The following is a 144,179-nucleotide window of genomic DNA, read 5'->3' on the forward strand; positions in this document are numbered from 1 at the left end:
TGATTCAGCCGGCATCCCTTCTCTGTACCTTCTCCGGATCGGTTCCACCTATGTGGAATGATCTGCCCGCTGCTACAAGATCTGCAGATTCTGTAGCCATCTTTAAGAATTGTCTGCAAAAAAATCTCTTCTGTCAACACCAGAATGATCAATTCTGACTTCTATTTCTTCTCTACTCTTTATATAAAAAAACCTTCTAACTTAGCTCTGTATACTGTGTTAGGTTATATGAGACCAGCCTTTTTTTTTGATTGCACTTATACTTTTGTTGTCCTTATGCTGTCCCAATTGCTTCCATTGCTTACCCCACCTGTAAGTTGCTTTGGATAAAAGCGTCTGCTAAATGACTAAATGTAAATGTAAATCCCAGACTGTGATCCAGCCGGCAATCCAGCAGCCGGAGTCTGGTCCAGTGTGCGATCAAGCTGGCAATCCGTTCCGGTGGTCCAGCCGGCACCATGTCCAGTCCAGCCAACATTCCAGCCAGAGTCCAGTCCAGCCGGCATTCCAGCTGGTACCCTGTCCAGCACAGCCGCTATTCCAGCCGGTATACAGTCAAGTCCGGCCTGCATTCCTGGTGTACACTCAAGTCCAGCCGGCAGTCCAGCCAGCTTCCAGCCGGGTCCTGCAGCCCTGTTTGTTGTGATATTGCTCCACGTGTCTTCTTGTCTCGTGCTTTGGCCCCGCCCCCTTGTTTCCCTGTTATTTTCCCATTAGTGTTTCATAACCCTCACCTACCCAATGTAATCATCCCATTAGTGTTTGATTCTCCTCACCTGCCCCTTGTCTATTTCCCTCGTTAGTGTTCCCTATATCTAGCCCGAGATTGTTTTGATCTCGTTTTGTTAGAATCTCTCCCAATCGAGGGTTTTTTGTTTCTGTTTTATAATAGTCTTTTGTGTTCTTTGACTCTGTCTGCGCTTGGGTTCTGTCTCCTCGAATCCTGACAGTGGGTGCCCTACATGTTGATTCTTACAGTAGACCTAAATAGACAAACTGCTCTGCAGAGCGTATTTTGAAAATATGTTAAAAAAGCAAAAACGTGAAGACATCCTAGTTCTGTGTCAGCCGCCGTAGTGCTTCTAAAGTGAGGACACCACTAAATTTCGTGCAACGGACCTTTAAGTCAACATAAACTTGTTCAGAATTTTCAAGTTGGCCCCATTTTGATTTTGAAAGAATTTATAATGATTAAAAAAGATCAGTGGTTAACGCAGTAGATTAGCAAAAATGAACAAGATTTAAGATCTAGAGCAATCTTTTATGTCTTCATAGGGGGCACACTTCACATTTTAAGAATCAGGTTAAAAGGCCATTCTCTCATTTGAATGAGAGGAGTGCCTTTTCATCTGTCCCACTCTCTTCCTGGTATTGATCATCAAACAGTGTTAACATCCTTTGGCCACCTGGGGAATGAGAGGAAAAGGCAAAGCTCAAAATTTAAGAATCAGTGATGTATGAATACGAGACGATGCCTTGAGACAGTTATTCAGCATGATAATCATACAAGATGTTCTGTGGTGTCAAGTTTTTGACTCTGTGAACCGTTAACTGTAGGCATCTCATGACAGGGTCCTAGTGAAGATGATTAAGTTGTTAAAATTTATAAAAATGGCAGATGCTTCTATCCAACACAACCTGCAGTGTATTCAAGCTTTGCATTTTTTTAACAGACTCTGCGCTCCAAGGGAATCAAACCCATAGCATTTGTTTATAACAAATGCAATGCATTTTGTTAAAATGTTTGTCTAAAAACATTTTGCAACTGTGCTTGATTTTATGCATTCTACTTTTTGTGAGTGAACTTGCCAAACTCATTTTTTGCAAATACAATTTGAAGGCAGTGTTTGCAGACATCTGGCTACAGGCTATGCAAACAGTGCAGCGTTTTAATAATGTCACAGTGTTTACACTTCAGAAAAATCAGCTTAGGAATGACTTAACCAAAGCTGACTTTGCATATCAATCTGAAATGGAAAAAAGTGTTCAAGCATCAGAAAAATTACATCTCCAGGAAATTCATTCACAAAACAATTTCATTTCTGCATACATCACACGTTGAACAAGTAAGCAAATTGACGCATTTGATCTAATGAACAGTTTACGTTAGAAAGGATTTGTGCAAATTTCTGTCGTATGTCACGAATAAGTCCCAAGGCGTAGATTTTCACACAGATTAGAGTTAAACAACATAACATTTGTTGCCACAGATTGATCCTGAATCATTGCGACATCAATAACGACTCCACCGCCACCTCGCCCCGGCATCATGCTATAAATTTGCACTCTCCTTCCTTCGATGTACCGTAACAAACGCCTTCTAAAACCAGCCGCACCACACAGATAGATAAAATCCCTCCTCAATCATCCGCAAGCTTTCAGGGGCTAAAATGGCTCATTAATAGCTAAATGAATCACATAATAATGCTCTTGGCGTACGCCCTCGTGCATCGCTATACGTCCACGTCAACTTTATTGATCCGGTTCCAGAGGGTTGATATACAGCACAAATCTAATTGTGTTCAGTGAAGAGTTTATGGCGTTTGCAAGGAGAGGCATCTATTAAAGGCTGCTTGGCTAGTAAACCACGTGACGCCCGTCAACAAAGCCCTGAGATGAAATGGTGTTCCTGTCATTAAAAATAATAGCGACAGCAGAGCGGAACGACGAAAACAGCCTCCGTGTTGTATGGAAATGTAGTGAAAAGACAGGCGGGGACAGAAACGACAAAAAGGAGAGAAAAAATATGACATTACAAAACACACCCACAACGTGCTAATTAGAGAGAGCTCTACATTTTCTGATGTGTGTTGTACCATTTTAGCACGGGATCTTTCATTCTCACTTTGTCCTTCCCAGAATGCATTGCAACTGGTAATGCATGAAAGCACAATTCTGACACAAGGTGTATGATAACTGAACAGTGTTAACTGTGTTAGGAAGTAACCACACCTGTTCATCATGTATTTAGATCTGATCCACGTTACCTTTTAAGTAATATTGCTGTTTTAATAATAGAATAAATCTTCAGGGGGTGCTCTTTCATAGAGATTTGATGCAGTCCTCAGATGTGTCGGTATCAGATTCTTCTACTAAAATTGCTTTGGAGAAATGAAAATTATAATCAAATTAACTGTCAGAACAGTAGGTGTCAAGGTCTGAGCTCACTCAGTTCATAACATTGTTGAGATCTCTTCAAAACTTAAAGGAGACGAATATGATAAATACAGAGAAAGATTTTGAAGAATGCTTGTAACCATTGACTACCATAGAAGGAAAATTACAATGGTAGTGACATTCTTCAAAATATGTTCTTTTGTGTTCAACAGGACAAAAACATTTTAAAAAAATCAAATTTTCTTACTATGGTAGTCAACAGTGGCCAAGAACTGTTTGATTTCTGACATTCTTCCAAATATCTTCTTCCGTGTTCATCAAAACAAAGAAATGTACAAAGATTTGGAACAACTTGAGTATGAGCAAAATGATGACAGACACTGATGAGAAATATCTGAGATGCTAGAGACTTCCGCAAAATTTAATTCGCTTCCCTTTTATTTATATTATTGCCTAGGAGAAACAACAGAGACAATAAAAAGAGATGCCGTCTGTAAACTTCAGAATCATAAAATATCCCTGTTGTTGTACATAATAAAGCGGTAAAATATTTATTTTGGATTTGAAAAGCATGTTTTTAGCATGCATTAACCAAACTTTAAGCTTTGACACCTATGGCTACAACGTTTCAGAGCATTTAAAACAAAACATATTGAAAGTGTAATAATTCACAAAACAAATTAACAATGGTAGGAGAGCAACCTGATCTGACCAATCTGAACTTTGTAAATAAGTTTATTTATAAAGTACATTTAAATTTCAAATTGCTGAACAAAACGTCCAGTGAAATAACATTCTGCAAAAATAGCCATGGAAAAAAATGAATGGACCATTCTGATTTGAACCCATGTGTGACAGCCTATGCATTGTATGCATCCTCCTTGTGTTGAGTTGTGTCATTGCTGTGTTTCCCAACTGATTGTTCTCAAAGGGGATCATTGAGGACACCTGGTGTTTGTTTCCTGTTTCATCGTTTAATAAGCAGTATGGCAACTGGCCAGAGCGGGCTGCACTTTGGATTTGGCATTGTTTGGGTTTTGTTTAATTTTGTTTGGTTATATACAACATTAATATGGTTGTTTGTGAATGATTCTATTCTGTTAATAAATTGTACCTTCTAGTGTGTCCCCATGTTTATTACGTCCTTTTCTCAAGGCAATTCGTAACATAGTCACGAAATTGAATCTATTGATTTGTGGTCATGGACACAAATTTTCCTTTTTTATGTTTGTTTCCTTCCACTTGGGAGCGCAGACGCTTTGTTTTGTGTTGATTTTTCTCATTTTATGTTTATTTTATAACTTTAGAATTTCATTTCTTATCATTTATTCCCCCAGCATGTTTCAATGTACAGTGGCCTTTCCAGTTTCTGTTGAATTTCAACAAAATCAAACCTCAGGAGTCATCCAACAGCATTGTGAAAGAATGACAGCCTGCAAGACACGTGAAAACTGTGAAGAAAAAACTATTTTCTCACATAAAAATACATTTTGAACTTTTCCTAACTACATGTAGAAATATTAAAGAGCTTTGTGTTTCCCTGCAGGGAGTCAGAAGAAGAGACAAACACACCGAGAGATTTAAAAATAATCCAGTCCATTTGTGTTTTTTCCCCATGGTAACCTGGAGGACTTGTTTACTTAAAGTTGTTCAAATGTTCCCATGTCACAATGTCTGCTTTGATAATGTCAAGCACAAAGGAGGTTCAGGTGACCTTGTACTTTCTCAGACACGCACAGAATTAAACGGCAACAACACGTCTTATTAAATTGGAGCGTCATCAAAACTGACATTGCTTTTTATTTTATTTGAAACGAAAGTAGCGCTCCAGCAAAATTTCCCCCGCAGCACATCCATGAAGACATTAACCATGAAATTCAAGTCAATTTGGTCAATGGCCAGCAGATGGGAGGCTGAAGGTGGTAATTATCTTTCATGACAAGTTTGCATATTCTCTCAGTGATCACTAACAAGATACTAAAGCTCTTTTGTTTGTAACTCGCTGAGACGAGTTCAAACTTACGTCAGAATAATTGGATGTTACATTGGCTCATCATCACTGACAACTTTATTTTAAAAATCCATTGCCGAGGATGTAACCACATTTTTAGAATAAGAAGAGATCATATTTTGCTAAATAACCATTTGGGTTATGTTGGGTGACTGGAAAAAGGAAATTGAAATAATGCACAAAATGAGATTCAGGCTGCGAGAAACATTCTTGGTATAAGAAAGTCATACAGGTATGGCATGAGATGAGAGTAAGAGGTAGCCTAAATAATAAAAGATTTTAATAAATGTTATTCATATATGACAAGATAAATTGTTTCAATTGTTTATCTGGCTGAACTGTATAGCAGTCAGATGGTTAAGGTCACTGTGTGCCGTCTCTAAATCCATATCCCAAATGTGCGGAGTTCGTTACGTAACAGAAACGTTGAGAAATCTCGCATTAATTCTCTGTTGGCATTTTTATGGCAAAGCATGGCAGAATTCCAGGTCAACTCATCATATTCTGCATTTATGGGGTATGAATGGATGTAATTTGCTGTGATACGAGTGGTCTTTAGCTGATTCAGCTTAAAACATCATAAGAATAAACTTAATGAACTAGATAATGCCACCAAATGCACATTGAAAAGGAGAAATGGAAAAAAAGGAGTTCACACATGCAATGGATCATGCACGGATTTCTTGGTAAGCCCTGTTTCCAGATCAGCGTGATCCCCAGCACGCGCTACACAATTATAGCACTAATTAATCTTAAGACTCAGCTGTTATTGACATGAAGCCCATCCAGTGACGCTCCCAACATCCACTGAAATTCAGTGCAATAATAAATCCACTTAACCTTTTGAGGGCTGATCAGTAAATAAAGTGGTATGCAAAACATTTCCAGTATTAAACATTTCACAGGAGAACATCAACTAATTTTCCAAAGCCCAACATTTTGTTTCAGCACATTAAAGCTAATACATGGACACCTATTGAATGTTTTATCGGATGTGCATGTCGGGAAACTTCTGGTCTGTGTTTGGCTAGTGTCTAATATTATACCCTAACTATTTATATTTCATTTATGTTAATATGAACTATTATACTATTATTTTATTGTATATTAAAAAAATGAATTTTGTTGTATGTTGATTTTTTTAAACAAACTATTTGTTGAATGGGTCCTGTAGTTTGGTCACATTTAAAGAAACTGTATGGCACATTGATCTAGAGGTTGAGCTTGGTATCACAGTCTAAATTCAAAATATTTGAGAAGCAAGTTTAGCCAAGTACCTGTTCTTATCGTGTTTTAAAGTGATATTTTATCTGTGAGTTGCATAAAGCAGTAGTTGAATTAGTTTCCTATATTATTCTCTTTAAAGCTTTCTTTTATTTTTAATTCACAACTCTTCTTTAATGTCTGAAATCAAATTTGACAGTATAGAGAAGTTGGGGCAACTTAGAAAAAGATGTCAGCCCAACATGGCCATCTTACCAAAAATGAATTATCCATTTCAAATGAGTTTGTCACATATTATGTGTCGGAACAGCATTGTGTCGGAGAGCACAGCTGTCAGAATGTGGCTCTTTTGGGAAGAAAGCAAAAATTGAATTATTTTTCTTTCTGAAGGCTGGCTGAGAGCATATCAACCAAAAAAAGAATTTTTGACATGAAGGTTGGAGATAACCGAGAAGCAGCGTTTCTGACACACACATCCCATTAATTTGTGATTTACAAAATGAATTGATAAACACAGCGATTCCTTCATACAGAATTGAAGATGAGCATGATAGAAATGAAATACCGCCACTGCATCTAATATTTAATAAAATGACAAAAATAATCTTCTGTGATTAAATCTTCCATTATTGTTCTTCCACTACAACACAACTCAGCCAATCAGGTCGCACTACCTTGCTTTCAAGCTAATGAATATTAATAAAGTAAATTAAATTAACAACCTGTCACATCATATAAACACATGCAGAACAATGTAACACAGATTAGGCAGCCAATTACCTGTGGAGTTCTTCAGGACCTCTCGTCTCCGAGGGCTTATTATTGCTATTCGCCTCCATGAGGCCACACCGCAGTTAACACACACAATAAACATCTGGGTTATTTCTTGTCAGCTCAACGCACTATAGAGAAATGCGCATCCCATAATGGATTGTAGGTTTTAGTCTTCTATTTTAAAATAAATTGGTTTAGATATGAGTGATGCGTCTGCTATCTTAACGTGATCTCTGTGGAGTTCCTCTCTGTCAACTTGCATAGGTCGTCTTGTTTAATCAAGCTGGAGAATGAGACGTTGAGGGTCAATTGCGAAAATAATTGATCGGGAGATAAGCGAATGCATCTTGAGCTTGCGTCTGTTTACTGGATGAATCTCGAATAGATGTTAACATCTCTGTGCCGCGGTTTAAATGTTAGCCACAACTGCAATTAACTTAAAGTGATGGAGTGCTGTTTAAACACATAATTGACATAAACCCTGTAAACCCTATAAACCCTGTAAACATTTTGGAAGCTCAACCAGATGCAAAATTCTTTTTTGTTCAAAGCCCCCAAAACATTTAAAAGGATAGCCATTTTTTAAGACATAAATCTCAAAATATGAATTTTGTGAGAGATGACTCGAAGATTTTGATAAAATTTAAAATGAATATGGGATTACACCACTTCTGTCCAGCATCAACAAATCTTAAATTTGGCATACTTGTCCTTGACAGCTACTGGATTTAACAGTTTTGATTGTGCAAAATTTAGCATTTTCTACAAACGTATACATATATATATACTTTGCAAAAGACGTACTGTAGTTCTGTCAGAAGTTAAGGCAACTCGTTGATTTAGTAGTTGATTTGAAGTAGTTTCTGTCTCAATGCATTTACCTTCCGTTTGATCTATTTTCCTGGTGTTTAATACTTTGTCATCTTTTCATAGTCTACTTTATTATAAGGAGAAAAAAATTATCCTTATCAACGTTAATTGACATTGCAAAAAAAAATGTTTATATTAAACACATTATTTTCGCAATTAAAATTTTGGTTTGATTCTGTTAGATTGGGTCGATTTTAGTCAACTTTTTGGGAATCGTCCACCCCATCTGGCAACACTGTCAGCAAGATGTTTTAGTTTTAATCTTGAAGAGTGCCACCTATGTAAGAGGCTAAATATTAAATATTTTAAAACTGATTTACATTTACATTCCATTTAGTCACTTAGCAGACACTTTTACTCAAAGCGACTTACATAGAGTTCAGGGAGCAATAAGCAATATGTCATTTTTGTTTGTTTGTCTGTCAAGTATTCACAGAAGAGATGGGTTTTAAGTAGTTTTTTGAATGTTGTGAGAGATGTGGTTGACCGGACCGAGTAAGGAAGAATATTCCAACATGAAGGAGTTGTGAAGGAGAATGAGCAGGAAAGCGATGTACTGCCCTTATGAGAGGGCAATACAACACGCCGCTGGTTTGCTGAATGCAGGGTTCTTGATGTGATGTAGAAGGGTGAGAAAGTATGCCGATCCAGTGATAGTCCTGTAGGCAAGCATTAGTGACCTGAATCTGATACAGGCTTCAATGGTAGCCAGTGGAGGGTGATGAAAAGGTGTGTCACATGAGCCCCTTTGGGCTGTTGGAAGACGAGGCGTGCTTCTGCGTTCTGAACCAGCTAGAGTGGTTTGATAGCCTTTGAAGAAAGACCAGCCAGGAGAGCATTGCAGTAATCCAACTTTGGGATTACCAAGGTCTGGACAAGGAGTTGAGCAGCATGCTCCATGAGATATAGTCAAACCTTACTAATGTTGAATTAGGCATATGGACATGACCACTTTGTCGTTGCAATGTGATTTATGTTAGAAATTATAATACGACTGACAGTATGATCCAATGAAGCAAACTACAAAAAGCTATATTGAATGGAAAAAATACCATAAACGTAATTCATGTCATTCAAACATCAGTGTGACTGAACAAGATATATTAACAGAGTCATTTTCAGTGTTTTATTTGGGATATGGTTAGGAATAAATTAATTTAATGGTAACCAAGTAAATTCACTTGCCCAATTAATTTCTCTTTATTTGGTTCCTTTTTTATGCTTGTGTTCTTCATAATGGTAGTTCAGTTGTTAGGTCCAGTTATGAGCATGACTCTTAAACAGGTAGTAGTATCGTCTACTTTTTACTTGAGTACTTCTTAGAGTCTATACTTCTTTACTTTAACTTGAGTAAACAAGTTTTCGTCACCACTTCAATTTGCTAGAGTAGGGCCTAATTTGTTCACGCGTATCTGTACTTCTATTTAAGTAAAGGATGTGTGTACTTTCGCCATCTCTGCTATTCACCCTCATTTTTGAGCAAACTATGCCTTAAACCTAAACAAAATGTTTATCCCTGCAGCCTAACATTAGGAATAGTCAACATAATCTCTTGTAATTTGCAAACATTTTACGTTTTATAATCTCTTGTAATTTGCAAACACTTTACGTGTCAGTAAAATGGTGGCTATTTCGAATGAATTTATAAGATCCCATTTGTATGTTTTACGTAAAATGTTGTAGATGCTGTAGGCCAACAAAAATGCTAATATATGCTAATGGCGAGCTGTAAAACTATTGGTATTCCATACGTCATTGCTTAACAACCGAATAACATAAAATGACGACCCCAAAGCTACTATATTACAACCTTACCACCTAAACTAATCTTTAACTTTATTGTACTGTCTTGCAAGCACCAGATTTTCATTTCTCGAAAATACAAAAAACAAGTTGTTATATTGCTCTGCCACAAACCAGAAAGTAGGGCCCATATTACTTTCAGATTCAATCTCTAATTAGGCTAATGTCAGTAACATTATATCTTAATAGCTACTTATGGCTATTTTCATGCAAGTTTTTTTTCCTCTCATTTAAATGCAAGAACCCGCTGGTTTAGTCTGCCGTTCTGTAGAAATATAACTTTGTAATATGACTAACAGCTGGAGGCAAGAGTAAAGAAGGTTGTGGCCTCTATATAATCTGACATCTACAACCATTTACAGAGAATTGCTGAAAGCCTTGGAGGATTTATAAATTGACCTGACTAGCTTTAGTGAAAAGTGTAATACATATATAAATAATTTTATTCTAAATGAATTTCCTCAGGTAATAGAAATCTCTTATATGCTGTATTTTGTGCATTCTGAGAGATCACTTTAAATCTAATAGCCAGTTTCATGTATATCTTATAGACTTTTCTCTGTTCTTGTTGATGCTAGCAAATGGCTATTTCTTTGATTACTCAGAAAACAAACATTATTATAGACATCTAATGAAAGGTTATAGAATCTTACCATCTGAAGCAGTGTTTTCCAAACTGTTTACAATAATGCACCTCTCCAAACACTTCAAAGCCTGCTTCTGTGTAAACCTTTTTCTCAATAGAAAATTACAGACATACAATCATACATTAAATAGGCTATAGACCGTTTCATTGGACGTGCGCATAAGGACTGCAGTTAACTTCCGGTCTGTGTTTGGCTAGTGTTTATCAGATAACTATTTAAATTTAATTTAATTGCTGTTAATATTAATGTGTTTTATAATTTTATTATATAATAATTGTATTTAATACAAAATTTTCTGAATGGGTCCTGTAGTTTGATCGCATTTAGAGAAACCGAGTGGGGCATTTGACATCTAGCAGTTAAGCTTAGTATCGAAGTCTAAATTCATCTAAATTCAAATATTGGTGAGACAGGTTAAGCCAAGTAATGGTTCCGGTCGGTTTCTTTTGCTTGTTATCAGAAATAATCTACAGGCCCTCTATTGTTTGTGAATGTTTACCGGAAGTAAAGGGCATGTGCAGTGACGTTGGTTTATGAAACCATGTCACTTTGAAACAATCTATTTCCCTTTCTGTCGGTCTCTCGACGTTGTGTCGAGAACGACAGATGGGGTTCGCCCTTGAGAACCAATCAACTCTGACTACTATAGAAAAGGCCAATGAAATTTGGCGAATGCAATTTGCATGCCGGGCTCCGCCCCGGAAATCCGGTATAAAAGGAGGCCGGCGTGCAGCATTCACTTACCTTTTGTTCTTCAGAGCCATCGCTCATGAGTACAACTCAGGATTCAATCCTCTACAACTACACGCTGGTGCTACGACGTGTTACAGCGGATCGTCCCTTCCTGCAGCGACCTTCCCCTGGGCGTCTCGGCGGTTCCGGAGGTGTTAGAGATTTTTTCTAAAAGTCCTTTTCAGGACTGACTGAGCATTCTCCAGCGCGGCATGTCCCGCTGTTCTCTTGGGTGCGGCACCCTCATCGAGGAGGGGGATGGACACGATCGCTGCATTAGGTGTCTGGGCGTCCAGCACACTGAAGCAGCGTTCGTTGACACATCTGCCTGCACTGCGGGCAGATTGTCATTCAGAAGTTGCGGTCACGGGTGGCTGTCTTCCTACGGGAACCAGCCACCATTTCGTCTGCTACCCGGGCTGTGACATCTGTGGCTACGGCCCCGATGACCACCCACGTTAGCAGCGTTAGTGATATGGGGAACTCTGCGAACGTAAACCCGCCAGCCAAGTGCTCACGGGCCGATCGCACCCCGATTCGCTCTTCTGAACGTTCCCCAACCGGCGGTGGCATACCGTCCGGATCCTCACGCACACACTCGGAAACGATGTGTGACGTAGATGAGATGTCGCTCGCAGCATCGGAGGGAGACTGGCATCCGACTCTGCCGAATCCAAACTCCACCCCCAGCGGTCGAGTTCAGGAGGAAGCAGAAGTGATGTCATCCGTGCTAACCCGGGGATACGTGGTTCCCGAGGTCGGTGCGCGGTGCAAACCGCGCCCACCCCGGGTGCCATGTTTTTCCCGGAGGTGCATGAGGAGCTGTGTAAAACTTGGAACGCTCCACTCACGGACCGTTCCAGTGAAACCAGCTCCGGCTCCCTTACTTCCCTCGATGGTGAGGCAGCCAAGGACTGCGTCGAGATCCCCCGGGTGGAACGTCCGCCTGCGGTGCACCTGTGCCGCGGACGGCTACCACCTGGGGGGGGATCGACCACTCCTACCGTCCAAAGCACGTAAGACTTCGGCATCACTGGTGTCGAAAGCTTGCGATGTTGCGGGCCAGGCTGCCTCCTCTCTCTATGCCTTGGCCATCCTGCAGGTCCGCCAGGCCAGGGCGTTGAGAGGGCTCCACGAGGGTAAGGCCGACCCGGGTATAATGCAGGATCTCCGTGCCACCGCTGACAGCGCTCTACGGGCGACTAAGGCGGCGGCACGGGCCCTGGGTCGGACGATGTCCACGGTAGTGGTCCAGGAGAGACACCCCCGGCTATACCTTGTGCAGAAGAGTGACAGCAAGGAAGTCCGCTTTCTTGATGCACTCATCTCGCAGGGTGGGTTGTTGGTAACACCGTCGAGGACTGCGCTCAGCAGTTTTTTGACGGCGAAGCAGACAATGGCAATTAACCACATTTTTTTCACGCCGCGACTCGGCCGCCTACAGGCCTCCGAGATCTCACGTGACGTCTGCTTCCCTGCAACCCAGGACCCTTTCGACATCGGCTCCGGTTCCTGTGCCCCCACAGGCGGCACCCCGGAAGCAGAGGTCGAGGGGGAAACCTCCACCCCGTCAGCAACCTCCTCGCGAGAAGGGACACTGACGGGAAGACCCCAGGGAGAACAACATCGGGCCCGAACCTTCACAGCCACGGCTCTGATCGGTCGGTACGGGACGACTCCTGCCTCGTCACCAAAGCCGGGCCCTTGTTAGGGCTTGGCGCCCACTTACTCACTGAGTTTTCTGTTCTCCCCGGGTTTACTTGCAGCCGATCGCACACTCCACTGGACTGTGCTCGGCGAACCGACCTCACACCCTGGCGAGGCGTGAGGTCGTACACATATGACAGCCGTCACCACTCTCAAACCGACAGTGCGTGCCGTTGTCCCGCCAGGCAGGTAAGCAGGCGGAGCAAAAACCTTCCCTCCGGGGACTCCCCGCGACATGGTTAGCTCCGCCAGCCGACGAACCACCCCCCGTGGGAATGATGAAGCAGACCGTCCCCTTGGTCACCCTGTCACAGTCCCTGGGAGCTCGAGAGCTGCCCACACTGTCTCGCTGGCTAATGAGGGCGGTCCGTCTTGGTTACTCGATCCAGTTCGCCAGAGACTCACCCAAGTTTCGGGGCATCATCTCTCCCTCTGTCAGAGGCAGGGACGCCTCCGTACTTCGGGTAGAGGTCACCACCCTTCTGGCAAAACAGGCATCGAGTTCGTCCCTCAAAACCAAGATGTTCAGTGGGTCACCACCCGCACTTCATCGTTCCCAAGAAAGACGGCGGGTTGCCCCCAAAGGCTGCGTACCCTGAACAGAGCACCTTCACAAGCTGCCATTCAGTGTGCTCACACAGAGGCGCGTCCTGACATCTATGAGGTGTCAGGATTGGTTCGTGGCAATCGACCTGAAGGACGCTTACTTTCATGTCTCGATCCTCCTCGACACCGGCCGTTCCCACGGTTCGCGTGCGAGAGGCGGGCATATCAGTACAGAGTCCTCCCTTTCGGTCTGTCCCTGACCGCCCTTTCTCCCTGAGAGGAGGAAGGCGAGCGGGTACTAAACTATCTCAGCGACTGGCCTATCTTGGCACACTCGCGAGATCTGTTATGTACACAAAGGGACCTGGTGCTCCGGCACCTAGGTCGATTGGGACTCCAGGTCAACCAAGAGAGGGGCAAGCTCTCCCCAGTGCAGAGCATCCTCTTTCTCGGTATGGAACTCAGCTCTGTCACCATGTTGGCACACCTGTCCGCAGTTGTGCACAACCAGTGTTGAACTGTCTGAAATGAACATTTTAGGCAGACAGCGGTCCCCCTGAAACAATTCAGAGGCTCCTGGGACACATGGCGTCCTCGCGGGTTAATACCCCTCGAGTTGATGCACATGACACCGCTCCAACACTGGTTTCAGAGTCGAGTTCCGAGGAGAGCGTGGCACACCGGCAGCAGGCGCATGGTGATGCTGCCCTGCTGCCGACGCACCATAACCCCTAGTCTTTATGACTTTTCGACGGACTCAGGTCCCTTTGAGCAGGTTATGAGGCAGGTCGTGGTGACGACTGAAGTCTCCCTGCAGGGGTGCGGTGTAGTGTGCAACGGGCACGCAGGTGGGGTGTTGGACGAACCCCCGCCTGCGCTGGCATATCAATTGCCAAGAGTTGTGGGCTATGCTACTTGCACTGAGCAGGCTACGGCCTCTTGTGCGAGACATGCACGTGCTGTTCCGAGGACAGCACTATAGCTGTAGCGAATGCAGATCGTCAGGGTGGCGTTCGCACACAGCAGCTAAACACAACTTGCTCGACGCCTCCTCCGGTGGAGTCAACAGGTGACTCGTTCCCTGCAGGCCACACACCCCGGGCAAACTGAACTAGACAGCCGACGTGCTTTCTCGCCAGTTTATGCCTCGTGGAGAGTGGCGAATCCACCCCCGTGCAGTCCAGCTCATTTGGAGGCTGTTCGGGTAGGCCCAGGTAAAACCTGTTCACCTCCCGTAACACCACCATTTGCCCGCTTGATAGTCCCTGCCCTCGGCACGGATATCCTTGCGCACAGCTGGCCGCGGGATGGGCGGAAGCACACCTTCCCCCCCCCAGGAGCCTTCTTGTACAGACTCTGTGCAAGGTCAGGGAGCAGGAGCACCAAGTGTTATTGGTTACACCACACCGGTCTAACCGCACTTGGCCTCAGAGCCGATGCTCTGGACAGCGACTCCCCCTGAACCATTCCCCTGACAGAGGACCTGCTCTCTCAGGGGAAGGACACGTTCTGGCATCCCAGATCAGACCTCTGGAACACCCATGTCTGGTCTCTAGACGGGACGAGAAGATCCTAAGATGGCTACTCCCCCTATACGGCTGAGACCATCACCCAGGCTAGGGCCCCATCTACTAGGCGGTTACACGCCTCTAGACGGTGCCTCTTCTCGTCCTGGTGTCTTTCTCAACGAGAAAGACCCACTGAGGTGCTTGATCAGGATTGTGTTCCCCTCCTCACGAGACTGGAGACTAACATCTCCCTTCCACACTGAAAGTGTATGTAGTCGCTATTGCCACTCATCACGACTCAGTCGGTGGAAAGTTTCTAGGCCAGCACGACCTGGTCACCAGGTTCCTAAGCAGCGAGAGGGCGGAATCCGCCTCATCTCCGCTCCATACCCTCTTGGGACCCTAAGTGGTCCTGGGGAGCCTCAGGGCCCCCCAAAGAGCCCCTCGGAGGTTCCGATCTTCCTCATAGAGTAAGACGGCCCTCCTGACGGCGCTCACTTCCTTCAAGAGGGTAGGGGACCACCGAGCATCCTCCGTGTCCCTGGATTGCCTTAAACTCGGCCCTGGAAACTCTCACGTTATCTTGAGACCCAGGCCCGGATGCGTGCCCAAGAAGTTCCCATTACTCCCTCCGGGGCCAAGTGGTGAACTTGCAGGCGCTCCCCATAGGGGAGGAAGACCCAACCCGATTAGTGTTGTGTCCAGTACGTACTGGACCGCACGCAGAGCTCTGAAGCTCTGACCAGCTCCGTGTCTGTTGGAGGACAGCAGAAGGGGGAGGCTGTCTCCAAACAGAGGCTGGCGCACTGGGTCGTGGACGCCGTTACGACGGCATCCCGATCTCAGAATCTCCCATGCCCATTGGCAGTGAGAGCTCACTCCACACGGAGTTTAGCCACCTCCTGGACACTGGCAGAAGCGCCTCTCTAGCAGACATCTGTAGAGCTGCGGGTTGGGCTATGCCCAAACACCTTCGCAAGGGTTAACAACCTTCGCGTAAACCCGGTGTCAGCCCACGTCCTGCGTGGCGACATGTAGGACTGGCATCCGGGGGGGCGTATGCCTGCGAAAGCACCTTTCCACCCTCTAACAGGTTGGGTCAGTGTGCTATTTACCTTTTCTTCTTACCCGAACACATCGCTAAGAAACTGGTACCTCACCAGCCTCCCTTCTTACCCAGACACTGGTTAAGAATAGGCATTCCATCCATCACCAAACAAGCACCCCCTGGGGGCTGGCTGGGCAGAGCAGCCTTCCCCCTTAGGCCGGGATACCATGTGAGCTATCACAGATAGCTCTAACCGGACCTAGTGCTACCGGACGTCTGTAACACCCCCTCCGTGGGCTGTTCCGTCTGATGTATCCTCATGAGAATGGTTCCCACTCCTGGTAACCCATGAGCTTCCCCAGGTGGGCCTCCACCTCGCGGTTAACTACTCAGTCCGCACGTTCCATGCGTTCTCCTCCAAGGACGAGACCATACCTATATCCACCATATTCCTCCCCACGGGTAGGAGGTGGCCTCTGTAGCGCTTCTCTGATTAAGAGTCGCGCTTACCCGGTGTAAACTGATCTGGACGGCCTCTCGCCTATAGAGAGCTAAGGCCCCGTCCGTGAAAGTTACCGGTCAGGGCTGTACCCATCTTTCTCCAAGAAAGCTCTGGAACCCCCCGACACTGGAAGGTTACAGTCTCACGAAAGCTTCGAGATGACACGTCCAGGCTTGTTACCGTCGCTTCGCTAGAGATTGTGACGCGATACAGCGTTGTGGCGTTTTCCATAGGCAACCCCATCTGTCGTTCTCGACACAACGTCGAGAGACCGACAGAAAGGGAACGTCTTGGTTACGTATGTAACCTCAGTTCCCTGATGGAGGGAACGAGACGTTGTGTCCCTTATGCCACGAACACGTATCGTATTCTGCTGCAGTTTGAGAGGTCTCAGGCTCCTCAGAACAAAGGTAAGTGAATGCTGCACGCCGGCCTCCTTTTATACCGGATTTCCGGGGGCGGAGCCCGGCATGCAAATTGCATTCGCCAAATTTCATTGGCCTTTTCTATAGTAGTCAGAGTTGATCGGTTCTCAAGGGCGAACCCCATCTGTCGTTCTCGACACAACGTCTCGTTCCCTCCATCAGGGAACTGAGGTTACATACGTAACCAAGACGATTTACCATATCTCTACCCAGTTAGATATAAAATGAACTCGGGTTAAAAGTTGCTTTCGTGTTTCATTTAAAAGAGGCTTTTTGAATTTCAGAAAAAAGTTTGGTTTACATTGTAGTGAGTGACAATATGATCATACTTTAAACAAGGGTTTCCCAAACTCCCCTAGTGGTTCACGAGGGAATTGCAGGGGGTTTGTGAGGTACACTGTCTGCAAGTGCACATACAAGTTGTTTCCATTTCTTATAGCAATTATTTTTTTAAATAAAAAAAATAAACTCAAAACAGATATTTTTCTAGTTAAACATACAAATGTGCGATTCAAATATTGAAATATTTATTTCCTCAGGAAATAAATACCCCCTCCTTAACTCTAGTTGTCGAAACTATTTTAATATGTTTGTATGAGTACACAAAAACACACTGTACTGTATGCGTGTGAGTTACTGTGTACATACTTTGTTTTTAGTATACACAGCATCGGCTCGCAGAAAGAGCCCTGCAGGTTTTTCAGGGAACATGATTGATATCTGCAACTGTTTAGACACATTTACGAGCTTGGGGGCTCCCAAATAAGAAGCAATGCCCTATTGGTGATTCATCTTGCCACATTGATCATTTCCTAATCACAAAGGCGCCTACTGAGTGCTCTACCCATGCGCCCCCCCCCCCCAACGAGACTCAAACACTTTTTATGAGGACAAAAAAGAATAATGTTGAATTAAAGACTTGTACAGAACACAATGGTTTGTGTGCATACATTGCCAGTGGGGTCTCTTTGATCTGCGATTTGTCATTACGCTAATTTTTCATAAATGTAATTTCTATTTTTAGCACTGATCATGCCTATCCGACCTTACGAAACTGTGTTGGCTAGATGTTTTGAAGGGCTAAATTGTTTACTTTTCACTGGAACCTTCGAATGCCTTACTTAAAGTCTTTTAACACCAGATGTACACATATCACCTTTAAATAAAGTGACACACATTAAAACTATGAACTGTGGGTTCAATCTCACAAATTTAAAATGTTTTTTATTGTTTATAATTATATCACGAACCGTCTATGTGTGTGCAAAGGGCAATAATTTCATAACATCTGTGTCCTTAGGCCTAACACTATAATTTTGTTGTGCAAGGGAAGAACAACTTCATCATTTACTTCAATTATTGCAGAAAAAGTCTCAGTGTGCTACGAAATGAGACAACGCACGCTCATAAATCAAAGAAGCATAAAATATTCCCCTACGAGACTCTTACTGTACACACTAAAAACACAGAGCACAAGCACACACATTTTTTTGCATTTTGTCTGTCAAATATTTATATAGACATAGCACTGAAGGCACCGACAACCATTTTTGGTGCAACAAATGCATTATAGCTATTGCTGTGGCCCTTGGTTCCTCCATGGAATGCTTTAATAACAATGAATACATTATAAATGCATTATAAACTAAATTTAGGGATGTAACGATTCACGGTACTGATCTCACGATACGATTCATTAAAGATTTAATTTTTACAAAATGAGTCGAGTCAAATTAGAAATTATCAACTGTCCTTGAATAATTTCTTAAATGCTGAACGTTTCTTTATGAAAGAAAGAAATAATATATTATATGTAACAAAACTAATTCCTAATCGAATTCTTAATCAAATAAAAAAGTTATAATACATACATTTCTTCAAATAAACAAACTAAGACTTTGTCTGTGCTTTTATTGGATTTTTTTTACATTTAAGAAATATCAGCATATCCACGTTTTCCAAGTTTGCACTAAACACAGCTGCCCCAGCTGTTCAAAACGTGTATTATGATTTAAATAATATCTCAAGCGATCAAATTATGTCATCAATTTTTAACCGGCTGACGGTGAATCGTTGCAACCCTATAAACTATGAATGCATGATGTTGTTTAGAAGTTAGTTGGTTTGTCCTGTGGAGTGTGAAAGTGTGGTAGAGGTGACCGCCTGCCGGTCTGAAAGACCTTGAATCCAGGTGGAGGGGTTCCAATGTTATGCCTTCGAGCAAACACTTCAACAGTTTTCTCAAATAAAAAAACCCAATAGGTGTTCCCGAACACTGTCGCTTCAATCTCACTCGACTTCCTCAGACCCTCTGGCTCAACCTTGGAAATCAGAAGAAGTTTTCAATCAGGCTGCCAAAAGTTAGATGAAAAGATGGAAACTGTCAAGGTTAACCTATCACGATGGTAAAACTGTCTTTTGTTAAGAAAGCTAAATTCTGGTCCCCTCATCTATGTCAGAGATATTAGAAAAAGCACTGGAATAAAGTGCTAAAATAAAAATGAAGTAAGTTTTAAGAAAGTGAGGACCTGCGAGGTTGTATAGAAAGTGGAAGAAACTAAATCAACAGCAAACTGTAAGCGAAACAATGAATTAAAATACATTTTGTTGATCAGTGATCACATTCATATTTGTATAGGAATTTATACTTTGTATGCTTAAAGACTGTTGTATGTTCGAAAAGACATTATCAAATAATATCAAGCTGATGATAGTACAGAGATGTTAAAAACATCAGAATATAAATTATTAATAGATTGGTAGATATTTCTAAGTGCTTTGTGATTATAATATGTTGACTTTGTACTGTAAATCCAAATGTGCCAGAATTAATGTGTACTTTGCATGCAAATTCTAATGAGCATGAGTGTTTTAACACACACAGCCTATGTAGATATTTGGCATTTGCGAGTCGTGCATGTGAATAATTGCATGTGATTTAATCGTACATGTGTCAGTTAGCCTCACGCTCGATGTCATATGGGTCTAATCCAGAATGCGACAAGTGTCGCTATGTTGCTTTATGCCTATAATGAAAAACAGCTAAGCACACAGCTGGAAATGAGGCTTCCGAAGGAACTTTCACAAGGGTTTATAATATACGGTGAAGCATCTAGGAGTCTGACAAATAGCAATAATAAGAGCATATAGCTTGGGGGTTGGAAAGCATGAGTAAAAAACACACACGCTCACAATTTCTGCAAGGGTTTGGCATCAGTAAATAGATAAAATCCATTGGATGTTCTTGAGGACTTTACAGACTATTACAGTTTTTCTCAGTCGCTTTGGTGCATTTCTCACATCACTATTAACATTTGCACAACATTTAGTTCAACCTCCACAACATTTAGTCATTTGTGCACATCATAGTAGCAGTTTCTCATTCCTTCCAACAAATTGCAAATGCTTTTGGACATGCATAAATTGCTCTCATACAACTCTCTGCTGTTTTATAACATTATCATTTGCTTATGTCATGTCAGTCAAAATTAACTAAACTTGTGAATTGTCATTCCATATAAAACGAATAGTCCTCATTTTATTGCTTGAGTCATTACATACAAAAATGTTGAACTAGTTGTCAAAATCTACATAATCCCTGAGAATGAGAGGGGTCTAACTGGAGACCATCTGAATAAGCATGTTGTCGTTTGTGATAATGTGCGTTTTCACCACTCAGATGTTGTCAGACAGTGGTTTGCAGCACATGATAGGATGCTGGTGAACTATATCCCTCCATACTCACCAATCCTAAATCCAATAGAGGAATTTTTCTCTTCCTGGAGGTGGAAGGTATATGACCGGCATCCACATACCCAAATGGCCCTGCTAGTGGCCATGGATGCAGCATGTGATGACATCACAGCAGAATCCTGCAGAGGGTGGATTTGCCACTCGAGGAGATACTTTCCTCGCTGCATTGGAAGAGATGATATTCGCTGTGATAAAGATGAAACTATGTGGCCAGACAGAGACGAACGTATGGATGTGCATGAATGATTTACAGTACTATGTATGTTCTATGTTCATTTCCAATATGTACTGCAATATTGTTTACAGTTGTGCACAGCTCTACCCAAAGGGAGTTTGTTGTAAATAAGGGTGTATTTATTATTTTGCACAATGCTGTGAACAAATTAGAATTGCAAAGAGCATATGCAGTAAAAATGTGAAACAAACATATTCAGTGTCTTGTACTCAGATATCTCACTAAATACATGTCTAACTTTACTGTAGTTTTCAAATGGCTGTGCAAATAGTATATAGTGCTGTCTTGAGCATTTTCAGGAAGTGTCACAAAAATCTGACTTTCTTGCATTGGAAAACCTTTACAGAGTCAACTGTCATAATGAAAACATGACAAAGCCATTTGACTATCTTGTTCATAAACAGTGGTATCAGGACTTTTCATCTTGATGACACTGACACTTTCATTGACATGAATACTTGCTTTTGAGGAATGAGCTATCCATTTTGAGCAAGTGACAGGCTTTTGGAGGTTATCAACTAGGTTTTGCAGTTTGTACTAATTGTTTTGAGAAATGCATTTACTGTTGTGTAAATTTAAATAGTGATGTGAGAAATGCACCAAATCGACTGAGAAAAACTGTAAAACAAGTTACATCAGGGAAGAAATGCATTGTTTCTTTGTGAGCCACTGCTGATTTTGTGATTATGCAAAGCTGAACCATAAAACTATGCTGAAGTGTACATACACAACAGGCAAGTTTGTGAGTCTATACATTGTTAAGTGATGAAAAATCTTTACATTCTTTATATACATATATAGAGAAAAATGACTAGGAAACAAATATTAAGTAGGTAGGTAGGTGGGTGGGTGGATGGATGGATAGATGATAGGTAGATAGATAGATAGATAGATAGATAGATAGATAGATAGATAGATAGATAGATAGATAGATAGATAGATAGATAGATAGATAGATAGATAGATAGATAGATAGATAGATAGATAGAGATGGTTAGATAGATAGATAGATAGATAGATAGATAGATAGATAGATAGATAGATAGATAGATAGATAGATAGATGTTATCCCCTATTTACTGTATGATGTTTGTTGCTTTGAATTGCTGTGATCTTTTCTAGCATTTGTCTGTTCACCTAACATCCTCTCATTCTTCATTACAGCCGCTCCTTGCCGACTGGATTTCCCATTTCAAACATGTTCCCCCTATCTTGTAAACCCCTGCTTTCCCAAATCAGATCGGACCTTATTTAACACGTTAAAGTCCTGTTAGAGGTTTTAGCCGTGTAATGGCAATGGTTACTCTTTGACAGCCCGGGTCTTGTTTTGCAGTTCTGTAATGAATTGTGGGAAACCAGCAGAAGGGCAGCCTATTTACTTTTGCCTGGAGATAACAGGAACCGTCCATCTAGTGGGCAGCTCCACTTCCTATAGGATCGCTAATGAGATGACAGGTGCAATGTTTAGACTTCGATTGCTGTTCTGCTTTGAGGGTCAAACATGTTTACAGCTCAGATCGACGACCTTAATGACTAAAGCTATAGCATCGACCCTTCATTTTACACTGCACGTACTAAAAAGGTCAGTGGAATGAAAGAAACTATAAGACTATAATCTTATTGCTAATAACTGTAGCCTATCCTGCTAGTCAAAAGTTGAAAACCGAATACAGTTATGATCAAAACCTTTTTTTATTAAAGGGTTATTCTTAAATACATGAATATACAATATTTATACTTGAATGAATGTTGAATGAATGTAATGCAAACTATACTGCTTGTACAAATCATGCTTATGATAAAAAATGGAAACCATTTTGAAGCCTTTCATGTTTAGCAATGAAAAAATGATCTACTGACAAAAAGTATACCTTAAATACGTTGGATTAAAGCATCTGCCAAATGCACAAATGTAAATGACGATATGTTCTGATTCATTCTGGTCTCTCGGTCATTTCATAATTCTGAACTTTGTCTTGATATGACATGATGTGTATCTACAACATTTCACATAACAAGCGATTTAAGATCGAGCTCTCTGAACGAAAGAAACCTTTTTCAATTTCATCTTCTTTTGCTTAGCTAACAGTACTTCATCCAGATTGGCCATAAAATAGCTCCTCACCTTCTTGCCTGTGGTCATGGTGTAGGCTCAACTCCACGATAAGGTTCTGACCTTTTAGGAAATTATCCCCGTGTTCATCCAACACCCCTGATTACCTCAGTTCTTGTTCCGAGTCTGTTTTGACCTCGAGGTTTTCAGAGCTGGAGGGGGTTTAAGGATTGTGTCTGGATCGAGCAGATCAGAGAACAATGGGGCTTTCCTTACTGCCTCTTTACTTTCATTATGACCAGGTTTCACAGACAACGCTTAGCTTAAGCCAGATTTAGATATTTATGTTGCTTTTATAAAGTGCCTAAGAAGAATACATTACGGGTGTGCATCTCGAGACAAATCAATGTCACTTATATATTTTATAAGTTATATTCAGGTAGTACAGGGCAAAAATTCATTTTAGTCTGGCACTAGCCTTAACCCTTGTCTGTTAAAGTGGGCTATAGGTCTTATCTTTTTTTTTTAAGTTTCAAACTTGTTTTCTCAAAGTATAATTGCTGGCTAAATGATATTTTTTTTATAAAAGGATGACCTTTTTATATTGAGATGTAATGCACATAGAGGCACGAACCGTAAAAGGCTAAATATAAGACAAAATATAGTGTCAAATTGATTTTACAGCGGAATTTGTCTCCTCTAATCTATTTGTGAAAAGACATCAGCTCAAAACTGTTTGAAATTTTAGATTTATGACCTATATAATACTTTTTAAAGCAGTGTGCATTCACATTTATTATGTCACACATCCCAAATCTACTTGATGTCACAATGCTTCAATATCATTGAGAACACTGATATGTTACCATTGAGAAGAAAATGTAAAAAAAAGAAATTGGTATAAAAAGTAAGATAACCAAATAATTTAATAAAAAGAATGCCACTAGGTTAGTGACACTGATTTGAAGGCACATTGGTATTTTAAGGATAAGGCATTTAAAATTGCCTAATTGTGTAATTTAGTTGCTTTATTTAAGCCATTTTTGTATTTTACACATTATGGATGCATTTTTGTTTGCACCATTGATTGTGCATTAAATATTAAATGATTGCTTATATTTTTGCCCATTTTAGACAAATCTGATGTTGAATAGGAATAAAGAAAGGATAAAAAAATCTTAAATTGGCTTTATTTGTTTTTTATTCACAAGTATAAAACGCAGCCTTTAATAGTATTACAATTAAATTAAGTTCTGACTAGTATGTAAATTAACAGCTACATGCTGCTATGTAACATTAGTATGCTGTACTTAAAACAGTATCAGGCTGCTAAATTACAGTTAAAACAGTATTATGCTGTTATTTCAAATAACAGTAACCCGCTGTTATTTAAAAGTACAAAGGTGGCAACCACAGCTGCCAGTAGATTACTATTTTTTACAGGATATTTTTTACAGTGTACCACACTGTTATACAGTAATGTCAATATTTTCTTATCAAATATTATTTTTTAACATTTTATATATTGTTTTAAGATAAAAAGTGAGTAAAATAAAGTCTCTAGATAAAACACACATCAAAAATACAATACAAGTATCAAAAATACATCATAATATGCAGGACAGTTTTACAGTCATTTTTGTTATACAGAGTAATGTTAGGTTTATCCTCTGGGGCACAAAAGTGCCAATAAGAGACATTTGTACTAAGTATGGATTTAAATAATCTTCATCATATCTGATCGTATGACATATGGTCTGATCTATGATAACTCTACGTGACATCAAATAAGAGAGGCTTGTGAAAATGGACTGTTTGTCATTCAGAGAATTATGAATCTGGTTGGACCATACGTAGAGGATCAACCATATTAGTTGAAGATAAGCCACAGCTTTAAAGCTGCCTTTGATTCTTTCCACCAAGCTCAAAAGACGAGCCATATGGTTTAAATGATTTGATATCATTTATGGGTACTGAAAAACATGTATTCATGCTATCACCAAAATGCAAAAGATCACAAATATTAAATACAGGAGTTGTGTTTATTTTAATTTATTTAATATTTTAATGCATACATTATGCATACATTATTACATAGTTTAATTTAAAAAAGAGAATTGGCATTGATCTTTTAATGCAGAACATTTTTCTATCCCTGCATTCCTGTAGGACAATGGTGCATTTATTAATGCGTTTATGTTATCCATGTTATTTTGTTTTTAGTGGAGGTTGCAAAGAAAACTTCAATATTGCTCATATTTAGGGTTAGTGCTTTGTTAGTTTTTGCAAAACAAACCCTAGCAACCACAAAGCAACACTCCTTGGAGCAATTTATAAATTATTACATTTAACAAATTACAAATGATTCATGTTTCATAAAAAGATTTTTTTCTGTGAGATCGGTCTGTAGGAATCACATAGATAAAATTTGCATGTGCTAATTTGATAACGTGTAAAAGTGACAGATGTTCCTAAGAAAATGATTTGTTCTTCTGTTGATCGTAAAGCAAACTTTTTAACAATGACTTCTCTTTTCCATCCTAATGCTGCCTTGGAGCATGTCATCCGTTTTTAATATTCGCGGGATTTTGCTTGATCTGATAGGACAATCAATATTATAAATGGCATGTGCGAATTCTATGTATCATGAATCAATATTTGTAACATTAACTGATGTCATGTGTGGGCAACAGGCTGTCCTGGGATTTATTTAATTTCATACGTAGGCCTACAGGAGCTTTGAAAATAAAAAAGGTAATTTCTGTGATCAATCTTAAATAATTAACATCATGTGGTTGTGTTTAATTGTGATTGTATGGAAAAGCTAAACCTATCTTAGGTGGGATTTACTAGTTAACTGTGTATTTCAAGACAAATAATTCATGCCTTATAGACAGAAATGTGCTTTCAACAGATCATTCAGAAAGCCATTTGACTATTTGAAGGAGTCTTACAATGCACTCAGCTCATGGACAGCATTTGAGTGCCACCAGTCTGCATTATAAAGAGACTTTCTTGGCTATAATGCAGATGTAACTGAGGATCCAGAGACAAACCAAGCCTGCTGTCCCTTCTGTGAACCCTCACATGAATGTTGCTTTGCTTTAGCGCAAAACATCAAAACCCAACGTTATTTCTCCGGGGAAAAGAATTACAATTACTAAAGATTGCGGGTCAGAAACTGCACAACAGGGTTTGAACATTTACTCTTTACGATTTTATAAAAGGCTTGTCAGCTCATGTGCTTTTTGAAGTGGTCCATAGAAATGCTTTCAATCACTGAGAAAGTCAAGCTTATTGTGTAATATAAAAGAGATAATAAAGGGACACTGCTCCAAAAAATGTAATATCCGTCAGCATTTACTAACCCTTGAGTTGTTCCAAATCTGTGTAAATTACTTTGTTCTGATGAACACAGAGATTTTTTTTTGAAAGAATGGTTGTAACCAAACAGTTCTTGGCCACCCCTGACTAACATAGAAGGGAAACATTATGGCTGTCACAATAATTAAATAATTGTTTCATCGCAATTATTTTAGATAACCGCATTATTGTAGCTAATTAGAAAACAAGGGTGATCTGCAGCATTTTACTATCTGCACTCACTGTTATGTTCGAATGACATTTCTTCATCATTTGAGTTGTATTAGACTTTTATTTTTTATGTTTATGAGTTTTAGTAAAGTGATTCCAGATTTCTGCATCTTTACAGATGACATTATCATTATATCTTATTTTTTTCTGTCAAGACAGTCTTTTCTGTTAAATGAGCCCTTATTTTGCTGTTTTTGAGGCTTTGATTATGTTAGTGGGTATTTAACAGAGGATGTTCATGTTTCAAATTAAAAAAAATGCTATATATTTCACATATTTCAAGTCTATTGTCCACCGCTGTCCCTCTTCTAACAAAACGATTGGATTTCTTCCGGTTTCTGTAAAGTCCCTCCTTCCGAAACGTTGTGATTAGTGAAGCTGACCCAGTCTGTCGTGATTAGTTCCCCGCTTAGAGCGTGTGTGAAGATGTCCCACCCATACCATATCAGCGAGCTTCGGCTTCTCAGGCTGTTGTGATTGGTCCATGCCCCTATCATGATTCCACCTCACCTTGTCAGGTATTTCTTGGTCTAGAGGTGGAATCATACAGGAACCATACTCTCCCCGAGTCTCGTCTGTGTCCCTGCCCTTTCAGTCTCGTTAGCATTCCTCTAGTGTTTGAATCATACAGGATCCTCTGTTTCATGTGGGGAGAGACGTTGAGACGTTTTGACCTTGTGGCTTTCCATACTCTCCCCGAGTCTCGTCTGTGTCCCCGCCCTTTCAGTCTCGTTAGCATTTCTCTAGTGTTTGAATCATACAGGATCCTCTGTTTCATGTGGGGAGAGACGTTTTGACCTTGTGGCTTTCCGTACTTTTCCCGAGTCTCGTCTGTGTCCCCGCCCTTTCAGTCTCGTTAGCATTCCTCTAGTGTTTGAAATGTGTCACCTGGTCCCTATTAATTATCCTGTGTTTGTTCCCCATAAAGAGTCCTCATGTTTCATTGTCCTGTGCGCGTTCATTGCAAGTTGTATACAATACCTTGTACCTGTTTGAAGTCTCTTGTCTTGCTGTAGCTGTTGTGCTTCATCTTGTACCTCCTGTTCCTGTTCCTGTTCCTGTTCCTGTTCCTGTTCCTGTTCCTGTTGCTGTGTTATCTTGTTCCTGTTATCCCGAGTTCTAGTTCTAGTGTTAGTTTAGTTTTGTATCAAGTGTTTGTGTTCTTAGTTTAGTAAGTATGTGTCCTTGTCTTTATTTATATATATTACCGTGTCTTGTTTTCCCCCTCGTGGGTTTTCTTTTGCCTCTTTGTCTTGTTTTGTAATAAAAAATTATCTGTTAACCCCGTCATCCCTGAGTCCTGCCTGCAATTGGGTTCTCCCTCCCTTGTCTTGCAGTTTCTGACAGCCCCTCTCAGTGCACATGTAACAGTAAACAGTAACAATGGCGTCCACTTCACTTTATCAGTTAAAAACATGCTGATTGATCGAAGTGTAACGGAAATCTTCTTGTGCATGTGCAGACGTCAATCTTTGTTAGAGATCGCACATTTTTTTCTTACTATGGTGAGGGAAATGACAGACACCGGACCAAATGGCGTCAGACCGGTTATATTAATTAACACTAAGAACAAAAGCGTTCGTTCTGCCTTTTTATATTGGACCCATGTTGGATAATTAAACAAGCAGATTGACCAGGAGACATTTGAAAGCAGGACTTCAAAGGATGTATCATAGAAGTGTTTTGAGATATGCGCACACACAAACACACACAGTAAACCAGTTAAAAAGACTGAACAGTGTTATTTATTCATGTGCATGCTGGGAACATAAGTGCCGCCATAGTACTGTGGACATCACACTGTTATAGTGAATCTGTACACATTCAATGAATTACTGAAATGCCGACATGGCTAACTAAACTTTGTGATTCTGCAACATAATACTACTAGTCGATCACAGTCGTCTCCTGCTGTGTCACAGTATACAATTGACATTTATCTTTCTTGTTGTTAGGCCCCCTTTTTGTAAAGACTTATGGTGGTTCCACATAAGCACTTTTATTGCGCACAGCGATCTGTACCAGAGTCGCTTAAAAGGGAGGTCTGTGGTGCGGTTCATGTGAACTCCAGTACGGTTCGCTGCTGATATGAACACTAATGATGTATTATTCTGTAAAAATGTGTGCTTCTGTGTGTATTACACTCACTTTTCTGACTAGCGTGACTGATGCGCTCAAAGCGGAGAGCTGTATCGGCCCATCTCATTTCTGTTCACCTTCAGCGAGCATTTGCAGTACATTCGCAGGACAGACAATATTCAATTCAGTCTTATTCATATAGCGCTTTTCACAATATTTCAATGTTGCAAGGCAGCTTTACAAGAAGACAAAGAATAAACAAAAGTTTGGACTAGAATAACAAGGTTCCATCTTTGCTCACGGAGATTACCTGGGGTGGAGCTGGGATGATCAGTTCAATTTACAGGATCTCTCAGGAGGATGGCACACATGAAGTCCACTAGCTCTCACATGAGGAAGGCACATGAACCCCACAGGTTCTCGCAATGAGGATGGCACGTGACGATCAGCTGATGCTGGTGAAAGTTAGCGTCGCTGCTGTTCATTTACTTATAATCAAAAGAAAATACTGGTACAGCATGCATAATATGTATGTTTTGCTGAAAAGATGTGTTTTTATTCTAGATTTAAATTGGGCATGTGAGTCTGACCCTCGAATAGTATCAGGAAGGCTATTCCAGAGTTTAGGTGGTGTGGGAAAATCTTTACACCCTTTGGTGGATTTAGTTATTCTAGGTACTATCAGAAGGCCGGAGTTTTGTGATCTTAGAGAGCGTGATGGGTTGAAGTGTGATAGAATCTTTGTAAGATAAGCGGGAGCTTAACTCTTTTATGCTTTATAAGTGATTAGAAGTAATTTATAGTCTATACGCTACTTGCTGGGTAGCAAGTGTAGGGATGATAAAATTGGAGTTATGTGTATTTCTAAACCTTGTAACTTGTAAGAACTCAAGCAGCTTCATTTGAACTTACTGTTGTTTGTTTACTGATGATTCAATCAAGTCTTGAAGTCATCACTCAATGAACCAGTTTTTTTACATCAGAAATACACAGAATATTCCTCAATTTGGCAATTTTTCTAAATTGAAAGAAGACTATTTTTCTGACGCTTGAGATGTGGTATTCAAAAGACGAAAGTGCCGTTATGTATTGAGGTTTTGGAAACAAAACTAAAAGTTCAAAAACATAAATGTATGAAAGTGAAGCGAGCAATGTTATTCATTTTACCGTCTTCTGCATCTTCATTACAGGCGACAGGGCTTGATGACGCAAACGAACAGCAGTTCGGAGACAAATTAAATAACGTGAACGGAGTCCAGCGGGGAAGCAATCAAATTAAGTTTCGGACCAAGCAATCAAACTAAATGTGAAACCACCCAAATAATCTTAAACTAACATTTTTTTATTAAATCAAGTAAATATGTAGTTGTACATTGCTGGAACATCAATTCTTTTGGTTGGTGGTCTTATTTGTTGGTCTGATGTTTAGTTGCATAAAATGTATACTAAATTTCTATATTTTATAAAATAGCACAAAATCTGTGTCCCCCAGGGGGCCACGACCCCCAGTTTAAACCCAGTTACTGGTCTATGTCATTGAGCGCCCCAACGCCCCCACCCCCCCCCATTTACTTACATACAGCAGAATGCCTTCATAAAATCATTATTATATTATTGCATGTGTAAAAAGTGTAAAAAAATGTGTTTTATGATCTGGTTGCTTTTGGGCTATATTAAAGGAAGGACAAATCCGTAAGAAAAACGTGTGATATTCTCATTATGGCTGATAAATCAGGTAAAACTGTAGTGCTGGCTTGTCTTCCTCTCTTACCAATTCAATAAATATTTTTTCGGGTTGTCATTTTGAATTTAAATTGGAAATGCCAAATGTTCTTCAGTTTTATAAACCATGAAAGAGTGATATTTTTATTTAAAGCTTTGATTTATTTTAAAATTGTGTTAAAAATATCTATTAGTGAATAAAGACAAGAGCAAACATAATATCTACATGGACCAGTATATTCTAGACCTTTGGGGTGGATGTTTTCATACGGACCATCAACTATCCACAAACACCACAACAAACACATTAGCGTCCCTATGTAATCTCACTACCGGTATGATCTTGTAATTGACAAGGACAAGCTTTCATATACAATTATAATAAAATTCAAAATAATGGCCAAAACACATTCAATATATGTCTTTCCAGCTTAAAAAATGAAATAGTAAAGGTTTATAGTGATAAATGCCCTTGTTATCTGGATAATAGAAGCATTTAACTACGCACTAAAGATTCGAGTCACACAAAAGCCACAGACACATCGGCAACAAAAAAGAGACACCACTGCATTGAATCTGATCACTTCAATCTTGGCACATGTTTTATTCATGACCGGTATCGTACCTGCTGCTGTTTGAAACAAAATTGACGTGATTTGGAGACCCGCACATCAGTAATACAGAGCGTCCACATAACGCATGTTTTTCGGCCAGGTCATTACAAATGATGTAGATCAAATCCATCTCTCCGTCCGGGTAAAATGGAATGACTTGCTCTCTTCTGAACTGGCTTTTAACTATGGAATGCCTATATTTCCTCTTAAAATTATTTAGAGATGCCATTCCATTACAATGTAAGTTTTGTATTTTAAATTTTCTTTTTTTCATTCATGTGCCAACATAGTTCAACCTTCAAATTAAAATTGCGGTCCAAACTTGCGGTGTTTTCTACATGTATTTCCAGACTGGCAAACATAATGCAAGATGGGTGAGTGCAGCTGTTTGTTGTTTCAAATATTTAAGCCATTAGCATAAATGTTTCATGATAGTTACCAAAATATCTGCTGCCGCACTAGACAAACATCAATCCACTCAGCGGTGGTCTGAGCTGGGGAATCAAGTACATATGCTTTTGTCTCCCACTAAACAGAAATACTATAGCTCCCTCTTTGTATATCCTCCTTTCACAATGAATATTGTATTTGACATCATTATGGAATTCCCTCTGCATGCTTTGCTATCTCTGTCACATCTTCATTTCACAACCAGCATTAACCAGAACAGACAAGGTGTGGCACTAATATAGGTCTGAAGATCAAAAAAACACTTGCAGCTTTGCTCCTACATACCGTATATAGATCAAGTAGCCAAGTAAGTTAAGAAAATAATTCATTTTGGTTTTAACTCATTTTGAATAAAATGTTTGTATTATTTTTGATGGTGATGCACAAACAAACAATTACATTCATTTGGAAATGTAATGTAATGGCTTTGAATGTATATGATTAAATGATATGCTACTGATTTAAACACAACCAGACGTTTAGACAAAACAACTGAATATTGACAGGAATAATAATAGACACTTGCTCCAGATCGACATCGTTTTTTACACATTATGCACAGTATGCAAAAGCAATAACAAGAGGCTGTGTTAAAGTCATTAAAATGTTCTTAAGATTCTTGAGTAGACAGAGACCAATGTTCAAAAAATTATTGAAATAAAAATCACAATAAACAACTGCTCTGACAATGAAACGTCTGGTAGGTTGTTACATATTTACAGAAACCTGCTAATGTCAGCATATATCAGCTTTTTTAAAATATGCATCAACCTTCCAAAGATCGAGATTTAGATCAGGAACTGTAAATTTTATGAATGCATATTAACAACAGAGACAAACAACTTTCTTTGGGCAACTTATCGATTGCATGAATGAGACGCTTTAAAGGCATTCCAACTGGCATTTCAGGAGTTTTGTACGCTTATAAATAATTTATGCTGAGCCACATTCATTGGCATAAACTCAGATTTTGTTAACAGACAAAATGTTCCTGTAGTCTGCCAGCTAACCTTCTGCTTTTAACAACATCCTCTTACATAAACAAAGTATGAAAAGTGTTTTGTTGAATATGAACCAAAATATTGCATAAAACAGTTTTTAGATTAGTATTTTAATGGAATTTTCACTCTGTGTGTGTGATACATTGAGGCAGTATTTTATCGGTGGAATCAATCGCACCATAAACATTATTATGTGGTGACAGGACTTTAAAACAGTTAAAATAATTGGGCATCATTAATTCATAGCATTTTCATATTTTGTGAATCTACTTGTTATTCCTCATCTTAAACTCTGGATTCAGCGGCAATAAGTGCATACAGTAAATCAAAAGAAAAAATGACATTAACAGAAATATATGTGAGAAAAACATATACTCTATTCAAACTTTGTGTGAAATCTAGTTTCTTTTTACTGTAGCCTAAGTAAATTCGTAACCTAAGTATGATAGACCTACTTTACTAACACTGTATCTAATTATTTTATTATTGTATTATTTTACCATTTACCACAGCCCATTCTACAGGTGATTATAAACTATATACTGATATAAACTGTTAAACAGTTCAAATAGTTTATCTAGGAAAAGTTAATTGGGAGGACCTTTATTTTGGTATCCCCAGGCGTGATCACCTTGGTAATCTGGTATGCGCCACTCTGATTTTAGGACTACATGCTACCTAATAAATTAAAACATACCTCGTGGACGACAAAAAAAACCAATACGGATTATAAGAATTATCCACTATTTTCTCCAAAAAACGGCATCGTGCGACATTCTAGATAAAGTCCCTCGGTTTTGTTTTACACAAAGTTATGAATTACTTGAGAATATTGGGAATATATCGCACGACTCTTGTTTATGTAATAGCGTGATGCATTCCTACCTTTACGGTGCGTGGCATAGGAATCGTCTTTCTCCGATTCCTAAACCGGATGTCCTAACTGATTAAACAAAAGTCACGCAACATGTACAAGGTGAATTCATAAAGGCAACACAGAAATATTCGAAAATATGTATAAAAATAGTAGTAAAAAAGTTAACATTTTAATGTATTTATTAAGTTATTTTATGGGTAGACAATGGAATCAGGTTTTGATCCCCTTATGTATTGTACACGTGCATGTCTATTTGGGATCCTAATGGAAAGTGTGGATACTAGTATTTTGACCTCACTCAAGGTTTTTATGAAATGTTTGAATTATTTTACCAATAACAACCTTTTCTTGGAAACTTGTTGGTGTGAGTTATATTATGTTCATTGGCTTATGCCTGTTAACTTGTTTTTGTTGGTTGTCATTAGCTTGTTTTTGTGCCTTTGGTTAATGGAGACAATCACTTTAAATGTACTGGCCATTGTTTTAGTAAAAGGTCATGGTTTTGACTGTTGCATTTTCCTAGGTCTCTATATGATTTTCTTCCAGTATTTTTTTCTTAATTTCTCTGCACCTGTTTTTCCTGTAGGCGTTTTTTTATTTTGAGTTGAGACTTATGTAGCCCTTGGATGTTATGGTGCCCTGCGGTAACACTGTATTGTATCAGAGCCAATGTTATTTTGAGGGCAGTGTATTCTCTTTGATTTTGTTGTCTTGTTGTGGTCAGATGGTGGCTCATAATAACACTTCAGTTAGTGTCATAATAATAACACATCAGTAGCCACATGGCAACCTTTTTTGTTGGTACCCATTTCTATTTGTAATTGAGGTTGTTTTTGTGCCATCCCTTTTGTGTTTTATTGTGTAAAAATGTGAGTGTGTACAATTTTTGTAAAGGCACTGTAACGTCATGTCCCCACAGCCCTTGTCCTAAAACCAGAGCTTTATCTTATTTAATCATGCTAAGCCAGCCTGTTACTTGTAACCTTTCAAAAAGCACAATCTAGTTAAGTGAAATCCCTCAATCCATATGGGATACCAGCCTGCGCCCTGCGCTAACCTACAAACCCCAAATCCTGACAACCTTAATTTTTAATCCGTAGAACAGATATGATTTATATAAAATCCCAACCTGCCCTTTTTAACTGGTCATGTTGGAAAGTTATTAAACACATATTGAGGTTTTAATTGAACTCTGTGTTATGAAAGTCATGTTTATTCATTTTGAACAAAAGTATGTAATCTGAGTCAGTCTCCACAGTAAAATGCATCAAGATGTACTGTAGGTTTGTTTAGGTCATGTAGAAATTAACCACATTGCATCTAAATTAAAAATAGTCTTTACAATGTCTGCCACCAATAAAATAACAGCCAATTAAAGTGCATTACATTACAGATATTGCTCTTGTATATATTGCATGTATACAGTCAACTCCATGTAAGTCATTGGCCATTTGCAGCTGTAGCTAAGGAACAAAACTAAGATAAACAAATCATTTGTCTGCCATGACACAATAGCACAAATTTGGAATAATAGAAATATTTGACACTGCTTGCAGAGCCAGGTGATCAATTCAACTACATTTTCAGACCTGGCACACACTCCTCACCTTTGTGACTGGTGAAAAAACCGTGTTTTCTTGGTGTAGCTTTGTTTCAGCTGACCTAAATATGATTTTTAACATATGATGGAAACTTGATCAATAAATAATTTCATCGTTTACTAACCGACATGTCACACTCCAAACCTGCATGACTCTTCCTTCTGCAGAACACAATAGATATTTTGAATAATGTCCCCATTGATTTCTATTGTATGGACACAAAACCACTAGAGACACTTCTCAAAATATCTTATTTTGTGTTTCACAGAAGAGTCATGTATGAGGATAAATAAAATGAAGACAATATTTGTTTTTTGGTTAAACTATTATTATAACTCATCTCTTGTACAAAACGTAGCTTAGATTTTATACATAAAAATGTCTGTACAGTGTGAACTTTTTCAGTTCTTAGTTTAAATTGTGATATATGATTAGAAAAGTGTTTTGAATGCACGTGTTTTGCATGTATACAATGTTTATATCTCAGGCCCAATGTGTAAAGTTTAATATTTAAGTGGGCAATAGAGTTACCTTCAAATGTCAGAAATGTCACATTGAAATATTTAAAAACACTTGAATCTGATTTGTACTCGTTTCAGACTTTAGGAAAGTTAGAGTGATTATTAGACCTAGAACACTAAAGAAATCACATCCCTACCAGCAACACCCTAGCAACAGCTAAAAGACATTTAGGGCACCATAGCATCTGACGTACATTAGCATCCATGCAGTAGCAAAATGGTAATAATAATTCTACTAGCAGTTAAATCTACTTTGGAGTCGTGTTATTAGACTATTCCGATGGACAAACACTGCCTGTTCTTTGAGTTACTGACAAATGATAGCTCTTTAAAAAAAAAACAAGGAAATAAATCCTGTTTATTCAGATGACAGATGGATTGCCCAGTTTTTTTGTACACTCAGTGAAGGTTAATGGCATTCGTGCAATCATGATCCCCGGGCATATATTCCCACACACACCATGAGAAGATCTCTCGGTGCTCTCTGCTGCCTCTCGCTTAGTTCCAGAGTTATGAGGTGACATTGATGAACCATCTGTTCGGTGCATGTCACCCCCGGCAGTGCCCGTGATGGGCGTCAGGGCGAGAAGCTTTCTGACACTACAGAGCTCCCGTCCTGCCTGCTCAGCTACTTTAAGCCCCAAAATAATCACCCGGCAGCAAGTCATCAGTCCTGCTGCTGTGACTCACAGGAGGGTGAGAGTCAAAGCATGAGAGGGGATGTGAATGAGAAAAGCACAGGATTGAATCTGACCGTCCAAAAAACGTGCCCAGGTCATATTTTAACCTTAAATCAATAAAAAATGTTGTTTAACTTGGAGAATATTATTTTGACATTTAATAATCTTATTTATCACAATGTATCATTTATATTAACATTATGTTTGTTATATATTATTAATAAACGACAATTAAGTTCAACTGGTTTATAACACAAACTTGAGAATTTGAGGGGACTGTGTGCTTAAGTGCCGTGAAAATGATGTCCTGTTGCTAAAGATTCTAGTTCACCAAAATGATTACAATTTCTGCGAGCGGGGCATGTTTTTGAGTCACCTGCAGGGGTCTGTGCTTTCAGTTATAATGTCTGTTAAAATGGTTATTATTTAAGTACCTGGCGAGGGATAACAGTAGCGTTTGGATGTACATTTAACATTATTCACAATATAAAAAAATCGTTTCAGTTTGAGAGTGGGCGTGCTGTCTTTTTTCGCCGCTGAAGTTCAAACGCACAGCTCTCTCTGCTAGCCTACACGAACTCATGTTTGATGTGTGACTGTAGGAACCATTTGGCTTGTATGTAGTTCTGTACGAGTCATGCTGGTTTTGGATTTATTTGTGGATCAAAGCGAAGAGAGGAGGAACCGCTTCAACCTCCACACACAAGCCTACAGAATCCATCCCAGGGTTGTGAACCTTAAGCATTGAGTCATTCTTGCTTTGTAGAGCATTTCTTTAACATCATCTGTTTGCACCTTAACGCAGAAAAGGTTGTAGAAGATCAAATAGGATTCTTTTAATAGCTTTCTGTTTCACAAAAGGATCTTTGTGGCGAAAAAAGATTCTTTAGATTATAAAAAGTAGGAAAGAGATGGTTCTTCAAAGAACCTTTTACAGAAAGGTTCTTTGTGCATTCAAAAATGGTTCTTCTATTTCATCGCTGTGCATAAGGACCTGTATTTTTGTTGTTTCAAAGCGACAACTTAAACACGTGCATGCTTTTGTGGCCCAAGTTTAAAGTGATAGGTCACCCAAAAATAAAAACTGTCAGCATGTACTCATCCTCTTGTCATTTCAAACCTGCATGACTTTCTTTCTTCCGCAGAACACAAAAGAAGATTTTTAGAAAATTGTTGTTATCTGGACCCCATTCACTTGCATTGGTTTTGTGTCCACACAATAGAAGTAATTGGGGTCCCGTACTGTTCGATTAACAACTTTCTTGGTGCTTCAGTGGTTCTTCAGAGGGTCTTTGGGTTTACCAATGTCCTAGCGCCGAAGAACCTGTTAAGCCCCTGTATGGTTCTTCAGCAGTTCTACATTGCACCTCAGTCATCCCAAAGAACCGCTGAAGAACCACTGTAGCACCAAGATATGGTTCTATAAAGCACTAAAAGTGGTTACCCTATGGATGCGAGCCAAGAACCACTTTTAGTGCTATATAGAAGTTTTTTTTTTAGACTGAACTACACAGCCCAGAAGTTAACTTGGGCCAAGCATGTGCATCTGATGAAACTGTCTATATACTCTAAACTATACTGGGTTATTTCCACCCCAATGGTGGGGTTTGTCATTTGAATCACCTCCTATTTTACTGTATGTTTAAAACAGAGATCACGATATTGAGGCATTATAGACTGCCAAAGAACATTAAGGATTACAGCTTTAAGGCTTTCTTCATTGAAAAACACACTTTAAACTTATTGGCTTAGCTCTGGTAATGCTGTGGCTTTTGGCACAATCATAGTTAATAAAATTCAGTTCAGTTGACCCTCAATTTTCATGTGCCCTCTTGACCACAGGCTAGCTTTAGCCAGATGGCCACATGCCTCCCATGCTTAATGAATTCAGCACTAATCTGCAGTCTAACATAAACATGCAAAAATACCATCTTGGTACACATTTCATAGCCCTGCTGCAACATTCAGACCTTCTTCTTGATAGATTTCTTGTTTACTTCTCCATATGTTTATTGGGTGTTATTAGGATTTGCTTCTTGCTCTCTTGATAAATCGGTTCAATTAATGAAGACCCTGATGAACAGTGAAATATCTTAAATTTTATATCCAGCTCCAAGGTTTGACTTCATTTCAGCTGACTCGTATTTTGTACTGTATGACTTTGATAGATGATGAGGGTGTATATATACACTGTATATATATATTAGTAACTGTATATATTAGCCCTGCCTAAAAAAACAATTTAAACTTTCCCAAAAACACAATAGAAAATATAACACGTTCCAAAAACACAATAGAAAATATAACACGTTCCAAAAACACAATAGAAAATTTAAATGGAATTAATGGTTATAATGGGAATTGTATTTCTTGGAAACTATAATGGTATCTAGGTGTATGTGATGGATTTCTAAGTGGGATGTTTTCTGGCAGATTAATCTATTGCTATAATACTCAAAGCAAACTACAAAATACATTTTGCAATGGTTTTAATGGAAAAAGTTATTGGTTCGTATAATGATATTTCATTTGACGACATGTGATGGTTTCTATTTCAGCAGGGTGTATTGATCAACACACCAAGAAAGGAAGGAGCATTTGTCAAACCATCCAGAAGGAAGAAAGACCTTTAAGAGCTCAACCAGCTAGTTTATGTAATTGATGTTTAAGCAAATGTATTTTCAGTCACATTCATTGCTTACATTAAGATGTTTCGCATCTGTGCCAAATTGCCAGTTTGTGGTGGGATAAGTGTTGAAGGGGTGGCTGATGTAATTAAGGGTAATTTTCTGTTTTCTGTTCTTGTGATAGCCGGGTAATCCTACGATTCTCACGACTCAAATCCCAGTATAACAAAATGTCTTCTGAATGCTAGAAACGCCCACAAATTACTAGACGAAAACAGAAATCAGATTGTTGCTGTCTCAGGCTGAATGGCACCTTCAGCTGGTGCATAGCTAAAGCCTTTTTTGTGTCTTTGTGTAAAAGAATAAAATATATTTCTGAAATGGTTAGAGAGATGTTATTGTAAAGTCACACCAAGCTTTGAAATAGTGTAATCAATTTAAGGCTTTTATAGTTATTCTGGGCTAATTTAAAATGTGAAAGTTTTGTCCATGGCTGTTCTTGCTTGATTATTTAGGTTCAAATACTTTAAACATTTTAAAGTTCAGGCAATATGACAAATTTTGTCATCATTTGTTCGCTTGTCTCTCTCTTTTGTGGAACACACAGAAAGGTCTCAGTGGTTTTGTGTCAACAAAAGTCAATGTTTGGTTGCCAACGTTCTTCAAAATACACAATTTAACCAAAACAATGGTCATGACCTTGGCATTACTAGCACCATGCTCTAACCACTGACCCACAGGAGCCACAGAAGCCACATAACAAGTGCGACGTCGGGAGGACGCAGCCTTTGAATTGAATCCTTTCACCTCCACCAAAAATTTTGTCCTAAGACTTATCATAATTTGCTTTCTAAATGTTTGGATTTTAGAGACATCGCTGTTATGATAATAGCACAAAAATAGTGTGAGATTGTTGAAATGGAATCTGAATCAACTTTCATTTTTATTGTTTCTATATGAAGTTTAACATGCTGAATGCGAAAATCCCATTAATTATTTTTACCATCAACGATACTCACAAAAATTCTGAAATTTATTTTTACACATTTATACATTTTGGTATAATAACTCGTATGCAGAAATTTCAAGGAAATGGCGTAACACTGAGCTCAAAACAACATTTGAAACAACAGTTACTAAAAATGACTCGTCCAAACTTCAGAACCACATTTGATCGTTTTTGTCTTTTATGACTATAAGTGTCCTCACAAACCAAGTTCCAGACGTAGTCACCCATCATCGCTTCATCCCACCTCCCCTGTGCTACAGACATTTCTAGAATTTTCTGACAGTGACATTTGGAAAACAAATTTTAAAATGTGTATAAATTAATTCAGATTTGTTTATTTGCAATATACTGATATATCATAATTAATGATATACAATCACAATGTACACCAAACATTGATGCTATATGAAAATACATATAACCATAATAATTAGCACCGTATATCGTACAAGAACTATAAAAATGTCAGGCGAAACTACAATTTGTTATATCTGTCTATGTTTTCTGCAGAAATGTATACAGGTTTGAGGGTGAATACATTTATGAAGAAAATAAATAAATAAAACATTTTGGGTGAACTATTCTTTTACAGCCTAAAATAAATTGTTTTTGTAACCAACAATTTTTGTGTGGCACTTCAAACATCACGGCTATTCCCATGTGCCACTTCTGTCTCAGTTTCTCTCAATAGGTGGAGAGATGTTCTCTGTGTTCAGTCTCACTTATTTCCTTTTTCTTCCTGACCTCAGCGACTGATCATTGTCTCTCAAGTGTTCCTCCAAGCAACTCCCTTTCTGAAGGTTAATTGAAAACAATTGCTAGCTGCTGAGATTTACAGCGCTGCTAAATTTAATCCCCTCTTTCACAGCGAGATCAGCTCAGGATTTTCCAAAGATTTTCCCTTAATTTGTTCAGATTATCTACAGCGGATGCCAAATTTGAAGGCACATCTTGTCATCCGTGTTGGAAATAGTGCCGTATTTACATTTAGACGTGCGTTTCCAACAGCCTTAAATACTTAAATAATTAAAAACAATTATTATTTGAACGTGGAATTATTAATTTAATGTAAAGTGCATATCCTGCCTACTCGTAAATCCGCTATTTTAACTGCATTTTTTTTATCTGTAATGTTTCCGTCTCTATTGCCATCCCTGTTTGAAACATTTAATTTAAGATTACTTTACGTACTTATTTTAACGTTTACCTTATTTGAGTGCACTGTAGCCTTCACTAATATGGCGGCACCATTGACATATCGCAGCAGCGGAGCAAAGTGGCCAATGTGGCATCTAGGTATTTATTATGTCTATGTGCGCAGACACCAAAGTCAGGAGGGTCTGCGCAAACTGCGCGTCCCCTTTATACAGCTCGATCTCCTCAGTTACTTAGTCAGGCCAGTATGATCACTACAGTGCATGAAAGCTTTAATTCCCCTCTAGCCTTGTAGCAGCATGAGTCATGTGACAAAAGTGAAACATTTGCTGTAATCACGATGCCAGCTCAACATCTTCATGCCTTCGGTGGTGAATGATGGCATCGTCTATCGTCCCAACCCTATTTGGATGAACAGTTCCTTTAGAGATATATATTTTTTGTAGTAATTGACATTACGCCACAGATGAGTTTGATAATGCTAATGATAATGAGTCATGGGATGAAAAGCCAAATCTGTTTATGTGTGCTATAATCAGGTCCCCGGTTCATCTAGCTACCCAAAAAATGTGAAAAAACAAGATCCCAGTAACATTGTTTTGATGAGCCTTTCCCTGCAAGCATGTTCAGAGCCGTTCAGATTTCGCTCCTGTTGTGATGTAAAAGCAGGATCTTATTAAAATATTACCGCCCACTTAATCAACACAATTCCACCCACAGCGCTACCGCCATTGTTGTTAACACAAGCAACAGCGGTGTACGTGACACCATGGCTAAAGTTCGTGGACAACATGCAATGTAGTCGCTGCACAGAGTCCTAACCTCAGAAGAGACAGGAGTGGATTATTTTATTTTTAGTAAATTCAAGCCGGTGTGCTTTATCAACCTGGGGCAGTACAAGCAGGATTAACTTTAAAGTTGTTCCTCAAGAGGGATTTGTCACAGCATACTAGTTATGCCCTCACGTTATGTGTTATGTTATATTTTGTCAACGACAAGCACTAAAATCCACGTAATTCCGCTGAGATCTGCAGGTGCGCATTCTGTGGATTTTAGGCAAGCATACACACACAACGTGAGCACATTAGGATGCGCTGTTTGCCTTGAAGGATTTTTTAGTCTCCGGACGAATGATTTGAGACGTATAAAAAGAGTCCAGGAAACATCATTTAGCTAAACCATTGCCATGGCAGTACGGGTGGTGGAGTGCCCTGTAACTCATTGTCATTTAAAGAGATACACACCAAAAGGGGTTGCTATGAGCATAGGTGTTTTTGACGAGACAAAAAGTGTTTTTAAGCTTAATATGCTTCAGACATTTCATGAAGACCCTAATATATCATACCAACTTGTTGAAAGTGCACATCTGATGAGTCCTTTAATTGGAAAACATGAACCTTCCTTCAATTTAGAAAAGTGTAGCATATTTTCAGTAGTGGTCTCAGGCTGTTGGGTCCCATTGTATTCCCTTGAACATTGAGAGATGATTGATTTCAAATACTGTATGTCAAATGACCATCATTTACATTACAATCAAATTTAAATGCATCTGATGAGTGATGGCTGAGTGTAGCAGTCCGCTGCATGTTGTTCTTTCCCCACAAAGAACCGTGATGGGTGATATTGTTCAGTATGAAGAGTGGGTGGTGTAAATAAACTCAATTTCATCCTCGTGTAGGGCTGCGGCAGATGCCTGGGGCAGATGATGTAAATACGGTAGCTGCTCAGCATGTCGAGGAGTTCAGCTCAGTGCCTGGAGAGCAAAAGACTGATAATTACCACCGCACGTTATGACACCAGCACCTCCCCCCTCACCACATCATCATTTAACGCGTTCCTTCTCATCACTGTTGTGTAAACAGCATTCATTAACCTAGTGTACGATTTTCTGCCTGGTTATTTTTCCTGCGGCTATAAAGGTTAAATGTGAGCTTTCCTGGAGCCTGGGAAAGCTGATAGTAGGATGTGCGCCGCACAACAGCGCTGCGGAAGGTTTTTATAAGGGAGCGACGGATTTTACTCCGAGATTTCATTTAAAGCCACAAGCTATGAAAAACTTTGAATGTCAGATGACACCAAAACCAGTGACCTTTACTCTTAAAAAGAATAGAAGAAAAACATCAAAAGAGTCCTTAGATGGTTCCCCAGACAGCTCTTTCTGTCTTTCGCCCTTGCTCGCTTTTAAAGTACTTCGATACGTTTTTAAAACATCCCACACTGTATTTTCTGCTTTAGATAAAGGAGTTCGTCTCATAGGGGTTCTTTTATTGTATAAGTAGAGAGAAAATGCTATTGTATCTTTGGAATATCAATATTTTATGATCGAATTGCACATGATATTGTCTGAAAGGATTCACTCTGTATGTTATGTGGCTTATGGACGGCTGCAGGCTGTATTTAGATTGTATTATATTTGTTAACATTGCTAAATGTTAACATTAACTAACAATGAGAAGTATAGTTTTCAGTAGGTATAAATTATTTATTTTACTATTAATTTTAGTTATTGTCAATACAATTGTTCATGTTAGTTCATGCTACAATGTTAGAAATGTAAAATTACTAAATGCTAAAATTAACGTACAATGAATAGTTCTTCTAGCAGTTATTAATCTTAGTTTATGTTAATTTCAGCATTACTAATTATTTTTTTTTTTAAATCAAATGAACTGAAATTTATAAATGCTATAGAAGCATTGTTCCTTGTTAAGTTAGCTAATGCATTAAATGTTAACAAATACAACTTGTGCTACCAATTTAATAACTGGGATTTAACATTGAACTATTATGAGCCGTTTAGCCTTCATTGGAATAATGCTGATCTAATGAAGATAATGACAATAAATGTGTCTGAATTCGAAGGCTGCATCCTCCGGAGGTCATCAAGGTTTATTATTCAGATAATATTATTGTATTATATATTATTTCAGGTTTTATTTCAGAAAAGCAACCATTACATTTAAAGGTAAGAATTATACTATAATGAATGTGCCTTAAGTGAAGTTAAATTATTTTTTTTACGTCCTTGATGACATTTACATTTGGCAGACACTTTTGGCCAAATTAACTTACATTGCATTGTACTATACATTTTGTTCCTGACTATGTACAATCCCCTGGGATCAAACCCGTGACCTTGGCATTACTAGCACCATACTCTAACCACTGACCCACAAGAGCCACAGAAAAGCCACATAACAAGTGCGACGTCGGGAGGAATTGAATTGAGAATTGAGAAACAGCTTACAAGTCATTGTCCTTTCACTTATCATAATTTGCTTTCTAAATGTTTGGATTTTAGAGACATTCCTGTTATGATAATAGCACAAAAATAGTGTGAGATTGTTGAAATGGAATCAGAATCAACCTTGTTTAGTTATTTGTACTTTGCATGATGCATCACCAAATGTTTTTTTTACAAGTCCATGCACACTCAAAAAAATGCTGGTCTATAATCCTCAACCTAGTATTTGTTTAAAATGAATGAATGTATTTAAAATTGGGATGAACCCAACCCATTGGGTTGTAAATTATCCTTTGCTGGGTTGTATTAATACAATGATAGGCAATTTTCTGGGTTAATTTAGCCTAGCGGTTTGGTTCATCCTTTTTGACCCAATGTGTCATGGTTCCACTATCATGTCATGTTTTATTCCTGTCTCGAGTGGAGCCATGGCATTGCCTGATGTTTTTTTGTGGGAAAGACATAGTTCTTTCTCGTGTCTTGTCATTGTTCCCTACATCTCGTTCCTCGTCAGCCTCTCCTTAGTCCTAATCCCCAGCACCTGTTCCTCGTTATGATCCTGTGTTTGTTCCCTTTAAAACACCCTCGTGTTCATTGTCCTGTGCTCGTTCATTGTACCTTCATGTAGCTGTTTGCTGTAAGCTTACGCTGTCGTATAACGTTTGTATGAAGTTCTTGTTACCTTGTTCCTGTTCCTGTTCCCTCGTCTTAGTAAGTGTTCATATCAAGTGTTTGTTTTTCCATAGTCTAGTCAGTCCGTGTTCTTGTTGTCTATTTAAGTTATCCTGTATTGTTTTCCCCCTCGTGGGTTTTGTTTTAACTTTTGTATAGTCTTGTTCTGTTTATTAAATATCATTGTTACCCCTACCATGTCGTCCTGCCTCTCTCTGCCTGCAATTGGGTTCCCATACCATGTCTCCTCCGGAGCTCCATGAGAGGAAATGAACGAGCCAAACAGAGTCCAGCAGGCAGCCAAGGTGAACTGCCTGCGGTCCCGCCAGGCACGCCACCTCTGCGGTATCCGTCAAGGAAACGATGACCTGGGGACATACGTTGATAGGTTCCCTCGATGCTGCAGAGAATGTGTTCTTTGGGGAGGCGGAGTTGGCAGTGGGCACCTCTGTCGCCAGCGGAGATGAGGATGCTGAGACCGCTGGACTTCGATGTCGTGTGGCGGTATGCCACGAACAGGTCGGAGTCCAGGATCCCAGTACAATCCTTCTATCCATCGTGCTATCCATCTCCACTGGTCGCTATCCCGTAGGGTCATACCCTGCAGGTCGGGTTCTGGGCATCACCGCTCCCTCCGCCTCATCCGCAGCAGCTTCACCACCACCAACTGGCCTCCGTGGCAAGCGGGGGAGGAGAACGTCTTCAGGGGTCCTCCTCGGAGGCTTCCAACCCTGAGCCAGCTGTGCCCTTCACCTCCTTTCTGGTGGTCGGCTGAAGAAAGGAGGTGAAGGGCACAGCTGGCTCAGGGTTGGAAGCCTCCGAGGAGGACCCTGAAGACGTTCTCCTCCCCCGCTTGCCACGGAGGCCAGTTGGTGGTGAAGAGGCAACGGAGGGCAGCCAGGGTTCCAGTGGTCCCGAGTCCGGAGGTCCCGAGCTGCAGACTCTCCCCAGAAACCAGCTCCAAGCCCGGTCCAGCAACCGGCACCAACCCCGGTCCAGCAACCGGCACCAACCCCGGTCCAGCAACCGGCACGAAGCCCGGTCCAGCAACCGGCACCAAACCCGGTCCAGCAACCGGCACCAAGCCCGGTCCAGCAACCGGCACCAAGCTTGGTCCAGCAACCGGCACAGAGCGCTGCCCAGCCGATGTTCCAGCCGATGTCCAGCCTGGCATTCCAGCCGATGTCCAGCCCGGCATTCCAGCCGATGTCCAGCCCGGCATTCCAGCCGGCCGTCCGGCTCGGAATTCCAGCCGCCCGTCTGGCCCTTGTCCTGCCCGGCATTCCAGCCGGCCGTCCGGCACTTGTCCTGCCCGGCACTCCAGCCGGGGTGCAGCCCTGCAGTCCTGCCGGGGACAAGAACAGTTTTCCCCAGGACTTCCCCTGTTAAGCCCCCTGGGGCTCCGCGCTCTGGCGCGTCCCCAAGGGCTGGAACTTTCCCACCAAGCCCTACCCCTTCTGGACTTCCGCCCATGTTTCCTTGTTTGTACCCACCCCCCCTCCCTTGTTTGTTATTTTTATTATCCCACCCCAACCCTTGGATTATCTTGTCGTGTTTAGCCCTTGTCTTGTTTGCCTTGTCTGTCTGGTTTTTGTCCTTGTCCAAGTTAGTCTTGTCTTGTTAGTTACCCCTTGATGAACACCTGGAGGTGTTCATTTAAGTGGGGGCTTATGTCATGGTTCCACTATCATGTCATGTTTTATTCCTGTCTCGAGTGGAGCCATGGCATTGCCTGATGGTTTTTTGTGGGAAAGACATAGTTCTTTCTCGTGTCTTGTCATTGTTCCCTGCATCTCGTTCCTCGTCAGCCTCTCCTTAGTGCTAATACCCAGCACCTGTTCCTCGTTATGATCCTGTGTTTCCTTTAAAACACCCTTGTGTTCCTTGTCCTGTGCTCGTTCATTGTACCTTCATGTAGCTGTTTGCTGTAAGCTTACGCTGTCGTATACCGTTTGTATGAAGTTCTTGTTACCTTGTTCCTGTTCCCTCGTCTTAGTAAGTGTTCATATCAAGTGTTTGTTTTTCCATAGTCTAGTCAGTCCCTGTTCTTGTTGTCTATTTAAGTTATCCTGTATTATTTTCCCCCTCGTGGGTTTTGTTTTACATTTTGTATAGTCTTGTTCTGTTTATTAAATATCATTGTTACCCCTACTATCTCGTCCTGCCTGCAATTGGGTTCCCATACCATGTCTCCCCCGGAGCTCCATGACACAATGACCCATTTTGTAGAGTGTAATCTTTCATCAAAATGGTCACTTGCTCTGCTTGTGTAACAGCTTTTCTTTTTTAGTGACATCACCGAGGCCACTGAAGTGACATATCCACAAAGGATATCCAACAACACACTCACGCATATCGCACAGAGGCACTTCATTTATTATAATAATAGCATTTTAATTTTGTAACGACACCAGCAGTGTACACGGGGTGTTAGTAAGCTGACATGAGCATGTTTTGTATAACATACGACTGCTGGTTAAACCTCTCTCTACTGAAGTGGGCACCTCGCTCGTGCCAGGCTCCCGCCGTGCTGAAGTAGTTGAAAGCATTAGACGATAACTTGAAAGCCTGCCAGGTTGACAAAGCAATGGGTCGTCATCCACAAACAATCCCAGCACGGTCTGCCATCTGTTTATGGGAGAGGACAGAGCATGTTTCCTAGAGGGTTATGGTCTTCGACCCTTACTTGTGCATTTGGCAGGAGGTGTAGCTGATTAGAGGTTGTTCGGTCTGAATGTGACATTTTGGTTTACAGTAGCTCATGAAAGAAATATACGGGTTTACTTTGTGTTTTGGATATGGGATTTGTGGATTTGTTGAATTGGTTACATTTGGCTCACTGCTTTACATTTTTAAGGTTGTATACAAGTAACTAGCTGATCTGTTCATCAATTTACCAAATTAGAAAAATAGAAATGAGATTTTAATAAAATGTGAATAAGTAAGGTCTAATAAATATAAGGTATTTGTTAAGAAACATCAAGCTTGGAAAATGTTTGACTTTTGTCTAAAAATGTATATTGTTGTTGAGGTTCCTTCAAATCTTTCTTTGTTTTTTGATTCAGCCCTTGAACTTGCAAAACTCTTTATTGATCACTAATGCCTACGTTTTCTTTATTCTCTTTCATTTTATGCTTTGTTATATTCACTGACAGCCCATCAGAAGCCATTTGTACAAAAGAGATATTTTATTTGTCATATATTTATGCTTGTACACCAGCAAAATAAAATGCATATCTATGATGCAATTGCAATTTCAGTGAACAACTAGACAGCATTCCTTCCAAAGATGCCACCTTGCATTTGTGTCAGGACGCAAACAGAAAAGAGCACATATCCGGGGAGAGTTGAACATTTGTCTTTACCGAAATACTTAGAAACATAAAAAACAGCATCAAACAAATATATCACTTTCAAAAAAAAAATATAGGGAAAAAATCATGTCACTCCCCTCGGCTTCATATCTGGAACATTCCTGGTTGCATTCTGTTTTAGTAACGGTCTAAGGATTTTTTTGTGGTTCATCTAAAGGTGGTCACATTCTGTGGAGTTGAAGCATTTTTGAAGTGATGGGAATAGGGAACTCTCCGCAGTGTTGCTTAAACACAGCACATTAAAAGTACATAGAACACACATTTGGGCACCAAGTTGTATATACATCAGATCTCATGTTGTATTCAGTAAAGGCATTCGTTCCTGGTAACACGTTTTTAGCTTTTGTAACTTTTTTCTCAACCATGCGGGCTGACTCCTAACCCCCTTTTCAGTGTCTTAGCCTGTCCACGTAGGCTACTGCAGGTATTTTGTGTCATTGTCAAGAGCAAACAGGTGAACGTGTTTATGAACTATGAGAAGTCCATGGAAAACCAGATCACGGCGATCAAAAGTAGGCCCAATACTTCAATGGTGGATCCGTGACCCTTTAAACACGACTGGTCCGATTTGGGCTTCTTGGAGCACTTCTTTTTCTTTCTAGACGGTGCTGTTGAAGGTTCCAGATTGTCTAGCAGCTCTGGGTTTATTTTGTCCAAGGACTGGTCAAGGTTGTTGGAAAGGGTTCCCAAAGGACCATCGTTGAGACTTTGCTTATTGCGAGTGTCATTTTTTGTTTGCTCGCCCTCCCGAAACTTGGTCTTGGAAATGTTCTCCTTCTCTTTCAGGGGATTGTTGGTGATCTGGCGGCTGTTGTAGGATGAAGGATCAGGGAGCGATTTGCTGGAGATGATGGAGGATTTGTCATTAGCCGAAAGACAACATCTGGGAATGCTTTCTACAAGCGGGTCATCCAGTGAGAGGAACTTTCCAGACCGTGCCTTTGTGTTAAAGATGCTGGTTTGGACCTGGGACGGAGCGTCCACGCAACCCTCCAGGTCATCACTTTTAAGTCGCTTTAGATCTTTCCCATTAAGAGTGCTCGGGAGGTGGCATTCCAATTCGGAGCTGGAACCTTTGAAGCGTTTGAACCAGTCCCACAACGGCCTGGCTCTACAGTCACAAATCCACTGGTTTCCATTCAGCCTTAGATACTGGAGGGACACAAGAGGATTCATGGCCTCCCCCGTCAACATGGTGAGGTTGTTGTAGAAGAGAAACAAGGTTGTCAGCTTGCCAAGGTCATTGAAAGCCCGCTGTTGCACGTGTATGATGCGGTTCTGATGCAAGAGCAGACGGTCAAGGTTGATCAACCCTCGCAACATGTGGTCGGTCACAACCTTGATCTTGTTGTTGTGTAAGAACAGGTAGGTGAGGTTTGCCAGGTCCATGAAAGTGTCGTCTTGCAAGGCTAAAAGGTTGTTATCCTGCAGATACAGATACTGAAGAGAGAACAGTCCTCTGAAAACTCCAATCGAGAGCTCGGACAGTCCGCACCTGTGTAGGTGAAGGGTATGCAGCTTTGTCAAGCCCCGAAACGCAGTGGGACTTATGATCCGAAGGTTGCTGTTGTCGCCGATGTCTAACTCTTCCAGTCTCTCCAACCCGTAAAATGCCCCCGCCTCGATATGGCTGATGTTGTTTGAGTACATCCACAGGACCGTGAGATTATGCACGGAACTAAAGCTAGTCGATCGGACCACTGTCAGTTTGTTGCTCTGCAGGAATATTCGCTGGCTGTGGACGGGGATCTCTGTGGGGATGGAGAACAGACCCTGCTGTTGACAGGCCACGGTTGGCCTCGGCTCGCTGTAGCAAACACATTTTGCCGGGCAACCATTCATCACTGGAACCAGATTAAACCATAACACTAGGCAGAGGAGACGACCACCTGTTGAGAAAAGACAAAGAGTCAATGGGGTCACTTTGAGGAGTTTAATTTAGCATGATTCAATATTTTTTACAACAAACAAATAACATCAATAAGACTGTTAGGTTGTGACTTTGTACACAGACCTCAAAGAAATAATAAAGCATCGTTCATAACAAAAAAGCGTTCTCGTGTTTAACCATATTTTGTTTATTTCAGCATTTAGCAGATGTCTTTTGGGGGGGTGTGCCTCATGAAGTAATTTCCCCTTAGGTTCACACGGGTGTCCTAGCCAAGAAACTACAGCTTTTGTTCATCCTATTAACTGTGGACACGTTCTATTTTAAACCCTAACAAACTTGATTTTGTCGATTTTTCTGTCTGTGCTTTCTTAAAATAAATAACACTTGCTCTGGTATTCTGATATATAATGCATGATACATTTTAGGTGTGTTTTAAAGGGATTTGCTAAAAATGAAAATTTTGTCATTATTAACTCATCGTCTTGCCACTTCAAAGCTGTATGACTTTTATTCTGTTAAAAAATATTTTTGTTACAAAACAATGGCTGTACCAATAAATCTGCATTGGTTTTGTTAAGAGATGCATCTATACTATGTTTCTCCACCGGTACTGATAGGCGATTATTCTGAGTGATATCTGCCGATGCAGATACCAGCTCTGAAGATATAATATAATATTTCTTAATATTTTTGCGTCTATACCGTAGAAGTCCATGGGCATTGTTCGGTCTTCAACATACTTTAAAATATCTTCATTTGTTTTCTTCAGAAGAACGAAAGTCATACAGATTTGAAATGATACGAGGTTGAGTAAATGATGACAAAATTTTCATTTTTGAGTGACCTTTTCTTTAAAGTGTCCACTTTTTAATTTGAGGGAAGCAAAGTATAAATCTCTTTGACATTTAGCTCGTGGCAGATTCATTAAGCCAAATAAACTATTTATCCATTAAATAAAAACAAGACATTTCAAAACAACCCAAGGCTATAAAATGTGTTCTTCTGTACTTCAAACTCCAAAATGGCTGCTTGTCTGCGCTTATGCTAGATTGTGTGAATGCTGCTGGCAGAAACATGTGCCGCGGGACCCGTTCCCGCCCAAAAGCCAGCCAATTGAGGGATCTGATAAATGAAACATAGGAGGGGAGCCTTGCGCAACATTAGCAAGTGCTAATAGGGCTTATGGAGATAATCACGTTCCAGCGCAGCGTAAGGTCTGATATTTAGTTTGTCCAGGGGCAGATATGTGCGGCGTGGGTGTTTGATGCATGGATGGGTGGGATGGCGCCAGGGAAAGGGCTTAGGATGTTACATTTGAGTCTCCTGGGAGCGCACAGAGCGCGAAAATGCTTGAAGTGCTTGTGGAGTGTTTCAGAAAGATAAGATGCTCTCCTCTCATCCCTGATCTGAAGGCCAGCGGTCTATGTGTGTGTGGAGGTGCCCGGTTGGGAGTTTATCTACGGGAGGCGTGAAGATAAAAAATTGTGTTTTTATTCAGTGCTTGATCAGACATTATTTAGGAAACCAACTGATGAAATGCATCCATCAACGATGTCTCCATCGTACATCACTTTGAGGCCAACTGAGACAAACATTTATCTTTTCTAGCAGTTTTCTTAGTTTAACAAGTTTCTGAGCATCTATCGGTTTCTTTTTCTGGAAGCAAATCCAATGTTGTTAAACATTTTTGATTGCTCCATTGTTAATGGGATTGTTCATCCAAAAAAAAATCCATTTATTCGTCATCAAAATCTTACTCTTTCTTCTGTGTAACACAAAAGAAGATATTTTGAGAAATGTCCCAGTGGTTTTGTGTCCATACATGAAAGTCAGTAGGTGCCTGTGTTTGGTTACCAACATTCTTTTTTTCCGTTTTTGTGTTTTGCAGAAGTCAGACAGGTTAGGAATGACATGAGGATGAGTAAATAATAATCCTAAATAATAATTAATCACCATCCTTCTGGAAATGCAGGCTATATGTTTAAGTATCAAAATATCTCAAATCTCCTGATGCCTTTCTATTCAGCGCTTATATTTACATAATCCAACCCACGTGAGTTATTTTCACATGCGCCGCGTGCCAGGCAGAGGAGTCACACTTCAAACATGCAATAATATCTTGTAGATCCTCCACCGGGTTTCCTAAAATCTCCTCCATCCCTCAATCTAGCAGCTTGTTAAATGGAGCTTGCTTGAGGCCTGACAGCATCCCTCTGTTACACTTTCCCTCAAATATCCTCTCTCCTTCTCTCTCCCTCCTGTCATCTTCCACCAGTGAGCTGTCAGGCCTCTTCTCTTTCTTCGTCTTTCTGCATCACGGCGCTTCTCCCTCACCCTCTCTGCCGATAAAAATGTTCTATTGCCAAGCTTTGAACCGTTAGGCTTCGTGAATCCACCAGACCCCCTTTTTTATCTTCTAGTCATTAGCAGACCATCCCCACCCACACAATGCACGTCGGAGATCCGTTTTCAAAGAGTGCTTTTTTCATCCGTAGCCAACCTCGCTAACCTTGCGGTTCCTCTGCATCTCTCATCTATTTAGTGCTGAGTAAAGCTGCTCAAAATGTCATACGCTGTTCTCCAATTATTTCCGTGCACCGTCTCGTCCCCTGGACAGCCACATACCCGTGTCCTTTATTGCCCGTCGCCCTTCACTGTAAAGGCCATTTGGTAGTGACATCGAATACATGCGGGCACACTGTTCTTTTGCCTTTTCTATATTTTCAGAATACCGGTCGGATGTTAGAAGCCCTCCTTTGTCTTTTTGTTCTTTCTGTCAAGGGGACGCTCATATCATCCATATCATACCAAGGTCATTCATATTAAAGCTTATTTGTATTGCTGCCTTCCTACTGCAGCCCGCTATCTTTGCATTGCAAACTGTTTTTCAGCCTTTCATTTTGCATTACCTCTGGTACTTTTCGAAACTCGAGAAAATCCCGCATAATATCGGTGTTGTCGAAGCAATCGGCTTACTTGTGTCACACAGAAACCCGACCGGCGTCTCAATTGACGTGATTATTAGGAGAGAGTGTTTTTTAGCATGCTGAGGTCCTCCCTCTTTCATAACTGACAAGCCAAACGATGCATTCAGCCTTGCATGAAATGCACTGATTTCCGCTCACTCGCCACTTCTGTGAAAAGCTCTCATCCCACGGGAGAGCAAATAAACCATTGATAAACATAGGCGAAATCAAGGATATTTCTCTGCTGTCTAATTTAATGTTTTGTGTGGGAAAACAAAAGGAAACAGAATACAGAGCAAAGACTCAAGATAATGGCGCGTAAAGAGAGTGAGATGGAGAGAGAGAGAGCTCATTTGCATAGGACTCTGGCATATGGGGTTTATGTAACAATATTTTCAACGTTTTTTTATTCTCGCCCTCACAAGCCGCTATGAGAGCTACCATTTTCGTGAGACCACCTGGGGTGCGTTGGGGGTGAAGTGTATGCTTATTATTGTGTTTGCTTTGTTAAATGTCACTTTATTATTTGTAAACTTTGGATTAGAGTTTTGCTGTAAACTTTGACACAACAATAGAAGATATGATTCCCATTTTGGTTAAATAAAGTAAGGTCCATTTGTAAGAGAAAGAGAGTGATGCCCAGAACTGTAACTTTTCCCCAAATGTTGTGTTGGATGTAGATATTATCAAAGTTCAGGAACTTCAGAAGTATATAGATGTTTTGTTGCATGTAGTTACTTTCAAAATTCAGGAACTTGAGCATTATCTAAATGTTGTGTTAATGCATCCGTTTTAACTCCAGTTGTATGTTGAGGCAAGAGTTACGGATTGCAGGTTTAAGACAGAGCAAAAGCATTAGTCAAGAAACTTTTCAATATTTTGTGTTTCACGTTCACTATAGGAGCAAAACACTCAAAGCTGGTGACAGTCCGTAAATATTGTAGTTTAATAATTGAAAATACAACAGGAAATAGAGATAACAAGAACAGCATAAATAAAGTCAGCAAACACTGACAAACATTTTCTACAGAATTGAACATCCTGCAATGCATGCTGGGAACTTTTAAACTGTTGTTTAATTTAAAATTGTTTGTTCAGATTGCACAGTTTTTTTGCAAGTTAAAGAACAAGTTTTTTTACGAAAATTTTTGTTCAGGCAACAAAATAATTTGTAATCAACATGTTTGTTTAAGTTCAAGTTACTTTATAGTTTCATCATACTTTAACAATTTTAAATTTAATAATTTATTTTAGATTTAATTTTCATTTATTTATATGAATCCTTTATTGTATATTATTTGTATTAAATTAAATAACATTTGTTTTTTTGCCACTGAAACCGTCTATTATCTTTGTTGGGAGAACATTTTAAAGATTGATTTTATGTTGATTAATGTTGAATGCAATGTTGTGTGTTTTGGCAAGATGTAATAGAGTTAGCATTATGATTTTTGAGTTTCCCTTCTAAATTTGTAGTGTAATTGACAAAAAGTTAATGAGTTCATACTTAAGTCCTTTCAGGGCATCTAAGTGGCCCGCATTTCATCATCCAATAATGTCATTTTTGCATTACATGAGTTTACAGGATTACTAATTTCCTCATCGTTGACATAATAAGACTCATTACTGCGAAAACAAATGAGTGACTGTGCCAACATCTTAATCATGAAACAAAATATAAGAATAAACTCACAAACTTCAATCCTCTTAGCACCCACTGTTTCCACTCGGTTGTGGCGTCTGAAGGCCTATTAACCGCAGAATTAAAATGCCAATTATTATGAAGTGCCAAGTTTTGAGAGAAGGTGTAGAGAAAATAAAAATAGGGATCACTTCGCTAACGAATTCATGTATTTTTCTTTATATTTACACACAGTGTGCGTGTGTTTTATAATGTATATATTATACATTTTTGCCCCATAAGTTGTCTGTACTGTGTGTCTACACATACTATAGACATCAAGAGAAGCCTGAAGACACCAGACAATGATTCCGAGGCAGAAAGGCTAAAGAAAAGAGTCGCTGGGCGAGAGGAAGGGGAGCAGGAGAGGTGAAGGAGATGAAGGAAACATAAAGACCTGGGTGTTTGATGGATGCTCAAGGACAACAGATGTCTGAGTTTTTTGCAGGTATAGTGTGTGGAATGCAGATGATATCATTGACAGTAGAGCGAAGTAAAGTAGATCAGGAATTATTTCTGTCTGCTGTCTGGGCCGCATGCACTAAGTTTGCCAGATGGTTCATGAATAACTTAGACTCAAGCAGGTTGCGTGAAATCTAAATAAAGGCAGGCACACACACTTAGGTTTACTATTTTAAATCCAGACACAACGTATCTCATGCTTGCGTTGAGAATAAATTGTGATCTGACACATTTTGAAACATAATGATAAGGGAAATTGAACGCCTGCGTTCACATTTTTGTGCAGTGTATCAGGCCTGACACTGCTGCTGAGCTAAATTGATTATGAATTACTTTTTTAACATATACTCAGCACTTTTTCAAAATAGTTCATACTTTTCCTTGATTGTATTACTATATGCAAAAACTAATATTTCCAGAATTGACTTTTAAAGCTATCTCTACTTCTCTTCTACTTCCCATTGCTTTTTATTTTCTTCAGTTTTTCCCTCCTACTCCTTTTCTCCTCTTCTCATCTAGCAATTAAGTTTTCCAGACCCATTTCTCAGAAGCCCACGTTCTCCACTCGGATTATAAGGCAAAACAAAAACACTTTTAATCATATTATATACATAACTATTCCCAAAGCCATCTGACTTCTGCCAAATGATAAATAAGTAGTTTTAATATTCAGATTCTATTACTATAAAAGTTTTTATGCGAACAGGGCATAGACAATTTGGGCAAAGCATCTGTGAGGCATTGACATTTAGACTTCAGTAACGGATTCATCGTCCTTCTACATTGCATTAGATCTGGTGTTGGTGTATAATTCTGAATATTGTTTTTTAGTAACATAATGGTTGCAGATGTTTTTACAATGTTTCCGCGACAAAATATTGCTTTGTCACATTTTATAATGCACATATACTGTATAGTTTGTACAGCTGGCAAAACCAAACAACCAAATATCTTTTTTCATCTGTGTCATGAAGCATATATTTAAAATAAAAAAGATCTAGTTTTATTCATTGTATTAAGGGCTGTAAAACAACTAATTTTGATTAATCGCATCCAGAATAAAAGTGTGTGTTTACATGATATATGTCTGTGTAGTGTGCATATTAATGTTGTATACTGCTCAAAAAAATTAAGGGAACACCTAAATCAAACTGTATTAGATCTCGATGAACGAAACAGCCAGGGTAAAACTCTTCTCTTATGCACATTTTATAATGTTGTGAGAACAAAATAATGTGACAATGGTCAATGAAAACCAAAATCATAAACACATTAAGGGACAAAATTACAGTAAAATCACTGTAAAAAAACGATAATACTAGGGATGGGCATTTTTCAATAAAATCATATTTGAATATTTGAGCCCATAAAAAACTAATATTTGAATATTCATTTATTTAAATGAAGTTAACAATGACGTAATTTGTTACGTTTCATTAATTCGCAATTTCACATCAAGTTTATAAACATCATTAAATATTCATACCGTATTAATATTATTATCCTGTATAGGTTATTTTAATGTAGAGAAAAAGAAAAAAATTGCGACGGAACGGTATAATACAAAAAGAAAACAGACAAAACAAAACGAAGAAAATGCAACATATGTTGACTTTCTGTGATACAAGGTTATCTTGTTTATTTTATTTTACATGTTCTTGATAAGAAAAACAAGCATATCAGTCTATTTTACTAAAAGATGAATTCTATCTAAAAGTGAATGCTCACCCAGCCCTGCCTGAAACGCCTCGTGTAACCACAACCTCAAAAATGTGCGCCAGTTCATGGTATCAAGACCGCCCAAATGTATAAGCAAGTAAGGTGGGCATACCTGTCAGTACAATTGCTTTGGAACCTGATGTTTTTTTCGACACAACAAAACAGGTGTAATTAAATGAATGTCCGGTTGGTGAAGACCCCGAGAGAATCAGAAAAAAATGCATTTCACTTTGTGATTAAAGGTGTGTCTGGAATACACTATACTTTAAGTCACTTTGGATAAAAGCAGGTGTCTCAGGTGTGACAAAGTCATCCAATATGAATATATGAATATGAACTTGTTTCCTTTCCAGATTTGAGGTCTGAATAAATGCAAAGCAGCATTTCTGTTATGTTGACCTGTTTCCCTAGTATTCATTTTCTGTCATAAATCCAAAAAGAGACAAAAAAAATATTTTAAATTTGGGAGGAATGTAGTTAGAAGTTCACAGAATTAAACAAAATGAACAGTTTACCTAAACAGATACCTATAAATAGTCAACTCAAGATGATTTCCTAATTTTTTTCTGCAACTGTATACAGTAAGTAAAATTACAGTAAAATTTTGATAGATGTCATAGATCTTGTTCATAAGAGTGTCACGCCTCACAAGCTCACATTTAAACATTTGCATTGTTTAAATGTTTATTTGTTTTTCCAAATCGCAGCACCCAAAGCACTTAGGACAATTAAGACACCACCGTTTTAAACTGTGTATTGTGAAACGTGTCACACAAGTTTTTGTGATTTGACCACCTGATCAAGTTTTACTCTTGGGTGCTTTATTAAGCATTACAATAAGTCACATTTCAACTCGATGGAATTCATCGAACAATTCAATTACCTTCTTTTGTGCTCCACATTATTATCCGAAAGTCGCGGGTGTTTGGAATGACATGATGGTGAAAAAGAGATGACAGCAATTTATTTTAAAACTGTACAAATCGACACATATTTTCACCGAATTCAAAGATTTACTTCCGCTTACATGAATTTCTTTCCTAGCTCATATTCCAGCTGCACTCCACTGTTAATGACCCCAGTGATAAGATTTCACTCCCTGCGTCCACCTGTGGCAGTCGTGCCAACACAATGATCACATTTCCATGAAGCATGATTAAAAATAGCTGATGGCGGTGTAGAGCTGTCAATATTGACCTCCCATGATTAAGTGTTGGAATGGGAGAGTCCGGCAGCGGTGTAGCTGTCTCTCTCTGTGGTATAGCTGTAGGTTAGGTGATAGGGCTCAAATTCTTCACAGGAATAACACTCGAGAAACTATGAAGTATGCAGTGCTTTTCATTGTTAAAGGGATACTTCACCCAAAAATTAAAATTCTGTCATCATTTACTCACCTTAAAGTTGTTCCAAATCTGTATACATTTCTTTGTTCTGATGAACACAGAGACAGATATTTGGAAGAATGCCCCATAGGCAAAATAACAATGTTGTCAAAAGTGCCCCAGAACTCTTTGCTGTCCTACATTCAACAGAAAAAAAAGTTAATTTCCTACTATAGCTTTGGCTATAAGCATTCTTCTATATATTGTTCTCTGTTTTCATCAGAACAAATAAATGTATAGAGATTTGAAACAAATTGAGGGGGAGTAACTGATGACAGAATTTAGTAAGTATCCCTTTAAGTAGTTTTTCACTTTCCTGAGAAGCGTGTTTTTTTGATACGAGAGTCTCTTCAGAAAACGCTGCTACAATTGGTGCTTTAAAATCTGACAGTTTCTGTCCCTTCTTCTACATGCTCAGAATCACCCATGCTGTGTAGATACGCAGGTGTATGTCTTTGCCATTTAAAAAATAGTCCAACAAAAAATCGACCGTGTACACAACAAGCTTTTTTATGGGATGCTAGCGTTTCATCATCCTGTCAGTTTTCTAAAACCGTGCATACATAACAAAAGTCAGGCGACCAGATAATCCATACTCTGTAAGGAAAGTCCCAGTTTCTGGAGATTTCGTGAGAAGGTGTGGGGCATGACTTTGCTCCAAATATTGTGTCTTGTTGCCATATGTGACACGGAAGTAGCCTGGTTTACAAGAGACACAGTGCCTTCAGATTTTAAATAATGAGTTTCCATGACACTTCAAGTTGTTAGCGAATATTTTTTAGGTTTTCCAAGACAGTAATGATTGTCAATGAGAGCAGAATCCATTCCTGCACCTACAGATTTTAAAATGCATTTTTTTTCTTGATATGTTTGTCAGGCATTTGCAAGCGAGACATGCAGTATTCAGAAACCTGAAAATCATAAAAATTGCACAAACAAACTGAGAAGGAGCCTCTTTAGTCTCCTACATAATTTGTAGGATGAACAATTCCCATTATAACCATATTTTCTATTGTGTTTTAGGCAGGGTTCTATTGTTTCTTTCAGCAGGGAGGAGATCTCAAATCATGCTCAAATTTGGCAGTCTGCTTTAAAATAAAAATATTTTGACGTAAACTGAAAAAGAAAACACATTTTCCAAACTATACAAATTCATTTTATAGCTCAACATGTCAACAATCGTCTCATTTGAGGACTTTTAGAAGAAAAAAACAGATAAAGTTGATCTCATCAGACTGTGTTAATGACTAACAGAATTCTGAATGTTTTCACGACATATTTATGTTTTTAAGAATTAAGAGCATTTGTCAAGTAGGTTCATGTGTTTTATGAAACGAAGAAACTCATTAACTGTGTCTCTCAAAATGAGCCTTTGGATGGCTTAAAGCCTGTGATTGCACACAGCTACTTAATATTTCATAGTCAGACATTTGACTTGTCAGGAAATGTCTTGTCTGTTTAACATTTAGCTTGTCAACACAACTTTCCTTGTGTTGACTTGCTATGAGGATGTGTAGCTGCTTATTTGCCAGCATTAGACATTTTTCATTAAAGATTAATTTCACTGTTGTAATATTTTATTTTATAGTGCTATATTGATCTAACATTTTTTATAGTCTTCATTGTTCCTGAAAATGTAAGTTTAGTGTAATATTATGGCTGCAGTGCATGCATAATCTCAATCATTTTGGTTAATAAAATATATATTTTAGTTCCCAAAATATCAGAGAGTTACCCAAACATAGATAATGTAAATATTTGGAATATCTTACCACCTAAGCGTGCACAAGTTGTTTAGCCATGTTATTCCATACAAACTACCAAATCCTATTATGTGCTTACTGTCTCTCTAAGCCCCTCCCCCTCATAAAGCCATTCCTTTGTATATGCAATCTGATCGAATCTTCTCAGTGAGATCCTTCCTTAATAACATGGCAAATGAGCCATTCCCGACACCATTAAAATGATATTCCCTATCTCCTAGCATTGACTAACTGTCTTCTCCCTTTTTCCCCCCATAGCTTTTATTAGCAATAAAATTCAATTTTGTATTTGCAAGGTTGCCAGCCCGAGGGGGAAAAAATGCATTACCCCAGTCTGAGAGAAAGTAGGAGCTAATGATTCAGCACCATACAGTTCAAGAGCCTTTCTATCATTACTGCTGACTTATTGCTCTTGTGCCGTTGGCCCGGGTGCGTGTTTGTGATAGCAGGACACGGATGAGCGAGCCGGAAAACCAAAGAGAAAATGTGCGATTGTGCGTTGAGATAATAATTGGTCAGAGTGTGCTGTAGATCAAAAAGGGACGAATTGTGTTTGCTTTATTTTTATTTTTTTGGTCAAACATTTACAGTGGTAAGCAATGAGCGGTTTTTAAATGAGAGCAGATTTCCATTAGTAAGCAATTTCACGCAGTCAGTATCAACACACATCTCATGGTAATTCGTAACTCGTTTTTCGATGTGGCTAATTTGTATATATTTGTAGAGTCTATTTTTAGCTGATTTGTTTTCAAGCCAGGGACATTGGATTTATACAGTAGATGGGGCTTCACTCTTACTTTTTCCTAATATTTTTTTATGTACACTATGATATCACCCTTTTTATCCAAAGTGACTTGCAAATGAGGCAGAACAATGGAAGCAGACTTATGAGGTCAGTAAGGTCTGAAAGGGATGATGCAATTATTTGACACCGCTAACTTGAAGACCTGGGTGACATGGGCATCGAAAATCTATTATCTTCATTACGCTGGCAAACATAAACAGCATTGTGGACAATCAGCACAATTGTGCCCAGGAATAATTAGTAGTACCCTTCTATATTTCTTGCTAATGTTTATTTCCAAACGAGTTTTCAAGAGCATTTTAAATGCTTGTTCTTATGTTTAGCGATATATAAAAGCACCAGAAGCCTTTGCCTCACTCAAAAAAAAATCAATCCAGCAATTTAACAGGTTTCACGTGTTAAGTGGCTATTGTCCCATTTATAGAAACATTATATATCTGGATGCGAGACCTGCAAGGTTCATGCGGCATTTATTTGTATAATATTGCTCCTAAGCGATGGAAAACCTGTCTATCTGCCCCCCTTCTGCATACCTCAGTGCACAATGCTGATGAAGCAAATGTGTGCCATCTCCAAACAGCCAAGTAATGTTAGCTTGTGCATGTGCATGAGCGTGGAAGTGTTTAGTCTCTCCGTCTCTTGTTTAAAACCTCAGACGTTGCATCCACAAACTGTTGGCTACTTCTGAAACTTCCGAACTTTCACAAAACTGAAAACAATTAAGGTGTTTCGAAGTTGTCTTGTGATAAGTTGCTTTATATGTTAGTCAAATGGTCTCTTTGGACTGTCTTGGTCAATGAAAGCTGTTATGGAGTCTAGACCTCCTGCCATCAGTCTGGAGGTCTGGCGAAACAACTCCAAAAAAAACATTGTCGAGGTTATTTTGCCCAAATGTTTGTTTCCAAACCCAGTCATAGGAAAGGGCAACGGCGAATGTGTTCCTTGTACATCTTTAAAACACAGTCTCTTTACTTAGGAATAAATCTCCATCCTCATTTCGTACAAAGTTCATTATTGCATGATATTTTATAATCTTTCAAAGGGTAATAACTTTCTCCTCCTTTGCAAGTAAAAGTCTTTACTGCTGTTTCAATCAGGGCTGCACAGAAAAATGTTATTAACAGTAATGTCTTGTCCACTCTGCAAACCAAATCAAATTTACATTAATTTGGCAAATGCTTTTATCCAAACCTTACACTGGTGGAGTCTGGTGTCATTCTGAAGGGGCTTACTTTGTGATAATGACGGTCTGATTCTGCGTTTATCTGCTTATTACATGTCTGCTATTCGAATAAAATAAATGGATTTCAATTATTAAATTTAGACGAAAGAGACTGTGGACGAAGTTACAATTTAATGGTCAATATGCAAACATGTTTAACCGCAAAGTGCCATGAATGGCAAATCAGAATAAAGCGTTCTGGAAGGCCACATATTTAGTGATATGAGATTGTACTGTAGTTCACCCAAAAATGAAAACTCAGTTATCTTTTACTAACCCTCGAGTTGTTCCAAATCTGTATTCATTTCTTTGTTCTGATGAACACAGAGAAAGATATTTGGAAGAATGCTTATAACCAAACAGTTCTTGGACACCATTTACTAACATAGTAGGAAAAATGACAATGGTAATCAAAAGTGCCCCAGAACTGTTTGCTTTTCTACATTCTTCAAAACATCTTCTTTTGTGTTCGACAGAACACAGAAAGAAGTATGTTTTCCTACAATGGTAGTCAATGGTGGCCAAGTGCAAGTGTTCATCAGAAAAAATAATAAAAAAAAATGTGTACAGATTTGGAACAATTTGAGGAGTAAATTAAGGTAGAATTTTCATTTTTGGGTGAACTGTTCCTTTAAATACATCAGATTATAGTTCCTTGTTAAACAAATGGTGTTGCCGTTGATATTCCTGTTGTCTGTAAAATCTAATCTTTAAACGAGGTCTGTGTTGACATTTTACACATGTTTGTTTGCTCTGCAGAATAGAGGGCCAGACAAATCGCTTGTCGTAATAGAATCGGAGGTTTTGAATCACAGTCTTTTGTTATATTAGAAAGACACAGCATGACATTTACCTACATTGATGTGGCTCACTGGATACTATCCGAGTAGAAAATGTTCAATCCGTGGATTTTCTGCCGGGTGGCTCTGGATGTATTACAGTGTGTGTTTCCAAACTGACTTTAAAACACGTTAGAGCCCCGAACAAAAATCTTTACTCTTCTATTTCGGCAGGACTACTTGTGTTAATGAAATCAGAATGAGGAAAGTGTTCGTGAAATGTGAAATTGCATCACACATCTCGCATGAAATATTATCCGGAGGTATACAGCGTGCACGATATACGGCTGAGTCAGATGCCCTTGAGCGGAGGATGTCTGAGAAGTGATGCCCTCCATTAAAACATCTTATAAAAAAATCCTCTGACCTAATCTGTGCTGGTGTTCATGCTAAAGAGTCGAGGGTTCGATTCACAGGGATTGCATGACCTGATGTATACCTCAATTGTGCTGTGAGTCAGACTTCTGCATGAATGTAAATTTTATCTAGATTGAGTAATCTGTAAATGTTATTGTTTGTAGGCATTATGGATACAGTAGTTCACCCAAAAATGATTTCTTCATTTTCTCAACTTCATGTCATTGCAAACCTGTATTACTTTCTTTCTTCTGCACAACACAAAAACAGATATTTTAAAGAATTATGGTATCCAAACATAGTCGGCTCCCATTGACTTCCATTCCAGAGATTTCTCAAAACATATTTTCTCAAATTATCTAGAAAGAGTCATATACATGATATCTTTTTGTTATACCGCTGTATGGTCTTGGCCACCGTGCTGCAGCTCAGTTTCAGGGTCTTGGCAATCTTCTTATTCCCTAGGCCATCTTTATGTAGATCCTCAGAGAGTTCTTTGCCATGAGGTGCCATGTTAAACTTCCAGTGACCAGTATGAGAGAGTGAAACCGATTGTGAAACCTAATTTAACACACTTGCTCCCCGTTCATAGCTGAGACCGTGTAACAGTAAAGAATCACATGACACCGGGGAGGGAAAATTGCTAAATGGGCCAAATTTGGACATTGGCACTTAGGGGTGTACTCCCTTTTGTTGCCAGTGGTTAAGACATTAATGGCTGTGTGTTGAGTTATTTTGAGGGGACAGCAAATTTACACTGTTATACAAGTTGTACAGTACTTAATATTGTAGCAAAATGTAATTTCTTCAGTGTAGTAACATAAAACGATATAATAAAATATTTATTCATTTATTCACTTCTGTGAGATACTGTATATATATACTGTATGTATACTGGACAACAAAACCAGTGTAATGGGTCAAACTTTCGAAATAGGGATTTATACATCATCTGAAAGCTGAATAAATAAGCTTTCCGTTGATGTATGTTTTTTTAAGAAAAATGACAATATGTGGCTGACATACAACTATTTAAAACTGGAATCTGAATGTGCAAAAAAATCTAAATACCGAGAAAATCGTTTTTTAAAGTCGTTAAACAAATGTGCTGCAGCAGGCCGCTGCCAAGATTTTTTTTTTTAAACACTCTCTATTGGCTTACCGATCTAATGACGTTGTAGAGAGTAGATTACCGAATTTACCAAACAAACTTGGGTAATTTCAAAAGAGAGGGCAGCAGGGAGCAGTTTGTAGGGGTGTTTGTAGGCGATTTTGCTGCATCCACTATATTTATAGTAGGACATTTACAAAATATCTTCATGGAACATTATCTTAAATTAATATATTAAATATAATATATATATATAAAATTTTGACCCATAAAATGTTTTGTTTATCTAAAAATATACCCTTGCTACTTAAGACCAGGGTCCATGGTCATACACACCCGTAGCATTTACATAAACAAAAGTTTATTCATAAAATGTGAGCAGGTCTCAGATCACCCCTCGAGACTCCAGGTAGATTAGGTTTTAATAAACTGTAAAGTAACTAATATGCACACTTGTTTAGAATCCATTTTTTGAGTGTATATATAAAAGGTAACCTGAATCAAGGCTGACACAGACCAGTTCCACAATCACACTAGACTTGAAATTTACAGTATGCATTTGGCAGATGCTTTTATCCGGAGGCACTTAGAGTGCATTCAAGCTATACATTTTTTTATCATCAGTATGTTTCCTGGGAATCAAGCCCACGCTGAAATCCTGTTGTGTAGGCATGTATATTACAGTACAAACAGCTGAGAATGAGAAACAAAGCTGGGCATCTTTTACAGGTTCTGGTCATTACAGCCGCTCCGAAGGACCAGGAGTCCACTCATACTGACCCCCTGCTTGCATGATGAGGATGTTATATTTGTGACACCGATAAGCCAAACACTGTTATCATTCTCAGTTCCTTGCTCTGCCCACACTGATCTCTTTAAATTTACTAGGCGTAAACACCCTGGAGGCAAATTGACCTGAAAAAAGCCAACTGCTTTCATGTCTTCTCAGATTGCAGGGTGCATAAAGTACAGGGTTTTCTGGACTGTTTTGCTGCATTAGGAGCTTTTCCAAACCTCTAATGCTAAGTATTACACTTTGGCGTGTAACCAAAGTCTCTTGAAGCGGTCCGCACAGGTGGGCATCTGGGTAACAACTCCAGGCAGCTGTTCGAAATGTACATTACTGTAGTGCACCTCTTATGTAACTGAATGGGGAAGACCGAAATCTCTGACTGTTAGTCATTTTTTATTTCAATAACATATGTTTAATCAACAACAATACCATATTTTCTTACCTCTGATAATTGGTAAAAAACATGAATTTGCTTGATTTTCTTTATTTTGACAATTCACTACTTATTGCTAGTCAGAATTGTGCGGCATTTTAGGGAGCATTTTATTGGCCAGAATGAGTGCTTATATATGGCTTAAAGCTAGCATACATGAGGCTCAACGCTAAAATCTGAATGTGCATGCGCTTTCTCAAGAATGAACTAATTCTACGGGTTAAATCCATACAGTTTCAATAATCAGATACGTTTCTTCCATTTATTTCCCATACAAGTTGCCAATGTCCTCAATTTATGCTGTTTTGCCCATATTAATCTCACATAGGTTGTTTTTACAGACATTGGTGACTCAACACTTGAGGCTTGTAGAGAAGAAATGACTGAAATGGAATATGTTAAGACTTTTTGAATAAGCAGTCATGTTGTAGTAACCCACCCCAACCGCCATAGTGACTAAAAAGTCCTTTACAACTACTACAACAACCTGGCAAAGGCCTATAAGCACATCAACACCCTGAAACTGCTCTGAAGACTTTGGCAAATGCATAGAAGCAACACACTGACAACCACATGGCAACACACTGAAACCCCTGAGCTTTCCTGTGGCTCAGTTGTAAGAGATTGGGGGTTCAATCCCAGGGGATTGCACATACATATGTATAAATCTACAGGTTCATGCAATGTAAGTCGCTTTGGATAAAAGCGTCTGCCAAATACATAAATGTAAATATAAATGTGAAAACCACCTATCAACACCATAGCAACCACCTAGAACAGCCTGGCAACCAAACCATACTAAGTGTAGCTCAGAAGACTTTGCCGACTGCATAGCAGCATCAAACTGACAACCACACGGACAACCACTGAAACCATAGCAATTTCTAAGAAGCAACAACCTGAAAATCAGCTATTCACACCCAAGCAACTGCATAGAATCTACAACCCGGTGACCCCACAACAATCAACGTCATAGCACCCGCATGGAGACACACAGGAAACCATTCAGACAAGTAACAACTGCCAAGAACAGCCTGGCAACCACTTATCAACACCAAAGCAACACACTGAAACCACTATAAGATCTTATAAACTGTATAGAAGCAAGACCATAGCAACCACCTAAAACAGCCTGGCAACCACGCGGACACCGTAGCAACCACATGTAAACACACTGAAACCATTCAGACTAGTTTACAGTAGCAACTTCAAAGGAACAACTCAAAAAGCATTTGGCAACCACCAACAGCGGCCTGGCAACCACCTATCAACACCTTAGCAACCGCATGGAAATACATAAAAACCACTCGGAAAATCTTAGCAACTACATACATTAGAAGCAACACCATAGCAACCGACTTGAACCACCTGCCAACCACCCACCTACATCATAGCAACACACTGAAACCATTCAGAAGACCTTAGCAACTGCAAAGAAACACGACCACAGCAAACAGAATAGTCCAGAACTGCCTGGCAATGGCATGTCAACATCCAAGCAACCACATGGCATCACACTGAAACCGTTCTGAAGATTGTAGGAAGTTCATAGCAGCACCAACTTGGCAAACGCCCAGGACAGTCTAGTATCACAGCAGCAAGTTTTGCACAAGCAAACACAATTCACATGTCTTGAAAGAATGTTAAAATCTGGGTTATTTTAGTTATCGATTCCTTTTTATGTTGCTGTACTGTAACTACCCTCATCTCTGTGTCTGCCTATTCTACTTCTGCAGGGACGACTTGTGCACAGAACAGAGGCGGGAGTCGTCCATTGAATGATTTGCACTGCGACCAATCAAAGAGAAGTAAAGCATAATTAGGGCGAGGAAACCATATGCCGGTGAGAAATAATGAGAGATGCATTAAGGGGAAGAGCGAGACAAATGTTTGTGTGGAAATATTCTTCTTCCTCAGCTGGCAATGTGGCACAGAGGCAGCAGGCAGGCTTAGAGGCCCAACACTTGAATTCAATCAGCCTGCCTGCTGAATCTCATCCAGAGAGGGATGTGAGAGGTAGGACCATCTGTCTCTTTTCTGATGTTTCTGCTGTCCATGCTGTAAGCCAGCAATTACAAGGCAAAGCGGTGAGCTAGTCTAAGCTGACATAGGAACGTGGATGAGACGTGCCCCCCTCTGGCTATGATGTTTTTGTCAAGTGGTAGATATCCTTAGGTTAACATCATGTTGTCCCTGGGACAACATTTCAATCAACAAATCAGATTTCAGAAATAAGTTTACAGTTTATTTTAAATGAATCTTCGAAACAGGATTAGGTGCTTCTCGACCATTGTTTTTCACTTATCATTTCCCTCTGATTTTAGGGGTTAATTTTGGTTAGTGTTGGGGTTGGGTGTGGGTTTAGGTATTATTTATGAAAATGATATCCTTAGATCAACAAAATATGTTGTCCTGAGGACATCAACCAACTGGAAAAATCAGCACGAGCCCCCCCTTGACACCGCTCCCCTCGCGTATCCACGTCTGCTTTAGGCCCGGGAACTTCGTCACCATTTACTCAACTTCATGTCATTTCAAATCTGTGAAACTTCCGCAGAACACAAAAGAAGATATTCACTTCTATTGTATGAACACAAATCCAATGTAAGTCCATGGGTGCCACCGCTGTTCGGTTAACAACGTTCTTTAAAATATTTTAATTTGTGACCCTGGACAATAAAACCAGTGTAATGGGTCAATTTTTTTTAATTGAGATTTTGACATCATCTGAAAGCAGAACAATTAAGCTTTCTATTGATGTATTGGACAATTTTTGGTGGAGATACGGCCGTTTAAAACAAAAAAAAACTAAATATTGAGAACATTTTCTTTTCACTTGTTAATCAGAGGCACTGTATAGCAGGCCACCCACTCACAAAAAGAAAGTTAATATATATTTAGGGTAGGAAATGTACAAAATATCTTCATGTAACATGATCTTTACTTAATATCCTAATGATTTTTGGAATCGATAATTTTGGCCCATACAATGTATTTCTTTCTTTTACTAAAATGTTCCAAACCGAATTGTATGGTCTAGATAAGATAAAGGTTAAAAGGACTGTTTTTATTCTTTTTTAAACGGTACATTCCCACCAAGGAGGATTGAAAAAAAGATGCCATTTTAAAAACCACATTTATAATTTTTCTTGCTAAAGAACAAAAAACAGCCCATCAGAATCTGTTCTTGCATTTAAAATGTCAAACTGCACTACTTACCATAAAATAAACATAATGTTATTGCAAATTTGTTTGAATGTAAGTTATCTTTTTGCTGCTTTCATTCTTGTTATGAACCGACTGTAAGAGTACTCTGGGAATGCAATTCTTATCAGTTTGAAAGCAGTCTGGCCTCATTTAGGTGATTTATGACGTCTTTTGCATGTTTGCATGCCCCCGGTCATACTTATTATAGTAAAAATAATTTCTCATAACCGCTCGTCTCCAAATGCCTCCATTAATGACGCAAGCGCACTGCAGTTCGGATCCAAAAGCGCCGTATGAGAAGAGACCCGTGGGGGTGGATGGAACAGAACTTGGGTTCAGACCCAAGCTTTGTAAGCAAGTGCGAAAACTATTAAATGTACAGCAACTACAGTAGCTTTTCCTTTCTCCTTGTTATAGAAACCAGTTCTGCCTACTCAGAATTATTTTCATCTTCAAGATGGCAGCGCTTCTGACTAAACCCAGGAAAACAAGGACAGAGATGGTCACCAGTTTAATAAGGACACTTCAGGAAGGGTGAGCATGTGAGCTCCACTGCTGAAATAAAAAATATGCATTATTTAGCCCCTGCCTGTGTTGATGTGTTCAGACAAAAGCTCCGGATCCGCTTCAGAGAAATGGCTGTGGTGAGCAATGAGGCTGGAGCCAGACCTCTTCTGAGTCTCTATAGCTCTCCAGTGTCATTTATAATGCAAGTCAGTCCTCTCAGCCTCCATCTTGGCAGTCCTGGGAAGCTATTTCAAGTCATGCAAGTATAGCTCCTTTTGTTCCCAGGGTTTTAATATAGTGGATGTATTATAGTAGCCAGGCTTTTTGGGCAGATTGATTACTACATAATATACAACAGATTGTATTCGTATAATGTAGAGGTTTATCAATTTATTATAAGTTAGCCTCTTTGGAGAAAAGGGTCTACTAAATGAATGAATAAATGTTAATGTATTATGAATATCAATGTTTTTGTAAAGGGTTTGTTTGGCCACGTACAAAGAAAAATACACTTCTCAGAGATGCTTATTCAACAAGATATACCGCCTCTCAGATATTAACCACTGGTGTCGCCAACTGCTTGTACCTTACATAATACTTACACCAGTGAGCTGTGTTTCATATTCAATTATTTAATTCATAATTTCAGTGTGTTCCTTTTTATGGATTATTTATCTTTTGCTTATACCTTATATCAGATCTATTTAAGAACCTTTATTTTGAAATAATGCTTTAATAATTGCATTCATTTCGTAAAAGTATTATAAAATAGCATATAGGGTACCATATTTAGTTATTTATTTATATAGCTGTAGGACATATTAAGAGAACATTTTAAAATTTGTTTTTCAGATTTCAACATTTTCTGTTAAGGTTATGCTTTTTGTTTCATTCTGGGAACTACATACAATATTTCTGTCAAATTTAAAATAAATATACTGTTTCTATTAGCATTTATTTGCAGAAAATTAAAACTATAGAAACAGTTCAATATACTGAAACAGAAAAGATGCTCTGTATTGTTTCAGACCTCAAATACTGGTAAGAAAACAAGTTCATATTCACTTTTGTTTTAAGTAATAGAACAGTAATATTTGTACATGTATTTAGGAAAAGTTCATCAATTATTTCCTGGAGGTTATAGCAGTTTTTAAAACTTTCATTCGTCTTTACATTCTCAGTCTTTTACTTTCATTTAGTAGGTTTGTTCCGGCTGGGCAAGGACACTTTGAGCACTTGAGGCCAACAGCTTTGTCAATAAGGTAATTGGTTCTTTAGACTAATAGGCGGGACTTGGGTTAACTGAGTGTTGATTTTCTTCTCTGTCATTTTTTAACAAGTGACCCATCTCCTCCTCAAATGCATCCCCGTCTTCATTGCCTCCTCAAAACAATCTTTGCTTCTCCCCTAGGCACTTGTTTCTGAATCTAGTGCCCTTCTCCCGAGCATATTTCCTCCTTCCCTTTTCTCTCTGTTGTTCCCTGATGAAGTGGTCGTCCTCTATCAGTTCTCTCAATGGATAACTCAACCTTTTCTCTTAAAGGTCATATCTGTGGCACAGAAAGCCGATAAGCTGTGTGTTTATCTGAGCTGTGACAGTGAAACAGAGGTGAAGGCAGATGGGGGCTCTGATAGGGCAACGTGGTGAGGAATGAGGGCTATCCGAGGGTAGCGCGTCGCCAGGTGACCGTAAGATAAGAGGAACAACATGCCGGTGAGACGGATCAGCGGAAGAGAAGATCCCAAGATCTGCGTCTGCATTCTCTGTGGCATTTCAGAAGCAAGCTGTTCAGCTGGAGTTTTTCAACTTGGGAGTAACGAAAATAATAAAGAACAATACAGTCATTGTTTACTCGCTATGTGGCTTTTTCCAGCAGTTCATACTAAACAGGTCTATTACTCTTCATAAATCAACAAACCATGGTATGAAAAAAACATAAATATAGTGCATATTTTATTTAGTGATAATCACAAATAATGCATGTTAATATATTCTTCACATTTAAGTGTTGAGCAGACACTTTATCTTCTTCCAAAGCTAATCTTCTCTCAAAAAGAGCAAAATATCTGGAATTGTCAGGAGATTTGCATAAATAAAATAAGGCGACAGAAGTAAAGAAGTGGTCGCATGTTCCGCCTTTTTTATATAACTTTAGTTGAGTGTAGGCAAGAGGGAAAGTTAATGTTATTGTGAACAATTTTACTATATTAGTCTCTGCACATAAAAAAATCATGCATAGAGAAACGAGCCATAAATTATCAGCGTGCCGAGCGAGTTTGATACATGCACTGATAAAAGTTCATCATGTTCACGACATGTCGTATACATACTGCTCCAGTTAATGCACAAACGCTGTCCTCTGCGAAATGTAAATTTTTAGCATTTCCTTGTCTTTAAAAATTGGCATCTTATGTTAACCGCCAATACATTTCATTCATGAGGAGATTTTCAAAAGCTTTGGCCAGTTACGCAACAGTAAAGTCAGGAAACCGAGAGCCATAAACGCCTACTAGGGTACAGTGACCTCCAACAAAAACCGTTGGTGTGCAACAGCTCTATTGCTGGCCATAAATATGGAGGAAGAAGATCTGAAGCCATAGTTCTTCCGAGACAGTGGGGGTTTTGCACGGCCGATAGGAATATTTCCAATCAAAATAAATGCTTCCTTACATAAAAACAGACTCTTCCTTCGAGCAGTGGCTCTCATAAGTACTGCACCATTGAAACTGAACAAAAGCTCCAATAGAGAACAGACTTGTTGCATGCATCTGCTGTGTATTATATTGTGTTACACACACTGATAATTGCTTTTATATTTAATGGTGGTGTGAGCGATGTTTGCTGTTCTGGGGCTTCTGCCACACCTGGCACTGAATTAAACATGCCCTCTCTGTCCACAACTCCGCCCACATGAGACAAAAAACATGCTGGTGCTTGGATAACGTATAACAGTGATCTCAGGATACAATGATCATGTGACCAAGTACTATGACGTTAGAGATTAAACGATTATAGTGAATAGATAGGAGTGATTTTTGAAGCAAATTCCCTATTTGGCCAGTAAGCTTAAATACAGTTCCCTTTCTGTCGGTCTCTTGACGTTGTGTCGAGAACGACAGATGGGGTTCGCCCTTGAGAACCAATCAACTCTGACTACTTTAGAAAAAGCGAATGAAATTTGGCGAATGAAATTTGCATGCAGGTCTCCGCCCCCGGATGTCTGGTATAAAAACGAAGGCAGCGTGCAGCATTCATTTACCTTTTGTTCTTCAAAGCCTTCGCTCATGACTACCAACAAAACATCGCTTCTACATTGCCGGATCTACGACGTAGAGCAGCGGATCGTCCCTACCTGCGGCGACCTTGCCCTCGGCTTCTTGGCGGTTCCGGAGGTGTTAGAGATTTTTTTCTAAAAAGGTCCTTTTCAGGACTGAGCATTCTCCAGCACGGCATGTCCCAGTGTTTTCTTGTTTGCGGCACCCTCATCGAGGAGGGGGATGGACACGACCACTGCATTAGGTGTCTGGGCATCCAGCACGCTGAAGCAGCGTTCGTTGACACATCTTGCCCGCACTGCGGGCAGATTGTCATTCAGAAGTTGCGGTCATGGGTGGCTGTCTTCCTACGGGAACCAGCCAGCATTTCGTCTGCTACCTGGGCCGTGACATCGGTGGCTATGGCCCCGAAGTTCGCATGTATTAGCAGCATTAGTGATGTGGGGACCTCTGCGAAAGTAAACCCGCCAGCCAAGTGCTCACGGGCCGATCGCACCCCGATTCGCTCTTCTGAACTTTCCCCAACCGGCGGTGGCATACCGTCCGGATCCTCAGGCACGCACTCGGAAACGACGAAGATGAGATGTCGCTCGCAGCATCGGAGGGAGACTGGCATCCGACTATGACGAATCCGAGCTCCACCCCCAGCGTCGAGCTCAGGAGGAAGCAGAAGTGAAGTCAGCCGTGCTAACGTGCCATTTTTTTCCCGGAGAGGCATGAGGAAAACTTTGAGCGCTCCAATCATGGCCTGCTGGTCCGAGAAAGTCCGCTTTCTTTATGCACCCATCTCGCAGGTTGTGTTGTTGGTAACACCGTGGAGGACTGCGCTCAGCAGTTTTTGACGGTGAAGAAGCAGACAGTGGCAATTAGCCACATTTTTCCGCTCTGCGACTCGGCCGCTTAGAGGCCTCCGAGATCCCAGGTGACGTCTGTTTCCTGGCAGCCCAGGACCCCTTCGATAGCGGCTCCAGTTCCTGTGTCCCCACAGGCGACACCCCCGGAAGCGGAGGTCAAGGGGGAAACCTCCACCCCGTCAGCAACCTTCTCGCGAGAAGGGACACTGACGGGAAGACCCCAGGGAGAACAACAACGCGCCCGACCTTCACAGCCACGGCTCTGATCGGTCGGTAGGAACGGCTCCTGCCTCGTCACCAAAGCCGGACCCTTTTCAGGGCCTGGTGCCCACTTACTCACAGAGTTTTTCTGTTCTCCCCGGGTGTACTTGCAGCCGATCGCACACTCCACTGGTCTGTGCCCAGCAACCCGACCTCACGCCCTGGCAAGGCGTAGGGTCGTACACACACTCTCAAACCGACAGTGCGTGGAGCTGTCCCGCCGGGCAGCCAATAAAGCGGAGCCAACCTTCCCTCCGGGGACCCCCCGTGACATATGGTTAGTTCCGCCCCCCGACGAACCACCCCCGTGGGAATGATGAAGCAGACTGTCCCCTTGGTCCCCCTGTCACAGTCCCTCGGAGCTCGAGAGCTGCCCACACTGTCTCGGTGGCTAATGAGGGTGGTCCGTCTTTGTTACTCGATCCACTCAAGCCAGAGACTCTCCCAAGTTTCGGGGCATCATCTGTCCCTCTGTCAGAGGCAGGGACGCCTCCGTACTTTGGGTAGAGGTCACCAACCTTCTGGCAAAACAGGTATCGAGTTCGTCCCTCAAAACCAAGATGTTCAGTGGGTTACAGCCCGCACTTCATCGTTCCCAAGAAAGACGGCAGGTCGCGCCCCATAGGTCAGCGTGCCCTGAACAAAGCACCTTCACAAGCTGCCGTTCAGGATGCTCACGCAGAGGTGCATCCAGACATCTATCAGGTGTCAGGATTGGTTTCGTGGCAATCGACCTGTTCTCCATTTCGGTATGTTCCTATCCCCACTGTCTTCACGAAGATCGTGGAAGCCGCCCTATCTCCCTGAGGGGAGGAAGGTGTGCGGGTACTAAACTATCTTGACGACCGGCTTATCTGGCACACTCATGAGATTTGTTGTGTACACAAAGGGACCTGGTGCTCCGGCACCTAGATCGGTTGGGCTTACAGGTCAACCGAGAGAAGAACAAGCTCTCCCTAGTGCAGAGCATCCTCTTTCTCGGTATGGATCTTCCTCACCTGACGATTAAGACAGACCTCCAGCTGGCGCTCGCTTCCTTCAAGAGGGTAGGGGACCTCCAAGCATTCTCTGTGTCCCCGGATTGCCTTAAATTTGGTTCTGGAAACTCTCACGTTATCTTGAGACCCAGCCCCGATACGTGCCCAAAGTTCCCACTTCTCCCTTCCGGGACCAAGTGGTGGACTTGCAGGCGCTCCCCATCGGGGAGGAAGACCCAACCCCATCCGTGTTGTGTCCTGGACCGCATACAGAGATCAGTAGCTCTTACCAGCTCCTTGTCTGTGTTGGAGGACAGCAGAAGGGGAAGGCTGTCTCCAAGCAGAGGCTGGCGCACTGGGTCGTGGATACCGTTACGATGGCATACCGATCTCAGAATCTCTCATGCCCGTTGGCAGTGAGGGCTTACTCCACACGGGGTATAGCCACCTCCTGTGCACTGGCCAGAAGTGCCTCTCTAGCAGACATCTGTAGAGCTACGGGGTGGGCTACGCCCAAACACCTTCGCAAGGGTTAACAACCTTCGTGTAAACCCGGTGTCAGCCCATGTCCTGCGTGGCATCCGGGGGGGCGTATGAGGTGTATGACTTTTGTATGACTTTCTTTTTTTCTGTTGAACACATTAGCTTTTTTGAACAATGTTGGCAACCAAACATTATTGAGCCCCATTGACTTCAACAGTATGGACACAAAACCACAGACATTTCTCAAAATATCTTCTTTTGTGTTCCACAGGCAAAAGAGTAAAAAACAGGATTTAAATGAATTTTGTGTAAATAAATGATGACTTTTATTCACACTGCCAACAAACACCAATATCGTAAAGATCTAGAGTAGGATTTATAGCGGCCACTAGCGGTGAGTTTGAGAATTTCAACCAATCTCTAAGTCCTCCGCACACCCCTCCCTTGTCTCCTCATGTTTACGCAGGGAAGAGATCATGCAGGCTAGAAAGCCTGTAGAAAGAGCGATGTCTTATGTATTACATAAAATAAAAGGTCTGTTGATTTTAAATATAAAAAGAAAGATAAAAGTCAGGACCTGCCTTAATATAATAATATAAAGACTTTCCAGCAGGGACGCCTTAGGACCCATGGTTTAAGGCTTTAAGCAAAGATACTCATATATATCTATGGAGATACTTTCCAGCAGGAAGATGTTTGAGAGAATGATCGTCTAAAATCACCCCCGAGGAGGTTGCTTTGATTCGAATCAGTATGTGACTAACATTGTTTTTTTCTGTTTGTTAGAACAAAGATATGTTGTTGTAATATTATCTGTGTAACGGGCAGTTTTGAGTGTCATTGTTTATCTGGAACCAGTGTGTCTTCTTCACTTATTTTATTCATTTGTGTCATTATTTGCATGGTCTAAGCTATGATAAAGCTAAGAATTTCATGCTTGCATTGCACAGCAAGTTTGAGGGCAGAGCTAGCTAACAGTAAATAGCAGTAAATAGCAGCAGTAAATAAGTTAGTAGACATTCCCCCAACTCCCTTTGTAAAGACAGGGACAACCGGACTATGGACCGCAGGGTAGAGGAAGAGGAAACGCGCTTTGTTGAGCTGTTGTCCATTAAGGGCTACTGTACAAAACATGGCAGCGTGACGTGGCGAACTCAATGTTGTAGGCCTGCTCTGTATGTAGATAGCAATAGCTTATTCTATGGTATTACAAACATAATAGTTCGTTCTTTAAGGGTTTTATACACCTCTGAAGAAGTAGTTTTGTATATTATATTGCATTTCTGTCAAAAGATCCCCCTAAAGATCCCACATTGGTCCTTTATGTTAGCTATTAGATGTGGAACGTGTAAGTTTGTTGTTGTTTGTCCGATTAGTGTGTATTAACCGTTATTGTTAAATATAGCCACAACGCCAAGTGATTCAACAGGTTTGGCGTCCAATCATAGTTGTAATAATGGTGTTGATTGACGCTCCCATCTGCCCAGAGCATATCTCAGCACGTCCAACTGCCCTCAGCTGTTGTCACTCGCTTAATGTGTTTTTATATTCAAACACGGCTCATTTTTTAGTCATCGGACAGCTCTGAAAACGCCACTGAACGTGTCATTGTGTTAATATTTCTTGCTAATTGAGTATTTTCTTTGCGCCAACTCGCTCGCTGATGTTGTCACTGAAACCTTTAGCACTTGCAGTTTTTTTTTCCAGGGTAGTGCATATAATACAGTATATAATATAATATGAAACTTTTAAAATGTGCAATGATAACCAAATATTCCACCAAAATGAAACGGAACAGCAATTGTCATAACTATAAAACCAGTGAACTGAATTCATTAAATCAATGAAATAAAACAAAAACTTACATGTCTTGCAGGTCTGGAATGACATGAGCATAAGTAACCTCTTGAAACCTAGTCACCTTAAAATATACTGTAAAATTGATATATATATATGTAATGTATTTTGGATCAGGAATATATTTCAATATAAAGCTAATTTTTTAAAATGCAATAATGATAATCAGTTCAAATACCAAAATATTTTTAATGGTTATAATATATTATTTGAAAAAAAAATCACCTTTGATTTTGGGTTTAAACATGACTCAAATAACTTTTTTATGTATAGACACTTTGCAAGATGTAAACGATCTTATACAAATAGTTAAATATTAAAGATATAACAAGAACATATGAAATCGACTATAAATATTCTGTTGGTTGTATTTTGTACAAGCATTTGTTTGTACAAAATGTTAACAGTAAGTTAATCTGGAACAGCATTAAACCAACGTTGTTTACATCATTCGAAGAGGTATATACTTTATATGTTGAAAAGTATTTTCAGCCTCATATTTTTTTTACAACCGAACTTTTTAACTTGTTTACATGTTGCTAATAGGACTGAGGGTATATTGTCAGAAATAGCTTTTGTCTTCACTTCACATGAATGGAGTTATCTGCCCTAATGTCTTGTAAATGAGTGGCTCAGCCTACAGTATGACATCAACAATCTGCCGTGTTTCCTTCAAGCATTTCTAAGACATTTCCCCTCCTGGGAAACATCGCTGTAGTCTCAGGTGTCGTGATGAACATTAAAAGTTATTTTCGCTGGCAAATGCTAATGAGCTTGCGGCATCGTAAAATTAAACCGACGTATTTAAGCTGAGAGGACAGACTTTACTTTATGCATCTTACATTAGCATTTGCTGCTCCGCTAAGTGCTATTAGATGGTTGCGAAAGTACAAATAGCGCTTCCCGGTGGAAAGTATCAGCTAATGATTTATGCTTGACAATACTGACATTTGTTCAATCCTGAGTTTGAACCCTTATGAAAATTAACCATGATTTTACGATAGTAACCATAGTTTTTTTTTATTATAGTAAACTTTTTTAGTAGAACCATAGTAAAGACAAATTTACTGTACCATGGTGTCACTATAATGATCATAGTTTAACCAGGGTATTTGTTGTTAAACTATAGTAATAAATTGCAAAGTCTGCAAAAAAATTCCTTTTATCAGTTATGAATATTTTCTTTTACAGTCTGATTTCACAGGAGAAGTTTTTTAATTGCATAATAATTGCAGCAGATATTTAAATATTTCAAATGTTGAAGGTTGCCTTGACATCACATTTATAACTTTGTTTTTCAAAGAACCATGTAGCTCAGGACTCAATGTAAAATGGTGCCTGATAAACACTTCAGGTAATGATCCATTGTGTTACTACGGCAACCACATTTTGTAGTAAAAACCTAGTAACCACAACTGTATTATGTCACTGCACAAGACATATGCTGCGTCCCAATTTGCCTACTTATACTATACAGTAAAAGTATGCACCTTTTTTGTTATGGAAAAGTATATACAGTTTAGTGCGTAGCAAAACTGCACGCACTGGGACATTCCAACACAAAACGGGAGTAACACTGTGTTCAAGAACTCTCACAAACATCAAAATACAGCTCTTCCTTGCATTTAAGTATTCATTAATACATTATTTCATATATAGGGTTTACTGTTATTTATGGATTAATCAATATTATCGATATTGTGTTATCGCAATAGCGAAATTGTCTCGATATCATTCGGGTCACATGACTGTATGAAACGATAGGTCTTCTGGGCCGAATTTAGCAAAAGAATAGACCTTTGGCAAGGTCCCCTGGGTGCAATTAATTCATTTTTTTTAAAAGGGATTTTTAGGTCATTTGACACATCTCCTACTATAACTCATACATTAAATCAACAGTTGTGAATAGAGGATAAAGAAAAGAGGATGTTTATGGCACGTTTCCAAGTCATCATTTGTCATTCCAAATATTGCAATTAATACCGTACTGGATGTTAAACTGAGGTAATACAGTACAGTGAGATTTTGATATTGTTACATCCCTACTTATATTTATAATTTAGCTAAGCCTCTTTCATTAAATTTTATTAATGTAGAGGAGCGTCACTAAACTCCGCCGTCTCGTGATGAGTTGTTTGTTATATCAGCCGTTAAGTGTCCATGGATTCACACTTTCACCGGAAACAGTAGACCATACGAGTACTTTGAGAAAACTAATTTCTACATAGCCTACTATGATTTGGGACATACTAATTCTATTTCAAATACTATTTAGGACGAACAGTATGCAGATTGAGACGCAGCAATTTTTAAAACAATATATTTGTAGTAAAACTATATTATTGTCTTCTGCCAAAAAACAGGCTAACTGTTATTGTACAGTTTTCCTCGCTCTCTCTCATGTGTTTTTTTGTCTTTTATTGTGTTGTAAACTTTGAAACGTTCATGTCAAAGAAATTAAAAAAGTTATGATCTATGCTCTGTTAAATGCTACCATTAATGTTATTTAGACAACTATTTGTAGGTATTCGAGTTCATTTTTTGTAACACTTTCCATTTAAATACATGCAAAAACAATGAAATCTAATTACGATTATTTATTAATCTCATTTAATGTATCATCTTTTATATATAAAGGTCCTTAGGTCTAAAGTATTTGATAACATTGACTGATACGTTAACTTATACATTAACTACTGTTAACGGACCTCCACTTAACCAGCGTAATCATTCCTGTCCGCGGCATGGTGACCTACTTGGCTAAAACAGTCCTGTCACAACACGTTTGATTATCCTTTTCAACAATTTTTCAAAACTTTGCATATTCTGCAAGTTATTTTAATTGAGGTAAAAGTGAATTCACATGAACATCCGGCATCATAAAATACAATGAGTATCATACTGTACATGTTGTGTGTCTAATGAATAATAAATTATAAGCCCTTTTGCTGGTAAATTTATGATTAAAACACAAAAGTGCTGTTCACACAAGCAATGGCATTTTGTCAACTTACCAGTCAGACAGCGTTCAAACAGTACCAGTATTAAAATGTAATCAAGCGGAAGTTTCCTTATAAATAGCTGCCATACAACCTGAGTTATGTTTGAAAATATGGTGGAGTGCGATTGTATATCTGAACGAACTATGTGTTGTTGATGTTTGGATCATACTTGCTCTTAACCCAAGTACACTCCGCCATGACGCTTGCATGTGGTGTAGTCAGTGTACGGTGTATTTACGTGTGATAAGGGCTATAGACGGTGTCACACGCCTGGCCCTTACGGTCTGTGTTTGATTATAATATAACAATTTATTTTAGGTTTAATTTATATTAATGTATGACTTTCTTTCTTCTGCAGAACACAAAAGAATATTGTTTAAGAATGTTGGTAACCAAACGACATTGGCCCCATTGACTTCCACTGTATGAACAAAAGAACATAATATCTTCTTTTTGTGTTCCACAGAAGAAAGTGTCATATTCAGGTCTTGACCAACATGAGGGTGATTAAATATTGACAACATTTATTTTGGGGTAAACGATCCATTTAAATAGACAAAGACGGACTCTTTTGGAAAGGGTTTTGGGAACCTGTTTGGTCTGCTGCGTTGTGAAGAATTTTCATTTTTGTGCAACTGTCCCTTTAAATAGACAAAGACAAAGTCAGTCAGTTTTATTTGTTCTGATCACTGAGCAACTAATGCACATCTAAAATGGATTTTCAATAAATGAAAATGGGCCAATATTTTAGCCAAACTGTAATTGTAATGTATCTACAATGCCACGGCAGTGGACTTTTTGCCTAACACTGGAGTTATTGCACCAACTCCATTACAGCTGAAAGAGAAACTGAGGAGGCTAATGAGAAGATGAGAACATATTGTGACTATTATGCAGTTAAAACTACAAAAGGGAAGAAAATGGTGTGAGAGCGATGCTCTGTAAGTGGCCTGTTTATTCCTTTACTGTTGCTTTATAATTGTGTGCTTGAAGCTCGAGTTTGCCCCCTAGTGTCCAAGTTCTCCCCTGAGGGTTCCATTCTCATTTAATGACCCTCTTTCCCCCGCAGTGCAATATCCTGCAGATAACTTTCCCTCCGCTTGACACAGACGAACATATGATTTTTGTGCCTATGAATTATGTAATACCTTTGAGTTGGTGAGTTAGTGGTTTAAGATATGCAGTCACTCATATCCCTTTACATCAGCGTTTTACAGAATCAAAGCCACTTAATGCGAAGCGTTGCTGGAGGAAAGATGCCCGTCTCATAACACACAAACTAGATTTGCATTAAAATGCTAAGAATGATAAATACCAAGCGGTTCAGCATATATTCTGTTGTTGTAATGTTTGACTTAATATGTCTTACTGCATTTACAATAAATCACACATTAACCACGCCATGCTTATCAATATTTTATCCATTTGATCTTTTATAAAACATATTTTGCATCAACAACGATTTTCCATTTCAGGTGATGTCACATTGGCTGAAAATAATGGTAACCAATCATCAAATAGCAAATTAAGCACTTTTGTACTACAGCCTGTTTTGTATCCTTTCTAAAATACCAAAAAAATTATAGCAAAGAATGATACATTTGAAAAGTATGCTTTTGTACTTGAATAAGTTATGGACTATGGATCTGTAATGTAATATTGATGTCGATTGTAGAGGTAAAATAATCAGGATTTGAGTAAATTTGAGGTTAAATGTTTCCCTTTTGATTGCAGACATGGCATATTAGTGTGTGACACTGTTGAGATCTCTTGTGAAACTCTAATGGAAACATTTGTTCAATCTCCGGATCTTTTTATGAGGAGAAATATCTGAGCCAAAGTCTAGCTCAGTTCCTGTAGCTCAGTGGTAAGAGCATTGCGTTAACAATGCAAGGTTTTGGGTTCGATTCCCAGGGGATTGCACATACCTAAGTATAACTGTATAGGATAATGCAATTTAAGTTGCTTTGGATAAATGATGTAATCTTTTCAAATAACATCATTTTTTTTCAAAAAGTGTTATGGTAAGTGTCCAGTATCACTTCAAAATTTGACAAACTATGGAAACAAAAATGCTGTTTTAATGTTGAAAATATTTAGACGAAAGTGTATGAAGCACATGAACATGTGCAGTGTGGCTAATTTTTCTTGGGGTTGTAGCTGTGCCTAGCAGCAGGAGATAGAAGTGCTCTGGAACTCCAGTGGATCTATAGCAAGATGGACTAGTGCTCATTAGAGAGAGATAGAAAGAGCAAGTGTTCTCTGTGTCGATCTATCAGAGTGTGTGTGTGTGTGTGTGTATGTCCACTTAGGTGTAGTTTTGCTACGCTAATACTATCATAAGGTTGAGAATGTACACCTTGATTGTATGTTTTTATTCATAGATGGTATATGCATGTATATATATATATGAATGTACGTGTGCGTGTGTTTGTGTGTATGTGTATGTGTGTGTATGTGTATGTGTATGTGTATGTGTATGTGTATGTGTATATTATCTTCATCCGAAATTTCGTAAACATATACAGTTAATATATATATATATATATTAGGGCTGTCAAAAGATTAATCGTGATTAATCGCATCAAGAATAAAAGTTTGTGTTTAAATAATATATATCTGTGTGTTGTGCGTAATCATTTTGTATTTATTAACACATACACATTCATGCATATATTTAAGAAAAATTAAAAAATATTAAACATTTACATATAATTTCAATTGTTGTTAAATATAAATAAATACATGTAAAAAATATCCTTAATATGTATATATGTGTATGTGTTTGTATTTATAAAAACACAATTAATATGCACAATATATAGAGATATATTATGTAAACACAAACTTTTATTCTGGATGCGATTAATCGCGATTAATCTTTTGACAGCAATAATATATATATTTATGTGTGTCCTTGGAAATGGAAACTTAATTTAGCTATAGATACAAATGTATATATGAATTAATCAATGCATATGTGCATTCACATTATGTTCTCTACCTCTCAGTAAAAGAAGCATGTCGCCTGGCATATCTTACTGCAGTAAGGCTGCTCCTGTGAGGTGCGAAACAGAAGCGACCGGAGTGAGAGAGAGCGAAACTGATCCCACATATTCGATCTCTCTGGCAAACATGCTGGGTTTGTCTCACACGTATCTGTCTGTCTGCGTCTCGTCTCTCATCACCTTCAAAAGAATTCTCCATTTATATTCAAACACTGCAGCAAACTGACAGTACCCCCTGCCTCCCCCGTAGACCTCACATTTACACTCACACATATCTTGATGCAATTAGATGCAGTGTTAAAATCATACGCATCGCAGCTCTGACACATCCCGCAATATGATTTGAAAAGAGCTTATGGATTTCATCTACACACCAGCTATTCTGCCATTGGCAAAATGATGTCAAGAGAAGCAAAATGACCCATTGTGGATGACAGACCCACTTACCCATACATGAGTGACCACTGGTGTGATGATGTTTCCACTGCATAGATGTTCTGAATTTGACTTTTGGGGTCAAGGTCTAACTACTAGGGCCTGTCTTAGCATCACAGGGCACGCCTACAGACCACCCACAGTCTATTCAATGACAGTCTATGAATGTTGCACGCACAAAAGCCAAGAACTGGCTACAAATCAGCTCTTTAAACCTGATTGGCTGCTAGAATGTCTGGGATTTAGGGTAAGCCTGGAGTTGAAAATGTGCTTACAAAGCACTAAGCTGATATAATAAATGTATACCTTAGGACCAAATCACAGGATTTGCCAAGGAGCAAACCTTCATGATGTTGAGTTTGCTCGTGCAGTTTCAAAAAATGTCACTTGATTTCCGGTAAGGGAACATGGAGAGCATCAAAGCTATTTTTTTTGCGTTGCATTGTGGGAATTTTTAAAGAATTGATATTTCGGTGCATCGAGGGATTAGACGCACTCTATGGTTTTGCTAAAGTCACCACAGTTTAACCATCACTTTTGAAGTTTAAAACTGCTGTTATTAAAAAGGTGATCAATCAGCAACATGTATGGTTACTTCTAATTTTAATAAAACCAAATCTATTTTAAGGGATTTTTGTACTTAACTTGCACTAAACACTTTCATGCATGAATTGACAACCTCAGTAAGGATTATATTCTGTTTTATTTCTCTTAGTTTTTAAACATGTTTCACTTTTTCTTATTTTTGTGCTAGTGTCCCGTGGTTGATGTGCATCAAAACCCAATCACAAGAAATGTCTATCTGAATAGCTGTAAACTGTTGTGACCTCAAAGCGTTGAAGGTATAATACTTTTTGGACAGATTGGACAGTTTTTCTACACAGCCTATATACATTTCTAGCAATATCTCCGGTTTTTTTCAGACAGTTGAGCGTTTATCTGTTATCAGCCATTTCCGAACCAAACCCTCTAAACAGCATAATGCATTGTGATTTAATCGCTTTATGTCGGTCAGACAGTGTCTTTTGGTAAAAAAGTAGTCAATTCTTCCTCAGAAAAGCTGCAGATTGAAACAGACTTTCTGCTGATGCTCAAAAGTCTTTCTATGTGAAATCAAACGATGTATTACTCATCAGTATAGTGAAACAGAGGTGCTTTTGCATGGTGTTAAAGCTGCGGTCTCATGGTAATTGTAATGATAAATCCGCATCTATCACAGAGGCTTAACCGAGTCATGCCCCGAGCTACGGTTCAGAAAACAAAAGCACTCTCTTTTCACGGTGCTTTAAAGTTTACCAAAGCCTGTCTATGATGTTTTAGGACCCGTCTCTGTGCTGTACAAGCCAGACCAATGATTGGTGTCATTTACCAAGAAGGGCCACAACTGGGAGGACTTCCCTCCCGTTTATCATTATAGTCATCTATTGGCTTTGATGTATAGCTGATAAACACTTCTTTATGGTTTATTCATCGGAGCAGGGCCTCACGTCCTGCAGAAATTGTGGGTCAGTGCTTTGGTCAGTCAGAAAAATGTATGTGCGTCGGATAAAGCCTTGCGGACGTCAGTAGTTTGTCTGTGCTTAAAGACCTGTGACAACCTTAATCTCACAGGCCAATATACAGACACGTTACACAGGTTTGTCAACATCAAAAGGGTTTTTTCTTGACCTAACAAAGTGGTGTCAATGGATGTTTAAGAAAATCAATATGCTGGTTAAAATACTATGGGATCAATCATGGGTTTTCTTATGAAGCTGAACACAAGCAACAAAATGGATCCTATTTTAATCATTTACAATAAGAGTGGCAAATAAAAAAGGTAACCCAAATTTTTTATTAATATTTTAATTTGTATGTTTTGAACAGAGATGACGATAGAGAGGCATATATTCCTGATTCAGATGCTGAAACCACCTTTTTTGAAACTTAAACTTTCAGAAACAGATTCACCAGCAGTTTTACCGTGGCTGGCTCCTTAAACCATTGAAGTTCTCTAATAAAAAAAACAAAGATGGCTAGTTGTTAATTTCCTTTTGTGGGAACCAAAAAGATATGCTTGAAATGCAATGAAATTGAGTTCTATTATAAAACGTTATACATTTCTGAAGAGATATATTGGAGGATGAACAGTTGTTTTCAATAATGTGCAACAGAGCCTCTTCGCTCGAGTGGATTCTTAATTCACCTAGCAAATGTGAATTTCTTTGTGAATTGGTCTTGAAAAGCCCAATCTGTACTATGAATATGAAATGTCCCCAGAAAATTCTGTCTGTAATTGTGCTTTGAATGCAGGGTTTTTCGCCACTGACAGCTTCATCTGTTCCACTGTTGTTTTTCCTAAGTGGAAAAAAATGATTTACCACCGAGAAAGATCTGTCTTTGGAAAGAGACTTAGAACTACTCACACGGGGTAAGAACAAGTCATAAACATTCTTTAATCTTTAAAGTAATTTGCAGATGATCAAAAATATGGTATGTTATTAACCTTCTTAAAAAAACTCGTAGCAGATTACATATCACCAGATGGGTTTTTCATGCTGGAGTCATGGTGTACCCAACATGCTACTTAAAGGGATAGTACACAGTTTTTTATATTTACTCACCCTCCTGTCATTTAAAACCAGTCTTACTTTCGTTCTTCTGCAAAACATAAAATCAAATATTTAGAAGAATGTTGGCACTGGCCGCCATTGACTTCCATTTTATGGCCACAAAACCTTAGATATTTCTCAATATATCTTCTTTTGTGTTCCACGGAAGAAGAACTCATATATAGTATTTGAATGACATCATGGTGTACAAAAGATGGCCGAATTAGTATTTTTCGGTGTGTAATTCTTTTAAAATAAAGTTTCCCAAAAGGTTCTGTGTTATGTTCCACAGAGACCCTTTAATATCCAACGAAGCTTAAGTTGCACAAAAGGTTCCCCGTGGAGGAAAAAGGTCGGAAATAGATTTTGAAACAACCTTTTATCTTAAAGGTTGTCAACAACCTCTGGCACTGCAGCAACAACCCTTTTAGCACCTTAATTTTTAAAACTGTAGTGTTGGTATCCTGACTGTTTATGTATCATTGTTGTTTTCACACATCTTCTGATGAAGTTTTTTTAAGGTTAAGGTAAGGGTTACTCCTTTAATGAGGTGTCATGGGAAATGTTTTCCAAAATGGTCTGTTTTCGATTCTCCGCCGTGGCAACGTGACTGATTTTTGATCAGCGATAATTAATGGGAGCTCAGCCGTCTTTCTCCTCTCTAACCCTCATTCTTCTTCTCATTATGAGTCAATAAGCATAGCAAACAAAGGCTGAGATTCCCTCCGTGATACCTAAACCTATTATCTCAGCAACTCTGCTGTGACAAATTGGTTCAGCCGAAGAGGGAAGGTCAAATATTCAAGATAAGCTGTAGTGTGTCAATGAGCAGCAAATAATGCTGCATCTGGCCAACAAGAAGGGATTTAGGGAGGCAGGTTTCTATAGTTTCTATAATCCAGTGAGATCATGCAAATCGCTGCCAGACGCATCCCATAAACCTGAATGGCAAAATCGGAGACTTTTCAAAAAGCACAATATAGGCTTCCTTTCTTGTCCTTTATCTTTTATGCTAAATTGACGCTGAATTGGCGTTGATCTGAAGAGACTTGAGAGAAGAACTTTAATTGGAACCCTAAAGCTTCTCAAATTCAAGGGTTGTCATCTGTTTGAACGAACCAAATACAGTGGACCAAAATAACATGATTACCTGTCGTCTTATGGTTTTCACAAGCCCAATTAGGCTATTAGGCCATACACACGCCACCGCAACTAATCTGCTACCGAGCAAATATGTTAGAAAAGTGCAGTTTGATGATAAACAGACTCATTTGTTTTGCATTGCTGCAGTTGCATGCCAGTCTACGACAAGGGATTTACATTAGTAGTGGTGTAGGTTCTTTGCAAAGACAGAGAGAGAGAAAGAGAGAGAGAGAGAGAGAGATAGGCATTGGTGAGATATTTAAAATGATTCTGCAGTTGGAATGAAGCAACATTGTAAATACACAACAGTGATTTTAATATGCTTTTTATTGGGCCATACATTTTTTATTCATGAAAATGCTTTTTTTATGAAAAATAAAAAATAATTATTATATAATCATTTAGATAGCTATAATAATAGTAATAGTTTTAAATAATGGTATATTCATTATTAATAATAATAATATTTATTTAAATATAAAAAATATAATAAAATAATTATTATACTCTTTTATGGTATATATCTTATCTTATGTGTGCAATATAATATTAATTTATATTTATTATATTCTTTTTATTTTATATAGTGACTATTGTTCTCCTTCCTCTTGTAAATCATTTTGGATTAGAGTGTCTGATAAATTCTTGAATGGTATTACCTATGATAATTTTAAGTCTCATGAGAAAAAGACTTAACAATGTCACAAAAATTAACACAGGTTTTCCAAGACTTTTAAAGATTTCAATATAAACTCAAACAATTCTCCACTAAGTTACCCAAATGCAGAATATTTTACCTGTTCAACCATTCATACTTTTAATTTACAGCATCAAATATTCTTCGTGCATTTTAACAGTTGTCTCATGTGTTTTTTTCTTCTCCTAAACAACATTAGACGGAAACGTCTGAGACTAATTTGATACTGAAAGAAACTCAACTAAGAACTCCATCAAATCTCCTGAGTTTAGCCTTTGCTTCAATTGGTAAATTCAGTTTATTTGTTTGGGAAAAATGGTGCCACTGTTTTTTTAGCCTTTTAAATATGAAAAACAATCTGAAATAAAATAATAATTACTATCGCTGAAAGCTGAAATTGAAATATTTATACTGAAATCTAAAAATATATTAAGCTTTATCAGTCCTGCAGACGGGCTTTGATTATTTCTATCATAGCTTTTCTTTCCCTTTCTGTGGCGTAAACACGTTTAACTGGCATCCTGGTTGTGTGAGATTGTTGGGTATCTTTCAGGTAACATCAGAGCTCTGGGCAAGGACAAACCCTCTTTAAACATTTGAGATGCTATCAAAGACTAAACCCTCCTTATCTTCTCCACCTTAAGTGTACAAATCGGCCCTTTGAAGATTACATGCAAGGAGATGTGCGCACCCAATCCTTCACTTTGCATAGCTGCTGAATAAAAACAACCAGCGTTAGCGCAACCATATTTTTTTTTATTTTCAATGAGACGTTTTGATTCTAGGAGGCATGAGCAACCACAACACTAGATGATATGATAAAGATGAGCAGTGTTTAACTTCATATACATGATGTAGTGACTATAGGAGGTACAGCAGTCCATTAGGATCACTTACAAACTATCAACAGTACAACTTGTCTTTGCCCTCTAGTACTTAAATCGCTGTTAGTGTAAACACCTTATTAAATAAACAGTCACAGATTATAATTCTGTTTCTTTTATGCTCTCTTAATGCACTGAAATATGCATGAATCAGTGATTTATCAAAATCACGTCACGGCTCTTCTGGGGTTTTTAGTGCACAAAATCACAAAAGCATTGTAGACTATACTGACTTTCAATTTTAAACTCATCTGAATCAAATGAGTTTTTCTCTTTTGTTTGTTTTATATGAAATATATAAATATTTTATTTCTAAAAAATTAATCTAAAGTATGCCATTGTTTTGGCAAATATTTGTCATGTTGTGGGATTTTTTAGAACATACCATAAAAATGAGTATTTGTTGGCCTATACATGAGAATTCATATTTCTTTACATGTGCACACTTTTGTCCCCATAGCCTAATTGGACATGTTCTGTGAAGCCCTTCAAAGTTTATCAGGATGTGTTTGTGACTCACAGGTATTATCTTTTTTTCCTGTTTTAATTGGTTTGATTTGTAGGACTTACGCAAATGTACATACTATTAGGACTGCAAGGGAACATAATATTTAAATATGGAAATTAGACATACCAATAAAAAAATAGCTGTCATCTCAAATATTCCCTACACAGTTTTCGTGGAAAAAAGAATTAATAGTGGCGATATTATTACGTTATCTACTGCAAAATATGCAATCAATCAAATTCTTCTTAAATTTATTTTATTGTATGTTTTTGTCTTTGCTTAAAGTGAATTTTTTTACCAATTTGATCAGTTTACGATATTGCTGTTTTATTATCTCATCCCCCCTTATTTAGTTAATGCTTGTTATTGGACCAGCATGTTGCTTTTTTTTTACATATGAAGCATTTATTTGCAAAGGAAATCATCTTTTTATTGTGTTGTATTTATTTGGGATATTATTACATAATCGAAACAACCTAACTGCAGTTTGATTGATACTCCTTTGAATGCACAATAGATCACATTTTTATCTGTTTCAAATATTCATATTCATATATAAAATATTTTGTTTTTCTTCTTATTTACAGGTTTATGTACATTGGGGTTGTTATGGAAAATTCAAGTCTTGGGAAGTGTTTATTTATATGTTTCTTTCTGTCGGAACAAGGTGACAGTGTACCTTCTCTTGATAACAATGTGATTTGTATATGAAGGTGGTATTGCAGTCACAAATCAAACAATTTCTCTAGATGTTTAAATGTCTACCTGTTTGCTTCTTTCTTATACAGTTCCTAGCTGCATGTAAGAAACATAAAATCACCGAAATCACCCTTTGAGATGAATAAACATTCCTAATTTCAACAAATTTACTGTCAAATACATACAGCATTGCGTTCAATGCTTTTGCCATATTTTAACCGTGGACTATGACTCTCCATAAACCTGCAAGTTCAACAATGGATATGTTGTTTCGTTACTTTATTATACTTTAAGATACAAATGGTGTTAACCTTAATTAAAGAAAGAAGTCAATATGCTTTTTTATTATTAATCTAGTTTAAATAGCTTTTCATCTAGCATTTTATCCATGTTGTCAGCCTTTGAAGTGATTTTGTTTCCATTGTTTAAAACTGGAAAGCGAATCTAGCATGCATGAGATGAGTGCACATAGCTTGATAGACATGTTAATATATTTATATGTGGACCAGTTTATCAGGGTACGTTATTTTTCTTCTGTACTGTGCTTAAACTAGTTCCGTCAATCCTAAAAAACCCAAGCAGAGTGACAAAGCCAGTTTTGTTATCAGAATCCCCCTCCACTCTTCTGGAGCAGAGGCACAAAAGATGATACCAGTGAGTTTGTAGTTCATCCTGCAAAGTTTGAGACATCACGCTTACAATGCTCTGTCCTGGAGGACCTTCAGGAACTGACTTGTCCGACAACACTGTTATAAAATAACACTACTGGGGATATGTTCTGCCTGTTGTCATCAGACAGCACAACATTTACTTATCTCCCAGCTGCGCTTGCCCCCATGTTACTTTCAGCTGTCAGTAAGGCCAGGAGTAATATTGCATGTCTTTTTTCCACCTCGTGATGCAGCAGATGGAACGTTGTTTTTTACATTAGACGTGGCCACCGTTACGCTCCAAATTTCCCATCTGGGATCAATAACGTACATCCAGTTTTTTCAAACTTTTCACACTTTTAAAGACAACATCGTGGATAGAGGCAAGATGAGGTAGATGACTTTCGATTGTGGAGTCGATTAAGTTTTTTAAGCCAAATTTACTGAGCCGGGACCTGCTGAGAACCATCAAGAGGGGTCGAATGAATAATAGAAAACAAGAGAATAGAGATCAAGGACCTCCAGCCACACAATCTCCACAAACCTTATTCACCTCCAGGTCGCCACCTTCATGAAATGCCAATACTTAACGTCCTCATTCAATTCAGTTTCGTGTTATTGGTTCCGGAAAACTGAGCAGATTTATACATTTTAATAGCAGTCAGTAAAGTCCAAACTCTGGAAATGTACCATATCTGCTAATGGTGAATGTACTGGTCCAGACTGTACCTCCTTGCATCTCTAGAATCTGCCCGAGTCCTGATGTTTATGTGCTGGGCCGTTTTTATCATGGTAAGCTAAAATTTCAACTCCGTACTCTTTAGTAAGCAAAACTGCAGACTCGCTGAAATGTTTCCCCTTTTACAGTGGCCTTGTTTTGCTCTTTAATAATTCTACCGCCTGATGGATAAACAATGAGTTTGTGCCTGCACATTCTGAACATTCATTATGCTGAAAAGCTCTCAAGGAATTAAACCAGAGCTGTATTACAGCCCCGGCTGTTATTATTGCACACAGAAACGGTGAGAGCCAGGATAAAAGATGAAAAAAATCGAGCACATGTGAGTGTGTTGCGTGTCGCTGATAAATGAACGCATGCATGTTAGTGTCAGTATTCTTCTGTTGCCGGTTAAATATATCAGTAATTATACTGAGGGTGGCCTTCGCTTTAAACCACGGAAAGACACATTGAAGGCAAGCTGTACTGGTAGTTTAGATTGCAAAAAAAGAAAAGGTAAGACTTAAAGGTGGTTTACAGTGCCTCAGAGAGAGCGAGAGAGAGAGAAAAAAGGCGAACATTGCATGAAGGAGTGGAACATCAATATTCAATGGGCCCTTCACTGAGAGTTTCTCCTCTGGATCTGTGCGGACGGGTAACACGCACACCTGCTCTCTCTCTCTCTCTCTCTCTCTGTTTCCTATCAACATGACTTTAACCATAATAACACTATGGTGGTATTAGAGATACCGAGGACATTTTTAGATATTTACCAAACATGTACACCTGCTCTCTCTCTCTCTCTCTCTCTCTCTCTCTCTAACTCTCTCTCTCTCTGTTTCCTATCAACATGACTTTTACCATTATAACACTATGGTTGTATTATTGATACCAAAGAGGACATTTTTAGATATTTACCATGGTAATAACAAGATTTATTATTATCATCAAATTTTTGGAATGGCCATCTGTCCAGGGTGTATCCTGCCTTTGGCCTGAGATGCTGGGAGAGGCTCCAGCTCTCCCGTGACCCTGAAGAGGACAAGCAGGTTCAGAGAATGGATGGTTGGTTTTCTAGACATTTTCTATGGTAATACCAAGCAATTTTAAAAGGACTTTTCTTGGTTTTTTTATTTTCATTTTCCAGCATAATAAAAAAAAAATTCATTACCATAATGTGCCATTATTATCAGATTATTATCATTATTAATGTGTTTTTTAAGAATTTTTGTACTGTAAAGCACGTTGTACAGGAATAACAGTGTAATAAATGTTTGTTTCACCCAACCTTTTTATAGTTCTTTGTACAGTCAAACCTTTTGTACAATTCTGTAGTGCAAATTATTGTGGTAATATTTATTTTCATATAGCATCGTTGTTTTAGTGTATAGATCAAGTGAATTTTAAGCTTCTATCATTAATTACGATTTATCTGTACATTTCCCCGGGCCCATATGCACCTTCATACCCCGCATACCCAGACGCTTTAGACGCAGTTAACATAACTGTTGCTAAAAATAAGATGTTCAGGTGTTTTTCATGTTAGTGATGAGAAACATCTGTGTTCCAGAGTAGGAGTTGTACACAAGTTAAAATAAATCAGCTAAATATAATCATCCAAACTGATTTAAATAGAATTATATAAAAACATGATCACACATTTTAAAGTAATTCAAATCTTTAAGATCTATACAGACCAAAAATTAGAATAGTTTGCTTTGATTTTTGGAGATATTGAGTGTGTATGCGTTTTTTCTGTTCAGCATGTGGCGGTGAAAGAAAAGGTCAACAACGATCCAATCCAAGGCACTTTTAAAGCTGCAATGAAATATACATGTGTTTTCGGAAATGCACTTTGTCTATGAGTGGTGTTGGTTTTTGGGTTATGTTTTGGTTGTTAGATAACCGAGCATGGCATACACACATAAACCTTGCTAGAATAGAACATTATTTCTCTCCAAAATCTAGCACACAATCCAACAACCCTAAAATGCTGCTTTTATAATGAGCAAATCTGCACTAATCAAACTTTTTAAGCCATTAAGTCAAATCAAGTCTCGCAAAATAAAAACTGAAATGATAAGTATGCCTCCTGCTTGCGATGTAGATGTAGAATGCCTGGCCGAGGACTTCACTTTGTTCTCATTGCTCTCTGAACTCATAATGATTATAATCTGGCTGCTTTCTCCGAGTCCATCATGAACCGAGAACACACTTATGCCTGATCCCACCTGCAGCTTCCACTCCAACTGCGCTCGGGTCACAATAAAGCAGGCATCATTAAAGAACACGCTCGCCTTCTGTGCACCACGGGCTGCCTGTCCTCGACCTGTTTTCTCTGTATGTATTTTTAGTCTTGCAGTGTTTTAATTTCAGTTGGCATCTTTGAAATTAGACGTGAGATAAAAGGGATCCAGCGCTATGTTAATATCTCTTTGAAGATGACTTGAATTGGCTGTAGAATCCAGGCTTTCTCCCCCTGAGCAGAATATCGGATGAGACGATCCTGCACCGTCATCCCCCCCAAACACGAACACGTGAACTGTCCCTCTCTTTCTCTCTCTATCAATCATGTGGGTATTTTCCTCCGTTATTTATTTAGCCTGAGTTACCTCTCCTTGCTCTCCGCCTGGCTGCGTTCATCCGTCGATCTTGGCCGACCTTCTGGATCGTTGTGTGATGCTATAGTTTACTGTCTTAAGCCCCATTGCTTCCTGATGGCTGAGATATCTGAGTTCGGACTCCAGGTAGAAAGGCTGAGGGAAATAAACCCTGTAGGTCTTCAGTAAATGGGGCGGCAATGCTAACACATATCTTTCTTTAACAAGACACGGGCCCTTTGCGGCATTAATATTCAGACTGCTCACGCTTTGATCAGTTCTCTGACATTACAGTTCTTTCCTACATTCTTTCTATTCGTTTTTCTCTTCATCTTTTACGCAAAATGTAAATCGTAACCAATCGTTGGGTTAAAAATTAGCATGTGATTGTTGCTGACCCAATCATCGGTTGAAACAATCCAACATAGGTTTAAGGGATAGTTTTCCCCCAAACAATGTTGCTTAAAACCTGTAACAAACAGAAGATGTTTTGAGAAATGTCTCTGTGGTTTTGTGTTCATACAATTGAAGTCTGAAATCCGATGTTGTTTAGTTACTTCTTTCGTGTTCTAGAGAAGAAAGTCATACAGATTTGCAATGACATGACGATGAGCAAATAATCAAAACATTTACATTTTTGGGTGAACTATCCCTTGACTTAACAGTTGATATTATCCATATTTTACCCAACCATGCATTAAAAAAACAACCCAGCATTTTGAGCATGAAATTTCAGAGTACGCGTTTTTTATGTATACATAAAATGTATTATGAATACATTCCCAGACATATTGTGTTCATTTTAGTTTACTATGTAGTAGGAAAACACACACTTATTTGCTACCTGGGACTGTGTGTATTTACCAATCCGGTCTTATTAGATCTAAATTCCTGTCATGATTGTTGGCTCGGTGTCATTTCTTTCTGATAAGCAGCTTGACGAGAGAATATCAGCGTGTGACAGAAAACCCCTGATGACATCCGAAACATGAAGGCTCTACACAGTCTTCAGTTCTTCAACATTTAACATGACAAAAGCATGTGAGAAATCAATATTTGACAGTCTATATGAAAAGCACGGGCTGAATTCGTCCTGTCCCCAGGGTTCACACATTCATTATCACTTTACTTGAGCGATATACTATTCCTGAGTACTTTAAAAATGGAGTTTAGGGACGGGAGGTATACATCCAAAATCGTATCTTTATATCTTATTTTATAGTAGTGTATATTATATTTTGGGAAAGGATTTTGCCTATTCTTTTATAAATCAAATAAAAAGATAACAATAAATAACCTTGTGGTAGTAAATTAAACAATTATAAAATGAAAATCGAATTTTTTTATCAGTTTGCATGCTGTCAGATTATAAAAATGTTAGAAAGACATGGATCTTCAAAGAAACTTTGAATGAATTGTTCTTTGTGGAACTAAAAACGGTTCTTCTATGGCATCGCTGTGGAGAACCTTTTAAGCGCCTTTATTTTTAAGAGTGTAGGTTTATTCATGTCATGTTGTTTCAAAGAAAATCATGTTATTTTACATCTGGTTCTAGATTTTATCGTATTATGTTTTAAATTACAACATTTTTATAGATGATTATCATTGATGAAATTATGTGGTTATTATGGAGGTATTCGGCAGGGAATAAAATATCAAGCAAAGTGGGGAAATAAAGAAAAAACGCTCAACAAACATGCATTTGCACAAATACACCTCATGATGTCACACACACACACATACTTGTGAAGCACACACTAGGCTGAGGGTGTAAGCTGCAGTTAATTACTGCGCTCTTGACCTGTGAGTGAAGCGGGCGGCTTTGGTGCCGCTCTCTGTATCAAATGCATTAGTTCAAGCTTCCTCTAATTGCTTTAATTAATCATCAAGGAAGTCTGATCTGTTGCTAATTGATAACAGTTTTAATACAACGGCAAATTGATAACAATGAGAAATCACCATTAATTTGTAAAATACTAAAATTAGCTGAATAATCAAGTATTATGTGTAATTCATATAACCAAAGCATTAATTTAAATGATTCATCCAACCATTCAACCCCTATGCATTACTGTATGTTCATTATAAAATATTGCAGTTATATTATGTGGTATACATCCCCTATGCATTACATTCATTTTATATAAAAAATGTTGGTTATCACATAAAAATTATTTTGGAACTTTTCCTAAATACATGTACAAATATTGCTGCTATGTTGCTTAAAAGTGAATATGAACTTGTTTTCCTTGCAGTATTTGAGGTCTGAAAAATACAGATTATCGTTATTTTTACCCGTTTCTCCCGCTTTCATTTTTTGTTAATACATGCAAATAGAAACAATATTTTGATTTGGAATTTGGGAGAAATAATGTAAGTAGTTCAGAAAAAGAAATAAAAATTACAATTGTCCCCTAAAAAATACTAAGTAGTAAGTGTTAAAAATAGACTCTAATTTCTTTCTGAGGCTATATATATATATATATATATATATATATATATATATATATATATATATACAGCGGGGAAAATAAGTATATGACACATCAGCATTTTTATCAGTAAGGGGATTTCTAAGTGGACTATTGACACAAAATTTCCACCAGATGTAGCCATCAAGCCAAATATTGAAGTCATACAAAGAAATCAGAACATTTAAGTATACAAGTTCAGTCATAATAAATAAAGTGAAATGACACAGGGAATAAGTATTGAACACATGAAGGTAACAAGGTGCAAAATGTCATAGAAAGCCAGGAGATCAACCTTAAATCTGTCAGTATTGAGAGAGAAACCCTGCCCCCTATCAGTACTAATTGATATCAGCTGCTTTAGTCCTAATTTATGGCCTATAAAGGATTCTCATTACCTAGGAGGCACTTTATGATGGGTAAAAGCAAAGAACTCTCTGTAGATCTTCGTAATCTTATCGTTGAAAAGCATTTTGATGGGAATGGTTATAGGCACATTTCCAGAATGCTGAATGTTCCTGTGAGCACTGTTGAGGCCATTATCCGGAAATGGAAAGAGCATCAGTTCTCCATAAACCGGCCACAATCAGGTGCTCCACGTAAGATCCCTGTCCGAGGAGCCCAAAGTATAATCAGGAGAGTTCTCCAAGAGCCAAGAACCACTCGGGCAGAACTTCAGGAAGACCTTGCATCAGCAGGAACTGTTGTTTCAAAGAAAACTATAAGCAATGCACTGAACCGCCATGGCATCAATGCACGTTCACCACGCAAGACTCCATTGCTGAACAAAAAGCATGTTGAGGGTCGGTTAAAGTTTGCGAAAGAGCATTTGGAGAAGCCTGTGGATTATTGGGAGACTATAGTATGGTCGGAATTAAAGCAAAATTGAACTTTTTGGCAGTCATCCTAAACACCATGTTTGGAGAAGAAATGGCACTGCCCACCACCCCAAGAACACCATACCAACAGTTAAGTTTGGGGGTGGAAGCATCATGGGTTGGGGCTGCTTTTCAGCAAGGGCTACTGGCAGACTTCATATTACTGAAGGCAGGATGAATGGAGAAATATACCGGGACATTCTGGATAAAAATCTGCTGCCATCTACCAGAAAGCTGAAAATGAAAAGAGGGAGGACATTTCAACAAGACAATGATCCCAAACACAAGGCCAAGGACACAATGAAGTGGTTTCAAAGAAAGAAAATCAAGCTGCTTGAAAAGCCCAGTCAATCACCTGACCTAAATCCCATAGAAAATCTATGGAGAGAACTGAAGATCAAAGTTCATAAAAGAGGGCCAAGGAACCTTCAAGTTTTGAAGACCATTTGTGTGGAAGAATGGGCCAGAATCACTCCTGAGCAATGCAGACGACTGGTCTCTCCATACAAGAGGCATCTAGATGCTGTAATCACCAACAAAGGCTTTTCTACAAAGTATTACATAAAGTGTGTTCAATACTTATTCCCTGTGTCATTTCACTTTATTTATTATGACTGAATTTGTATACTTAAATGTTCTGAATTCTTTGTATGAATTTGGTGGAAATTTTGTGTCAATAGCCCACTTAGAAATCCCCTTACTGATAAAAATGCTGATGTTTCAAACACTTATTTTCCCCACTGTATATGTGTGTGTATATATATATATATATATATATATATATATATATACACTCACCTAAAGGATTATTAGGAACACCAATACTGTGTTTGACCCCCTTTCGCCTTCAGAACTGCCTTAATTCTTTGTGGCATTGATTCAACAAGGTGCTGAAAGCATTCTTTAGAAATGTTGGCCCATATTGATAGGATAGAATCTTGCAGTTGATGGAGATTTGTGGGATGCACGAAGCTCCCGTTCCACCACATCCCAAAGATGCTCTATTGGGTTGAGATCTGGTGACTGTGGGGGCCATTTTAGTACAGTGAACTCATTGTCATGTTCAAGAAACCAATTTGAAGTGATTCGAGCTTTGTGACATGGTGCATTATCCTGCTGGAAGTAGCCATCAGAGGATGGGTACATGGTGGTCATAAAGGGATGGACATGGTCCGAAACAATGCTCAGGTAGGCCGTGGCATTTAAACGATGCCCAATTGGCACTAAGGCGCCAAAAGTGTGCCAAGAAAACATCCCCCACACCATTACACCACCACCATAATTGCATTAAGGAGAAATTGAACAGGTGTTCCTAATAATCCTTAAGGTGAGTGTATATACAGTATATATATATATATATATATATATATATATATATATAGTTGCGGAAAAGACGTTTCAGAACATCTAAGTTCTGACTAGGAGTTCTTGTTTGGATATAAAATATTCTCACTATTGTTTTCACATATCTTACTCTCAAACGTCTGTCTCTCGCTCTCTCCTTGCAGCAGGTCTCCAGAGATGGAGTTAGGTGTGTGTTTTTTATTTTGTGAGAGGTGGGGTTAGGTATTCTCCTGGGTCATGGTCTTTTCTGGTGTGGTAAACAGAAGCTGTTTCTTTAAGGTGAGAGAGAGAGAGCAGCCACAACATGTCAATTTATCGCATCCGGAACAAAAGTTTGTGTTTACAATTATATATATTTAATATTATTATCCATCCAATATTTAATATTATTATATTTATATTTTTCTTAAATATGTGCATGTGTTTCTAAATGCAAAATTATTATGCACAGTACACAGACACATATTATGTAAAAACAAACTTATATTCTGGACGTGATCAATAGTTCGACACCCCTAAAAGAAACACTACATTACATAAAAAACTGTGTGGCATTAAGGCAGCCAATCAGATTAGAGTAAACTGAATTGAGAAAATCTGTTTTATCACACTGTTAACAAACGCACTGTGGGAGGTAATGAGAATAAAACGATTCATTCTAAAATAATTTTACTTTCAATAACAATGGCAGATTGTTCACATGCAAAAAATGAGATGTTGGCAGTGGACATGTCCTCCCTTCTCTGGTGTTGATTAGCGAAATAATTGTGTTTCCAGGAGACCCAAACAGACAATTAAACCGAAAATGAAACCGCAACACTCGTCCATGTTTTGTCCCAGACGATTTGGAGGACGAGTCATCGAATAGATAACCTACGGACAAAGGCAACTTTCAAGGTGCAGGTCTCCGATTGGACCACTTTCATCTTGTGGACAAACGATGTCACCTGCTGTTGAAAAATCTATAGTCCTGTACTGATGCCAAGTTTTCAAAGAGAGATCCATATCCCGTCCTGCTGCTACCTCCCGCCTCGCCTCACTCCCTAGGAGCAACTTGAGCGATTGGAGATAACATTATCATAGACGTTCCACCTGGGAGACGGTGGTCGCATTTAATTTGCCATTTTCTAATTCAACAATAATCTGCATGTACCACAACCGACTCTGTCAATTCCTGTAAAGGAAATGCTAAACCCTTGGGAAATGGATGTCTGATTCTTATCAAAATGTGTGGATTGAAACATTGCCAGTACTTTTTTTTGAGAAGACAGAGATCTTGAAACTTTTTTATTATTCAGTATTATTACTTTAAACTGTAATATGTTGATCCTGTAGCTCATCTGTCAGAGTATAATGGATAAAAACAGCAAGGTCATGGGTTCAGTTCCAAGGAAATGCATGCATGGATAAATATACACACTTAAAGCACTATAGGTAACTTAACATAATAGTTTCTGCCAAATTCATACATGCAAATGTATATTGCCTTTAACTGTTGGCAAGATTTTAGGTTGCATTATCTAGCTGAAGGTGCATAAACAGCCACAACGTTTGGGTTTCCAGAGGATTTGATGGAGTTCTCAGTTGTGTTTCATTTAAGATGTCTCCGAGACGTCTACTGTAAAATGTCATATAGACATTAAGAAGATGTTTGTAAGAATGTATGTAAAACTGCTCTTTACAAGATGTTAATCAGATGTTTTTACACAGATGTCTTCCAGATCTCAAAATCTTTAGCAGACATCGTACCTGTGCTATCTGGGTTATTAATTGGATGTGTGAAATAAATGTACTGTTGTTTGTAGAGGAACAATAATCTGGATTTAATCTCGACTCGGATGAAATGCTTTCTTTCATTTGAAATGGAATAGACTGAGGAATCATGCACGATAAGAGAAACAGAGAAACAGCTTCTTCTTCTGTCACTTCCGCCCTGTTTGCAGTGGATTCAAAAGCCAAGCCCTGGTTCTATCAAGCTGTTTTTGACCCCATTAGAGGTCTGCGGAAAGCCGAGCGATTGCAGTTCCCCTCTCTGGCTATGTGGATATAATCTCCTAATTACTGGAAGTCTAGGTGACGTTTTTCACTCTAATTATCTGCCTTTTTTTGCTTAATAGTGAGAGTTTGCTTTTCATCAAAGAGGATTTATCTAAGCGTATGTGTGTTCGGAGGAGATGGTAATGAAATAAAACATGTCATGACTCCATTAACTTTATGTTTGTCGTGTTTATCTTTGGCTTAATGGCACTTTGTAAATTAGCTGGTTGGTCTCTAGTTAAATACGTCTCTTTCCTATTTTCTGTCTATCTGTCCTTCCTTCATTAAATATTCACTTCATTCAAATAACAGACATGGATTAAAGAGAAAAGTATAAGTAATGTATAAGATATCAAAGTCAACAATGAGATTTAATGAAGAGCATCCAACTGGTGAGGCTGCAAATTGCAACCAACGGCTCACTCCACCGCTCACCCTTCCCATTCGAAGCACTACGGATGCTGACACGTCACAAAGATGTCCTCCTGTTTGTGCTTCTTTGCTGCAGGGATAACCTTTTTACGAAACACGCTCTAGTGCGGATTCTCTGTTTAGACCTACTTTAGTGTATGTACTATAGATAGAAATAGCTCATTCTAAGGTTATAAAACATAACACTTCATTATATAAGGTTAATACATCTATGAAGACCAGTGTTGGGTAAGTTACTCTGAAAAAGTAATGAATTACTAGTTACTCATTACATATTCAATAGTGTAATTAGATTACTGTCCAAATTACTCTGTCCAAAAAGTATTTAGTTACTCATTACTAATTACTTTCTATATCCTACATCAACCTTGATTAGTTAAGTGATTCAAGAATATACATGAAACGGCTTATTGAATTCATTCAAATAATATTATTAACTGACCAAAGTATTACAAATGTGAGAATTATACATTAAAGCACAGATTTTAAAGTAAGTTACACTATTGCACACACATATATTTAACAAAGTATTTAGTTTAATTACATCAAAAGTAACTGTATTTAAATTACAGAAAACATATGAGTAATCCCTTACTATACTTTTTCATGGGAAAAGTAATTAAATTACAGAGTGACTAGTTACACCCAACACTGATGAAGACATACACTGTAGTTATATAAATGATATTGCATTTCTGTTAATAAATCCATAAAAAATGAGTCCCAGCACCTAACACACCCAAAGACATTTCTTTATGTACTGTAATATTAATTGTGTGTGTTTTGGAACTATATACCGTACATGAAGATGTGTTTTATCAGTTATCTGCTTGTACTGTGACTGCTCGAACTTCTCCTGGCAGACATGCAAGTTTTATTAGAAATTCATTTCAGTGCTTTCCAAACGGGCAAACAATGTGTCTTTAATTTGTGTGTGGTTAGGGCAGGAGGTCAGAAAAATCTAGTTTTGTTTCTACCTCATTTTGTGTGCAGGTAGAGCACAGCCCGGCCGGATATGTCTGTACCTGCCTGTTTCTACAGTGAGGCTGTGTTCACCGAGTCTGTACATTGTCAAGGCTTTTCTTAGCTCAAGGCTGGTGACAGACGACTTTTTTACCGTGCTGTCTGTTAAGTGAATTATAGCTTTCCCATTTGCTCTGGTTAGTTACCATTTTAGTCCATTTGTACTATAGCGTTCAAATGATTTGATTTGGTCCTAATGAGTTCCAATTGAGTTTTAGCTGGATTTGATTATACAGCAGAACTTTATTTGAGTGTTTTGTCTTTGAGCTGTGACTCCCGGGACAGTCGCAGGCTTGTTAATATTGTTGCTCAGCCTGTTTGTGAGGTTTTCGTGTATTCTTTGTAATTTCTTTTTACTGTAAGTGTTGTTTGCCTGGTAGAGAATGAAATGCACCAAAACATATTAAGGAGGATTTCATTACCTTAGAATGAGCTGTTTCGATCTACATACACCGCGGGTCTGCTTACATGGAATTCGCCATGTTGTTTCTACAGTAGCCCTAATCAGACAAACTGTTCTACAGAGCACGTTTATGTTAGTTCCCTCGTCAAAGGAGCGAAAATGTGACGACATCTTTGTCCTGTGTCAGCCACCGTAGTGCTTTGGAAGGGAGGGGTGGTGTGAGCCGTTGTTTGCAATTCGCAAACCCAATCACAGTTAGATGTCACTAAAATCTCCACATTGCACCTTTAATTTTGTTGCAATGGTATATACTTTCATACCACCACCAATCCCTAGTATCGACTAATCAAATAGCCCCAGCAACCACTCAGTACACCTTAGCAACCAGATAGCAATGCCCTGGCAATCACCCATCACGACACCTTATAAGTCTTAAATTAAGGTTTGAGAGGAGCATGTACATCTAATCTTGTCAGATCCTGAAAAGGTTGTTGATCAGTCAGTGTGAAGCTCTCCTTGGTTTGAACCGTGGAGTTTGATTTTCACTCTGCCTTCTGTCTGGCCTAATAAATCTACAGTGTAACGCCCTAGAAAACTCCATTATCATGCATCACAACATCTGCATCAAGTTCACCTTATTCATTTCCCATACTGCATCGAGGACAAAAAATAACACCCATAACACGGGCTCCATTTGTTCTGTTGAGGTCATTATCGCTGTAATCATGTGTTTGATGCTGTTAGAGAAGTCATTTACTCAGAGTAACTCAAACATTCACTTAGTTTTTCACTGTCTGTTTTGGCCTTCTCATCTACCAACATTTAGTCGTCTCATCAGACCGATGATACTCGAAATATCCCTTTCTTGCAGGCGCGAGTCCTGATGCAGACGCATTGCTCATTTTGAATTATGCTTATGTTTTGTCAATTTTCTTTACAGGCCTTGTCTTACACTTAACTGGGTTTTGCTGTTTTATTGTATTATGGGGTTTGCTCTGTGAGTATATCAACCACTCAATTTGTGACTTTGTTACTTTCTGTCTAGCCAAACGTCTGTCTATGTCTGTCATACTTTTTTCTTTTCTTACTGATTGATTTTTCTTTACTCAGCAGAGAAAACTATCTAAGAGTAGCGATACTTGCACTCCTGATTTTTTTTAGGAAGCAGTGATGATGGAATGGCAGAATTATGTTGATGTTCTTTTAACTTTTTGTTCCTCCACAATGTTTTATTTCTTCTTAAATATCTTCAAAAATATATACATAAAAATAAACTAAATACAATGAAAATAGAATTCTTAAGAATGGCATATTAAAACAAACTCGTACAAAATCGCCATCTTAGCCCCATTAATACGAATTCCTTTAAAATTATTACAATATAAAGAAGCGGCTGACTTCAACTCTCCAATTTATTTCCATGTTTTATTCTGACCCGAATAACACAATGTACAAATATTGTGGCTCTCTAATCCGTGTTGATTTAATTGCCATGATTCAAAGCAGTGGCAGAAATCTATATCGTATAGAACTCCTGTCAGCGCTTGAATCCAGGGCCGCTGTCTAAATGCGGCAATTTCTAAGAGATGATGCTAAAAGATTGCCGCTAATGGATCCGTAGTGTCGAAAGTCTGAAAAATCGTGGTTGTCTGAGTGATAACGGAGATAAAGTGAGAGAAAGTGGAGGTGGAGAGGGCCAAACAAAGACAGGCAAAGAGGAAAACTAAGACGATGGGCGACGCTGACATATAGTCCAGACAAAAGCTCCAGTCATGCACCTAATTTAAGGGTGTCCTGCGCTCGCTCTAATTAACTATTTACCAGTCCATCTATCACAAACTCTATTCAGCTACTAGCAGAAACCTCTCCCTCTTCAGATTAAAGGATAAATGTTTCATTAGCATGTTCTGCTAAAAATGGTCACTCGCTGTAGTATTCAGATACCATAATGAGGGAAAAGAGGTTGAATAGCCGTGAATTAATCTTTGGCCAGGAACAAGACAACGCTAGCACATCATGAGAGGAGAGTGGGTTCACTTGCTAGCTTTGTTTGTTTTGAAAGGGAGGAAGAGGTGGTTGTCTGAGATAGACTCACAGAGGGACACTTTACGCCGTGTCCACCTCATGACAATTACTACATGAATTCCAGGACACCGTGTTCGGGGCAGTTAGATGCTGAAACGCATTTACATCTGAACGCTTGGATGTGGATGTTATTACTGCTGATGTTACTGTCCATTATGTAAAATAGGGATGGGCTTGTGTATGATGGTATGAAGGGACATGATGTGTAACAATATGACAGTATAACAATTACCCTAATTTTAATAACCTGATTATTGATATTGTGCTAACATGATGTTAATACTGTAAATAGCAGACATATCTGGTTGATACTTCAACAAAGTGGCTGACGGTATTACACCTGTTTTATATTTTGTCTTAAAGGAACAGTTTACCCCAAAATGAAAATTGTGTCATCATTTACTCACTCTTAAGTTGTTCCAAATCTGTAGAAAGATATATAGAAGAATCATTGTTACCAAACTGATCTTGGCCACTATTGACTCCCATAGCAAAACATTTTTATTTGATCTGTTGAACACAAAGAAAATATCGGTAGTCAATGGTGGTCAAGAACTGTTTGGTTACAGTCATTCTTCCAAATATACTTCTCTGTGTTCATCAGAACAAAGAAATGCATTCAAATTTGGAACAACTCAAGAGTCACAATAGGTTACAAACTCTTTATCTCCCTACAGTTGCATTCTCATTCGTTGACCAAAAATAGATGAATTTACTTTTAATTTGATTAGATATTATTGTGAATTCGTCTGGTAAAAAATATAATATTGTGACAGCCCTATAGTATACACATTACAATAGCAGAAATATGTCCATTAGAAAAAAGATGTTTTTTATTTGAACATCCGTCTCTTACAAAGAGTAACATCCAGGTTTTGAACTGTGAGATTAGAAATTGTACAATGGTTTTCTATGAAAATAAAGTTTAAATGTTTCAAAGTTATAAGTATCCCTACAGACCTTTCCCAAGACTTCAACAGTTAAGCATTTTTGTAACAATTTACTATTGTTATGTTCAGGGTCACTTGAGTAAAGTGTTTTTCTTGACTCTAAAAAAACTTAAATGTCTGCTGATAAAAATGTGCAAATATATAACTTTTTCATATTGAATAAAAATGGGTGGCTTTCATTGAATAATGAAGAAAAGTAGTTAATAAGAGCGCAGCATAGAAGGGAATTCCTTCAGGAAGCAACTTGATAAAATGGCAAGAGAAGTTTTCTGCAAACTCTAATCAATTGGTTTGCAGATCTACACTGAAGATGCTAAAATATAAGTTGATTTATTTCACATTTTTAGTCACAATATAATTCCCACATTTACATTTGTGCAGTTCATAGTTTTTATAAATCCACTATTGTACTAAAATGCTGGAAAGTGGGTGACTGGAAACTTTCAAATGTTAGTATATCTGTGTAAGTCCATTTTATTGCATTCTCAAAGCGTTGCCAAAAAAACTCCCAGAAGCCAACAGCTGCAGCCAATAACCCCATTCCATGGCTCAAAGCATGACTGCTAGGCTTATTTTACAAAGAATAACATTGGATTCCCCAAAACCTTTAGTTCGTCGTACGCAAGAAATCCCATGTAACCAGCCGATTACGAGTTTCATTGAAGTCTTTTATTGAAAGGTCACTCAATTGATGCAGTTTCATCATTAAGTTAAACAGCTTGTCTAATGCAGGAGTGTTTGTGAGATGAACTCAGTAAATAAACCTATTTCTGTGGATTCAGTTCATCTAGAGGAATTTGACGTGGTCGTGCCGTTCTTTCACTGACAAAACTTTCACAATGCCTGCAGCCTGCATTACTTTTCACACTGACTGTATGCAGTTGAGTTTAATAATTTAATAAAGCGCAAATCTGAATTCAGCAGCGTTGCATAACACAACATCAGCCACATACAGATTTGACAATTTGAAGCCCAGTATAAGGTTTTCTTATATCTCAGTAATCTCATACTGTATAGGAGTAACATACTGTAATGTGTCAACCCCACAGGATTGTTATTCCTGAACGCTTGCTGTTCTACAGCTCAGAGACTTCATAGATTTCTCAAATCTTTTAATTAAGCCTCACTTTGATTAAATAATTTATTTCTATAAGAAATAAATAGAAGCGAATTAGACCATTTTAACTCACGGTGTAGTTTGTGTACATAATATATGTCAGTGTGCTGTGTGTATTAATGTTTAATTTTTATTATTTGTATACACATACATGTACGTATTTGGGAAATATTTACAGGAAGGAAGTATTTATTTATTCATATGTAACGATAATTTATTATTCTAATGCATTCTTATTCTTTATTAATGTTTATATTTTTCTTAAATATATGCATGTATTTGTATGTTTTTATGAATGCAAAATGAATATGCACAGTACAAAGACATATATTATTTAACTTTTATTTGCAATCGATTTATCTTGATTATTTGTTTGACAGCCCTAAAAATAAACTTACAGCTCAAGATCATTAAGTTTTGATATTGATGTTCTATCAGAATCGATTGTTCGTCTTCCTCTGTATCCTGAATGAGTCATTCCTTGAGTAATAAGGTGGGGTTTCCTTGGATTGTTGATAGCGCTGTCATCTCACTAACAAACTCTGCATGGCTGCTCACAACCAGCTGTACACTTACACAATAATTAGACCTGATCTCTCCGATAATGGCCTGCTTTATATTGCTGTCAACACCGCAGCTCAAGAGGCCGATTTGTTATTTGTTTACACAATCCCAATCAAATGAAATAATAGCACAGTGAAAGACTCTTAATTATACCTCGATGCTCATGCTTTTGTTGCTTCCAGACACGGAGATTCAATATAGAAGTCGGTTTGATGTTAGTTGTCACTCAAAATGTTATCTGGTACAAACACGGAGAAAGCCCTGACCCTGATAGCCTCCCTCTCCCAAAAAAACACAGGGAGAGCTCGCAGCTGCGTTCTGCGCAGGAGCCATTTTGTTCTCTTGAAAATGGTCTTGAAATCAACTGTGCTCTGGTAAGTTCGAAAATATATCTGCAATAATTCCAAGTGATGTGTTTGTTTTCTATTTTAAAATGTATTTGTATTCTAGCCTAATGTGCAAAGACAAGTGAGCTTTCTATAGATTTATACAGCATTTTGTCTTTGTTGTTTCAAGCTCAACAAGTTCTGTGGGTTTGGTCACAGGACTGTATCACAAGGTGGATATTTCGCATGAATTTTATTATGGAAATCATACAGAAATGTATGATTATTAGAACAAAAAGCAAGCATGGATGTCCAACCCGTCAATGAGGTAAAAACGAATTGAAAATGACATTGTACAAATTCTTATGAATTAGCCACCAATTCGCGAAAATGTAAAGTTATGAATTGCCATGGGCTGACAAATGGTAGATGGGGCGGTTTAGGGTAACCTGTTTAACACAATTATTATTTTAAATTATTTACTTTGTTTTGTGATGCTAGTGGCACAAAAGGTGGATGAATACATAATGTCAATGCTAAATTATGCATTTATTTAAATGTTAAATGTTTGTGTGTACAAACATTACACTTACCGTTGCCGTCCTTCTGAAACCTTGTATCTCAATATTTCCTTTTTTTACTGTTAATCGTTTTTATTAGTGACCCTTTGTGTTTGTCACTCGGTTTTGCACTTATCTAACCAATAAAAAGTGCTTGTCAACATTGACAACACAGTTTGTTATCATTTAAAAATACAGTGTTACATAAAAATTTCAACAGAGTACACAACTTTCTTGAATATCAAAGTTGTTTATGCCATGCCTAGCTTGATTCTCCATACGAGTTGGTTTTAGCTGGTATTTTGCACCTGCATGTAACAAAAGAAGTTCTGTAACAGAGAGTTCTCTCATACAGAGCTCTCTCTGTGAGCCGGGAACTCTCTGCCATGTTTTCTGATTACCCTCATCATTTGCTTGGTAATAGGAGACTAGAGTGGAAAGACTTGTTTGCTGTCTGTGTAAATATGGGTGGTTCTGAAGAGGATCTTGTTGAGAGTGACATTCTAATGAAGAGCTTATAAGATGTTTTCTACATGAAGCTAGATATTAGCATCAGTCATTTCCACTGTATTGTTCTGGGCCAGAGGGCTTCTGTACCTTAGTCAAAATATTTTCAGCATTCAAAACATTTTTTGTCGGATTACAGGGAATAATTTAGTGGTTTTCAAATGCTACTATGCAGACAGGAAAATAGATAAAACAGTTTATGTGCTCTTAAGAAGGAAAGTCCCAACAGAATTCACAATGCTAAAAGATGTCAAATGGGAAATCTATTGGTTTGTACATATGCAAATACTCTGCTGATGTCATCATTATTGACTGTCAATGGGAGATTGACATTTTTTTATATTTTAAGAGATTGCTTCGATAAAGCAATGACGGTAAAATAATCTACAAAGCAAATTTTGAACGGAGTCTGCTTGTTTGTGTTTGACGCAACAAATTGCTTCATTGCCTTCAGAAATTGTCGGTGTTTATGGAATATCAATAAAGTGGTGTCACAAAATCCATTTCTTCAGAAAGCACAATGAAAGTCCCTGTCTTCACTGCTAAATGTTGGCGTCTGTGTCTCTGGTCTTTATGTGTATCATTTGCTGTCTTCTGAAGAGTAAATGTCTAAACGCAGTGTGTGTGTCATGAAAGAGAGACAAAGAGCGGGACAAAGCCTATATCCATTGAGCAGTCACCAATCAACATAGCTTTTCTCAATAGCTTTCTTCACAGAATCCACCTCAGAAAAAACACACACCCCTCATTTATCATCCAAGTACCTTCACAAAATCACATCAAGGAAATGAAGACGCCTTATTCCTATTTCTCTCTCTCTACCCCAGTAAATCCATCAATGCAACTCGACCACATCTCTTTCTCAAGCTCTCGCTTTTCTCTGTGATGGAATATTTAATGTATTTTCGGCTCAATCAGGTTAGCTCGGCACGGAGGGAGGGGCCACGGATACACAGTCAGTCTAAACAGTGAGAAGCGTTCGTCCATCTGGCATCTAAACAACATCACACCTCCCCGTTCATTCACCTGGGAGGAAACCAGAAGGTACCGGATGTGAAAGCATTGCTTGTCTTATTTACTTATTAACTAAAATCATCTTCACTGTTGCAAAGAGTGAAACTGAGTTGTAGAGAGTGCTGCTTCTAGAGGAAGCCTTACGAATTTACTCTGCATAGAGGGTGGAGCACTGCTGCGTTTTACCACCCCCAAAGCTCCTCGTGATCCCAGGATGTGATGTTTGTGTATCGTGATATGTTCACCAGGTCACAGGTACCAGCTGAATGAATGCAGGGATTTTGTAAACTTATTTATTGTTTAGTCCTAGGTGAGGGATAATGCAGCAAAGCAGTGTTCCATCCATTTCTATAGTGTCCTAATAAAGCTTTGCTGTCCTCTTTGGGTTGAAGGGGGCAAAACATGAAGCTCAGCTCTGAATCTACTTCAGTTGTCTATTTTCAACACCACGGATAGCATATTTGTGAACGAAAGTTCTCAACTGAATAAAACGCATTGGCTTTAATCTAATTGATAGCATTTAGGCAAAACGCATGTCAGAGTTGGTGTCTGTTATCCAAATTTAAGTTTTACCTATCAATAACTACAAGCAATAGCTAGAGTTATGGGATTGTATAACGAAACTTCAGATGAGTTGCGCAACAGTAATATTCTTGTCTTTTGTCGGAAACTGCCCATGCGCAACACACAACCTGAGTACACGGTACATGACCGCGCTCTTCTTCATTAATCCGTCCAAGGTCGCGCATCCTTTCATGAGCGCGTTGGGAACATGTATAACCGGGCGGGATAGCGCAGCATTCCCCCGGACTTCATAATCGAGTCTTGCCAAGCAAACACTTTCTCATCGCCCAACAACAAACAGACCGTTCTCGGTATGATGTAGACAATCTAAAACAATGTAGGGCGATAAACTACATTATAAACTACACTACGCATTGCTATTTATCAAGGAAGCAGTAGACAGGATTTGCAGTAGACAGCCTTGTGATATTAACGAAAGCGTTCCAGTTGTATGAACGGCGTATAGACGATGGGGTGTATGACCATAATAAAAACGAATTCCATCGGGAGTTTTGAATGTGTGACCAGACTGAAAATCAGCAGAATTTGGGATTCAAATATCTGGGGATGCGCGTTTAGATGCGCCACTGACAGTGAACTCTCCAAATTAAACACCAATGAATTCAATTAATGTAACTTTTTTAATAGATTGACAGACTTACCCTCAACAATAAAAGTCTTCATGGTTTGCGAATAAATCCAGAAAATAGTAATTCCAGAGAGAGGTCCTCGTTGAGTCGGTAGAGATGGTGTTTTCCGCGTCGTGGTCAATGAATAAACAATTTCGCAAACCTCACGGAAGATGAACCATCATTCCTGTCGCTGGAACTTTACCCGACGGTCGCCGTAGAGGCGCGGGACGGAGAACAAAGTCTCCCGTTGATTCCTCTCTCAGTCATTTGGGAATGTGTGGAGCCGGTGCACAAGCGCAGTAACATCCAAACTCAAAGATCAGCTCGAGACTACCGATACAGATAGCGTGAACCACAAACAAGCCCGTGGGGTTGCCAAGACCTCGAAACAGTTCGGGAGTAAAAACTACAGTCGAGATGAATCCAAAAGACGTTTTCCAGCCGTTCCAGATTAACGCGCAGAAGTATTCCAATGATCCGAGCGTCCGATCGGTCGCGCAGAAGAAACGGAAAGAGGCACTAGCGCAGCGCGCTCGGAGTCGGATTGAGAGAGAGAGAGAGAGAGAGAGAGAGAGAAAGAGAGAGAGAGAGAGAGAGAGAGAGGGAGAGAGGGTGGATATATTATTAGGGTGACAGAGAGAGAGAGAGAGTGGGAAAGATAAGGGAAAGTGTATTCTTTGGTTTTTATTATATAGCCTTATGATAAAATATTTATTAATTTAGCTCATTCATTGAGTGATAGCGTTTATTTTTGTTTGTGAGTTTGCGTCGTTTTTGTATGTTATTTTATTTGAAAACATTATTTAAATAGCCTATACAATACAATTATTTTATTTTCTTAGGTTTTGAATGTTTACTTAATCCAAGCTAAAATTTGTATATGTCAATACATTTTAATTGAATTAAAATAAGAAGAATAGCGAGCGAGAAAGAGAGAGGGAGGGAGAGAGAGAGAGATTAATGTTTTATAGCACAGGATCAGGAATAGAGCGCTAATGAATCTTTTATAGATTTCAGACGCTTTGACGTGCAGGGAATCCATTTGTATAATACCAACAAGTTTGCCCATATGCAATGTCCTTTGCCACTTATTCGACGTAAGCATCTTCGCCCCTCTGCGTTGGGATTGTTGCAATGTTGCAATGTCCCTAACAGACGCAGTGTTAAAAGTTACACATTTGGGAAAATAAATCTTATTTCTGAACAAATGCTGATACCTGAAATGAGACATTTGGGTTTGATTTCTGAACACTATTTTATACCATTTACTTTCAGGTAAAAAGCACCTGCACACTATATGTACTTTAAAACGATCTGAGGGTGATTAAATTATTATTTTGAGGTCAACAATTATTTTAATTTTTTGCCATAAGATATTTGTTTACATTAAAATTAATTTGCGTCTCGTTTGTAATGGCAAAGACATTGATCTGCGTGCCTTGAGGGGTTTTCCAAGGTGTTTACCTGAGTTGCATTTGAGATAAGAGCAATAATTGAGCCCCTGCCTGCAAGTGCAGTAGTGTATCTGAAAAAGAGTATGACATTTACACGATAAATCACTCAAAAAGAGATTGATTTTATATAAGATTTTTTTTGGTCGGAAAACGCCCCCCAGCGACCAACGCAGATGTGAGAATGCTGATCATTTCTGTGTTTGTGACCATAGACTTGAAGTGTGTACACGAGACAGGTTAGTTGTAAATTCTAAAGTAAAAATTAATAAAAGCACATAAAAGCTGAATTAAAACTTCACCACCTAACCATTGTTTTGTGCAACTGTAATTTATTGGTATTGTTATGATCATAGTTTTGTTAAAATCTGCCTTAAATATATATAAGGCAAGAGTCCCTTGGCCTAATGCTACTCAATTTATTTTTGTGTTCACTTGTTTGGCCAACAGCATGTCAAAAAAGATGATGTTGGAATTTCTTTTTGAAGGATATAATGTAAAAGTATTTATGAATATGAACACCATAGAGCTGAACTAACAAACAAAGTCACATCTTGGAAAAAGACTGCATGTGCTTCCTTTTAAAACATTTTGTACTTTTATATTTGGAGCCACTGTGACAACCTGCCCCTACAACTATAGGCTCAGTGTCAGTCTCACACTGGCAGAAATATTTTTTTTCAAGAGCATAAAATATACATTCCATGTTAAATGACGGTAGATTCCATAAGATTGTTTTAAACGCAAGCATACATTATTCACGGTGTCTCGAATAAGAGGCTAATCCCTTTTTACGTCATGAAGAGTTAAAGTGATTGAGCGATGGAAAACGACACTATTTGCACGCTGGGACCTGTTTCAAGCATTTCCCTCTTTCACTTCCTGAGTGTTATGTGACGAATTTAATCATTTTACTTTGAGTGCTGGCAGATGCTGACGTCTGAAAGAATAAGGGTTGCTTTTATATTTAAATCGTGTTTTTATAGTGAATCTAAAGCTTCCGTCAAACTGCAAATCCTCAAAAGAGCTTTTCAAACATACATTGTTGAACTGATTTTGCCTTTTTTATGCATTGAAACCTCAACTTCTTGAATAGTGTATACAGTCAGCAGGTCATTACTGCAAAATTACCCTAGACAGGGTGAAAAGGGCGAAGACGTTTATCTTTCAATAATGATTGTCTGACTATGCATTATTCCTCTGATTACTGTGTAAGTCAACTTTGCAAACACATACATTAGAAATTGACATAAAATATTGATCAAGATGAAATTGTTTCATAATGTTAGAGGGAAAAGACTTCAGAGTAATTGGAGACTAGTACAGCCATGTAGAAAATCAGTTTTCAAGACCATCTATTTTCACAGCCATCATGCAAAAATATTTGACAGCAGCCAGGTTTTCTAGAGAGCCATGTGAAAATTCTCGGACCGACAGTGATGAGATGTGAATAGATGGATGAGCATGACTTGATGGATAGATGACGGAGGGATGTTGGAGTTTCAGGAAGCTCTCAATAGTTCCTCCATTTCTGCCACGCTGACCCTGACATAATGGAGATCTTTCCTCCATCCCTCACAAACCTCTTACACTAAATCTTTCTCCATACAACAGGAAATGTAAAATCAATCGTGAGTGTTTGGCAATAATTACAGGCTCTGTTCCTCTCCTGTCCATCCAACAAGCATTTACAAGCCATCACATGCGCCTATCTTTCCCACATCATGCGTATGTGTCAGAGATCTGTCGTGCGAAGCTCACAGCTGACTGTGACCTCTGCACTAAATCCATCGCGCTGCGCGCTGACAGCGTTGCTGTTAAAAGCTTGTGACAGCTCATTCTCCTCAGTGGCCTGGAAAGACAATATCCATGATGGACCTGCCCCGTGTCGCTGTCTCAAACTCATTAACACATTGAATAAAGACAATGTAGAGTTGTTCACATTAGGTGGAAATTACACACCCACTGTTTTTCTCTCGCTCTCTGTCTCTTCCTTTTAATTTGCTCATTTTAATTAGATTGTCTGTTCGTTGCTGCGGTATAAATTAGCTTACCTTAAGGAAAAATGGCCTGCCTTTGTCCACTGCATGCTTCAAAAGTTCCTATATAATGATCTGGACATGCCATGTTTAAGAACAATGTAGACGTGGTGACAAAGTAGACGATTCTGTTTCTGTTCTTTTGAGATCTTTGGGACATTGAGGTCCAGAATCATGCAAAGCCGAGTTTCTCTCTAAACTTGGAATGCATATTATTGTTGATTGTACTTGTCGCAGCTTTGGCAAAAGTTTGTTTCGAAATCTCTATTATTGAATTCCTGACACTACTATGAAAGATTTAGTACCCAGAACGTGCTGTCGTGTTTTGAAACATCATTTTATCAGAGTCTTATAAAACTGTTTTCGATAAATATTAAATCACTAAATGTAAAGTTTCTATAAAAGAAACATAAAATCAAGCCACGTTTGTCACAACAAGGATCACATACAGCTGTCAAAGCTTGATTTAATGTAATTCTCTTGGCTGAAAGAACTGAAAGAAGAATTGCTATGGAGGTAAAATGAGGTCAGGTTATCTTCTGGGATTCTTCAGACATTCCTTAATAAGAATATAGTGTAAGTGAGGACAAGAAACCAAAAAGTGGCCTGCCCCCATCATTTTCTGACTCCCTCTCTTCCTCTCCCATTAAGTATCTCTGCTATTAAAATTAAAAATATGTTTCAGCGTTTCGTAGAACAGATTCAGAACAATTTGTATCCATCTTTACTGTTCACATACTGTGTATTTACACTCCGATTCTTCTTCCTTTTGAAAAATTGTGTCACATGGGTACTTCAGTCGAATGCAGAGACGTTGGTATTAAAGAGATGCTTGGCAAGTGTTTCCATCTCCGAGCCCTTTTATTTGAAGCAGGTGGAAAATTACAGTCTTTTACATGAAATTGGAACAATAACAGCAAAACGGAGCAAACAACATGTTGCAAATGGCAAATGTGTATAAAATATTTTATATGACAAAATTTCCTTTTTAAACTCAAAAACACGTGAAAACATCTAGGCCTTTAAGCATTTGAAATATTTGTATGCTTAAAGCTTAAATTTCACCTGTTTTGTGTTGCTCAAACAGGATGTTTCACAGGAAACTCTCGGCATTGGTTGAACCAGTGTCGCTATGGCAGGAATCTGTAACAGAAGTCATGGTTTGGGGTAAGCAACATGCAAATAACTTCTAGAGATCTCATATTTTGTGGATGGAGGTACTGTAAGTTGTTGGTCTAGACAGAGGATGAGATTAATATAATGTTGATATGCACACAGCTTCCTTCACTCTGATGAATGTCTTTTGCATTTATTTGCATTTGGCCCCGCTACAGTATTCCCACTCAGTGCACTTACATTAGTTTCTGTATAATCGTGATGATTTGATGTTTCGCTCAACATTTCCATCTCACCACAAGTTATGCATCTTTAACATATTCTATAAGAGAGAAAAAACACATATGACATCTCTTTAATAGCTACAATCTTTCTTTTTGAGATGAATGATTTTTTTTACATATTCATCCAAAACCAAATGACCTGAGCTATGCTATCCATAGTGCTTACCCAGAAGCAACATTTGCTCAAATGTTGCTCTTTCACGGCTCAGGTGTGAGTATCAACTTAGTCTCCACCTCCCATATGTGAGATGGTGGTCTAATGGGTTAAACCAGTGAACTGGTAAATCAAAGGTTGCTGGTTCGACCCCAGCAGCCACCACCAGTGTGTCCTTGAGCAAGACACTTTACTCCATGTTGCTCCAGGGGGATTGTCCCTGTAATAAGTCCACTGTAAGTCGCTTTGGATAAAAGCGTCTGCCAAATGACTAAATTAAATTAAATTAAAATTAGTCTCAGATGATTCTCCTAGAGATTCTCCTAGAGAATCATAGGAGAAAAAAATAGAAACAAATTAGATAATTGTTAAAATATAGTAAGAGTATGAAACCATAAAATGAATATAGATTGTAGAGGTAAAATAATCGTTGGGTAAATTTGATGAGAAATGCTTGTTTAGATCTTAAATACTGTTATCTTTTGATTGAAGAATTGACAAATATGAGTTGATATTGTGACATTTTTGAGATATCTTCTGAAACTTTAATGGAGCAATAAATGAGATTTCTAGCATTTTTCTCAGGAGAAGTATCTGATATGCAGGAGACTTTGGGAAAAGTGTAAAATAAATGCCAAGACTTGAACCAAACATAACAGTTAACTCTATTAAGCATCTTGAGCTGTGAAAGAGCAACCGCTCAGGAATTTCCTTTGGGATATGACTGTACAAATCCATGTACAGAAATAAAAAGCCATTGACAAAGTTATTCACACTCTAGACTTCAATATTTGCCAGCACAGCCTTCCAATGGCCATTTCCAATCTGTTATTTTCCACAGTTTTTTATTGAGATTGCAATTTTTTTCTCATTGGTGCCCCCTGGGGAAAAGTCAAACCATGAATCATTTCTTTGTCGTTAAAAAAAAGGGAAATGTCATTGGCGTGTTGAGCAACCCATGACTAACCTAATGCTGTAAATTGCCTTTGTATTACTCTGATTTCACGATGTCATGAACACAGTCACGTCATCCTAAGCCCGGGGCTGCGAAGCAATCCAAAGACATCAGTGAACTTTCCACCTTCCTGACATCAGCGGAAACGTTCCTTTTTTTTCCATGTTTTTGCAACAATCTTCTATCTGACTTCTGTTAATTCTGGTGTCTTTTTTCCTCAATTTTGGACGGTGACGAATGGAAAGATAATGAGCTGCACTTTTATCTGCACGGTTTGACTGAATGGTTGAATTTTTCAAATATTAAAACGTTCCGGATGTTAGCCTATTCAGTGGTTTGGTTAAAAGAACCACTGACATTGTGCTTGAAGATTTTTCTGAGCTCAGAACACCCTAGCAACTGTTTAGCAACACACCTTAGCAACCACATACTGTACCCTAGTATTGTGGTGGTGTAACAAGTTCAGTGTTCATTAAAAATTTGGTCTTATCTTAAGAATCAATGATTTCCTAGGGTCTTGTTTTAGCACAAAGTCAGCATAACCACTGATCCGGAAGCATGCTGATGTTATGGCAGTTCAATAATCCACATTTGCAATTTAACACTCAAAGTCTCTGTTAATCCTAACATGCCACATGTCAGTTTTGCAGGACATTCATTTTACACACACTACATTTCCGATATGTGCGATTATTAGTGACGCTTATGTAACTCTGTTATTTTCCGGATTCGCCTTCCAGCATTGCAGCTTAAAGCTCCTTAGTGTGTAATTCAAAGTGTGTATGAATATCTGCAGTAATTGGGTGCTAAGCTGATGCTAAATCAACATCTGGACTCTTAAAAGTGAAATTGTTCAAAATTACAGAATATGAGGGGGTTTCTCTTGCTATGCGGTATATTATATATTGATACATGTATATTACCACACATCTCTCATTTTCTTTGTCCAGATTTATGTAAGACGTTGATGTCAGGTCACTAGGGATTGCTTAAGGATTTTATGATTAGATCTGAGAACAACAGCCTGATGACATTGGTGTTTACACTGAGATACTGCAATCTACATTAAGCCTCTTATAACAGGCAAATGGCAGAGTGAAAATACAAGCATAATGTCAAGTGTCAAATCTAAATAATATTTGAATATCTCTGCAGCCGCACATTCAAAGACGTGTGTCAGGAAAGAATAAATGAAGTTTTCAAGTCAATAGTGACGAAGTTAAATAAAGTATACTGAGTGTGTGTTAGATCGACAGTACAGTTAATACTTGCTTGTATAAATTAATATGTAACTTTGAGGCAAACAGATTAAATGAATAGTTCCCAAAAAAGATCCCCTTTCTATTGTAGGAATAAAAATTACTATGGTCAAGTCAGTGGGGACCATTTTTGGGTAAACTATTCCTATAATTGAATGAATGACATTACACTGATATAATATTGTGCAATTCAATTGTACAGAACAACACACTACAGTATACTATTCAGGTTTATTACGATGTTGAAAGATTTTGAAAATGTAGAAAAATTGTGAAAAGAACGTTGCAGTCAGAATAAACTGGTGATGTTGAACTCCTCTTTTCATGGTTTCTAAAATGTATTTCTTTATATGAAATTGTCTTTCGTTCATTATTTCATGTTGCTTATGTTTCGTACATATTCTTTATCGACACATTCATCTCTTGTCAGGCAGATTTAAAACATTCGCTTAGTTTATACCACTGCCATTGAAATAAATTCATTTTATTCAGCTTAATCTTAAAGGGACAGTTCTCCCTAAAAGGAAAATTCTGTCATCATTTACTCACCCTCTTGTCATTTTTAACCTGTATGACTTTCTTTGTTCTGCAGAACACAAAAGGAGATATTTTCAAGAAAGTTTGAAATTGAACTGTCATGACACAAGACGCAGCGGTTCAATTGCGGAGAAAACAAGACTTTATTGGAACGAGATTTCAAGAAAGTCAAAGGGGGTGAGGATGGCATGGCATCACTGGCAGCAGCGTTTAGGGCCTGCGGATGGGGACCGCTGGAGGTGGGCAGAGAGGCGGCAGCTGGTTGGCTCGAGTCAGCAGCTGCGTGAGATGGCAAGGCGGCGGAGGAGGGGAGCTGATCTGCGTGAGTTAAAGGCGGAATAAATGATTTAGTATGATGCTAACTTTAGCCTGCTAAAGTCCAAAGCCACAAACCCGCTAAAACACATGAACGCGCACAAACCAGAAGGTCTTGGTACAATTCCAATTAAATCATGTTTCATTCACTAGTGAGAACATGTTACAGTACAAAGTAAATAACGTTACTACAATAGCGAAAACCATTACCATAAACAACAGCTTCAAAACGGGATTAGATGCAGCATAGTTCCGGTTAGACGCTGGGTAGCGATGCAACACAAGGTCCACAAACTACATAGGCAACATAAACGAAACCCATCAAAATCTAATAATAACATGTACCTCCCGTTCAGAAGTTATCATTGCATCATCTTTTAAACCCTTGACGGGTATGATTATAATCATACCCGTCAAAACTCCTGTTTTGGCCAGGATTTTCACGTTTTTCACACCCATCTCCTGTTGAAACCCGGGAACAGGCTGAGTGGGAAACCCCTATGAACCGACCGCCAGGGACCCAAATGCATTCGCAAATGGAATTCTGCTTTCACCTCTTTCCTGATCAGACGTATTACTCGTTTCAGTTTTTAAGATGGCCTTAATAGTTGTTTGTCCAGGTGTTAACCTACCATTCTCCCGCTGTGTCTGCATAGGGTATGTGACCACGCTGATGATGTATGCCGTCTGCGTGAACAGTTGGATGCAAAATACATTGACTGCGTGCCTTTCACAGACGATATATCATTATACATATGTGATGTAAGTGATGTGTCACTTTACTTATTGATTGCTATCAGGATGTTAAAAGACTTCTGACCAGCATGACAAAAAACTTTTCTAAACTTTTCCTACTCAACCTTTAACTCGTCTCGATCCACAGGGGAAGTGTAGAATTTTATTTGGGGTGCCCTTAATGAAATCGAATATTGTCAATGTTTCATTTTTTTCACGCACATTTTAAACCTAACATACCCAATTCTATTAGATGTAACTGTTTGGGATGTAGGAATGTCATAAAAACAAAAACACATCAACCTTGCATTACACATGTATTGTGATTGTCACAAGATTTGATAGTATCTTTTCTTCCAATTTTTTGTGAACTGTCCATTTAACATTTGAGCAGAGACCATACAAAGCTTGTGGAATTTATTGGTCAATGCATTTAACTATTTTCAAAGAAATCATATTAATCTTAATTTTATTTTAACCACAACCTGTAAACACCCTTTTAAAGCCACGGCCGTTGATGATGATGATTTTATCTTTTTTTTATTAAGAGTATTTACTTGATTAACATTAAATTAATTTACAATACTCCCAAAATTATTCTAAACCTTATCCCAAATAAAACGCTAAATTAACAGATAATTATAAATTGAATAAATCACCCAAACTACATATTTTTCATCTATTTTAGCATATTGTCATTTGCATCAATGTATACTGTGAGATATTCGACATTTCTATCGTTAAACAATAAACATTTAGATATTTACTCTTCAGCAGGCAGCAAATGATACACATAAAGACCAGAGACACAGACACCTGCATCGGGGAGAATTAGCAGCGGTTTCAGGAGCGTTGGCATCCTGGTTACACCAGGGGGTGGAGGAATGATGAAGCTGTCGGCGGCGATTCAGACACCCCTCCACTAGGAGGCAGTGGTTGGTGATAGTCTCTAAGTCATTTGAGGAAACGGGGACGCAATTCTCCTCGAGGATCTCCACATCGCGATGATGAGACTGAATGACAGGTCGGCCTGAGGGGATGAGGTGGCCCCTCAGCTCTCTCGTGTCACCCAGGGAAGAGGCTCTGTTACTGATTACTCCATTAGGTGACAACATGGAGCCTGAGTGTTCCAGACGACTATGCCCCATTCTCAAGCTCATCCTGTCAGAAGGGGAAGAATGTAAGCCACTCTCGTTTCTTTGGTGGTGTAACGGCGAGGTTTGAGAGCGAACACCAGGACACACTGAGAGAGAAAAGCCTGAGAGGCTTTGGGGTCTCCATCATAGACTGGCGGATTGTTAACATAGCGATCGGGCTGGAGGGGAAGACCATGGCGAGAGAAAGAGGCAGTTCCTCAGCTGATGGTGGTCTCATGCCGCAACTCGCTGACCTGGCCGAGCAATTATCCAACGTGGATGGGGTCCGGATGGGATCCGTCCCTGCTGAACCCTTATGTGGTCAGACCATTCTGTCATGAGACAAGAGGCAGAGGTTCAATTGTGGGGAAAACAAGACTTTAATAAAACAAGAGTTCAAGACAGTCCATGGGGGTGAAGGATGGCACCGCTGGCAGCAGTGTAAGGGCCCGCCGATGGGGACTGCAGGAGGTGGGCAGAGTGGTGGCGGCGGGTCGGCTAGAGTCAGCATCTGCAGGAAATGGAATGGCGGTGGATGAGGGAGCTGGTCTGCAGGAGTTAACTCGACACATGGGGGAAGTGTAAACTCACGAGAAGAGAACTTGACCCGATGACGAGTGTAGACTCACAAGGAGAGAACTTGACCCCCTGGGGAGTGCAGACTCACAATGAGAGAACTTCAGTTGCCAGGGAAGTGATTCCAAGATGTTCGAGACCGGGACGCCAACGAGAGGCTGCGGGACGCAGAGGAAGAGGGTAACAGGCAGAGGCTATGGCACTGTAGACAACGTGACAAGACAAGAGGTAAATAATGATATATAACTTCTAAGGTACTAGACTTAAGACTGTGGCAGACAGAACTATGCATAAACTACAACGGTTTGACATGAGACAAGAAAACAGCAGGGAATAGATAGAGAAGCTAATAACAGAGAACCAGCTACAGGCACGAGAGTGATGGGGCAATGACGAAGTCGTGCGAGATAGAAAGGAATGAATGGGAAACAAGGTGGCAGGGTAAAATCAGGCAGACACTGAGCACATGGCGAAGTGTCAAAACAAAGCGCCATGTGCTCGACAGAGCAAAGCACTCACTCACGACACCGAACAGCTCCGGCACCCATTCATTTCTATTGTATGGACACAAAACCAATTCAAGTGAATGGGTGCCGGCGCTTTTCGGTTAACAACATTCTTAAAAATATCTTCTGTAGTTCATTTTTTGGTGAACTTTCACTTTAAGTCCTATCCACCAAGATAGTGAACTTCAATGTCTCCCAAAATAACAATGAGCCAGGATTTTCTCATCTGGGAGGTTCCTACTCCTAAACTGGCTTACTGTAGGTCTCGAACCTCCAATGCTCATGTAATCTTAACCCCACCAATAGTAATACTCAAAAACCAATGATAACTTACACCCGCTGTCTGCATTAGCACTCGGAGAGCGCAGCTCTGCTTTAGCACAGAGCCATTCTATGTATTCCTCACAGCAGAGGAAGATGGACCTGCCACCGGATAACCTCTTAAGAGTGTCCTTTAAGATGCATCCATTTATCTCTAAGCAGCCAGTGATGAACGGAGCGTGGGTGTGACAGCGGTGCCCTTCACTTCGCTCAATGTCATATATTTCTCTTTCAGTCCAGAGCAACAGACACAACAACGTGACACACAAATACTCGGTGTATCCACGTCTTGTGCTGGATTCACGTCATTAAAGGAATACTGGAGGCATAGAGCTTGGATAACTAAGAAGTAGAGAACTAAATAGTCTGAACCTAAAACGTTACCAATTGTGTCTAAATTGTGTCGATGGTTATATTGCAAGTCTTACAACAAATTACACATTAAAAGTGAATAGAGAATTTGCAATTATATCATGGATTGCACATTAGCATTTCAATTCTATATACCGCATATCCATGCCAACAATGCTTTTGAATAGCAGCTTATTTATAAGTCAAATATTGAACGTGCTTACTGACCAGCAGTTTGAAATCGGTCTGGACCCCTGACGGAATTCACTGTCAAAGTCTTTCCTCGTTTAATTGCCTGGGGTGTGTTTCTCAGCAGGCTCCACGGGGCTGATCCGCACAGATTCCTCCAAAGGTCAACCCCAGCCTCAAACACTCATAAGAGAAGTCCAATTAATACTAGCTCTGTGAGCTACATTATTTATTTAGCACTGGAGAGGAGGAGAGGAGAAGGAGATCAATGAAGGTTTGGAACTTAATTACTGCTTTCACTCGACAGGACTCTTTCAAACTGGCATAATCCCTCTCCGTCTGCGGTGGGTCTAAACAGGCTCGAAACCTCTGTGAGGAATGAGGATGAGTTAAAAAGATCACACTTTAGAATGTGTTGGGCATATTTAAATTGCATTTATGGTACTTAGAAGAAAGCAAATACTATTAAGTATTAAGGAGATCTATAAAGAAGAAATGATTTTGTTCATACTGTCTCGCTTTCCATTAAAATTTTCGGAACATTCTGGAAATTAGATCAATTAATTTGAGAAACGCAACTGAATATACATGTTAAGACTTATTATAATATTCCCTTCCATTCCATTTTCTACCGCTTATCCGAACTACCTCGGGTCACGGGGAGCCTGCGCCTATCTCAGGAGTCATCGGGCATCAAGGCAGGATACACCCTGGATGGAGTGTATTATAATATTATATGCACAATATGTATATTCTTCTGCATTATCATATTCATACAGCATGTTTTCCTTTCTTTTGCACTTATGTTATTGCTTTTGTAAATTCTTAATAAATTCTGTTGTAAAATCTTTATCTTCCTTTTCAAATTTTCATTAATATAAATGTTTTCTATGGGGGGCACGGTGGCTTAGTGGTTAGCACGTTCGCCTCACACCTCCAGGGTTGGGGGTTTGATTCCCGCTTCCGACTTGTGTGTGTGGAGTTTGCATGTTCTCCCCGAGCCTCGGGGGTTTCCTCCGGGTACTCCGGTTACCTCCCCTGATCCAAAGACATGCATGGTAGGTTGATTGGAATCTCTGGAAAGAATTGTCCGTAGGGTGTGAGTTTGTGAGTGAATGAGAGAGTGTGTGTGCCCTGCGATGGGTTGGCACTCCATCCAGGGTGTATCCTGCCTTGATGCCTGATGACTCCTGAGATAGGCACAGGCTCCCCGTGACCCGAGGTAGTTCGGATAAGCGGTAGAGAATGGAATAAATGTTTTCTATTCTTATTCTAATATTGTGTAAATATAATATTTGGTAGATAATGTGGAAGGAGTGTTGTACAAAGTATATCAGTATAAATCATAGTGTGTATGGTTATGTTATGTACATGACAAATAAAAACTTAAAACTATCTTGAAAATAATTACTTTCACTTTATTTTTTCGACCCATCTGTGATTAATTCATTCACCTAAATTAAACAAAATATAATCAGGCTTTGTGCTTAAAATTGTCAAAGGTATCATTTCAGATCAAATTTATTCATTGTAATATCATAAATAATAATACATTTGTGTGTTTAAAAGATTAGCAAACAAGACAAAAGTAATTTTTGTCTAGTCATGCACTGTTAAAATTTTGTGACCAAAAAATATCATTAATGGAACTTCGATGTGATACGCGGAAATGTGGAGGTCATGTATAGGCTTGTCCTTTGATGTCATCCGCCTGTCTCCGCAAGAATACAAGTCCTTTCTTTTGAATTCGATTCGAACAAAAAGTTTACTTTGGAATCGCTCTCGCGGTACTTTGATGTCATCAATTATTGAAATTGCAAGCAGCTGGCCTCGTCGGTGATCCTTACGACTTCTCTACAATTTACATAGGAATCAGGTGTTCCTGGACACTGAAATGGGGCGAGGACTTGCGTTTCTTGATATTGTAAGCAGTAATTTTGCTGAGTGTTTTGCCACCTGGTGTTTACGTTGTAAAGTGACGACACGTCCATATCCTCTATAGTTCCAAACATTGCACTGAAGCCCATTCATTTCAGTGTCTCCCAAACTCATTTACAGTACAGTTGGTGAAATCACTGGATGTTTATACATTTTACCTGCAGTTGGCAGACAAATCTTATATTCATTAATCTTATTTTCATATTATTCACCAGACAAAATCTTGTGCTGGTTTTCGGGTGTTATTGGGAGATATTTGAAGGCGTGTCCTGCTGAATTCAATTGCTTGAATTAACCACTGCGGCAGCAGTCGCGTGCAGCCCTCATCGAGTGAAGACCGATGGAGTGTAAAGACCATCGACTCTACCTGTGCGACTGAGCAAGGACACCGGCAAGGTACTTGAGTTAAGCTCTTTCGTATGCCATTTTTACACTACTATTTCTTATCATCTTGTAAATTGTTATTCATTATTCCCCGTTTTTGACTATGTGTTTTCAAATCCCTACTGTGACTACAACTCGTAAATCACTGGTATCACGTAGAAGGCCACGCAATGCTACTGCTTCAGTATCCAAAACTACCTAAATTACATTTCCCATTGGTTTATGGAACTGCCAATCTGCTGTAAAAAAGCAGATTTCATGACAGCTATTGCTAAACATTCCAGTCTTTCTCTTTCAGAACTTACTGAAACCTGTTTCAAACCAGAGGACACTGTCACACCGGCTGACCTCTCCAATAACTACACTTTCTCCCACAGCCCACGCATATCAAGGAGGGGTGGAGGAACCAATCTACTTATTCCAAACGACTGGAAATTCAAACAGCTGGCCCCCTCATGTGACACCTCGCCTTCGAGTCTCATGATGTTACTGTCATCGACCCTGTTAAAACTCATGTTGTAGTTATCTATCGTCCCCCAGGTAAGCATGGACTTTTCTTGGAGGAGTTGGATGCGATTTTGTCATCCTTTCCCGAGGATGGTATTCCTCTGGTGGTACATGGGACTTCAGCATCCACCTTGAAAAACCACAAGCTGCCGAATTTAGCAACCCATAGAGCTGGTCATCAACTTGATCTTATCAACACACGCTACTGCTCCACTCATCACTCCAAAGTCACCCCACTGCACAAGTCCGATAATTTTCTCATCACTCTTAATCTCGACCTTACTTCTCCAGACACTATACCTGCTTCCCCACTTGCCACATTCCGGTGCATCCTACGATCACTCTCTCCCTCCAGCTTAGTCTCTGTGGTTTCTGCCACACTCCCTCCCTCTGAACAGCACTCTCCTTGATGCTAGTGCTCCACACTAACCTCCTACTTAGACAGCTCATGCCATCTTACATCTAAGCCATCTTGTGCATCCCCTGCTGCCCCCTGGTTATCTGATGTTCTCCGTGAGCATTGTGCTACGTTCAGGTCTGCTGTGGTGTAAATCTAAAGAACTTACTGACCTCGCTCTCTATCAGTCTCTCTTCTCTACTGATGTCTTCTGATGTATCACCACGCCAAAATCAACAAATCTCCTGACCCCCGTACTCGCTTTAAAACCTTCTTTGCTCTTCTTTGCCCACCTGCCCCCTCACCTCCATCGGACTTCCCAGCTTATGATTTTGCGTTTTTTTTTGTAAAGAAAACAGACACCATTAGCTGTCAATTCTCTTCGCGGCCGCCTCATGACCACCCAATCCCCAGACACATGCTTGCTCTCCTCTATCTCTCTCCTATCTGAAGACGACATTTCCAAAGTATTTTCTTCTGACCACCCGACTACCTGCCCGCTAGATCCCATCCCCTCACATCTCCTCCAGGCCATCTCTCCATTGGTTGTTCCCACTCTGACCCACATTATCAACTCGTCTCTCACCACTGGTACATTTCCCACACAATTCAAAGAGGCCCACTATTAATCCTGCACTGTTAGAAAACTACAGACCAGTATCCCTCCTCCCCTTCATTGCTAAAACTCTCGAATGTGTTGTATGTAACCAGCTCTCATCCTTTCTCACCCAGAACAACCAGCAACAAGTCTGGTTTCAAGAGTGGTCACTGCATTCTATTATTATAGCTCCAACTTGGCTCAACACAACTGTTTGGAAGTTTCTAGTCTGCTTTGTGATGCCTTGATTAACTGTTCAGGTGTGTTTGATTAGGGTTGGAGCTATACTCTGCAGGACACAGGCCCTCCAGGACTGACTTTGGACACCCCTGTCATACTGGATCTATCTGTTGCCTTTGACACTGTTAACACATCCTCCTGTCAATCCTCAAGGCTATGGGTGTCTCTGGAGGGGTCCTACAATGGTTTAGGTCTTACCTCTCAGGTAGGTAATTTAGAGTATCCTGGAGAGGTGATGTCTCTAAGTCCTGACATCTCGACACAGGGGTGCCTCAAGGCTTAGTACTTGGTCCGTTGCTATTTTCTGTATACATAACATCCCTAGTTACTGTCGGTCAGAAACATGGCTTTTCCTGTCACTGCTATGCGGATGATACACAACTCTACCTGTCTTTTCAACCTGAAGATCAGACTGTTTTTGCATGCATTTCAGCACCCCCTTATCTTCACTTGCAGACGTGCATACCCGCCAGATCTCTGGCACTTATGCATATTGTTGTCCTTATGCTGTCCCAATTGCTTCCATTGTTTACCCCATCTGTATGCTAAACTGCTAAATTAATCAATGTAAATGTAAAAAATGTACTTGGCTAACATATTTATAATAATAATAATTTGTTACATTTATATAGTGCTTTTCTGGACACTTAAAGCGCTTCTACATGCAAGGGGGTAATTTCCTCAACCACCTACTCTTATTAGAACGATTGGGATTTTTAATGACCACAGAGAGTCAGCACAGTTAATTCATAATTAATATCTAAATAAGCCTTATATGTTCAGTTTGTAATAAACACTTATCCACACAGTATAGAGTTTTAATCTTAAATATACTTTATTTTTTTCAGAGTTCAAAATAAAATAGACTCTTTCTTTTCTTATATACAAACAAATAATTGAAAATTAACTACCTTGAAAAAGGAATTAACTCTTAGACCCATTTTATCATGGGTTTCCCCCCAAAAAATGTCCATGTCTGGCTGGAATGCAAAACAATATGTAAATGGCTCCCTGGAACCATCCAGGTTTTTTCAGAATTCAAAAAAAATTGAGTCTTGCATTTCTTATATACAAACAAATACTTGGAAGTGGTTTACGTTTGCATTTCCATAAATTATTTTCAAAATCCCGTCGCATTAAAACGGTTGTGGCACAGTATGGAAAGTGATAATGCAGTGCTGGTCTGCAGCCCAGTCCACATCTGTGTATAGTCAAGTCTAAACAAATAATCACATAAGTAATTTAGCTAAGTGGTAAGAGCATTGCGTTTCCTTTCCTGTTGCTCAGTGGTAAGAGCAATTATGACAACGCAAGGTTGTTGGTTTGATCCCAGGGGATTGCACATACCTAAGAATAAATGTATAGATTAATGCAATGTAAGTCGCTTTGGATAAAGGCGTCTGCCAAATGCGTAGATGTAAGTATTATGCTAAAAACATACATTAAACAAACAACTCAATATATTTATACCCCCACGGAAAACTGTGTTCTTGTGTTTTTATTTGTCTAGTCTGGCTGTCTTAAATGCTGTGCAAAATGGACGAAATTAAAAAACATAACACACATACTCACTGTCTAAACTGACAAAGTAGAGTAACACAAACACACAAACCATAATGAACTATGGATTAAGTAAATAAATTCAATCAAGAAATAATAACCCAAAAAAATACAGACATAGCGGCTTCACCGCAAAGCCCCTTGCAACACCTTACGTTAATCTAAACAGAAAAGTGTCTGCAGAAAAAAACACAAAATTATTGAACACTACGAAGATTTTTAAACGTCATTTATAATATGTGAAAGACGTGCACATAATAGTGGCGTGTGACGATCCTGTCCTTTCGGTTCTTGGATTTCGTGCCTTGGGACAGGGTTGCTACAGTATCATGTCTTGTGTCTATGTTTGTTTTATGTGGAGACACGTGGCGGTATGTTTGGATAATTCGCCGCGTGTCATCCTGTGTTCCGTTAAGCTCCGCCCCCTTGTTTCTCCGTTAGGCTCCCTTAGTGTGTTATCTCCGTCACCTGTCTCCCATTAGTGTTTAGTCTTGTCACCTGCCCTTCTCCGTCCCTGTGCAATCTCCCCTCGTTATTATGTCCCTATTTAATACCACTGTTTCCCCTCACACCTTGTTCGGTTCATTGTATTGTATTTGTCTTTCTTGCCTTGCCCCATGTTCCGGATTATATTTGGATTACCCTGAGTGCTTTTCCTCCCCGTGAGTTCTGTCCTAGTATTTCGTGTTTTGGACTTATTATTTTATTTGCTATCATGTTTAATTTCTTCCCCTCGTGGAGAGTTTTCTGTTTGTGAGTACTAGTATCTGTTTTGCCCCATCGTGGGTTTTGTTTTGTTATTTAAATAAAATTATTTGCTTTAACTTCGTCTGCCTGCATCTGGGTTCTGCTCATACGTTTCGTGACAGAATGAACCGAACCAAAGGAACCCAGCGGGCAGCAACGGACTCCATGCGAGTTTACCAGGCCTGTATCCTGTGCGGATTCCGGCAGAGGGGTATCCCCGTGAGAGAGTTTGCCACGGACTTCCTGTCCATTGCGCACAGCACGGATTTCACGGAGGCAGAGTTGAAGGCAATCTTCAACGGCTGCCTCGATGAACCCTTTGTGCGGGCTGACATGCGCAGGACGAGTGCTGTGGGCTTCGTGGACTGGCTCCGGATCGCTATGGAGCGTGAGGAGTCCAGGACACTATCCGTGGCGGAGCCTCTCACGGGGCCGGGATATACCCCAGAGAACGACACCTCAAGTCGGGGTTCCGGTTGTCGCCTTGTCCCCTGACTCCTCTCCGCCACCAGCAGGACTCCTTGGCGGACATGGGAGGAGAGAGCCTGTGGGGCCCTCGTTGGAGGAATCCCGGTCGGTGCTAGCCGTGCCCTTCGTCTCGCTGTTGCAGCCAACCACCAGTCCGGTTGCCCGCCTTAAGAGGAAGAAGCAACGGAGAGAGGCGTGGTGTCCGTCCCAGCCGGAGTCCAGTCAGGCGCAGCAGCCGGCCCAGCCGGCCGCCCAGCCGCCGGATCCTCAGCCGGCCGCCCAGCCGCCGGATCCTCAGCCGGCCGCCCAGCCGCCGTATCCTCAGCCGGCCGCCCAGCCGCCGTATCCTCAGCCGGCCGCCCAGCCGCCGTATCCTCAGCCGGCCGCCCAGCCGCCGTATCCTCAGCCGGCCGCCCAGCCGCCGTATCCTCAGCCGGCCGCCCAGCCGCCGTATCCTCAGCCGGCCGCCCAGCCGCCGTATCCTCAGCCGGCCGCCCAGCCGCCGTATCGTACTTTTCCTTATTTGTTTGGACACACCCCTCACCCCAGCTCTCCCAAGTCCCCACCAGCCTCGCCCGGTTTTTGTAAGTCCCCACCGGTCTCGTCCGGTCTTCCTAGGTTCCCTCATCATGTCCCACCCATGCCTAGCGTTCCCAAGTTTGGTCTGCCTATTCCCCCCCCTCCCTTCCCTTTGATGTTTATCTTATTGTCTAACCCCAACCCCTTCATAGTTATGTCGGCCCTGCCCCTAGTTTGTTGTGTTTTGTCAGTGTGGTGTCTGTCTTCGTTCTTGTCTATTTTGTCCCGCTGATTTTTTTTTTTTTTTTTTGGCCGCTCGGTGATCGGCTCTTGGAGCGGGGGTACTGTGACGATCCTGTCCTTTCGGTTCTTGGATTTCGTGCCTTGGGACAGGGTTGCTACAGTATCATGTCTTGTGTGTATGTTTGTTTTATGTGGAGACACGTGGCGGTATGTTTGGATAATTCGCCGCGTGTCATCCTGTGTTCCGTTAAGCTCCGCCCCCTTGTTTCTCCGTTAGGCTCCCTTAGTGTGTTATCTCCGTCACCTGTCTCCCATTAGTGTTTAGTCTTGTCACCTGCCCTTCTCCGTCCCTGTGCAATCTCCCCTCGTTATTATGTCCCTATTTAATACCACTGTTTCCCCTCACACCTTGTTCGGTTCATTGTATTGTATTTGTCTTTCTTGCCTTGCCCCATGTTCCGGATTATATTTGGATTACCCTGAGTGCTTTTCCTCCCCGTGAGTTCTGTCCTAGTATTTCGTGTTTTGGACTTATTATTTTATTTGCTATCATGTTTAATTTCTTCCCCTCGTGGAGAGTTTTCTGTTTGTGAGTACTAGTATCTGTTTTGCCCCATCGTGGGTTTTGTTTTGTTATTTAAATAAAATGATTTGCTTTAACTTCGTCTGCCTGCATCTGGGTTCTGCTCATACGTTTCGTGACATGGCGGTATACACCTAACTTAATATATACATAAATACAATATATAAAATTTTCACAACATAAAAACAAAAACTGGACCGAACCATTCTCCACCATGCTGTTCTCGTGCATGGCCCGCCCCTTCTGGCCTGAAACTGGTGGTCTGGATAGTGTGCCATAAAACAAATGGCTGCGGGCCTGCAGCTGGGTACTATTGGAGCTGGATACTATTTCTATTTAGCGCTCCATGAACCACCACGTTACCACACAACGACGAGATGTATTTCAAAGACTCTGATATGATTCATTTGCAAAACGGGGCCCACAGCATAAAACAAAATTAGATACGTACCAGTCAGTTGGGATCATAATTTCTGATTAAAATTTCACTTAATGAAATAAATGAAGCAAACAGCCGCAGTCACGTCTATGGAACTACTCTTTCAAAGCAATCTAAGTATATGTTGTAGGAAAGCTCACGTACTGTAAAGTGTCAAAAATATATATTATACGATCAATAAAAAAAAAATTGCGTGTATCGTGGAAGCTAGCATGAAAACTAGCCATCGCACAAGTGCAGTCGTCCTTCCAGAATGCGCACACACACACACACCGATTATTTGAAAGGTTTACTTAATCCGTGATATCTTCCTGTGTGTATTTAGGCTTTTTTAATGTTAACAGATACTGTACTTGTCATGTTTTAATGTTACTAAATACTGTTAATGTAAATCCAGATGTTCTACTTACACTTTGGTGACTGGAAATATCCCACTTTCGAGGTGTCTAAAACGCAGCATAAGCATCCTGACGATTATAGTAAAAGAACACACAATTTGTGAGGATATTTAACTGATCTTTTCAAGATTTATGCTCATAAATCGGCTAAGTCATGTATTTCTTTTAATCGTATGATGTACACTTGTCCCTGTGAGTTTAAAGATCAGGGGTATAGAAATATAATAAGTTTGATATAAAGTCAATGAAAATCTGAAACCCCCTACTAATACAGCAGTTATAATGAAACAAACCTGTGTGACAGTCTTAAAAGGTAGAGACGCAAAAATTATGAAAGAAGAAATCTGTGACTGTAGTGTGCCCATAAACCTTTGGTGCACTGATCATTTTGTTTGTTATATAAATGTCATTCTTACTTTGTGGTAATGGATTTTTGTTATAGCAGATAAGTATAGTTTTAAAAAAAAGCAGGTAGTGTGTATTTAAATTCTACAAATGATTATGATGTATCTATGGATGTTTCTTTTAAGCATTGGATCCACTGCCCCTAGAACTGGCCCTTGTAAACCATGCTGAGATCTTGAGAAGAGCATTTGTTTGGGGTTGTGTTGTAATCACTGCTTTCTCCAGCCCCTCTCACACAGAACTAATCCCTCTCTACTTATCCAGGATTTAGAAATGCCCTAATACCACTGTGAATGTGACACAAGGGACAACAATTAGTCTTGCCTTACCCACTGACTGGGGCATTCTTCTATTAAAACACATTGAATACCAAATTGAATAGAAACTGTTGCATTTTCTCCACTGGTGTGTTTTTAAAGACCACATGGAATCAACATGGATTCTTTATATTAGCTCTGAATCCATTTACTGTTTATGTTAGTATAGTAACATCTATCCCAGCATACATCTGATTGTAAACCCTGGACATCACAGGGCTTAAGTATAAAAAATCTATGCATCTATATTTATATGTATAATAACTACACCAATTCTTTGATTAGAATTATTAACATTTCTTGGAGAATTTCAGTGGTGAATTAACTTCTGTGACTAACGATAGGAGTTTGTACAGTGCTGACAACGTTTGAGACTAATTTAAATGTATGTCTGTGTAAGGATATTGGACTCGTAAATCATGTTTCGTTGTTAATAGAATTATGTCAAAAGGTTTGTGTGAGGTTTAGGTTTGTGTTGGTAACAGTAAATATCATTATATTAGAATTAAAACCATTGTGGTCTGTGAGAGGTCCTCACTAACATCGCTTAAGGTCTGCGTGTGTTAGAGCACGTGTTCACATGTAATGAAAATCATTACACTAGCCATATGGTGGAGAATTTACTGTAATATAATGTCCACAGCTGATTTATGGTAGGTATCATCCACGGTCGACCATCATTAGGTTGATTATATCAACAAGCTGCAATCTAGATTAAAGGTGTGATCACATATGCAGGCAATAGAAACCGGCTCGCGTTCCGAGTGTGGAATGATTAGGAAAGCTTTAAAAGCTGCATAATAATCAAGTCTCCAATGTGATTGTTGGTTGGAAAGCAAGTTGCTTATGAATATTCAAAAGAATCCTCAATGATCACTGTGATTATATCTCTGATTTACATGTGGATTGTTGGGCTTCAGGTTTATTTGTCACCCGTATTGGTGTAACTGCTTGTTGATTTAATTAAATGAAGATATTCCAAAAATCTTGTAATCAAGATGTGCATGTCAGCTAATGAAACAATCACCTCAGCGTGACTTCAAGATGTGTGTCCTTGAGGACAGGAGCGTGTTCGTTTTGTACTGTGCTTTGCACACGACTTGGCATGAAATCATGTTACTTTGTGTGGGATGTATTTTATATGAATGTGCTGGACCATGAAATAGTATGGGACAAGAATGCATATTTCTCATATATCAGTTAAGAATAATATGCACAGAAATGCATTTAGAAATGTTGTGTACTATAGGGGAAAACTGGGGTAAGATGAGCCATTGTTTACTTTTGTGGTCCTCAAGATGAAACAAAATGAGGCATAAGTGCAATAAAAGTATTTAATCTAATTTCAGGATGTTTCCTATCTAAATTATTAGAACATATCTATGAAAAAATCTTTCAAAATATGGCTTTTACGAAGAAGTGCTCCTGTGTTTCAGTGTGCTCCATGATAGGGTTAAGTTGATCCAAGTTGGGGGTAAGTTGAACCATATGGGTATATACTGAGCATGCAACTGAATTTGAAAAGATACCATGTTTTTAAGATTTACCTTCTTAAAAAGTAATGAAAATATGACTTTCCTTTAAAAATACTAATAGTTGTTTTTGTGAGCTAACTTAAACAAAAAATAACCAAATAGACGTTTATTTGCAATATCTTTCGGTTTGCATTTCTGAAATAACTTGTCTTATGAAACACCAAAGTTGTTACCTTCCAAAAACAGACTCAACAGAAATTTGCTGAATAAAAATAATTGAATTTCTGCTCTCACTATGTCTGTTTTTGTAGAGTCTTGGCATTATACAGTGCTTTTTAATGCCAAACAAATTAGGCCATTAGTGAATTAAGTTGGAAAGATATACATTTGCGTATACTGAGTAAAATCAGATGTAAATGCTTTTCAGAGAATATATTTGTACTTTAGTGTAAATTGTCTATAAACTCAGTAGCCTTTACTAATGTAAACTTGACAAACTAGAAAGTAATGTGATATTTCATTGAAATTGTACAGGTTTCAAAATTAGAAATTTAAGTTACCTTAAGCGTCAACCCTAGCTCAATTTAACCCATAGCTTGTGGCTCACTTTATCCCATAGCTTCCACTTAAACTCGGAAACAAACTCTGTAGGTAAAAATTTCAGGCTACTATTTAGCCTAATTATTTGCATGATTTTATATGTTGGTAAATCACCAACATGCATCATAAATATTTTAAGACCTGGATACATTTGCTTTGATGTTCCAGCCATTGCATCTGATATGCAAAATAATTACATTGACCAGCCAAAAACAGTTTAAGAACTTTATTTAGTGTGTTAGGTATGTAGATTTAAACTAATAACCTCAGTAAAAGCCATTTAGAAATACGAATTACCAGATTGAAACAGACTGAACTTCAGATCTTATTTTAAGAGTTTATTAAGCATATTAAGGGTCATTGTGTTAATGTGCAAATGTACAATTAGTGAAAGAAAAGTATTTGCTTTTGAAGCGATAATAAAAAACTAATATTAATGGGTCTTATTTAAAGTCTTTCTGTGAATTATGCGTCGCCCCACTCTGTAACATAACCCCAACTTTCACCATTAACCAATTCTCCATCCTGTGTTTCTCAGAAATGTCACATTATGAGTTGGTGGAAGATGTGAAGCATACTTAGTCTATAATAATTGAAGCTTGCGAGCAAATATTGATATTGTCATAAATAGAAAATTTTAAGAAAATAGCATTTTGGAATGCATTAACACGGCTAATGAATTTAACTCAATCTGATGTTTAATAATTTCTGATGGGTTTTGTAGACAATTTGATTACTCCCACAGATCATTTCGACGACTCTATCAGCGTCCGTTCCAGTATGATTTTGTGTTTATTGTCCAATCTCAACCGTAAAAAGGAATCAAACCCGTCATTTTGTTTTTGAGATCAAACGATAATGAAATTTTAAGTGAATGATGTTTTCACTGGCAAGATCTGAGCTGTGATTGGTTGGAAATGTTATGTTCATGTAATGTTGTTTTTATTAATGGAATTGGATGACATTTGAGTAAAAATGACTTTCTTGACAAGTTATTGTGAATATTTATCGCCGTTTATTTCTGATCAAGTACATCATTTTTGGTAGATCGTATTAGTAATGTGTAAATATTTATGTAAATAGTGATATAAAGAGAACCAGAATACATTCCAAGTGCTGCCCTTGTATATATTGTACTGTTGTAACATCAGCTGGTCGAACAGTAATTTCCTAGATGTGGGTTTTAATCTTGTATCCTGGTTTATTTATACATTTTTGAAAAACGCTGCATCGTAATATGATGCCATAAAATTAGAAAAGATTATTGTAGAGGGATCACAGACACAGTGTTGGATAGTCAGAGGATTGACTGTAACATTTTCTGCTGATAATACGTGTTTAAAATTAATTTCCCTTTTAGGATGGGACATGGTTTGATAGAACATATTTTACTGAAACAAACTGAATAATTATAATGCTTGTTCTTTTTTAAAGTAAATTTAGATAAGTTAAGAGTTACAGTACTTAGACATTTTTACTCTTGTGTAGTCTATGAGTTTTCATAGTGTACTAAAATTCAGGGTGTAGAAATGATCCCCCAATTTCTGTGTATGTTAAGGGTAATTTTACATTGTTTTGCGATTAATATGCATTATTAATTTAAAATTATTATCCCGTTAACTATTTTACCAATTTTGTTTAAACTAAATTGGATTTTTAATGACATTTTTCCTCATTTCAATACCGAATGGTGTATGAACCCTGTAGGACGGCGATTTCCTCGCCAATCCATGTATAAATAACTGAAGCCCACAAAGATTCCCCCATCTGTTCTTGAAAATACGAATCCTCTATCATATATTTTATTCTGCAAGAAGCTAAGAAAATGAAAGAATAGAGAAAAATGAACAAAATCAACAAAAGCAATCTATTAAATTCACCTGGAAGAACTATTACATTGGCAAAACACAACTCAATTGTGCAGGGACTCGGATGAACTATTGCAAACAACTACAGCACATCCATCTATCTGGACAAGAGTAAAAATTACACTTTTGAGCGGATGAAGTGCGTTTTATCATAGTTATCACTATCATGGCCAGATAGACAGACCTCTAAACCTGCAATTACTGTGAGGCATGATATGTATATATAATGGATGTTTTGGCCTTGTTTGAACGAAATAAAAAAAAATATGTTCTGTGGCATCCAAATTGGATGTGTGCAATATTTGCCCATATGCTGTATGATGCAGGATGTATCATAAATGAAACCTCAACTGGAATATTACTTTTTAGTTTTATTTGCCCGTGATTGTTATGATACTATAACTTTTTTGAGACGGTTTTAAAATGGACAAACCAAAAGAACCTTTTATTAACCTTTTACTATCAGCTATTAGAGCTGAGTCCGCCAAACATCCATAAAAATCACCAAATGCTTTTCGTAGGTCAGCAACACATGTATGTGAGTATAGTCCAGAGTTTCTGTAGTTTCTACACTCTGAAAACGCTGGGTTTTTTCTACCCATGGTTGGATCAAGTATGGATACATTTTGGTTGGGTGAGTCCATATTTTAACCAACCATGGTGAAACAACTCCTCATTGAATCAAATTGACCTTATAAGTTACTTGACAGTAAATTATTTTAAATCCACTTAAAAGAATCTAGTTGTATTTCTTTTGACTTATAAAAAGCAAGTTTAGTTTCATCCAAATTCAGTCTTCTAGAGCCGAAATACTTTAATATAAAAATAAGAGTCAGCTTTTGAACTAATGTTTTTAAGTGGATTTTTTTTTAATGTGTTTTGTAACACGTTGTTCTCGGTTGCTATGTGGGCGTTACTAGGCTGTTTTTGGGTGGTTGTTAGGATGTTGCTAGGTGTTTAAACTGTATTAAAAATGTCTTCCCTGGTAAGTACTCTCCATTCACAATTTTAGAGATTTGTGCCCATTTTGCATTATTTGTGAGACTTCGTGACGATCAAACATCGCGGCGATAGGATGTAGATGCTTTTAGCGATTTGAAAACATTTATAGGTTTTGTTAACCTATGGACCTTATTTTAGGCATTTAACCAAAGACGCATTAGAAAAAACCCATTAGCTGTTTCCCAAATGACATACTATATACTATGCAATCAACAATTTAGTATATGAATTTCAGAAGAGGAGTATCATCCCAAATGGAAACGAAAAGGTTTTATTCTAACCAGAAGTATATCGGTTTCCCATACGAGTGCCAAGACGTCAATCGCATGCCACAATGGGTGAATAAAAATATACTTGTGCATTGTTCATTTAATGTAGTTTTCATCTGTTATGCCCAGCATGACTTGAGTCATCATCCGATTAAAGCGTTATCACTCTGCAGGAGAGTTTTGCTTGAGCAGCATCTGATAGCCCCGCCTCCCTTCCACTACATAAGCGAAACTGCGACCATTGAGTCGTGAAGTGTCCATTGTTCCACACTTCATATTTACGGTCGAAAAAGTGCATCATCCGGGTACTTACAGTGTACTTCTTTTTTGAGGATTTTCAATGTGAGCGCACTACTCACACTATTTATACTACAAAAAAGCGTAGAATAGTGCATACGGGCACAATTTGGGACGCACTTATTTAGGGATTCAACTTACGATTACTTTTATTGTCAAATAATCTTACGTTTTTTTTTAACAATTCCATATTTTTATTAATCTAATAATGTTTGGGAATTACTTTACTAATCCTTTGGTAAACTTTGCAAATAAACAATATATTTAAATATTTTCTTACATTATAAAGCATATCATACTTTTGTAACAGTTAGACGAATAACGACGCCACAAGAACAGAAGTTAGAATGTGAAATTAAAGGTGTAATAAATCCGGGTTAATAACATAAATGTCCGAGGGGGTAAATATAATCCAAAATAATAATCCACAAGACGACAATGGTTAAAACAGAATCCAAACGAATAACATCCACAGAGAAGATAATAGTAAGGGTATAGAGAGTTCAAGGTAAAGTAGTTGCGGGGCAAAAAACAAAAGGTATACAACAGTTAGGTGCGGGGTAATCAATGATATCACAGGGGTGCAAGTGCATGATGGGAAATGTAGTTCTGGGGTTAAAAGTCCAGTGAAAGTGAGCGGCAGAAGCGGAAAGATGACTCTGGTGTGGGGGCTTGGTTGACGAGGACGGAGCTGATGTAACAACTTTTTACTCCACTAAATTTCATGAATGAATATTGTTGTTTAAACATTTTAATAAAGTCTGTATCTTCTTTTAATTAAGAAGTTTTAGTGACTATATTTGAATAAAAGACTTGATTTATAATGTACTTAAGAACTGTATTAAAGGTAAAAACATTTATAGATGTGTACCGGATGGCGATGGTACCGGAAGTGTTAAAATGCTAACTCTTCCAGGTTTTGCACACTAAAATATAAACTGGTAATAGTTCAAATGCGAAATATATGTTCAACAATATGTCAAAATAGATGTACATATTTCACCTTCTGGTTCTCATGCAGGTAACACATGTTTGTGTCGGCTTGCGTTCTCGTGAAAATAGCATAGCGAGCGCATTGACTCCAGTTTATAAGAACAGATGACCCGGAGAGGTAATGACAAAAGGGACAGGGGCTTCTGCTGCGAACACATGGGATAGCACATGTTTGTCTATGCTCTTGTGTTCCCCAGTCAAATAATTCTCAGACAGGCAGTCTTGCGCGTGACCCCAGAGACAGAGGTGTGGATTTAGAGAGGCAACCCGGTCTTTGACAGTGAGCTGCACCATCGACCGCACCAAAGGGAAGAGCAAAGGGACGATGGTCAATATATCCAGACTCAGAGCCAATTAAGGCAGGGCGGTGAATGTAGTCAATGCTGTAATTGCAGCATCTTTCAGAAGTCATTTGATATAGTTAGCCAAACATACATGTAATGCACTTCTCACAGGACTGCTGCAGTGCGGTTCGAACCACTGCATATCAGAGTACATAAATGTGTCTGAAAAACCAATCAGCATTGTTTGTGAGCGCAGAACTCTTACAGTGACTGCTGGGAGATGAAACTTTGTTTACACTAATCAACTAGAAAGTCTACCAGGTGTTCTAGGTCTAGGTCTTCTGAGATACTATGTCCCGCAATGTATTCTTGTTGTAACATTTAAACTACATGTCTCGCTGTTTTTGCAAGAATGAACTGCATGTGTCTAGTGCTGCACAATATATCAAAATTATCAAAATGTCCAACCTGATCTCACGGAAATTCATAACTATTTTACTTGGTGACTAATTCGTATGAATTCGTATGATGTGAATTGTACAAAAACAAATGATTATTTGAAAAAAGTAGTACTTTAGCCCCTTCCCTAACCCCACCCCTAAACATAACGTCAGCAAAATTGAAAAAGCACACAAACGTGCATATTGTAATAGTTTGCAGTAACTGAATGATTTTGATAGGTCAAAATGTTTTTATTAGTTAACGTTTGGTCGATGCAGAACGTTATTGTAACATACCCAAATGTAAGTGCCTGCATGCATGAGCTCATACGTAAGATGATCAACGTTCAGAAAGAATGTGAAATGTATACTGGATATACATCTTTAAGTTTTTTTATTAATTTATTTTGTTTTATTAATTGACAAACCTTTATTGTGCAGCTGCACTTACAAAGAATGCATTGCAGGTTGCAACTGTAATTGAAATCCAATATGGCAGGTGGTGATAATATTTTATTTCAGATTATACAATTTTAAATTCTCTTGACAAAACTTGGCTATTTAACCCATTCTTTAAAGTGTTCATTTGAAAAACCAGATAACTCTCATTCATTTTCATAACTCATGTTTTTTTACTCTTTCGAATGCACTGTATCGGTTTTCGCAAAATACCTTCATCTGTTAGCATTATGTTAATGCCAAATTTGTGTGCACCAATCATGACAAACATTATTTCAGCTGCAGTAATTCCAATTCAATCACTTTTTATTATGCCATTTTATTTTGGGTAGTATGCTGCCTACATAGGCATAACATCAAGGCAGCGCTTGTGGTTTTGGAAAAGAGCTATTGTCTCCCAGGCCTCTATTTTCTCTCGTGTCTAATTTGTCTGTATCTCTCATCTCTACTTACCTTGAACATGAAAAGGTCACCCCCCTCCTTTGAGCGTGCGAGCCACGTTCCCAGGAAATTAATGGTTTGTGCCTTCGTTCGCTGCCTCGCCCTCCCCTGTGTAATATTTTAGGTTTACTTAAAGGACACATTTATTGAAGGAATATATAAATATGGATTCCTGACAAGTACTTAGCTTGATGCATTTGTATATCAAGCCCTTTTTTGGCTCGATTGCTCAAGTAAAGTATTTGAGAGGCAACAGACGTATAAGATAGCGAGGGCGTTAGATTCCACCAAGGTAAGAGGGCCTTGTGATCTGCAGGGTGCAGTTTCCAGCATTGACTGATGTTCTTGTGCTCAAAATGGGGTTCGCTGAGGGAAATCTCTGGTGCATCCATGCTTTTTTGTCTGTTTACACTCACACAGTTGTCAGCGAATAGTCGTAATGATTTGCCAGCCACACTACCATGAAAAAGGCAATCATTTTCATAGTTTCTAACAGTCACCATGACATTTAATGGGAAGCAAATGGGAAGTATTTTGCTTTTCTGATATTGATCCTGAGATAAAGACTCCGGTAATCCCAGGTGTCACGACTGGAGATCTCAATAGATTTGCCAAGAAGACGGAGAAGTCAGAGCTTTTCATATGAACTGAATTCTGATTATTGTCATTTTTGGTTTTGTATTCATCAACAATTGTCATCATTATGTGTACTCTGTATAGTATAGTACTCTGAACAATACAATCTTATACTGAAATATACTATATTCTTTCTAATAATCTTAGAGACATGTATTTACATACTGTATATAGTTGCAAAAAAATCTGTTTTTCTGAATGTACTATTTATACATACTCTATGTGTCTAGGTGAAATGATCATTTTTGTTTCATTCTGTGAACTGATAACAATAGTCTCCCAAATTTCACATAAAAATATTGTTTCTATTTGCATGCTGTCAAACATGTATTAAGGAAATTATTTTTATGTGAATATTTCGATATTTATCACAGCTTTCGAGTGTCTGTCAGTCACTTGAAAACCTGAGGTTTGATTTTGTTAAAATTTGACAAGACACTAGACGGAAATGGCCACAATCAGTGTTGCCAGATTGGAAATGTCCGATCATTGTACCAGAAGCTCAAAACTCTCACATTTGGAAGAAATTTATCGCACATGAGTCAAATGACAGAATACAGCTATTAATCTAGACAAACAGTTTTGGCAGAAGCCTTTGGTGTCATTGCCTGAAAAAGGTCTTAGCTATCCTGCAAAACTGGGGTCCTTCTCCCCGCTCATTCTCCTTCACAACTCCTTCCTGGTGGACCATTCTGCCTAGCTTGGTCCAGTCAACCACATCTCTCACAACATTCAAAAAACTACTAAAAACGCATCTCTTCTGTGAATACTTGACAAACAAATAAAATAATATGAAAAAAACCTCTCTCTTTCTCTCAACAAGTAGTGGTCTAGCTTTTACTGAAACGAGTAACTTTGAATTAGCACGTATTGTATAATTGCTCCTGAATGACATATTGCTTATTGCTCCCTGAACTCTTTATAAGTCGCTTTGGATAAAAGCGTCTACTAAATGACTAAATGTAATGTAATGTAGTGTAAATGTATATTATGGGATTTTTCAAATACAATAATTATGCTATGTCTGCTAGCCACCATCTTATCCAAAGCGAATTACAAATGAGGAGCAATAGGATCAACATAAGGATCAACAAAAAAAGCATTAGCACCTTAAAACTGGTCTCATATAGCCTACCACAGTATACAAAGCTAAGTTTTTTTTTTCAAGGATAGAATCAGTAGAAAAGAGATAGAATTCAGAACTAATCGGTCAGGTGCTGACGGAAGAGATGTGTTTTCAGTCGAATCTTAAAGATGGCTTAGGAATGTGCTGATCTTGTAGCAGCGGTTAGATCATTCCAAAAATGTGAAACAGATCCAGAGAATGTATGTGAGAGTTTTTACCCTTTTTGGGATGGCACTACAAGACGCTGTTCATTTGCAGAGCGTAGAGATCTGGCGGGTACATAAGTCTGTATTAGCGAGAAAAGATATAGGGGTGCCGAACCAGTGTTGGTCTTATAGACCAAGAGCAGAGCTTTGAATATGATGCAAGCGACTATAGGGAGCCAATGTACTTGATGAAGAGAGGACCAACGTGTGCTCTCTTCGGTTCATTGAAGACCACTCTTGCCGCTGCATTCTGGATCATCTGTAGAGGTTTGGTTGTGCAGGCTTGAAGTCCAGCCAATAGTACATTGTAATAGTCCAGTCTGGACAGAACAACAGTCTGGACTAGGACTTGCTTAGATGAAGAGGGCCTTAATTTCCTAATGTTGTAGATAGAGGATGAATCTACATTACCGTGTGGTGCTGTCAACATGATCTGTAAAGTTTAGCTGATAATCGATTACCACTCCTAGGTTTCTGATGGTCGATGAGCCTAGTTGAATAGAGGAGTTGTGATGAATCTTCGGGTCAGCCGGGACTACAAGCAGTTCTTTCTTTACAAGGTTCAGCTGCAGGTGATGGTCATTCATCCAGAGCGAAATGTCACTCAGGCATGCTGAAATGCGTGCAGATACTCTGATTAAATTAACATTTGGAATGGTCTCTTAATCTTTTCCACGGCTCTATGTATAATTGCAGTGTAAATGTGGTCAAACATATGTTCACTGCCTATCAATCTTCACTGTAGAGGAACGTGTCAAAACCGATGCTTGAACATAAATGCTTGCCCTATATTTGCTCTTCTTGTGACCAGCACCCAGCCGTCCTTATGCATTGTAGCTCATGCTAGCTCCTGATTCATTACCATCAGCTCAATATGGCCTTGACTATCCGATTGCTATATTAGAACCCCACAGTCACCTCAACCGGCTCTATTAATCAAACTGACCCGCCGAGCCCCTTTAACATTTATAATTTCTGCCTTACTGCAGTTAAAAGACACAGGCTGGTTACAAGCTGTTGCAAGTTTCACAATATAGTTTGTATGAAAGTACACTGTAAATGACAAATTTTTACATATTTTTGTTGCAGAGCAGTTCACCTAACAGTAAAAATGTGGTTTGAACTCTACCTTCTTTCTGTTGTAAACATTGTTTATGCTGTTATTTTTCATGCAATGTATGTGAATGACACAAAAGCACCATAATGGTTGTTTACTGTATGTTGTGTAATGTAGTGTATTCTTACTCACGCTTCATTGCATGATTTAAAAGATTTAAATTACACAGATATGCAGTATACATTATATAACTTTACACAGAAACAGTTAGGGAATTATTTGTCCTATGCTAACATGATGTAATGTTTAATTTATGTGGTTGCATGACAATTGTATCAATGCAATTGAAAGCATACTTTCCATCTGTATGGTATCACTTCCCAATGAAAATTCCATTTTCATTTTTGGCTTTGAAATTTAAGAAGAGTTTGCCTTTCTATTATTCCAAATAATTAATTTATTACATCAACCCGGTCTACCATGGATTTTCAGCACA

The 144,179-nt window shown here is 38.8% G+C and overlaps 1 protein-coding gene across 1 annotated transcript; it reads right to left on the bottom strand.

The window, feature by feature from the left end:
• Positions 1–47,976: 47,976 nt before the first annotated feature.
• rtn4r (reticulon 4 receptor) lies at positions 47,977–111,396 on the bottom strand. Its single transcript, XM_056744858.1, has 2 exons — positions 110,894–111,396; positions 47,977–50,064 (listed from the first exon to the last, which is right to left on the bottom strand). The coding sequence occupies exons 1-2, from the start codon at positions 110,913–110,915 to the stop codon at positions 48,647–48,649; spliced, it is 1,440 nt and encodes a 479-aa protein (XP_056600836.1). The 5' UTR covers positions 110,916–111,396; the 3' UTR covers positions 47,977–48,646.
• Between the last annotated feature and the right edge of the window lie 32,783 nt (positions 111,397–144,179).

The sequence above is a fragment of the Triplophysa dalaica genome, chromosome 4 (genome assembly GCF_015846415.1).
Source record: "Triplophysa dalaica isolate WHDGS20190420 chromosome 4, ASM1584641v1, whole genome shotgun sequence".
NCBI lineage: Eukaryota > Metazoa > Chordata > Actinopteri > Cypriniformes > Nemacheilidae > Triplophysa > Triplophysa dalaica.

What these genes read in the sequence shown, in the direction of transcription:
- rtn4r (XM_056744858.1), bottom strand. Translation starts at nt 110,915, where the DNA reads ATGAAGACTTTTATTGTTGAGG. An exon ending in GAAGACTTTTATTGTTGAGG is followed by an intron (nt 50,065 to 110,893) that starts GTAAGTCTGTCA and finishes TTTTCTCAACAG; the next exon opens with GTGGTCGTCTCCTCTGCCTA.